The sequence below is a fragment of the Amborella trichopoda genome, chromosome 5, assembly GCF_054954075.1.
Source record: "Amborella trichopoda isolate Santa Cruz 75 chromosome 5, AtrichopodaSantaCruz75HAP2 v2.0, whole genome shotgun sequence".
Classification (NCBI taxonomy): domain Eukaryota; kingdom Viridiplantae; phylum Streptophyta; class Magnoliopsida; order Amborellales; family Amborellaceae; genus Amborella; species Amborella trichopoda.
In genome coordinates this window covers 74,234-218,412 of record NC_142340.1, presented here as the reverse complement: position 1 = coordinate 218,412, position 144,179 = coordinate 74,234, and the positions used below count along the sequence as shown (strand labels likewise).

At 37.4% G+C, this 144,179-nt stretch overlaps 6 protein-coding genes across 12 annotated transcripts; 2 read left to right on the top strand and 4 right to left on the bottom strand.

The window, feature by feature from the left end:
• Positions 1-2,097: 2,097 nt before the first annotated feature.
• On the bottom strand, positions 2,098-5,048 carry LOC18428545 (indole-3-pyruvate monooxygenase YUCCA6). The gene is given in 5 exon segments (XM_006837861.4): positions 2,098-2,522; positions 2,525-2,678; positions 2,935-3,057; positions 3,286-3,534; positions 3,973-5,048. Coding segments are annotated over 5 exon segments (1,320 nt in total). The 5' UTR covers positions 4,705-5,048; the 3' UTR covers positions 2,098-2,460.
• Positions 5,049-27,866: 22,818 nt separating this feature from the next.
• Positions 27,867-85,739, bottom strand: LOC18428542 (MUS308 and mammalian DNA polymerase-like protein). Of its 3 annotated transcripts, none has more exons than XM_088866504.1 (26): positions 85,479-85,739; positions 83,596-84,095; positions 83,132-83,381; positions 82,114-83,055; positions 79,752-79,816; positions 74,723-74,828; positions 74,428-74,628; positions 61,158-61,362; positions 50,971-51,128; positions 50,622-50,861; positions 50,003-50,215; positions 48,495-48,845; positions 48,230-48,382; positions 40,488-40,712; positions 38,922-39,140; positions 38,695-38,812; positions 37,300-38,546; positions 36,109-36,306; positions 35,714-35,973; positions 34,747-34,936; positions 34,435-34,536; positions 33,988-34,340; positions 29,356-29,464; positions 29,143-29,283; positions 28,849-28,945; positions 27,867-28,775 (listed from the first exon to the last, which is right to left on the bottom strand). In XM_088866504.1, the coding sequence occupies exons 1-26, from the start codon at positions 85,512-85,514 to the stop codon at positions 28,705-28,707; spliced, it is 6,750 nt and encodes a 2,249-aa protein (XP_088722630.1). In that variant the 5' UTR covers positions 85,515-85,739; the 3' UTR covers positions 27,867-28,704. The 3 variants fall into 3 exon arrangements, with proteins under 3 accessions (XP_088722630.1, XP_088722631.1, XP_088722634.1); XM_088866505.1 differs by having other exon boundaries at positions 37,300-38,543; positions 85,479-85,738; XM_088866508.1 differs by having other exon boundaries at positions 83,591-84,095; positions 85,479-85,706.
• Positions 85,740-95,999: 10,260 nt separating this feature from the next.
• On the top strand, positions 96,000-102,469 carry LOC18428541 (ATP binding microtubule motor family protein). The gene is made up of 12 exons (XM_006837857.4): positions 96,000-96,184; positions 96,274-96,543; positions 96,802-96,948; positions 97,259-97,366; positions 97,753-97,830; positions 97,913-97,994; positions 99,228-99,387; positions 99,479-99,781; positions 99,893-100,111; positions 100,873-101,368; positions 101,863-101,928; positions 102,005-102,469. Exons 1-12 carry the CDS (start codon positions 96,023-96,025, stop codon positions 102,182-102,184), a joined length of 2,271 nt encoding a protein of 756 aa, XP_006837920.2. The 5' UTR covers positions 96,000-96,022; the 3' UTR covers positions 102,185-102,469.
• Positions 102,470-104,184: 1,715 nt separating this feature from the next.
• BAC2 (Mitochondrial substrate carrier family protein) lies at positions 104,185-107,488 on the bottom strand. Its single transcript, XM_006837856.4, has 2 exons — positions 107,185-107,488; positions 104,185-105,242 (listed from the first exon to the last, which is right to left on the bottom strand). The coding sequence occupies exons 1-2, from the start codon at positions 107,425-107,427 to the stop codon at positions 104,565-104,567; spliced, it is 921 nt and encodes a 306-aa protein (XP_006837919.2). The 5' UTR covers positions 107,428-107,488; the 3' UTR covers positions 104,185-104,564.
• A 6,655-nt stretch (positions 107,489-114,143) lies between these two features.
• Positions 114,144-128,708, top strand: TTN5 (ADP-ribosylation factor family protein). 4 transcript variants are annotated; one of them, XR_966486.3, is made up of 8 exons: positions 114,144-114,264; positions 115,317-115,395; positions 115,641-115,751; positions 116,339-116,501; positions 118,694-118,774; positions 127,680-127,828; positions 128,272-128,357; positions 128,447-128,708. XR_966486.3 is itself a non-coding variant. In XM_006837855.4 (7 exons), exons 2-6 carry the CDS (start codon positions 115,331-115,333, stop codon positions 127,818-127,820), a joined length of 561 nt encoding a protein of 186 aa, XP_006837918.1. In that variant the 5' UTR covers positions 114,144-114,264; positions 115,317-115,330; the 3' UTR covers positions 127,821-127,828; positions 128,272-128,708. The 4 variants fall into 4 exon arrangements, 2 of the variants coding, with proteins under 2 accessions (XP_006837918.1, XP_020519469.1); XR_016055374.1 differs by lacking the exon at positions 114,144-114,264 and adding an exon at positions 114,286-114,465; XM_006837855.4 differs by having other exon boundaries at positions 128,272-128,708.
• Positions 128,709-129,831: 1,123 nt separating this feature from the next.
• LOC18428548 (uncharacterized) lies at positions 129,832-135,341 on the bottom strand. 2 transcript variants are annotated; one of them, XM_020663812.2, is made up of 8 exons: positions 135,084-135,341; positions 134,615-134,745; positions 134,383-134,460; positions 134,237-134,281; positions 134,109-134,153; positions 133,954-134,005; positions 132,134-132,233; positions 129,832-130,350 (listed from the first exon to the last, which is right to left on the bottom strand). In XM_020663812.2, exons 1-8 carry the CDS (start codon positions 135,193-135,195, stop codon positions 130,305-130,307), a joined length of 609 nt encoding a protein of 202 aa, XP_020519471.1. In that variant the 5' UTR covers positions 135,196-135,341; the 3' UTR covers positions 129,832-130,304. The 2 variants fall into 2 exon arrangements, with proteins under 2 accessions (XP_020519471.1, XP_006837917.1); XM_006837854.4 differs by having other exon boundaries at positions 129,832-130,164.
• Between the last annotated feature and the right edge of the window lie 8,838 nt (positions 135,342-144,179).

The following is a 144,179-nucleotide window of genomic DNA, read 5'->3' as shown; positions in this document are numbered from 1 at the left end:
TCGATTTTATGGGTTTCAGCAATTGATTTTTTAAAAAAAAGAAAAAAATCATTTTTTTTAATAAAACTATGTTTTTTTAACAATATGCGAAGTTTTTTTATATATATTGCTAATTTATTTTTTTAATAAAATTATGTTTTTTGATGAATACGGGAAGAGTTTTTCTATTTTCCTTAACAAAATTATTTTTTTGATAAAATTATGGTTTTTTAATAAAATTAATTTTTATGATGAGTATGGAAAGTGTTTTTCTATTTGCTTAATAAATGATAAAATTATTTGTTCTACTATTCTTAATTTTTAATAAAATCAATGCAAAACCCACTTATATAGAAATGGTAAATATATATGAGAACATATCAGTGCATTGTGTATTGATTTTTCGATTTGTTGCAGATCATAAGATGTAAGTTTTGTAAAGTATGCCTTATTTAACTTTATAGAAAAAGTATTGTATGAATTATGCTTTATCTAACTATATGGAAGAGGTCCTTTATGTTTCCTATCTTATCTTAATTAGTTGGCATTTTTATTTGATTTAATATCATCGAGCTACTTTTGTTATTTCCAAAATAGTGCGTAAACTTTCATTACTAATGTGAGCGATATTTGTACAAAAGAAACTAAGAAAGTTTTTCATGTACGGTTTGGGATAAATATGTTAATTCTTGGAAGGAGATGTTAGATGACAAAAGTGTCTTCAAAAAATATCCTAATATAGTAAACAAAAAGATTTATGCGACCTGCTTGAAATCATGTACAGAACCATAGTATTCAAATATTAATTTAGAAAAGTTGTTTCTATTTTTTTTTTGTAAGATAAATGTATATAATAAGATATTATACATTTAATCTAAGTTTTTCTATGTTTATTTTTAATTTTTGGGGCTTTTTTGACCCATTCAAAAAAAAAAAAAACTACTTAACTGGTTAGTCTGGTTAATCGCCTCGGTTAGTCCGGTTCATCGCCCCGGTTAGTCTCTTTCCGATTCAAACCGCTTCCAGCCCCATGTTCGATTAACCATTCAGGTTCAATTTTGTCACTCAAAATTGATGATCATCAACATCATAGTCTTTTTTCAATTAATTAAAGTCGATATCATGATAATCATAGATCTCATATATAACGCATCTTGTAACATATGAAATGAAGAGATGAACTATTCCAAATAACTTGGACGGCTAAAATTAGGAGCAGCATATGTTTTACGTCTTGACAAGGTTTTTAAGTGAAAAATATTTTGATAAAGAGAAATGATCCCATAAGATCGTTATAGATCCTTTTCGATATGTATAGGACTCAAAAAAAAATCACTATCAAATTTAATATAACACTGTTATGATAATTTTGTTAGAAATCCATATCAACTTTTAATGATGATTCTACACGCGGGTGAAGTAACGTGGATCATTACTCTTCAATAAATATCCAAATCCTTTATCGTGTAACCGCGGCCTCGTGCCCGCACCTAATATAGAGTTCGGAGTGATGGGATGGAAACGGAGAAAGTCAAGAGGGGGGAGGAGATGGAATGCAAATGCAATTATTTGTCCAATGGTTGACTGGCACTGACAAAGGCTCTGCTGCTGGGCCTAGTTTAGTGATGAGAAGAACCTTTTGATGTGATTTGATTGTAATTGCGAGCATTCATCACCCATCCCTTTCTCCCTCCCCACCCCACCGCACACCCCACGCCCACCCCACCTCAATAAAGCAATCTCTCCCACCCTTCCCCGTTTACCGGGAAGATTAGTTAGCTTCTTGAAAGAGAAAAAGAAGGATCTTTCATCTTTGGTAGAGGGAGGGAGGGAGGGAGGGACATGGAACGGGTAAAAAGGGCACCGGAGATTGGGGTTTTGTGTGGCTTGGACTTTTACAGCAAATTGGGCACTTATGTAAGTGGTCCGCCCATCCAGCAATGAAATGAAAACAACAAGGGGTGGTGGTGCAAACCACGTGCTAAAGCTCAAGAGAAGACATGGAGTCAAGCAACATGGTGATGGGGTGGGTACACGGATGTGGCTTTAGCTGTGGGAAACAACCCCCATTTCTCAAGCCACTCCATTCCACCCTCTCGTTACAAGTAGATGCAAAGAGGACCTCCAAACTGTTGTGGCTTCAAATTACAAGAAAAGAAACAGCTCAACGACAACAAAATATAATAGTACAAATCTTAGTTGATGAGGTGAGATGAGATATTAAGAGAGAGATAGACAGGGAGAGTGAACAAAGAAACAAATAGAACTAACAAAGAATAGAAATTCTCTTGTGAGTAGGTAGCTATGTATGATGTTCTGGGGCCTCTCTCCTCCCTCCCAAATGTGGTTTTAGTTAATCAGGAAAAAATGGCAGATATACACAAAGATGTTTGTTGATTGGTTGGTGGAGAAATAGGCATGGCCAACGCCAAACATGTATGCCGCTTCTATTGATTGATAGGGGGGGATTAGAATAGCGAGTCAATAAGAGGATGTAGGTTTGGAGGACGCGAGGATTAGATGCCTTGACTCGTCCGTCCATCGCGCTCGATATCCTGGGCTATTCTGACGGCGTCCATAGAAGCCCCCAGGATTCCCCGCTTCGTAAATCCAACGGCGTAGAGCCCACTCTTGCCTTTCCATCCATTTGGGAAAGGCGTGCGCGGCAGGCCATCCTCCACTGAGAAAAAATCTGTTTCCTGACACAAGAGTAAAAAAAAAAACAGAACCACTCACAACCTCTCTTTGCTTTCACTGGCTCTGGCTCCGGCTCCGTCTCCGGTCCGGCTCCGGCTCCGGCTCCGGCTCCGGCTCCATGTTAGAGAGAGAAAAAGGCAAGATTCCTCTCTGTACCATGGGGAAATGGAAGGGAATCTCGAGATCCCTGCTCTCCATGGTTACATAACATGTAGCCAAATGTAAGGACGTGGGTGAGTTATATAAATAGAAAACTACCTTTAGCCAAGAGGGTACGTTGCTTTTGTAACCAGTGGCGAGGATCACAGCATCAAACTCTTCTCCTTTCCCATCTTCGAACTCTGCTCCCTGCGCTCTCAGTCGCTTTACCCCAGGCCTCACCTATCATCATTTCATCTCCATCTCAGTACAACACTCTCTCAGAGATCCCATTCCTATCACACTACCCTACTCGCCAATCAGAGCTAGAAACGTATGTCTCAGAAGAATTTAGAATTTTTAGCAGCACCAGAGGTGCCTCTAATTTGTTTTTTCCTACTTCATTAATCGTTAATTACCGGATTGTTATGCCTGTCCATACTCATAGGAAAGGTGGAAGAGAGAGCTTACCTTGATCTGACCTGACCTGATCTTGGCTAGGGTTCCGACGTCCAGAACTGGGGTTTTCCCGGCTTTGCTTTTGAGCTCCAAGGGACCTACACGGGGCCTCGCAAGGCCCAAGCGCGCCGTGCTCCCCAGCATCAACCACGACACCAACAAGAGGAAGCGATCCACCATTCTCACTGGGAACCACTTGAGCAACCACATCGACACTCCGAACGTCGACTTCCCCAGCATCTCCCTCGGCAGAACGTGCACCTGCACTTCCCCACACAATCCAAACCAAATCAGAAACCCTAAACCCATATCAGAGGTATAGGGAGAGTGGCTTCTTTATTGGTTATGACGCGTGCTAATAAGTAACACAAACATCACCTATCTACCCACCATTCTATCGGCACAATATTCCTATTTGCCCACTACTTTATTCCCTCTCTCAATAAAGCCCAGAGAAAAAAAGCCTGTAGTTCTAACTCCCGGGTGCGGTAACGGTATATTGGGGTGTGGCGTGGTATTCGGTATATCATAGTCATGGTCTCTTGATTGACGAGAAATAAGACGTTTTGACATTCTATATAAACTAGAAAGAGAGAGAGAGAGAGACAGAGGGAGACATGATTCCACCCTAAACTAATATGGAAGAAGAAGAAAAAGACAGCAAGCAAACAAAGAAGAGGAGAGAAAGGTTTGTGCTACCGGATTGCGGACAACGAGAGTGGGACTGGCATTGTGGTTGCAGAGATCCAAGCAGACCTCCATCCCTGAGTTGCCGCACCCCACCACCAAAACCCTCTGACCATCAAGGCCGGCACCGCTCCTGTAACATGAGGTGTGAATGATAGGGCCTTGGAACTCGTCCATCCCCCGAATCTGAGGCAGAACCGCCTCCGCATTCTCTCCAGTAGCCACCACCAGCCACCGGCACACATACTCGGTCCAAGATGACGTGCACACCCTCCAAAGCCCCACACTGGGGTCGTAGTCTGCACACTCGACCCTCTCATTGAAGGCCGGCTCCAGCCCAAAGTGTTGGGCATAGTCCTGGAGGTATTGGATGAACTGCTGCTTGGTGGGGTATGTGGGGAAGTGGGAAGGGAAGGGCATCAAGGGGAGCTCGCAGAATTTCTTGGGCAGGTGGAGGCTCAGCCTGTCGTATGTCTTAAGCTGCCAGAGAGATGCGATGCAGTTGGCCCTCTCTAGTATGAGGCTCGGAACCCGTCTCTCCTTTAGACATGCGGCCGTGGCGAGCCCTGAAGGTCCTGCACCCACTATGACAGGGCCTTGAACCCAAAGAAGCCTCCTCCTACTCCTCAAAGGCAAAGATGGTGATGATGATTTATCCATGAAATAAGAAGAAGAAAAAGAAGAATAGGAGTCATGGAGTTGTTTGGTCTCTTGCTCTCTCAAGTAGCACCACTCCGCCCCCATCTCAAGCCTACTTGTGCAGTTAGTTAAGCCCTCATGGCTCTCATCAATCTATTCGAGTTTTACTTGCTACACGTGGAGAGAGAGAGAGAGAGAGAAAACAGAGAACGGTGAAGAAGGGCTCTGCTGGTTGAGATTAGTTCAAGTTGGTAAATCTTATCCTTTGTGGATTTGGTCCCCTCAGTATAGAAGGGGTTTAGCTGCGACCCCGCATTTGGTGCATGGATGATGATAATGATGATGATGATTAAGACGAAGGAGTCTTATCCGCTTGCCAATTCACCGGATCACTTCAATTCCCGTTCGTTTAACCTCCAAACTATTATAAGACAGTGCGAGCTGCTGCTGCTGCTACTTTCTAGCTAAGCAGATATATATGTATATATATATATATATATATAATTAAAAAAGGGAAGAGAGAGAAAGAGCTGGTTCATAAGGAGGTCCTCGAAAAAAAAACAAAAGGTGGTTCATAAGGAAGAAGTTTCCGAGATGTGATTATGATAAATTTAAGCGCGTCGTCCCTCCTATTTATTTAAAAAAGAGGTGGTGGACTCCCAAACCGCCCATCCTTCTAAAATCGAGAAACATTAAAAACCCACCCCAGCAAAGGACCACGAGTCGCAAGCGGCTCGGTTCCCTGAGTGCAAAAGCTAGGAAGGCTACTCCCTTTGACTCTTTCTAAGATACATAGACACATACGCACATAGTTGGTTGAGGATGATACATAGACACATACGCACATAGTTGGTTGAGGATGAGGAGAGAGCGGTGGGTTAACTAAACATTTGCTGTGAAACCAGGTACTTAACCTTTGCGCTGGTGAAAGCTATGCCTCACGCGTGCGACTTTTTGCTTCCAACTCAATTCTGCAAAGGAGAGAGGACAGAGAGTATAATATCCCTCTTCCTTTAACTTTTCCCCTTTTTCCATTTTTCTGTTTCTTTTACGTTTAAAGGCATCGCGCAAAGCACTTCCAGCCCCTTCAGTCAGTAGAGAGTTCGGGAATCTAAAGGCCACACGCGGCACGGAGAGGAAGAGAGGGACCAGGGTGGCGGTGTTAGAGAGAGAGAGAGAGAGAGAGGGACCATGTAAAGAGAAAGAACATGGAGAGAAGACCGTGAGAGAGATGAACCCTTTCCACAGAGAGATGCCATTCCTGGCGGCTGTGATCAAACACGACCCAGGAATGGAACCCGGCCAAGGTCTGGGGGCCGGGCCTCGTCTGATTAATGGGCCTACCTGGCAGCAGGTCCTGGCCTGGCCAATTTTCTTTGAGTGATATATGTATGGACCCTAAATTTCTTTTTAAAATACAAAGTGCAAATGGTCCATCTTAAAGATGGATGCAAGTAGGCGTTCCATTTAAAAACAATGCAAACTTACCCTCCAAATGTTAAGTATTATTTCTGCTTTTTTAAATTATTTGTTTTTTCATATTCATGATCTCTAGGTTAGAGATTACATGTCCTTAAAAACTAAGTCTTAAAATCCATCTCAAAAATAGATTTATTCAAAAATAGATTTATTAAGAAGCCCGCAGTGGGTTTGGCCACATAGGAACGAGGGAATCCACAAAAAAAAAAAAAAGGGAGGGAATCCACAAAAAGAAAAAATATACCTACTAAGTATTTATAAAAAAGAACTTTTCAATCTTTTCTAAAAATAGAAAATATTAAAAAATATATTACAAATAAAATTTTATTTTATCAGATTTTTAAATTATTTTTTTTTAATGTTCTTGGGTTGACCACCTCACTGTCCAAAAACTAGCCACAGGCGGTTGCGACCCGGCCGAACCATAGTCAGGTGAGAAAGTATAATTGCCCTCGAATATAATTTGGCCGCGCGAGTGTCAGAGCAGAGAGAAATAGGGGGGTTCTCTCCTTTCGTTTAGAAAGAGAGAGAAAGAGATGAGGTCCTCCCTCGTTATTCTGAATCATAGTTAGTCATGTCGTGTTGGATCCCTCCCCCATAACATACTGATTATTTAGGAGTATGAGCAGCAGTATAGTACATACTACCACAATAATAATATGTTAAAATAACTACAATAATAATATGTTAAAATAGTAAAAGCCGTGGGTCACTGATCATAAAAGGAGGCACACCCACGAGTGTGGTGGTGGTACGCTCTATCTGTCCAATATAATGTCATTTGGTGCAATTATCTCATGTCATCTCATCTGTCTCTTTAAGACACATACCCTCTCTAAAAGAAAGAAAGGGAGAAGAGGGTCAGTTTTTTTTTCTGGGTATTTCAATGGAAAAGACATGTCTCTACCTGTTTTTTCAAATAGTTTAGGAGTTAGTTTTGGTTAAAATGTTCGTTGGGTAATGTCAATGGGAATAAAAACCACAAATACAGAGGTGCTATGATCAAAAAACTACCCCCTTCCCATGAGGGAGTCAGTCTGGATCTCCAATGCACCTTCCCATGAGGGAGTCAATGTAGATCTCCAATGCCCTCAATACACGCACGCGTTCCATTTCCCTTTCGAAGTTCAAAGCTCACTCTAAGAACATCTTACTAATCGTAATAATAATGATGGCCATGCACCTCCAATCATATCTCTCAATTCCAAACCATCTCTCTCTCTTTCTAAAAGAACCCTCCCCAACCTTGAAAGAGAATTATAGGGGATTACTCTGGCTTATCAGATATTTATAGAGTTATAACTCTCACCCTTTAGGAAACAAATCTCATTAAATATATATCCTCAATATTTGATAGCTCAATATATATCTTCACTATTTGATAAATGTCAACACTCCCCTTCAAGTTGGTGTGTTGATATCAATGGAGCCCAACTTAGACAATATCTCATGGGTCTTTGTCTTTGCAATAGCTTTGATAAATATGTTTGCAAGTTGGTCTTTACTTCGAACATAAGGAGTACAAATAATTTTTTACTGAACCTTTTTTTGACAATCAACTTCTATGTGCTTAGTACTTTCATCAAAAACTGGATTAGACGCTATATGCATAACTGCTTGATTATCACAAAACAACTCCACTGGATTTGACTGTTGGGAACCCCATATCTCGAAGTAGGTATTGTAGCCACATCAATTTACTTATAGTTTAAGTTATAGCTCAATATTCGGCCTCTGCACTAGATAGAGCAACTACGTTTTATTTCTTGCGTTTTCAAGTAACAAAGTTTCCTCCGACCAGTGTACGATAGCCGGTAGTAGTCTTCATGTCAATTGGACTACCTGCCCAGTCAGCATCAGCATAACCATAATATTGGTGTGACCATTCGGTTTCAATTAAACACCTATGCCAGGTGACGACTTAAGATATCTGATAATCTTATCGACAGCTTCCATATGACATGATCTAGGAGCATGCATAAATTGGCTCACATGACTAACCACATACATTATATCCAATCGTGTCACAGTCCAATAAATCAATTTGCCCACAAGTCTTTGAAAGCGGCCCACATCTTCAAGAGGTTTTTTATTTGTTGAATTAAGTTCGCAATTAATATCAACAGGAGTGTCAACGGGTTTGACTACGAGTTTTCTAGTATCTTTCAACAGATCTAATACTGGTGGTATAAGACCATTGGGCTAGAAATGCAATCTTTTAAAAAAATTTCATTGTAAAAACTCAAGGGTTTAAATGCATGAGTTTCTCAATACAAAACCATAATACATATATTCCAGCCTACAAACATGGTTTATACACATTTCAATAATAAAATTCAACCCTAATAGGTCCTTTACAATCCCTTACTCAAAAATACAATTAGCTCAATACAATATTCAAATATTCACAATGTACATCTCTACAACATATTGCATGACTTGCACTTGTACTTCCTCAGTATATCAAAATTACGATAATTTCATCTTCATTCTTCATCATCATCATATATTATAATGTTTCATACACATCATACGCTAGATCATAATAATTCGATAAGATTTCAATTCGCATAAACAATAATGCATAGCATTAAAGTTCATATCGTAAAATTAAAGAACAATCTCAATATACACAAAATATACTCAATTTTACCAATCATGAATCCATTTAGTAATTGTAAATACATCAAATTAACATGTAAACATACATGGGTAAACCATGGTTCGATCCCCTTGTGCCCGGGCCACGAAATGGCCTTTTGAGGACTTAATTTTATCCCATTGTTTATGGCACGAGTGATAATAATAACTCAAGGAGATCAATCCAATAGGAAGCAAATGATCACTTTAATTTCACTTAATGGGGATCAAATCATGAGAACGACATGTATCAAAATATTCTTTCAAAGTTAGAGAGAGATACTATACAAAATAAGGAAGTTATGATGAAACTACACCTCGAACTTTTCAAAATTAAAAATGGAACTCAAGGGACTATTTTTTGTGCTCAAATATGATGAAATAAACTTCTCATCAGTTGTATACTCTTAGTAAAAATTTCAAAAAAATAAGATTAATAAAATCACGTTGAAACTACTCAAGATCATGGAGTAAGCAAGCTAGTCTACACATACTATGAATATGGACTATACTATTGCTGTGGGACTCTTCAAATATCAAGTTTTCATGACCAAAAATGAAGAAAGCTACTTTAAATTAAGAATTACAGCAAGCTTTGGTAATGAAAATAAGGTAGGAATTAAAAATATATGAAGAAAAATCAATATCTTAATGAAACAATAGTATAGGCTTGATCATATAAATGAGGGGCTACTCCATGGAAGGGTTTCAAATGAAAGTTCAATGAAGAAGATAGTCTCATGGGTAGCCACATTTTTGCCAAGGGGGCTCTCTCTCTCTCTTTGAAGTGAATACTCAAGTTAGGGTTATAATTTATCTCATAAGTTACTTTTATACTTAGATCATAAACATGGATTTGATCTTGATCCTTGATGCCTTAGATCAATAGCACATGAGAGGCTTTTATCCAAGCCACTCATCCATATCTTATCACCAAGATCAATGAATGAGCTTTTGACACCCTTCATTCCTTAAAACCTAGGTTTATAGTCATTTTACCTTGAAGCCCTTAGCTCCATGTTTTATTTCTCATTAAGTCCAAATTCATGCTTACACTTATGCCCATGGTTTTTGAATAATTTGTAAGAGTCAATAAAATATAAGAACATGGACATAAAGGTAATATGGGACATCCATACATGTGAATAAAATATCTTATAACACCACCAATAGGATTTTAACAACACTAAAATTTCATATAGGTCAAGCCCATAAGGTGGTGCTACATAAGATATACCCACATGCTACAAAATCATATGTAGATAATAATATGAATTAAATTAATTCTCAAAATCACACGACTTCACGCATGCCAAAAATGGCACATATGAGCAAAAAAAACATGTGGCTTAAATCAATTTAAGTCATGATAATATATAACACTTTAAATAACATGATAACATGATATAATATAATACCAATAAATGAATTAATGATAAATAGGTCCCCACATGGATATGATGCCAGCAAGATGTCATCCATGAGTGGAGAGGAGGGGTACCACGTGGCATTCTTATGGCTATTTGGGATCCATGTGGCATCCCGTAGAATGTCCTTATTTGGTGTTTATGTCAAACAAATTTGAAAATCAAATTTTTATTGTTTAAAAAATCTGAAAAGTTCTTCAAAAATCTAAAAAATTCTCTAAGTGATTTATCAACATTATTACATAATTTCTTATAAATATAAAAACATTTCTCATCAAATTTAGATTAATTTGGGCCAAAGGTAAATGAGATCTCTAGACTTATAACACTAGTCGGAGTCTTCCATTCGGCTACCCCAAATGGCATTCCACCAAGGTCTCAAGATGATCCAATGGACCTATGCTCTACAGTCTATGGAAGTGACCCATATTTGGTCACATCAAAGTCACTGGGTTAGAGCTTCCTATCACCGAGGGTTCAATGGATTACTGGTGCACCCCTGTGGGACATGTTCCTACTCAAATACAGGGGTCATCTCAAAGCATATGCGCACTAGCTCTTCTAAGTCGGATAATACTATAGAAGAGTGGCTTCCTCATACAACTGTGTGTGCACATGCCATGGAACAGTCTCGTATCAGGATACGAGCTCATGTCCCATGAGCCGACCATTCCATACAGAGCGAATACTCTTTTAAACACTAGGGTTCTATTATTCTCGATTGAATTCTCCAAGCCCTGACTTATCACATCAACTATGAGGCATTCTAATCAATATAGTCTAGACTGGGAGGTGACCCTCACACCTCCTCAAGAGTTCATACTCTCTAAACGTATACTCTCAATGCCTCATATATTCGGGATATATGAATCTGGGCTCTAGTGTGCCAAGCACCCAGATTCAGTCTCTCTCTAACTCCCGCTGAGCGTAAGACAAATTGGCTTTAAGGCCACATAACCAACATCTAATACATATTTTCTTTGAGAAATGAAGAGTCCATTTTAGTGTGCTACTTCAATGCCGAGAAAATACTTTAATCGACCAAGGTCCTCGATGTCAAATTTCTTGTGAAGATAATTTTTAAGCTTCATGGTGATTTCTTTATCATTACCTGCAATGATAATATCGTCAACTTAAATGAGTACAACTATTGTACCTGAAGTTCCCCTTTTTGTGAACATCGAAGAATTACCTGAACTTCTAAAAAACCCGATACTCATCAAGTATGTACTGAGTTTGACATACTATGTACGAGGTGATTGTTTAACTCCATGCATAACCTTTTTAAATTTGTATATAAGACCTTTCTCCTTTTCTTTAGAATGGCTTGGGGGAAGACTTATATGGACTTCTTCTTCAATGTCACTATATAAGAAAGTATTTTTAACATACATCTGATATAAAGACCATCCACACTTAACTGCAATAGATAAAAGAACACGAACAACATTCATTTTGGCAACCGGTGCAAAAAAATCTTTATAGTCAACTCTATAAGTTTGGGTAAATCCTTTGGCCACCAACTTGCCCTTATGTCTCTCAATAGACCAATCACTATTATATTTGATTTTATAAACTCATCTACATCCAACTGGCTTCTTCCCTCTAGGTAGCTTGACAATGTCGCAAGTATGGCTCTTGTCAAGGAGCTGAAGTTCCTCTTTCATGGCCATCCTTCACGCAGGTTAAGAAATAACATTTTGAAAATTGGTTAGCTCATAATTATTAGAAATAGAACTCAAAAAATCAAAATAGCCAGGAGAGATATTTTCATAAGAAATATGATTTTGAACGTGATAAGAAACTGCATGGTAAATATAAAAATCTTGAAGTCTAGAAGAAGGTCGAGAGATACGAGAAGACCAACACAAAGGGAGATCAGGAGGGACCACGGCCACAGCGCATTCTGCCACCCAGCTGTCGAACAACCAACTCAGAGTCGCCATAGATCTTGAGTTGTTTCAAGTCTAGATTGAAGGCTATCTCCAACCCAATTATAAGGGCCTGATATTCCACCTCGTTATGGGAACCAGCTTCAGTGAGAGAGAAAGAAAGAGGCAGTACTCCTCCTTTCGTAGTCATGAACACCACTCCAGCACCTCCTCGATCAGACTGGAAGGCTCCGTCGAAGTACATCTCCCACGCATGAGCAAGTTCTGCACAGAAAACTTCTTCATCAAGGAGGTCACTTGATAACGGAGATTCTGCCGGTACGGGATGTGCCGCTAGAAATCAGCCAAAGCTTGGCCCTTGATGGCCTTTTGTGGAACATACGTGCTGTCGAATTCCATCAGCAATAATGCCCACTTAGCAAGACGTGATGACAAGCATGGACGTGTCATGAGGAACTCGGTTTCTATGTGGCTAAACCCGCATATGTAGAAATGCGGGCCCTTTAGTAAATCTATTTTTGAGATGGATTTTAAGACTCAATTTTTTTGGACATGTAGTCTCGAACATAGAGATCATGGATATGAAAAAGTAAATAAGTTTTAAAAACTATAAATAATAATTCTGATAAGAATAAGAAAACATTTGAACTATTAGTTCATTGTTTTTAGATGGAACACCTACTTGCATCCATCTTTAAGACAGATGCTTTACAATTTCAGGTAGAAATGCGGTCTAGCCCGCATGAAACAATTTTGCATTTGTTTCATATTTATCATTATTAGCAACCATTGAAGATTTTTAATACTTTCTTCAGAGGTTTTGAAATCTATATTTATGATTTTCATCCTAGCTATGTGTCCAATTTTAGATTTTTTGAAAAGAGAACGACTTCTCTTCTCTATTTCTCTAATTGCAACTTCAACCACCACCACAAAAAAGCTCGTTTTCATGTACCATGTCGCTAGTTCCAAACTTGAAAAGTATAAAAAAGTTGACGGTTCCTAAATAAAAACATTTTCTTCCTTTTTTCTTATTTAGAAACAGAATGAAGTAAATTTCTTTTTTAAAAAGTAAAAGAAGCGCGCAAATGTAGACACCAAAACTGAGGAAAAAAACGGAAGTTCATCTCGACTGGCTTTTTCGTGGGATGATGATTATCGGGCAACGAAAGCATAATAAAAAGCTAAACTGTGACATGCCTACCCTCTTCGTTCTTGTACATTATGTAGTATACTTTTACTCCCGCAGTCTCAAGCCCTACTCAAGAGAATTATTTTCAATCTGAAATTTTAGGAACCACTTAAAAGCTACAAGATGATTTTTCTTAATAAAAAGAATTGAATTTCGAGTTTGCTAACAGTTTAATCTACCGATTTAAAAATTGGATGGGCTCTGTTCAATCTCAAGACACTACTATTTTCAAGTATAGAGGGTACAATCAGAAAATTGTTTTAATTGAGGTTAATCTATTGGTTACTTCCTCAAAAATCGAGGTACAAAATTAATTCTAGGGGGAGGTTACCTGAGGAGTAAATAAACCTTTTATATATATATATATATATATTTGTGTAAACAAGGGGTGGGGGGCGCGGAGATCAAATACGTGCACATACAGGAAGATGTACAGCATATACTTACTAGTATTCACATTACGAGGCACATTGAGATGAAAGGGAGGTAGCATGAGAGAAGAGAAATACTTCTAAGAAATCAGAATAACACAATGAAGGTAGTGCACGTTGAGATGAGAGGATTGGTAAAAAAATCCCCATCTTAGAAATCACAATAACACAATGAAGTTAGTGCACGTTGAGATGAGAGGATTGGTTAAAAAAATCGCCGATCTTAGTCGAGTGAATTTCGAGTTGGCGGATATACAGCTAGACAAATTAGAGCTGAAGAACCCTAGAATCTCGAGGAGTCTCTTGGTTTTCATTATTTTAACATTTTTCTTTACCAAACATTTCCCAGTCCAACTTAAGCTCCCCTACATCAGACCCGACATAGTCAGGCTCAAGATCCAGGTGATTCAGAGCCCAAGTTCGACTTTTTAAAAAGATACAAATTTGATTTTTTTTTTTTTTAGGTAATTCAGTGGGAAAGACAGACCCCTTCCTGTAGTTTTTGAAGCTGCAATAGGAATCGAAGCTACAATGTGCAACTAAGGTATCGGGTGTGCTACCGCCATAACCTCAACCCTTTTCTCAGTGAATTTGAGATTAACAAAGGAAAATAACACTTTCCATAATTTGGCATAGTAACATTGTTGGAAGGCATGAAGATTATAATAGATAATAAAATGGGTTTATTATGCATGGTGGAAGGGGATTCGTTAAATACAATTAGATGGTGCAAAAAAGGAAAAGAGCCCTGGATTGATTGGTTGGTGCTTGAAGATTTGTAACACTTCATCCTAAGCTCAATTCCTACCAAAAATAAGAGCCCTCTCCTCACTTACTCGAAGAAAAAATTAGATGCTGCGAGGAGCATAAGATACAATGACGATTGAGGCAATGTTGGCTTCAAATTATGGACTTTCGTTGTTTTGTTAAGAATTTCATTATTTCATGTCTATAGGGAAGCTGATGACACGACAAATGCGTTAGCAAAAAAAAGGCACATCTCTCCCTAGTTGGTGATTTCTGGGATGCTATGATCTGAATTTTGTTTGGAATATTGTCCAACAAAAAAAACATTGTAATGTGTCGACGTCTATTGATACCCTCCCTAAACACCTTATTATTTGAAACACCGAAAGTGACTCTTATTGTATTGTATGGAAGTACCCACGGGAGATATGAACCTTTTAGAACTTTGCAAGGTTTCCTTTCATGATTTGACAATGTTTCCATATCTAAGAAGCTTTGTTTGGGTTTCCATTTAAACACAATTTACATATAGTAAATAGATGTGAAATCATTGTCTGTCTAATCATTGTCGAATAAAGGATCATCTCACAAGAAAATTAATAATTTAATAAAGGAGCACCTATCCTCACCTCTTTTGTGAATAATGAGGGATAAATAAAAGCATGGGTATAGGACTATCATTTACAAAACTTCGTTACGAAGGTCCATTCTCATTTGTTATTGTTTGTTTTCCCTTATTAAAGTTAAAGGCAAAAACGCATTACGAATTTATGGAAGAAATAAAAAGCAACTTTCACACCATTTCACCCGATTCTTCTTTCTCACTATATTTAAGATTCAATGCATACATACTCTTCTTCTTTCTTTCTTTTTTTTCTAAACAAACTTACTTTATTTTATTACTAATGAAAAAGGAAGAATACAATGTAATCATACATTAATCAAATCCTCATATACCAATAGTAGACCTTCTTTAAGCAACATCCCGATACACATGCTGGAATGTCACCATCAGGTTCTCACGCAAATCCTGTGCATACATACCCTTTTATGGTCTTACCCCTTAATCCTAAAGAACCATTTAAGAGGTGAAAGTATTTGATGCCTCGGTTGACTTTGGAGTATATTCATATATTGTATTAGTCACTTCAAAGTAATAAAGTCCCTTAAACAATGCATTGTCTCTTAGATCATACTTAAATAGTTTTCATAGTCTCAGTTTCGACCTAAAGGTATTTTCACATCTACCGTTGTTGAATAAGCTTTTATTATTTTTTTCATCCGCATATAATTCAAAATTATTTGTGTCGCTTTTGGAGAGGAGCACTAAAACCAAAACTCAATGCACCCATCATGCCGTGGATACTTTACATGGCTTCCTTTTCATGGTTTAAATGTTCTCATTTGGGCTCGTAACTTTCATTTTTAATTAAAATATGTCTGCCACAATGAAATTCGTGGAAACTATAATAGTATCTATGAACAATATTAAAATGCAAATGAAAATGGTTATAATTGTTCTCGATCAAAAACGATTTTGTATTCATACAAAGGGATAACAGAAAAAGGAAAAGAGAAAAAGAAGACACCAAATTAGATGTCTAAATGTAAATTATCAATTGTGAACATGCGATTTTCGATGCTGGAGATTATTTAGTGAAATATATGTAAATTTTGGTTTACAAAAATTCAGAAAGGGTCAAGAGGAACACATTCCCAGTCCATTTCTTGATCTCTTCAATGTAAAAAAATAAAAGAAAAAGAAAAAATAAAAGGAAAATAATTCCTTTGATTAACTCTCTATATTATAGGCAGATCCGATGGATAGAAAACTACACCTCAACTGCACTTGAATGGGGCATAGAAATTGGAGTTTTTGTACAAACCCTAGCACCATTGTGGCCTTGGGCTAGTTTTTCATCAGTATTTCTTGATGGTGATGGTCTTAGTCAATTGTGATGAAAAGAGGTGTCGATCGATGTTGGTATTATGGTAGGGAAAATCTATTTGAGATTTCTTTACCATTGTATGAGCTAATATCTACAAAACCCACAAACTTGTAAATTTCTTCTATCGATAGTAAATATATCATTGCCTCTTATCCATTGCCCATGGATGTAATCCATTTTGGGTGAATCATGTAAATTTGTGTGTGCTTTCAACTTTTATTTCTATTTTTGTTTGGTGATTTTTCATTTTACTTGTTTTTCCTTCTTCTAAATTTTTCTCAAATATATTGCATATATTATTGTTTTTGAGCATTTTGTTTTGGCGTTAGATTCAGTGTTGTAAGGAGCTCTCCACATCAAATAGGGATTTTGGTTATCCCCATTGGCCAACACTACTAACAACAAAAGACAACAAAGAACAAATTCCTTATGCTTGATTCCAGAACAAGCCACAAATGGACCCTGGTGAGTGGATTCAATTTGGTAAGAGGTGAGCATCAAAGCCACGAAGATTATCTTTCAGGGAAAATCAAATGGATCATCATGTACCTGGATTGGAACAGATTTTTAAAAAATATTCTAAAAAAAAGAATAATAGCTTTAAAAATGAAATATATTTTAAAAATCCCAGCTTTGTTTAGACGGGCAAAAATGTCATAACTAATAGTCTAACCAGCTAAAACCTATCAAAGCACTGATTTTGACCGGTCCAAAATAAGTTTCCTCTTTAGATCAGGTCGGCGAAGGCACCGGTCACTGTCGGACCCTTGATAACTATGCATGTCATTGCCCTTGTTGGTTAGTTTGTGGATTAGGCAAATACACAGTTTAGGTCAATTAGGTACTCTTTGTGGTTTTAATTTCTGATGAGCATTGGTATGTGAGCTAGGAATTGTTAGGCATATGCAATCTTTATTAAGTGATCATAATCTCCCCCACGCACCACCTTAATTAAATAAGGAAAGGAGATAAGATAAGCGGGGTTGGGAAATGATGCCTCCCATTTTGCTATTTTGTGAGTAAGAACAAGATGCATAAGTAGCACACACCACACCACCATTCTCCTAGATCGTGGGATGTGACAAGAGCAACCCCCCACTTCCCTCTCTTTCTTTCGATTTTTTTAATTTTTTTTTTTTTTTTAAAAAAAAAGAAGAAATATTTCATATACTAATTGTTTTGTTGGTACTTTGTTTGGGCAGAGGGTCCAGGATTTCTAATTGGAGTAACCTTTTTGGTTGGAAATTCGGAATGATTGCTTGTAGGTCTTTTGGATTATGGAGGAACACTCATGAAGCAAGACTTTGAATGCCCCATGAAATCAGATCAAATCAACCACTGTTGTGTTGTTATTTTATAGTTTTTAGAAAGGGAAAGAGCTTAAAAAGACGAGACAAGGAGAGTGGTTAGTGGGAGATGATATTTGGAGGGGAGCAACTCTCTTACCCCCACCAAGATACGAATTTGGTTTGCCTTGCCCCTCCATCGTAAAGTGGATGCACCACCACCCATGCCCACTTAGCTTACTTAAAAGTATGCAATAACAACCCAGCAGCAAAGAAGCAATCGAAAGCTCCAACCCAAATATTTCCTTTTTTTTTCATTTTCTTAAGAAACTTAATAATTAAGACAAGGCCCACGTAATAATCTATGTTCTCATGCTTTTCATGAACACATGTTTTCTGCTTTTCCTTCGGCCGTTCCCCGCCCCAGTTTTTTTCTCTTTTTTTTTTTTTTTTTTTTTGTTTCTCACGGTCGGTTGTCGGTTGGATGGATTCCCATTGTTTGCTCTATAGTTTTGTTTTGGAAATTTTTTGTCCAGACCGGAAGATATTTGCTCTATTATCAGTCGGTCCAGATTTTCTCCAATTTTATGTCCCTGTTAATAACATCGAGAGCCTTTTTTTTTTTTTAATCTAATTTAGGGCTATCTCCATATTTACAATATTGAAGAGCTCTATAATTAAAAAAAATTCCTCGGTCACTATTAGCAACCTCAAACCTCTGTATATTTAAAATTATTATATTTCGAGTACGGAGCAGACCAATGTGGTTGTCCGGTCGGTCGGTGTGTATATGTAAATGTTGTTATTGTTTTCGAGAAATGAAAAATACAAAAAGTTTTGGCCGCCATGTTTATGGTTCAGCAAAGGTTGAAGCCGCGTGGTCTGTGTCTGTCTCTGGAGGGAGAGGGGCCATCCAATGATTGGAGGCCTCAAATTCAATGGACCCTCATATCCCCCCTTCCCTCTCTCACCACATTCATCCGCGTGCATTTATTCCTTGTGACAACGCCAATCTTTTTCTTTCTTTTTTTCTACTTCCGATGTGGGAATTTAAGTAACACGTCTCACATTTGCTAATGTAACTCTAATTCCTTGAACACTAATTTAATTTCTCCTCTCAACTGTATTCATCACCAGGTATACACACGCCATCCTCACCTAACTCATTTATATAAGCGTAGAGGTGCAACGAGTCAGGACTGAGGCATGTACTGGTGTTGGATATGTAGACCCTCAGAAACCGACCGGCTATTGGGTGGGCCAACCCTGACCCTCAACATGGACTCATTCAAAACCCACAAAGCCTAATTCGAGTTCCATGTGCAAACCACCTCGTTGGATTGACCTAGCCTCGACCCAAACATGGACCTAACCCATCTGGATCCAAGTCCAAGGTCTAAATCCCGTAATTAAGCTACCTCATAGACTATTTTGCATTCTTAGCATGGGCCTTTCATTTATTGGAGACCGTCTCCCGTTTCCATCTGCACTTTGTGAGTCCCTCCTAAATAAAAGAAGCAATATCATGTTCGTCATCGTCATTGTCATCACCTGACCCCAAAGGGGGAAGGGGTGGGGGACGATTCTTGCTGATCCTCTCTCTCGCTTTATTATGTTTGAGGATCACAAGAAAATATGGAAACAAACGCGTTGAAATTATATCATATCCTCGAGAGCCGCCTTCTAGTTTTGAAAGAACCACCTGCGGGTCCACCGGGGATTTGTTTGCCTGGTAATACAAAAACACAGACTATTACCATATTTACCTCTCTCCTCATTAAGATTCGTTGGAAAAGAAGAGGAAGGAGACCTAGAAAATGCGGGCATGGGTTTAATAGGAGCAAACTTGGATGGAGAGATTGCCTCTTTCACCCTCCGAAAGACAAGACAACAAATCTTGCACCATGCTTTTCCACTTATACGTTCAAAAACCTTATGATATTTTCATCATGAGCTGTTCAAATATGCCCACCGGTTTTTCATCATGAGCCCTTTTCCTGTCGTCGACGGTCTTTGCCCACCATTCGAAAATTTTAATTTTTCCTTAATCCGGAAAAAAAAAAAAAAAAAAAGGTTTTCTCTACTATGCCGCATCACATTCTCACGGGACAACTGTTGGTGGTCTTCAATACTGGTGTTCCGCAAGACTTTTTTGTGTTAACGCGTACACATGTTGTAGCCAGTGGAATCCGTGCAAGCATTTCAGATTTCCAAAAATTTTGCACTACACCATGTTCAACGTGGGTTTTCTCGTCGGGCTGTTTTGAATTAAATAAAATTTTTTATTATTTTTTACAAAATGACCAAAATGAAAATTGTTTGGTATGTCCAAGCCCGCACCTTTACTAAAACTGAGTCCCGTAAATAATAGTCCTCCAAAAAAAAATCGATGGTTCAAGTATTTTCTCCAAATAATATTATTTCTAGTTTTTAAAATTTATTCATTTTTATAGATTAATAATTTCAATGTTAAATATTATATATTCCCTAAAAATTAATATCAAATTTTTTTTATGGATAAGTAAATTATTTTCTTGCTTCATAATATGGAATTGTTGTATGTGATTAATAAAGAGAAACCTAGTGAACCTGATTATGATTCAACTCGTGGAGAGCGGCAAAAATATTTGAAATGGAAAAATAATGATTTTTCATGTAGAGGTGCTATCCTAAATTGTTTAACTGATAAGTTGCATAAAATAGTTGAAAAGTATGCTAACGTTAAGGACTTGTAGCTTTTTTTTTTTTTTTTGGGTGAGTCAGTTGGGAGAGGGCCCCTACCCTTGATAGGAATTGAGCCTAGGATGTAGCGTTGCAAATCGTCAAGCGCTAACTAATTAAGCCCATGCTCTTTTCCTAAGAACTTGTAGGTTGCCATTGAAAAGAGACACACCGATAATAATTATGTTGCTAAATGTGAGCTTTATAAAAGATATAATATGTATAAGATGAAAGATAATCAATCGGTACTAGAATATTTTGATGATATGAACATTATGGCTAATCAACTTGCCTGTTATGATGAACACATAAGTGAGCGCCAACAAATTATGAAATCAATTGAAAACCTTCCAAATTTTTGGAAAGCTTTGAAAAAGAACTTGCGCCATAATGGTGCAATCCATATCTTGGATGACCTTAGAGGACATCTGAGGATGGAAGAGAATGATAAAATTGAGGAGAATGATGAAAGAGCTAACAACAATACCTATTTAGCAGTGGCTAAGAAAAATGATAATAAAGTTCCTAATAAGAATGCTACTTAGCCTTTCCATTACTTACCCAAAAAATGAAGTATTTCCATCCTAAAAATTCTACAAGTTTAAGAAGTGCTATAATTGTAACAAATTTGGCCATATTTCTAAATTTTGTAGGGAACTCGAGAAGAATAATGTTGGATAAAGTAGTGGCTCCAAGGACTTCTCTTTTGTGGTTGAAAAGTCATTGATGGTGAGCTCCCCCAATGAATGGTGGGTGGATTGTAGAGCTACGAGGCATATCGCCACCACCAAGAACAATATGGTGGAGTTCAAAGAAAATGGTGATGGTGCGGGAAACTTTTTATTCGCAACTAGTTTAACACAAACATTCTTGGACAAGGGACAATTAAGCTTCCACTCTCATCCGATGGCAATTTGACTCTTAATGATGTTTGTATGCTCCAGATGTGAGAAAGAATTTAGTTTCTATCTCTGTGATTGACAAGGATGGGAGTGAAATTTATGTAAAGGGTGGAAAAATGATTATAAAGAAAAATGATGCTTTTGTTGTAAAAGCCACAATAGTTGGCAACATGTATAAACCTGATCTTGATAATAGAATGAAAATGTCATTTTCTTATGATGAGTGCTTTAATATTTAGCATAGAAGGCTTTGTCATATTGGTTATGAAAAGTTAAGTAGATTAATGAAACAAAATTTATCTAGAAAAGGAAAACTTCAAGTGTAAAACTTGCTTAAAAGGAAAAATACATAGAAAACCTTTTTCTAAAGGTAAAAGAGCTCAAATTTTACTTGAAATTGTTTAGACTGATATATGTGGGAAATTAAAACCTAAAAGTATAGGTGGTATTGAGTATTTTATTACTTTTATAGATTGTTATTCTAGATACTCTTACACTTATTTAATTTTTCATAAAGATGAAGTATTAGATAAATTTAAAAGGTATAAATTAGAAGTTAAAAACCAATTAAATACAAAATCAAGATTCTTAGAAGTGATAAAAGAGGAGAATATCGATCCAACGAATTTAGTGAGTTTTGTAATAACAATGAAATAGTTAGGCAAATAGATTTGCCTTATGTCCCTCAACAAAATGGAATAGTCAAGAGGAAAATAGGACTTTAACTGATATAGTCAATTGTATGATTCAAGAAGCTGGTGTAAAATATCAACTTTTAAGATAAACTATCATGGCGGCAATGTATATATTAAATAGATTGTTTTCCAAAGCTACTAATGTAATACCGTTTGAGCTATGGTTTGGTAATCTAGACCATATCAAGGTTTGGGGATCTATGACACATGCTCATAGTCCCTATAAGAAGAGGGATAAGCCAAGACCCAAAACTATAACGCGTATATTTGTGGGATACTCAAGTGACTCTAGGGGATATAAATTTTATATGAACAATCTAAAGAAATTTTTAGAGTAGAGATGCTTACTTTTTTTAAAATGTCGAAACATCAAAAGTAAAAGAAGCTAGAATTTTAGAACAAAGTGGTGAACATAATTGATGTAGGAAGCTCTTCTCAAATTGATGATACTAAATTATTTGAACCGAAAAGAAGTATTAGGGAGATTAAAAGACCTAGTTATTTAGATGATTATGTATATTATAATGAAGTTAATCAAGCACCATATAATTTAAAGGAAGCTATTAGTTCATCTAAAACAATGAGTTGGATAGAAGCTATGAAGATTGAATATGAGTCTTTAATAAATAATAAAATATGGGTATTGGCAGAATTACCTACAAATAGAAGGGCAATTAGTTGGAAATGAATATATTCTAAGAATTCTAATTCTGATGAAAATGTCAAGAGATATAAAGCAAGGTTGGCGCTAAAGGTTTAGTAAAAAAAGAAGGCATTGACTACAAAGAAACTTTTTCACCTGTAGCCAGTAAATCTTCCATTAGAATAATAGTAGCCATAGCTAATCATTATGATTTTGATAGTCATCAAATGAATGTTAAAACTTCTTTTCTAAATGCTAAATTAGAAGAAGTTTTGAATGTGAAGGTCAAAAAAATAAAGTATGTCAATTAATTAAATCATTATATGGTTTAAAACAATCCTCAAGACAAATAGTATTTGATATTCTCACATATACTTAGAGAATATAAATTTAATAATATTACTACAAATTATTGCGTATAGACTACGTACATTGGGGGTATTCATTGAATTCTGATCATGTATGTAGATGATTTAATTATAATAGGAAATGATGGAAAAGCCATTGAGGAATATAAGATGTTGTTGTCTTTTAAATTTGAGATGAAATATATGGGACATGTTGATTATATTCTAGGAATTAAAGTTACTACAAATAGAAATGAAAGATTGTTATATCTTGACCAAGAGCAATATACCTGTAAAGCACTAAAGAAATTTAGAATGGAGAATTCTAAACCCATGGCTGCCCCAATTGACAAAAATTGTAAATTAACAAAAGAAATATGTTCTATGACTAATAAAGAGAAGGAAATCATGCAAGATTGTCCTTATGCACAGGCTATAGAGTCACTTAATTATTTAATGAATTGTGTATGACCCGATATAGTTTATGCAGTGGGGGTTGCTAGTAGATATATGATCAATCCTGGATTGAGCATTAGAAACTAATTAAGAAAATATTTACATATTTAAAAAGGATACATAATTATGGCTTGTATTATGGCACTAAGGATCTAATCCTTGAGGGATACAACGATGTTAATTTAGGAAGTGAAGTTGATGAATATGGATCAACATATGAATGGCTATTTACCTTCGAGGGGACATGTGTCTCATAAGGTAGCAAGAAGCCAAAATGTATCTCACACTCTACTATGAATGCAGAGTATATTGTATTGTATCTTGCTCAAGACAGGCAACATTCTTAAGGCAATTTCTTAGTGAAATTCCATTAGCCAAATATAGGCATGGACCTACAATGATATATTATGATAATCAAGCAGCAATAACTATTTTAAAATACCCAATATATCATGGCAAGTCAAAGCATATTAAGAAAAAAATATCACTCCATAAGAGAATTTGTGGTAAATAAGGAGTTAGAAGGTAGCTATCTTTCTACACAATTGATGGTTGTTGATCTATTAACAAAGAGTATTAGTATTGACCCATTTGAAAGGCGTGTAGCTGCCATGGGACTTAAACGAATTGATTGACCATCATAATTGATGTTTTAGTGGCATGTTAGGGCATTTGTGAGCCAGTTGATAGGTCTTTATGACTATGAGATTTTATGAGTAACCTATGTGACACTGTAATGATTATGGCTTTTGTGGCATTACCCGCCTTTGTGGCATGGATGCCTTGGTGGCTGATGTTTGAGCCTCCAAAAGTAGAAAGGTTAAGTCATTTGGCCTTTAATGGTTCATTATGTGATGAAAATCCATTGGAAAGATGTAGCCACGAACCACCGCCAGCTAGTGTGCATTTGTACACGTTTTGCCATTATCCCTAATTAGGGGCAAGTGACGTACTAGTGGTTATCCGAGCAATTGAGAATATCTTAGTAAGATGTATTTCTTTGTGAGATTTATATGTGCCTTGAGTTCAAAGGTGCATCCATAGCGGTATAAAAAACACCCAAATCATCTATTGCAAAGCCATCTTGCTCCATTACCTCCGTATTGTTTTCTCTCTACATTGCTACTAATCCATTCATATTCCATATTTTTCAGCAATGTTTGGCATGCTTATGATGTTCTAAAGGTATGGATTTACTTGATCTCTACAAGTCCTAGTCGCGGGACATTGGTGAGTTCGTTCCATACTTTTATTTGCTCATCCTGGCATGATTGATGACTATGATAGAGCATGAAATAAAAGATAATAGATTGGGGATTTGATTAAATCATTTGAAGAGCTCTTATTATATACATGTTTATGCTTCTTATGAGATTGAGGTTACATGCATGCAAAACGTTTGATAATATCTTCAAAGGTTGAAAGAGAGATTTTGATCCAAATTTGATTTTATATTCATCCATATTAGTAGCCACCCTAAACCGATTCAGCCACAATCACCGATGTATAAATATGTTTTAGTTCTTAATGGAGAATGCGGAGGCATACCCTTCCCCACTAATTCACCAAAAATGAATAAAATAAATATGCTTTACTTAAACATTAAAAAAAAAAAAAACAAACAAACAAACACAAAATCAACTTTAAACTTTCTTACAAGATATCATTTAAATTTTATGTTTCTATTTTTTTCCATAATTAAATTATTTTTACTATTTATATCATTTATAAATATAAAAAAAAATTTATTTTTTTGACACAATTCAAAAAATTTATTTACCCGAGTGAGTTTACATCATCAAAAATAATTAAGGACACCCCCCGCTTGGCCAATAAATAGTTTTTGTCTCTTTGAGCTTAGAGACAGAAAGAAAGAGGCCCCTTTGTGGGATTTTTTATTTTCCTCTTATGTTTGTGAACCCGTGTCGAAATATTTGTATTCGTGTGTTTTATTTTTCTTATTATTGATTTTCTTCTCGATTTTTCTCTCTCTAAAACGCAGTTATTTTGCTGGGGTGGTATTCATTATTTTATTAAAATACAATATTGCACATGCCTTAGTCGAACTTGCTTTCACAAATTGAGTATTAGACAAAAAAAAAAAAAAAAACACAGCCAAAAGTACGCCTGCCAATATCTATCTACTTTGTTTATTTTTTAGTACCAAGAAGCCACAACCGTCTTTAGCCATTGGGCATAAAATCAAGCGATCACAGTGTGCCACTAATTGCGCTCGAAGTCTCAAAAAGGGAATTTCGAATTTTGTGACATTCATAACCTGTCAAATTTCACATCTATACGACTAGGTGTCATTTTGCCCTTGTATTGTGTATACATACGCGTTCGGGATGAGCTTAGAAAGTCATTGGGATGATCTAAGGAATCCATTAAATCTTTCTAGCTCTTACAACTATTGAAGGTAACACATTGTACAAGGTGTTACGGGTGCTGGAGTTGGGTTTGGCTTTTTTTTAGTCAACCAGCGGCCCTAGCTCACAAGCTTGGTTCACTTGGAGCTCAGGCTTAGCCTCGCCCTGCACCACCCCAATACAAGTACACCAACATAGAACTAGCTCACAAGCACAAGGGTCTAAGCGCCAAGGCCCAGTTTTATTAGCTCTCTACACTACAAGGGTATGTTGCCACAGCCCACCAATGGTCAAGGCCTAGGGCTTATATAAAGCTCCAATTATACATTTAAATTTCAAATTACAGTGTGGCCACTTGGCAGCTAGCCCCCTGCTGTGTACATGCTAAGCATGCTCCGGCCTCATGATGGGCAATGCATATCACCACCTGGAGGCCTTTTGCACGCCATATGCAGGTCTTGTGGGTGTAGCACGCCACACCCATGTGCATGCCGACCAGCCACGCATGCCTCTACTGCGCTGTCATTTTCCTGCCAGTAGCTTGAATTCCAATTTGGGCACCCTCGCAAACTAGGCACACCATGAGGCCCAAGGTCCAGCTCACTGCCTAGCTATGCACTGACCAAGTTGAGGGGCCTGAGCCACTTTGCTATAATGCACCGCCATTTCAATATACATCTTTGGGTCATGCTCACCCACCACAATCACTAGGCCACGTACCATCCATATGCCTTCTTCGCTGTGAACTGCCGGTCGACCCAAGGCTATCACCACCCTCTCAACTAGGAGTGTATGCGTAAAGAATTGGGCTGGCAAGAGTGACATATGTTCCTGCTAAAGTAGCATATGTGCCTCGTATGCACTATGGTGCTGCCTTTTCCTTAGGCTAGCTGGCTCAAGGGAGGTTTAATGGCCCTTCTCCTCGACTAGCACACATGCACCAAGTTGGGAGACTGACACAAGGTCACTTTCAGGTGCTAGATTGGATGAATCGTAGGTTTCCAATTCCCACCATCCGCAGTAGCCTTCGAAGAAATTTAGTCACCATTTCTAGCATTTTTTGCCAAAGAGGGCCTTGATTGGTATCAACGACTGCCATAAAAACCAAATTGGAAGCTAAAGGCATTTAGTAGGCTAAGGGATTGGGCCTGAAGCATAGGTGCTTAGTGTGACGGGTGCCACAACATGATGTCAGGTTTTATTCTCACCGCTAACATTCAAATAAATAAATAAATAGGGGGGGGGGAGGGAAAGAAGCATTTAGTAGGCCGCTATCTGGCATTTAGGGAAAACTGTATCTTTTTAATTGAGTACACAATATAATAATTCGAAAATGAAAGTCGCATTAGGAAACAATACTGACATCCATGTATCATCGTCGTTGAGTACACAATACACAATATAATAATTGGAAAACGAAGTTAAAAAAAAAATATAATATTTGGAAAATGAAAGTGGCATTGGAACCAATACTAAGATCCACAATATTCACTCTAATCCAAAATATTGCACATGATGGGGACCCAATTCTAGCTGAATAGCATCCTTGAGAATAGTACCGCAGCTACAGGCATTACGCTCTTTAAGTGGAAAATTTGACACTTGACAAAAACAAGTTGTCTACTAGTAACCGTTCTGCCCCAATGAAAAATAGTGATTACCGCTACAATGTATAAAAAAACTCATTTTTTAATTCAAATTTCATTAAGCGGTTCTTGGAAATAGGCCTCTGAATCATTGATGAGAAATGTTGTCATTAGGACAACGATAAAGAAGCAGGTGCAAATTCAGAGGTTGTAGACTTGCTTTTCTCTACACATACATGGTTTGGCACAGAAGCTTTCAACAGCTTATGGAGGAACTAAGACTTTCCAATGACCTACAACGGACATGCATTCTAACACAAGAACTCCAAGTTAACCAGGAACTAAGACTTTCCAATGACTTCTTTTGTGTGAGTGCACATGCTTGTGTTTGAGAGAGAGAGAGAGAGCTCGTGTGGAATAATTAACCATATAATTTGTATCACATATACGGTGCATCTGCTTATGCCCATGAAATCCAAAGGCAACGATATCCAAACCTGTGCACTTAGGCAACCTCTATCAGTTCATACATACCCAATGAAACAGCATATTCAATTCTACTGCACCATAAGATGAGGCTTATTGCTACCTCAAAAAAAACAGTTACAGTACATTCTAGTGTGCTGTATTCTGAGACAACACCACTCTCACTAAAATAACACCTTCCATGAGCAAAAATAAGACCTTTGTTTTCTATGGAAAATATTGATTCAATAGTAGAACTATCAAATATAAATAAAGGTATACAAGGGGACACAATCTCCCTCAAGTTGGCTAGGATACCAATCAAAACCTAACCATTATGTGCTGAGGTCTACCATTAATTCTATGTCCTCATCACTAAATTTCAGTATATAACAAACATGAAAATGGGTTCCATGATGAAAGGCCTTCTATAGAGTGGGCGACAACTTGCCTGCTCAACCAAATTTATAATATTCCTAGACAATGCCGTGAGTGACCCTTGTCCATTGATACCTATTGGGATTGGGCCACCTAGAGAGAGAGAGCTCCATCACTCAAATTTCTCTATCTCCAAGCAAACAACTGGCAATGTAATGAAAGGAACAAAGCATTCCCCAACGCCGGAGTTGAAGCACAGAGCCACACATCGCAAATGAACCTCAGTGACTGAAATAATTGGGAGTCTATTTTAGACCAGACTCCAATCAGCTTTCTTCAGGATTGACTAAGCAAGAACTTCGGCCTTTTTAAGTATAATGGCACGCCAGGTCTCAAGGCAATCCTTTCTCACTTGTAACAATATACCCTCGTCTAAGAGCATGGAATGGATGTTATCCTTCATGACTAGAGAAATTTTGAGATGGGGATGGTTTTCCCTTTCAAGGACCTGGCTTAAAGTGCTCTAGAGTTCCCCATGTTCTTCCCACATTCAATTTGACATGCAGAGGAACTGAAAGCAAAATTATATGCCAATGAGCATTATATCCTAATAACAGATTTGACCCAGATGAGAAAACAGATACCTCGAAGAGATACAGCGCCCACCATGCTGGTTTGCAGCAATACTCCTGCCTCCCTCAATACTGAAGGGTCAACTTCAAGTACAAGTTCATCATGTACCTATAGAACACATACCTTTAGAATCTTTCCAAGTAATGACAATACAAACTCCAATCCCAAACCTCAAGATCTCCCATGAGCGAAAATTGCTGGTATTATAAACAATTTGGTGATTCTCAGTGAGTCAATATTGTCTTCACCGTTCACTGGAAAAAAAAAAAGCCTATTGTCTAGGCCCTTGTGATTCTATTGCTGACCTGTAACACAATTCGGCATCGGCCTTTCAGCAGACAATGAGGAGATGAGGAATCAGATTCTTGATCAGGTCCCAGGCATCCCTCAGCAATCACTGAGTGAATTTTTTTCATAGCAATCTTGATTATATCAGCAGCGGAGCCCTGGTAAGTGGTGATATAACATGTGAGAACCAAAAACGTCGTAAAATACAAGTCAAATGTATCTTCTGATACCTGACAAACAGAGTTCACAGCTTGTCTCTGAGCTTTAGCTTTCTCAGCACCACTTCCAAACTTTATCTTCCCCAAGAAACGCTTCCTCCCCTTTAGAGTCTCCACATATCTGGAAAACAAATGATGCATTTCCAAATAAGATATCTTCATTCAGCTAAGATTTTTTAAGGACGACACAGCTCCAAAAGCAATACAAGGGAATGAAGATGACGAACTAAAAGTATGCATGCTGCCTGATATGTACGACAACCAACCAGAGGTCATGCTGAAGATGCCATTTTAAATGGTCCACAACTTGCAACTTGAAATAAACAAAGAAGTTACATATCACATAATCTGGAAATATGACTTGACATCGACAATGTTAAAGCTATTGGAGGTTGCATAATGACAAAAGGAGCCCTTTTCAAAAGTCCATTTGAAGCAGTAAAATCCCTTGTGGACACAAGAATGCAAAAACGGAAACTTCTCACCCAAAAACAAATATCTATGCACTAAATTCTTATATGGATATATACATCAATTTCACTTGGCCAAGCAAACATAAAGAGAGAAATATACCGTTACATAAACATCTTTGATGGAGATATGACCTTACCTAAACAGATTGTACAAACAAACCTCAACATGAGCAATTTTACCACTGAAAATCAGACTTAAAGAGCATGAGACCGGACTCAAGCCAAGTAAAGAAACTCCTGGTGACCTTTGCATTTTTCCTGCAAAGGTAGCAAGGCCTTTTTCCTAACTGTGACAACCTAGCTTGCAGGAGAGATGTCTAGGATTCAAACATCCCTCATGCAAACCAAGTTGGCATACCTGAAAGAGAACAGGAATGATTGCTTCCAGAAGAAATACAACATGATTTGGAGAATGAGAATCATTTCAAGAAAAATAAAACTTAAACGAGATATTTGATGATAACGTAAAGGGAAATGTGTGGGATACATTTTATACTTGTACTCGTATAATATCAAGGGAAGCAGATGCAAAAGTCCATAGAAACTTGGGAATGATTTTACGAGAATGTAAGTGAAATGTGGTATGGAAACGGTAGGAAAACTGGGAAGAGAACCTGGGGAAATTTGACAGAGTTTGAACTTATTCCTCACAAATATGGAGAAGAGAATCAAAACAATATCCAAGAAATGCTTCTCACAAAACAAGTTCCAACATCAACATCCTTATAACTAAGAGTAAAACATTTAGGTCAGTGATGCAGCACAAAACAGCTCTCGTATCTAGTTAAGAGAGAGAAGCTTAAAGATTACAAGAGGAACCGCAGAAGGGCAAAAAAGCCATTGAATCTATCCTTTTATGTCTTTTATTTATTTTTTGAGTAATTTTATTTACTTAGGGGCATAACCGCATAGTAGTAATTTCTAAGTATTTATGTCTTTTTATTTACTTAAAAGTCTTTTATATTAAATGGCCATGATTAGCTTAGATGGATGGCCAAGATTAAGTCTAGTTTAGGAATTTCTTATATAAGGCATGTACTCAAGCATAATGAAGCATCTTGTTATGGACTTTATTCAACACCCTATAGCAGCAACTGCTCCTTTTCTTTATGGTATTTGAATCTTTTCTAATTTTGGATGTTGCCTATCTCTTTCTTTACTAAACCCTAGCTTCATGCTACTAGGTCTATGTTAGGTTGGTATCGGAGTCTGAAGATTTTTACGGTACTGCAGCATTGTGCGGTATTGTAGCATGGTACTGTAGCACTATATAGATATTGTAGCAATGTATGGACGGCACTGTAGCATTGATTTTTGTGCCCTAGATCAACAACCATGCCTCCAAGCAGAGGAAGAGGAAGAAAAGAAACAGCCATAGAAGCCTTTGATGCTAGTCCACGAGAATGAGGAGATTAGTCATAACCCTAGCTCTATGTTTGGCATAGATGGAAACCTCATCTCAAGAGGATGAGATCCAGACAAATGAGGAATCCATAAATCCCTTCCATGATCTAGCTCCAAGGAGGGTAGAAGAGGGTAGCTGATCGTACAGATAAGGATATTAGGAAGTGGGAAACCGGTCTCAAGGTGGAGATCCCAGAATGTTGTGGAAGTCTATCTGAGGACAAGCATGGAGAAACTTTGTTCTAATCAATGGTTCTCAAGATCAACACCTTGTAGACTGGGACTGACCACCAGTCTTTGACAAGTACCTCAATGAAGATGTCGGTGTTGAAAAAGAAGTGGTGATCATAGCTTTAATAATGATCCAATCCGTAAACAGGATAAAGAAGAAGATCTTACTATTGGAGAGGATTTTTAATTTCTCCGATTCTTGATGAAGAACAGGGTGGATGTCAAGGAGTTGTTCCCAAAGTATCGGAGGTAACTGGTTTCTTAGTCCCAAGAGAAAACAGCGATGAGAATGGTGTTGACAGCGGTAATGATGACAATGTTGTTCTTCTTCGAGTTTTACCTGAACTTAAGGTATCACGTAAGGTCCACACCAAAGAGTTCAAGGTATTTTCTCCTGAGCTCTTAGCTGGTGAGTTTAATATAGGAGATTCTCTCTAAAAAGTTGTTGAAGACATTCTCTCTGAGAGAACTCAAGCTGAGTTGTTGCTTTGCTTTGATGGAAGAACCAAATCTATTCCTTATCATCTTCCTCCCAAATCTAAACCTAAGAAACTTAAAATTTGCATCTCCATCTCACAAAATTTAGCAAGCCTCAGAGTTCAAAGTTTTTCTTGCATTCTAAGAGAAAAGTTTTCCTCTTCTCTTGCATTCTAAGGAACCTAAAGTTTTTCTTGCATTCTAAGAGAGAACTTGGGTTGAATTGTTGCTTTGCTTTAATGGAAGAACTATTCCTTATCATCTTCCCCCGAAACCTTAACCTAAGGAACCTAAAATTTGCATCTCGATCTCACAAAATTTAACAAGAGAAAGCCTAAGAGTTCAAAGTTTTTCTTGAATTCTAAGAGAAGAGTTTTCCTCAGTGATGTTTATGATCGAAAGTTTGTGCACTTGCATCACAATAGTGTTAGTTTTCAATGTGCACAAAAAGTGATGGATGAGATGTCTATGAGAGGCAACATGACTAGGAAAACATTGATCTCTAGTTATCTTGAATTGTATATCTTTAAGGTTGAGTTACAATGTTTCCAAGAAATTCAAAATTATGGGTTTTCATATTCCCTACATCAAAATGGTGTGTTGCGCTCTCATCAATTCATTGCAAGATTGGCAATCTCCTTTCGGTGGATTCAATACTGGATCTTACAAGTCATAGAAGTGAGATTTCCTACACAGTTATTTTGAATGGATATCTCCGAGGATGTATAATTAGAAGTCATTCAAGACTCTTCCCACCTATGCTTGTTCATGGTTCTAGACCAAATTGTTATGAATATCATAAGTAGAATCGAAGCAAGATTGGACCGTGTGAAGTGGTGGAAGAGATTAATGACAATGCCTATAAATTTAAGCTTCCCAACCATATTCACACTTCTGATATTTTTAATGCCAAGCATCTCATTCTATATGGTGGTGATACTTCCGACGACAAGCCGCTGAATTCGATGGCGAATTCTTTTGAGGAAGGGGGGACTGATGCAGCCCAGAATACTCCTCTCGAGTACCTAGTTAAGAGAAATAAGCTTAAAGATTATAAGAGGAACCGCAACAGAGCAAAAGAGTCATTGAATATGTCCTTTTATGTTTTGTATTTATTTCGTAAGTCATTTTATTTACTTAGGGGCATAGGTAGTAATTTCCAAGAGTCTTTTATGCCATTTTTATTCACTAAAAGTCTTTTATAGTAAATGGCCACGATTAGATTAGATGGATGGCCAGGATTAAGTCTTGTTTAGGGTTTTCTTATATGAGGGATGTACTCAAGCATAATGAAGCATCTTGTTATGGACTTTATTCAAAACCCTAGAGGAGTAAGTGCTCCTGTTCTCTCTGGTTTTTTAATCTTTCTCTAATTTTAGATCTTCCCTAAATTTTTCTTTGCACCATTCAGTAATTCAAGAGTCAGGCCTATGTAAGTATAGACGAAGGAAAGGGGCATATGGAACTCTAGGGTGTTGACAATCATGTAAGTCATCTTGATGTCTTCCCATTCAAGTTAAGTGGGCCAAAGAAGTGGGATCTTTTTCCTGGAAAGGGCCAAATAAGTGAAATCTAAAGGCACCTAATTTCCCGCTATAGTATGAAGTACCCATTCTAACTTGACCTCAAGTTATTCCTCCTATAACAAAATTAGCCAAAAGAAAAAACCAAACTATTTCTAAAACGGGGAAGGATGTTTGTAGATAGCAATAACAGCAAATATGGAATTGAACATTCCAAAGGTCATTCAAATAGTGAATTCTAAACTTTTGGCAATCCATCTCAGTTCAAGTGTAAAAGTTGTCCTGCACACTGAAATTTTCCAGAATGATACCATGTCAAGAAACAGACACTGGTCAAAGAAAATATAACATTATAATGTAATAAATTACCACAGAAACATCAAGGATCAATGGCATTTTGCTATTTCAGAAAATCAAATAAACTTTTGCTACTTCAGGAAATCACAATGCCCACTTTAGAGAATCAATAGCATTTTGCTATTTCTAAACAAGAATTAGCTAAGGTTAATGGAAACTTTCTGAAAATCTGAACTTACCCTTTTTTACGGCAGAACTGAACAGTCTCCTGGAGCCAAGACGAGACCAATGGGAAAGAGCTCTTAAAGCTTTGAATTTTCTCAGCAGCTTCCTCAGAGCTGCAGTTTAACTGTTCTGCAAGTGTAGTAACACCCATTCCATAGAGGATGCCATAAACTAGCCTTTTTGTCTGATCTCTCTGTTCTGAGCTAACTGCACATTGCAACTGTCCAGTCCATCGTGCAGCTATCATGGTAAAGAGATCACCTTCTGGTTGACTAAGAAGTTCAATCAGTGAGGGATCTTTGGAGAAATGAGCCATTAATCTCAGCTCTATCTGAGAGTAATCAGCTGTAAGCAGCAACCACTCATCCTGCATGTCAATTTCAACTACTAAGCTATTAGTAATGCTTTTATAAATACATCAAATTTCCTATGCGGAAAACAAATGGCAATCATAGAAGTACCTGAGTAGGTATGAAGAATTTGCGTGCATTGATTTGATGATGATCAGAAATTGAACCTTTGTCTTTGGAATGGATTGTGAAGTCTACCATATGCTCAACACACTGTAAGCAACAACTTGGCAGTTAAAATTCAACCAAGATTTTAGTTTAATCCTACTACATCCGATCTGCAATGCACGGATACTTAAAAATGGGTGCCATATCTGTGTCAGACACTCTGAAAACACATGTTGTTATCTAAAATGATGTTATAATGTCCAATTTGTATCATCCATTATGGCAACTGATTAAGAAGCACATAATATAAAAAACCTGAAGATTAGGATCTTCCATGGAGAGTCTTCCAGTAGCCGTAGAAGTCTGAAGCCAATGCCCTTGAATTTTGTACTTTTGGAACCTTGTACAGAGCCTAGCCCGTGAACATATCGAACCAAGCGTACTATTGAAGAGCTTTGCCAATGTCCGGTGCTCCTTGATTACTCCAACTATCGGATGTTGATCCCTGTCAAGGATAGAAACCAAATACGTAAGATGAACAGGGCTAAAGAGTAGATGGTCTTACCAACCACATAAAGGATTGATGGACATAAGTTCCATAAGTGACAAGAAGGGAATTGTAATCAAGGTTAGCAGCAAGTAGTAATTATTGAAAACCATGAAAAAACATGAGACTTTTAACTTTGCTGTCTTTTACTTTTTGTTAAATGTAGCAGCCATATCATACATAGGAAAAGGATGATGTAGGGTTTGGATATCCAGCAGAGTCACAGCAATTACTCTATAGAGCTTGACAAACCATTAATCCCATAAAAATCTCTCTAGTTTCAACGACTATTGCATAAGAAGTATTTGCATTGTTAAGAGAACCATTAGTGTTCTCAGAAAAAAGAAAATAAGAAAACAAAAAACAAGTGAGAAACAGGAAACTTTCCAAGTTCTCACAAATTGTTTTTGAGGTTCCTTTTCAGAGAAATTTCCAGTTAAAACAAGACATTGAAAAGGTCCTAGTCCCATAAATTTTCATCATGTTATAACATTTCTTATGATTACATTCACTCACTATTTTTTTGAAATGGATTGCAATTCATGTCACATTATTCCCATGATCTTACATCCTTTAATGAACATTAATAAGATGCTTTTTTGTGCAACTATCCCATCCTTGGGTTTACATTCCACCTCTTTCCAGCTTCAATGTACTTAATAATGATCATGAAACTTGGATCACTTCGAGTGGTGCCCTAGAAAATTTTGGCTATATTCAGCAAAAGAAAAGTACCTGAGCAGTTCCAATGAACGTTTATTTGTACTAGGGTGATGTTTTCCTTTATTGCAGCTCTCAGGTATAGGCAACTTTAAGTGTTTGTACAGCACATGTGCTATATCTACAGCTCCATAAAGAGAAAAGGCAATCCCAGCATGACTGTAAGCTTCCTCCTCAAGTTCCTTTAGCTTTTTACCAAGAATATGCCTTGCTCTCAGGCATAACTCCATATCAACACCTATTCCCCAGAATTCAATGTCTGCGAGAACTTTAACCTATTGTATTTCCCAAAAGAAATTTGTGATAGCCAAACTTGAAGCATCCAGTGCCTTTCTCATAAACTATCTTGAAAAACTGAATTAATGCCAGGATCAAACTTGTGAATATCCAAATAAAAGAAAAAGACTCACCAATGGCATCTCAACACACGTAAGTGCTTCAACAAGATCTTCAGAGATGAGTAATTTCCACAAAACCGCATCTAGGGCCCTTGTTTGTGCCACACGACGGCAGCAGCCATTGTGGGCAACCTTATGCATCTGATTTCTCCACCTACCATCTCGATTAGCGGCAGCAGCAGCTTCTGCAGATAATCGTTTCTTTACTTCCTGCTTCAACAACAGAGCCATCAAAATGCCGTTTTGGAAACATCTCTAGATTAATGCCAATCCCAAAAAATAACAGGAAGATATTCAGAAATTCTGGTATCATGCAAAACAATATTAGATATTTCCATGTAAGATTTGTCAAACGTCTGCACTGAAATAATACCCCAATCTGAACATACGAGAAAAGACAATTTCAAGGAAAAGTAAACCAAACAAACAAACAAAAAAACGGAGACATGCAGTATTCCTCCTGAAATTGGTTCTACCTTACGTTCTGACTTAAAAAACTGTCTTCCAGCAAAAGACACCCAAGTTTGTTTGACTAAGACAATCAGATAAATTTGATCCGAAGCTCAACCAAAGTTTGAGGCACTTTGATGGAAATTCAAGTGACAATCAACTGAATTTATTATAAATTTCCCAATTGTGCTATAAATTAGGCTTATACGAATCAAAACTGAGCCGATGCTCTGACCAAAATTATAAGAAGCTTCAGATGAATAAGAGTCCAGGTCTCAGGCCTTTCATTTCTTAAGGGGAATCTAATGGCTAGACAGGTGTTATGGCAATCAGATTGCCTGACTGTTATACCCATGGGAAAAAATTATAGACCAAGGAATGGCACAGTTTTGAACCACTTCTCAAACCATTGATATCATCAGCATGCATGCTGCACAATACAAGCAACTCCAGATAGCAAACAATGGCAAAACACAAATGGGTTCACACAGGCGGATTATTATAAGTCCTAAATCCTGATTAACTTAATAACATGGCCCCAAAATTACTTGAATGCATAAAATCTGAAACTTTCATCAACAAACTAATCAATGAGCTAAAGGAGTGCAATAAGATACACAAACATGACTGAAGAAGAATGTGTAGAAATCTTATGCAATGTAAAATATACAAAGGACTGCCTTTTGCTCGTTAAATGATCCCTAGATTATGGAAATCAAATTGACCATGGCAGAAGCTAAAGTTTCGATATACCTTCTCTAAATTTGGACTAGAGCTGCTCTCCTCATCTGGCCACAGAATCCACGCCACAATGCAAACGTCAATTCCATTTTCCACGATTATAGATGGAAGAAAGAGGGAGGAACTCTCTCTTAGTTCAATTTCATTATGCTCCTCTTGTCGTCCAATACGGGAGCCACAAACTCTCCGAAGGGAGATCCCAGGCTTTTGAAGTGCCTGAATCTGACCCTTGAGCATCCATGTAACTTTTCTAACTCCATTCTTTCCCATGATCTTTCCAATGAGGCCCCATCTATAATTAGCTAGTTCCCATCGATCACTCAAATCAGTTGTTGAACTTGAATCATTGCCTACAGTTGTGCCTACAGAACCATCAAGTTTCTGAGCTAAAAGTTTCTTCTCAAGGACAACCAAATCTTTAGGAATGTTCACATAGTATACAGGAGAATCCTTCCAGCAAATAGCTATGCCATAAATTTCAAAAGGGACAGATGAGTTGAGATCACCAAACTTTTTGAAATGGACATCAAAATAAAATTCTGTGACAGTATCCCATAGAGACAAGAAATAATCAAATCCACCAGGTATGCTACCAGCATTAATTGGACCTTTCTCAGAATTGCATTGTTTTCCTAGCTTATATTTTGGTGCAAAACCATTGCTTTGCTTCTCCTGCTGGGAAGCAAGTACTCCCGCAGAATTCCCAAAAGGCATTGTGCCAATACTACTGACATTCTTCAACTCTTGTGGAAAAAATGGTTTGTTCATCAAATCATCGTTGGGATCCAAAGTTGGAAGGGGAACTGCTCCTAAAAGTTGAATGGTTCCGTCCTTATCTTTTAAATTTTCCAGGCCAGTTGAGTAACTTTCACTAACTCCATCCATATTGATCATTTTGTCTCTTGTTATAACAATCTTAGGCTCCAGCCCAATGCCATACGATATCATCTTTCCATCTTCAACGTATTCTCCAACGACATCAGAAGTAATAGAAGATGGAGCACCTCCAGCTTGCCCATCTGGACTGTGATGGGAAATAAAATCAGGATAATCAGGCACAGTGTCTCCTAATGTTACATTATCCACAGCTTTTATTGAAAGCTGAGGTTGAGGAAATTCACAGGGAACAAGTCCAAGTGATTTGAATGCTGAAAAGGCAGCTACTCTAGCCTCTTCAGCTTGATCAAGGACAATTCTGCGAGCCCCAACTTTTATCTTTTTCGCCACTCCAAACTGCATACGGCGCATTGCTGAACCTTCTGACACATTCACAAAAAAACTGGTTAACCCTAGAAATACAAGTAAAAGATCACAAAGAACACATGAACACGTAAACTTAAACTGAGCAAAAATTTATTGAAGAGTATGAAGTGTTCGTGCATATGTATGTATTTGAAAAAGCTTCACCTTCAGCTGCCCATGAAGAGCCTTCAAACAAAGCTTTGACAATATCAGGAATGGAAGCTTCAGCAACAGCTTGTGGAGTGCGCAAGCCAGCTCTATAGAGAGCCCTTGCACGAGAACCCTGCATTGGAGATGCATTATAAGTCACAATGTGATTTGATCAAGCGACAATGCTATTAATGTGCAAACTAACTAACCCAAAGAAAAAACACACTAGATGACATGCATACCTTGACCAAAGGAATAGTGGTGAGCTCTACAATCTCTGCTCTTACACCAAATGTAACCCGATTTTGAAATTTTGAAATCAGGCCTTCCAAATCACGCCAGCCAAGTCTTTCACAAAATACAGAAGCCATTAAGGCAAATCTGCCAGCATTCTCTTGTAGGGCCTGCACCATACCCCTAGCCACTTTGAAGGCTTCACAAACAGCCATAACGGGTACTTCCTGCATTCCCATGTACATACATATACTTTCATCATTACAACCAGCAACTTGAATTCATGAACAAATACTTCAATTTAGCTAATCCACAATACGACATTCAGTCGAAGGAATCTCCTTATCCACAATATTACGTTCACATGTAGAGAATCCCTAAATATGCTTGGTCTGCACCAAATACAAACACAATACCATCGTACAGTAACTGAAATCAATCATTAGTTCTAAGAGGACATTTGGGAGGGTTAAACCCATGCATAAGAACATGGTGGATAAAGGGGCATAAACACTGTTAAAGGCCGGCAAAAGAAACAAAGAATAAGTAAAAAAATAAAATAAACACAAGGGCAAAAACTCTACCACATAGGAATTTACAGATGCATACATGAATCATTATCATATTGTGTGTGTGTGTGCTTATGTGTGTGTGTGTGTGTGTATATATATATATATATATATATATATATATATATATATATATATATATATATATATATATATACATGAATATACATGGAAAACCAAATACAGACATACGATATACTTAAATTCCTATTAAGAACATATGTTTGCATAGGGATTCAGGACCTGGCTTGAAAAGCTATAGATTTAACAATGGCATTACTACATATCAAATTAGAATCCCACTGCTGACTCACAATCAAAAAAAAAAAAAACACAATATACTTGCATTCCTATTAAGAACATATGTTTGCATAAAGATTCAGGACCTCGCTTGGAAAGTTATAGATTTAACAATTGCATTACTACATGCCAAATTAGAATCCCACTGCTGACTCACAACCCAAAAAAAATTTAATGTTGGACGCATATCCATGTATACATAAGCCCACATCGAGTAACAATATAACTTGTGAAAATTTATAAATACCACCTCGAGCATGGACAAACTTTGGGAAAATGCACAATAATTCCCTACCTAAAATAAAAACCTCAGCAAATATTTGCTCCAACTGACAAACAGAACTAATGAAATCAGTCACATGGCAATCAACACCAATACTTATTTTGATCAGAAAGCAGCAAAAGGAAGAAGAGTTTATATTTTCTAAAAATGATAGAAACACCAAGGCAAATGTCATGACCAGTACCACTAGAGATAACTGAAAGTGCTGGACAATCATAAGATAACAATATCATAAGCATTCTTCAAAGAGATAGAAATATATGAACAAAAACCAGCAACTTTTAGCTCATAATAATTTCTAAGAGGCTCATGTATAGTTATAACTAATCAATCTGAATTAAAAGAATAACCACCAGGTTGAAATAGAATTTATGAAGAGTAATACATGAAGCAAATATACATCTAATGAGAGAAATGATCACCTGAACAAGTCTAGCCAGCATGAGTGCCACATAAAAGCGTCTACATACACGAAGTGACAGTTCATCAGAAAGCATATTGTTAAAGCTCGTCATGCAAAAAGATTGAGACTTGGCATATTGCCTTCTCCCATTCAATCTAGATTTTCCCAGAGTGTGGACTGTTGGTGCACCATGAGCCATGCGCATCAAAAAGGGTTCCTTCACTCCTACTCGGTTTCCAACTGACTAAAGCACAAAAGAGAGAGAGTCATGCACAAACTCATAAGACAGCAGGAAAGTTTGGATTGGGAGGACAATTACATTACATTAGATCCCTTTTCAATAGCTAATTTGTGACTGCCTTTTCTTAACAAACAACTATATTTATTAATTAAGTACATGTTTGGCAAATCATTGCAATAATTTAACAAGAACTTAGCTTTGAACATGTTTCAGAGTCCAGACAATTCCAGTATGATGCAATAGTGGTCTCCACATATTATTACGAGTTTACGATATCATGAAAGTTAAATCTAGTAGTAAGATAGATATATATTATTCAATGTCATGAAATTCTAAGAAAAACTATCACCTGTCAAAGATTGCAATCACTCTTCGTAACTTCCGACAAGCCTTGATCTAGTAATGTAAGTGAAGAGTCCAACAGAAAGAGAACCAAAATGAAAAATGCAACATCATTATTTAAGTCGTCTATTTTCTTTTCATTACTAAGATTCAAGTTAAGCTTTCTTAAGCTCAGATAATAAGAAAACAAAGAGGAATCATAGCTGCAGGGATCTTGGTCAAGGGGTGGCTATCCCCTCTTGGGATCTCGATCCGACGATCCCGGAGCAGGAGCCTCACTTCCTCCCATCAGGGGATCTCGATCCGACGATCCCGGAGCAGGAGCCTCACTTCCTCCCATCAGGGGATCTCGATCCCTACCTATTGGAATCTCGGTTCCTAATGTAAAGGGATCTCTATCCGTGACTGCAAAGAATCTTGATCCACTCCTTTAAAGTGCCTACTTAATTCATTTTTTTTTTTTTTTTATATTATTCCAGAATCTATTATAATGATATATAATAAAAAATCTTTTCCTCAATTTCAAAGCCCTTTGTGACATTTCCTGCATTTTTGTACCTCACTTCAAATATTCCCTACAATATTTTCCTTCATTTTTAATCATTAATATTTTTGTATATTGTATTCTTTTACATAAAATATCTTTTATACCTTTCAAAAGTGTCTATCAATTGACAATTTTATATTATTTGAAAATGCTTGAAAATAATGATATTTTTTATTGATTTATTTATTCGCTTAATTTTCATTTAAAGACTTTTGTTTATATTAGAAAAAATCTTTTCTTGGATTTTGTAATGCCCTTTATGTCTATCATTTCTTCTTTTTTTTGAAGCTGTTGACGGTTGTATTAAAAGAGAAAAAGTGATTACAGAAGTACATGAAGATGGTCCAAAGACCAGGCCGCTTGGCAAAAATAGGCTATCCCAAGAAAGGTAACCCTATACGAAAAAAAGGATGGGGCTTAAAACACTTGCCCATTACAAAGGATATACAAAAAGAAGTAAGGCGAGGATACAAAAAGTCCCAAAAATCCTAAAAGTAAGGGACCGAGGTACAAAGACTTGCAAAAACCCCGAGCTCTTATGTATTCACAGCACGTGCAGCTGCTCCATCCTTAGCGAGTTGGTCCGCTAGGGCGTTTAATTCCCTCCAAATATGTGTCCATAAGACGGTTGTAACCCTGCAAATATGCATAATCTCATCATAAATTGGACCAAGGTACCAAGGGGTGGAGTGTGACCAGCAGCCCAGGTGATAATATTTTGTGCATCCCCTTCAACAATCAGAGGGTGTCCCCAAGTGTGGTCAAACATTTTGAGTCCCCTAAGGAGAGTCGTGGACTTGGCTAGTAGGAGAAGAGGCCAGGATATTACCGTGGTGATCTCTAAAGAACCCACCCCTCCCCCCTCCTGCAGGTAAGGGTTTCCAAGGGAACATCTATCAAAATTGAGCTTCGTGAGGCCAGACGGAGGAGGAGACCAGTTGTTAGCTCGTGAAACCCGAGAAGAGTGGACATAGAGGACCACTACCCAATTTCGTAAGAAGGTTGACGCCGAAATGCCTTTGAATGCCTTGTGGTTTGAAGCTCAGAAAATGACCAGAGCGGTAATTTTGTGGAAGAGAGTTGAAGCTTCACATTTGACTCCATGAAAGATCCTAAGAAATTCGGTCCAAATGACCCAGATCGTTGCAGCTATAGAGGCCTTCCATAATATCATGCCCGCCTTGGGCCAAGGCATGTCCATGGAAAGCTTGAGTAGGGCTGGTAGGGAAGCAGGAATTACCCAGGCTAGGCCAAAGAGGCGAAGGAGAGGGCTCCACATACAGTGAGCCAGATTGCAATGGATAAAAAGATGAGGGTTGCTTCTTCTTCACAAAAGCACATGAGACGGCGGTTGGGAATAGGAATTCCCCTCCGTTAAAGACGGTCCACATTGAGAGATTTTTCAGAGCACGCTATCCAATTGAAAGCTTGCACTTTAGGTGGGGCTATAGAGGACCGCACCTTAGAAACTGCCGAGGTCGGAGAGTGGGAAAAGGTGGGAGGTGGCAGTAGTTTTTTGTAAAATGAGGCTACCGAAAAGGATCCCAATGGGATGGGGTCCACACTAGGCTATCGGGCCCTGAGAGGGTGAGGAAAGTGGAATGCAGCGTAGAAGATAGTGAGAGGAATTTCAAAGTTTCGAGATCAGAAAGGGGGCATCTAAAAAAGGGGTTCCAAACCCTAAGATTACTGAAGATAGACATCTCATCAGCAATAGAGGAGGATGTGTTGGTGCTCAAAGAAAAAAGGGAGGGGAATAGGTCCCTGAGCGGCGTATGGCCAACCTGAGGTCTGACCAGAAACGGATTCTCTCTCTTTTGGCCTAAAGAGAGAGAGAGAGAGAGGACATGAATGACTTCCAAGCCCTTGAACACTTGCTTGGGTTCCTCCCTTCTAGTAACCAAGAGTTGGCGGGAATTCTATCGTTATTTGTTGCTAGTCGCCACCACCATTTGTCGAGCAGGGCCATATTTTGTTTCCTCAAGATCCGGATCCCAAGGCCACCCAGGTGTTTCAGTTAGCAGACCTTTTCCCAAGAAGTAAGGTGGAATTTTTTGGATTCAATGTCCCCCAACCAGAGAATTTTTCTCATCAATTGTTCAAGGCGTCAAGCTACCGCTACGAGCATGTGAAACATGGACATGAGGTACACCATGGTATTGGTCAGGGTGGCCTTGATGAGTGTGGTCTGACCTGCGAAGGATATGAATCTGCGTTTCCACCATGTCAAGCGGCGATCAACCTTGTCTATGATGTGGGACCACTGCCTCCTTTAGGTTTACCTAAGCCCAAAGGCATGCCTAGGTAGCTAGTAGGGATGTAATCCACTTTGCACTCCCACTCTGGGATGAGGGCTCTAGTCTCAGACGGAGTGAGAGCGACCCCCAATCACAGTGGATTTCTTCATGTTCTCTTCAAAGCCCATAGCATACTAGAAACAAATGAAGAAAAGGTGCAGGGTCTCTGTTTCCTCCAGTACTACATCAATGAAGACGAGAATATCGTCGGCGTATTGAAGGTGAGAGTAGGGCCTTTGGTGCTACTCTTGAAGCCTGAGTGGAGGCCCGTCTGGTACATTCGAGAAAGAGATTGACTGAACACCTCCGCAGCTATTACAAAGAGCAGGGAGATAGGAGGTCCCCTAGTCAGAGACCCCTAGAAGACGGGAAGTAGCCCTTAGGTGCTCCATTAATAAGCACAAAGAAAAATGGATGGGAATAGCAGCCCCTCATCCACATTCCCCAACGCTCCCCAAACCCATCCTAGCCATAGTTACTTTTAACATCGACCAATCAACGTGGTCGTATGCCTTTTCCCAATCAATCTTGAAAATTAAACCCAGTTTATTATCTAGGTGCCTAGAGTGCAGACATTCATGTGCCACCAGGACCCCATCAAGGATCTGCCTATCTTTGATGAAGGCGCTCTGTGATAGAGAAATCACGAAGAGGGGGATAGAATCTTGTACGAGGAGTTGACCAGACTAGTCGGTCAGAAGTCTTTCAGTTCTTCTGCCCCTTCATTCTTTGGGACAAGTGCAATAAAGGTGGAGTTCATTGCTTTGTGTAGGATACCCCGATGGAAGAATTATTCAAAGAACCTCAAGAAGTCAGGCCTAAAGGTTTCCCAGAAGAGTTTGAAAGGAGCAACCGAGAAACCATTTGGGCCTAGTGCTTTGTCCTTATCCAGGGCCACGATAGCCGCCAAGATTTCTGTATCAGAAAAATGACGTTCTAACAACTGGACCCAATGTGCAGGAGTGGTGAGAAATTATAAATCTCCCATTCTAGGTCTAGGGCCCGAGGGAACAGTATAAGAGGGTTTGGAAGAAAGAAAGAATGGTTGATTCAATTTCGGAGGGTTGGTCCAAAATCCTATCATCATCCCTAATAGTGGAGATAGAGTTGTCGTCCCGACGACGGCAATTAGCGATTCTGTGAAAGAACCTGGTGTTGTGGTCCCCGAAGTGGAGCCATTTCACCTTGGACCTCTGAAACCAAAAAATCTCTTCTTTTTTTAGGGTGGAAAAATAGTCCAATTTGTGTTGAGTTCTAAGGTTTGATTCAGGCGCTGAAAGGGTCTTCAGTAAGAAGTAGAGCTTGGATGGCAACAAGGTGATTGCTCTTGAGTCGAGAGAAATTTCCTGGAATACATCTACTCCAGGCTTTGAGGGAGGCTTTCAATAGTTGGATTTTAGTTTGCAAAATGCACCCTATCCTACCCAAGACAAGGGATAAGAAAGACCCTCACCAAATAGGGATGAGGGATAAGGGACGAAGGAGAAGCCTCTTCCAGCCAAGAGACCACAAAACGAAAAGGTCTGGGGCCCCTCAGGACATATTGGGTGTATAAGATAATGGGGCAATGGTCAGAGGTGGCTTTAAGTAACGTCAGGGCATGCTAACCAGGAAAGTACTCATCTCAGTTCAAGGAAAGTAGAAACCTATCTAGTTTGGAAAGAGTGGGTTGGGTGGAGTGGTCTAACTAGGTAAGTTGGTTTCCCTGGAGGGGAATGTCCAAAAGTTCATTGCGAGAAATAAAATCCGAGAGACCCAGTATCCCTTGAGAGATGTTGGGACTAGAGTTTCTCTCAAAGGACCATCTAGTGATATTGAAATCCCCCCCTAAGTATCAAGTGGAGTGAGAGAGGGTAGCGACAAGGTCGAGCTCATCCCAAAGCAAGGTTTTGTGCACCACTGAGTTTGGACCGTTTATTTTATCCCTTCAAATCTTTTAAAAAATCTTTGCCTTAATTTTTAATTATTAAGATTTTCGCACATTATATTCTTTAAAAACAAAATTCCTCTTTAATTATGTATAAGTTCTTCTATTTACAGTAGAAAATCTATTAGGATTTCTTGATTTTCTTATGTCTATAGACTCCAAAGTGTACTCTTATGTCTATAGACTCTAATTATACTCTTTCTAAGTGTACTTTTTTTTTTTTGGATTTCATAATTTTCTCGTGATAAAGTTCTCATCAACATGTGTAGGAAGCTTCAGCTAACGGTCGCTCCCACACCCACACCCACACCCACACCCACACCCACACCCACACCCACACCCGCACCCGCACCCGCACCTGCATCCGCTCCTACTCCCAACAACTATGAGAGGAATCAAGCTTACATGATTTCACTAGAGGGATATGAATTGCTAAAAACAACCTTAGGTGCAGCCACCCACCTATATTTGTTATTGGTTAATGCGCCAGACAAAATTCCATGTTTTTTAAAATCATGTGACCAATTACATTTTAATTATTTGATAATTTTAGCTTAGTAATCAAATGGTCATTTTGAACAAAGATATAAATTTGAAACTTTTAAGAGTTCAAAATAGATGTAAGTTTAAAATAGATGTATTATCAAAAAAACAATTACTATAAAAATAGATGGAATATGATTAATAAATGATTTTGATTTCAAAAGAATGGTCATGAATGGCAACGATTTTATGCTAAAAAACAAAGTGAAGTGGAGGCATAAGATTGGCCCATTCAAGATGTTGACCCATACATATCTCAAAAAGAAGTCATTGAGGTGAGCCTCAAAGGTTAATAAAAAAAGCTACGAGTTTTTGTTAAAGCATTGTCTTAAAGCAGTCAAGAAATCTTCTTACTTGTGTTGAGTGCATTGTTATAAGGAGAGGGAGCCGGTACAGGAGCTAGAGAGGAAGTCGGTAAGGGATCAACCCATGGTTGAAGCCCACAACCTTGGGAGCACCTGAGAATAGGTTAACATATGTACAATATGTATATTGGATTGCTTAGGAATATTAGATATACATACATACAATTCAAATTTACTACTCCAATATATTTGACTATAAAATTCCCTTATGGGTTCAAAAATGACTTTTGACTATAAATAGTTCACGTATTTTAATAATGGTAACGACTGATGCCCTCATTGAGGGTATGGCCTTTGATAGAACAGAGAGGCGGACTAAGATTCGTGTAGCCAACCCCAAATAGTTGGAAAAATATTCTGATGATGATTTTAAGAAGGATATTTTTGTCTTTTTAAAATCCCTCCCTCTAAAACTTAATTTCAAATTTAAAAAGACTTCTTTGACTTTTTGAACGATGAGTAGGTCTTTAAAGCAATTTAAAATTACAAAAATGCCCTTCTCAAAACTTTCAAACAAGTTATTGTTAATGTAATTTTTATATTTATAAGGGCATTTTGTTGTTAAAAATTTTGGAATAGGAAATCTAAGTTCATTAGTATGATGTATTCTAGGATATCCTTACACACACACATGCATATATTTTCTTAATGTAATTAAAAATTGATTTAAAATTTGAGAAATGTATCATCCACTATTTAGCATTATCTTAACATGCACAATCAGAATTCAATAGCCCGAAAGGTCCTATAAAAAATTCAAAAAAATGAGATTGGAGGGCAATGATAAGAACCGAACTTAGGAATCTAGGTCCCTAACTGGACAAGACAAGGCGATTCCTTATAGCAAGAACCACCGGGTCTTGCACAACCTACGAAATTCCCCTCTGCAAGACTATCCAGGATCGAGAAGCCTACTAGGTTCGAGCCAAATAGGGCAATTCAGAGTCTATTCGCCACTTTTCAACCATCTATGCAAACCACAATCATGAGAACGGAAATAGAAAACAGAAATCTTCCTTAGTTGGTCATTAGCTACAAATTTGAGAAAAAGTAAAGTAAGAAAGGCAAAAAAAAAGAATTAAAGATGGGTTCAAAATTCAAAAACTTTTGAAACTTCTCTTAGGATTGAGATCCCCTCAAATTATGCTGACACTGGAGTTGCAACCCCCTTCCAAAGCAACCAAGGTTTCTTTTAGCCAGGGATTTAGATCCTTATAAGATAGAGATTGAGATCACTCGATAGGTCGAGCTATCTCTTTAAGGGCTCTCGCTCTGGGATCGCCAAAGCGAGATTCCAAGGGGGGGTCGCCACCCTCCAACCAACCTCTCTGCGACAATGATTAAGTGAACTCATAAACCCCTTCAAGAGGATTTTCCTGCAGGCCAGTCTGCCGAGGATATATCTTCATCAAGGGATCTTCATTACCTGAACACTTAAGGAAAGAACAATTACTCTACTTGCTGCCAACTATTCTATGAATTTTCCTGTAAACACCTACCTGGTCAAGATTCGATAGTTCCATGAACCTTTTATAATACAATTCCCAATCTGGTTCAACATCAACATTGATCGGAGTGACCAAGTAGACCAAATGCAAGTCTGATGCCAGGACAAACGCCTCACGAGCCCTGGAAAGATCATCAAGAACAACCTGCATGATGTAAGGAGGGGCATCGTTAACAATATCTTAATATCACTAAAAAAGTTAGGGAGAGCTTAGATAGAGCAAGAACAGCAAACCCAAATACTTCAAATATCCTTACAAGAGACTCTTCAGGAGTGAGCGAACTACCAAAGGTCGCACGTCCAAGTGGTGTGGTGCTATACATCTTAGTTTCTTCATTCCATTCAAGAAATTTCCTTTGGCAAAGCCATCGAAGGGAGTCCTGAGCTGACTTCACAACATCTTCAAATGGTTTGGTTGAATTGAGAAGAGTGCAACGTACATAACGATGAATGTCAGTTGCAGTTTGAACGATACCCCCAGCTACAACCTCTAAGATTGCATGTGTCATTCCATTTTTATCTTCGGATAGGCAAGACTGCAAAGGGGGGCAGCTATCATTCAACAAAGCCGAAATTCGTTTGACCTCTTCCGGCTTGCAGATAAGAATCTGTGGGGAGTAATTGGAGTAAAAAGTTAAAGGAACATGAAGTCAGTCAAGCTCAGAATGGAACCAACATTATCACGTAAACAAAAAGAAAATGTTCATTCCTTAATACTATTAAATTAGCATCACTGACATCATGGTAATCTTGTTGCTACAGCTACAGCGGATTGAAAAAGAAGATTGCTTCAAAATGCAGGTAAAATAATCGTCATTGAAACATCAAATAATTGAAAGACTACAAACACACTAACCTACAAAAGTGAGAGCATACATTCACACAAAAAACCATATACAGGAACGCATATATAAATGCAAGTCTGTGTGTGTTGTATAAATGGTCATGTTGCCATGGACAGTACTGCCAAAGGGAAACCATGGGCAGCCGTCCTCTCCACCAATCAATGGTGAGCAGGGAAACCGCACACCTTATAAAGGCATGATATAATAGATGTGATGTTCACCTACTCATCTCGTCGTTTAGAATAGAAACCATCCAGAACAAACAAGTGAAGCCAAAGGCAGCACGAACAAGTGGAGTTTATGAAACAAGCCTAATAGGAAATGATTGGAGTTTATAAAACAGGTCTAATAGGCAGCAGCTTCAAATCACAACATAAACCGGTCAGCTGCGGAGTCAATGAGGGAAGGCTGAGTGAATAACATAACAAGGACCAATGCTCGGGAAACAACAGATCAAATACATCTTGGAAATGCATAAGGGAGATCAATGAACCCTGATTGATTCTCTTAGATACTTGTCAGCAAACGAGCCACAGATCATGTTGTACCTTGAACCATCCCTTAGATCTGGCCCACGGAACATTAATCAACGTTATAGTTATATATTTAACTATAGTGATATATTTATGTGTGTGTGCTGATACAAACACTATTTGTAAAAGATGTGTGTGCATCAGAATGTGTACACATGTATTTACGGAAAGCTATGATGATTTTACGTTTTTAAGAACGTAAATTATGCCGAGAACCACAAATGACAGGATAAACGCATTGGCACTTGTCTCCCAACAAGGAGGTTACATCCAAAATATAATTGAGGCAGCAGGTACTAGTCTGTGACATTCTACTGTCTTCCCCAACATCAACGAGAGAAAAAGATCTATTCAGACAAAAGCAAAGAAATAAGTTGCACATCATACGCTTTCCCCACTTGTGTCAATTCCAGTACGCCCGGCACGGCCAGCCATCTGTTTGTATCGTGTTCCATCAATGAAGTCACGCCCAATTCTGGGTTGCCGAAAAATAACCCTCCTAGCAGGTAAATTAACTCCAGCAGCTAAGGTAGATGTAGCCATTAAGACGCGTACAATCCCTTGCCGGTAGCACGTTTCAACAATCTCTCTTTCTTCTACCTGATTGTAGAAATAGCCAGAAACTCTTCTAAATAGGTAAAAAGAATAAAGAATTTAACATCCATATCACCCCAAAATGTTTCTGAAACAATCAAGACATGGTGGAAAACATTCAGTATCATTTTGTAAACACTATACTACACAGAAAATTTACTGACATCAAATGAGCAGAGGTAACCCACTATCCCATCAGCCCAAAAATGATTTTAACAATTGAATAAATATAAAACATATTGCAATATAAGATCCAAACTAGTAGGATAGTTCCACAATGCTTTTAACGCATGTTTGGAAACAATCATACACAAATGCACATGTGCACAGTCATCAAACTGGAGAAAGGAAGAATCATTTGTATATCATACATGTACACACAGGCATTCAACTAAAGTGGAATCCACTATACCGTGAGCCCGGCATGATGATAAGCTACACCAGATGGCAAAATTTCCTCCAAAACAGGATCTAATCCAGCTGGACACTTCCTCAACACTTCAAGAGCAGAAGAGGCATCTTTAATTTCCCACACAGAATCACGTGAATTTACTGTAAATTCTTTAAGGAACTTAGAGACATGACAAGCCGTTGTCTCACATCCTTTTCTACTTGAGCAAAATAGAAGTACTGAATGGCCTTCTTGAACGATCTGCATAAGCACCCATTTCTTGTTTCTACATCAAACATTTGAATGCATACTTCGAAGGAAATTGGCGCAATGCGCATATTAAAAAGATTGAAATACATGGAATTCTCACCTCATCACATAATGCAACTATATGGTCAGGATCTTTACCCCCAAGATCAGCATTTTTCTGGATAGTTCGAACAACTTCTAATTTTTTGTTGAGAATAGTATTTCCAACTTTAATGTATTCCACTAAAGGAACAGGTCTGAATTCAGTTTCATATAAACCTGCCTGCACGTGAATGAAAATCGAAGCATAAGATATTTTCATAGGGAACAAAAGTGAACTCCAGAAAATGATTTAAATAGGATATTCAAAGTGGCAGACTCTGAATCAAATGAGAATTACAATTTATCAGCCAAGGTTGAAATATATTCTAGAAGTACAAAGCAGAACATTTAAGCAACAACCGCATTGCGCTTAGGGGTGCTGATGATGATTATACCAGCAATGTAATTTTCCTGATGCCGAGAGGTGAAAGATAGAAAACGGTTGCAACAGGAAGTAGACTAAGTAATTAATTAGCTCAAAGGACCAGAGTTCCAAAAATCACCAATACAGCTCCGAACCAGCTGAGTCAAACCGGAATGGGAGGGGCAGTGGGCCGAGTCTCACCAGGAATCATATGTTACCCCTTTTTTCAAGTAAAAAATTCAACAGACATTTTGTTTAGCCCCATTTTAAAACGTTTCGGCTTGTTTATCAATCAGAATCTAAAATAAGCCCCATTTCTGTAGCACCAATTCACCTCTATTAGACAATCAAAATAATATTGGATCCAATTTTGGCTTTGGGAGGTTTTTCTAGATGAAAAATCATCATTTTTTGAACCAATAACCCTAATCCGCAATTTTACAAAGTTGTCTCCCAGTTCTTTACTAAATTCTTTGAAGTATATATTAACTTCTTTGTATTTGAGCTCTCCATCAAACCCCTATAGCAAGTCGTCGCATAAAATTGAAAAGCAAAATAAATTTTTGGCATTTTTTGAGTCCGAAATTGAAGATCATTTTTCTTTAAATTCATTAAAATGTGTCTCAAATGTTCCAAACACAACAATCTAGGAAATCCCTAACGAAGTTTTTTGAATCAAAACCCAAAAATTCAAAATTGATTTTTCTTATTTTTCAGCTATTTTTTCCTACCATTTTTGTTTCCAAAGGTTATTCTGATTTAGATTTTTTTATTTTAATCTTGATTATACACCCTATAATATGAAATCATTTTTCCTATTTTGAATACTTGTTCTTATGCATTTTTCTATAATTCTACTTTTTATATTTCTTTAAAAAATATATATTTTTTGAAGAATTTGTCCTTGGTTTCTTAGAAAGGCTAAGATAAATTTAATAATATTTATATTTTTCATTTTTTGTTTTGATTTCGGGAGGACACCAAATTTTTCATAAATATTTTTATGGTTCTTTTTCTTTTTTGAAACACTTTTTAATAACATAGGTAGAGGAGATGTCTGTAAATTGGAAAGTTAGATTTTTTTTTTTTAATGTTCTAGGTTGTGCTCGATGGTTTTTTAGATAGTTTTTGAATAATATTTGAATTTATCTAAAGTTTTGGTCTAGACTTAGGGCTTACCTGAAAATGTTTGAGAAACTGTGAATTTTTCTAGCCTCTCATAGGCAGGTTGTAGATTAAAAAAATTAATGATATGTTTATTTTAATGTTTTGTCTCTGTTTAGGGTTTTCTACAGCAAATCTGGCAACAAATTAGATCGTCGAAGTGAGACATGCTTGAATAGCCTGGGTTTCCAATGCCCTAGTTAAAAAAAATTAAAATAAACACATTATTAAAAAATTAACTAGGGCATTGGAAGCAGATAAGAAGATAGTGTCCTTGTTAATAGCCAAGTATATGGGCATATGCGCCCTTGATACTAATTTTCTTACTTTATGTATATTTTCCATTCCTTGTATCTCTAAATGTAATGTAGGAGAAATTAGAAAAATAGCAAAAGAACACAATTCAAGCCAAACACAAGCAGCAACTTGGAGAAACATGGGGTTTTCCTCTTCACCCCAAGCTAGGATTCTAAAAGCCTAAGCTTCCTCTCACTTTCAAATTCTGAAATCATGTGGAATGACCCCTCAAGGCCCCATTCACCTCTTAAGCAATGTTTATTTAATTGTTCAAGCCTCAAGGACATAGATATCCATACAAAGAATAAAACAACCCAAAAGTCCTAACTTAATCATAAAATTCGTAATGACAGTTTTACCTATGTGAACTGTACTTGTGAATAGTACTTATGAAGTAGGCAAAAAATACAAAAAAAAAAAAAAAAACCTAGAAACCCTAGAATCCCTAAAAAACTTAAAAACCATAGAAATAAACCCTACAACTAAAACTAAACTATACATCATATGAAATTAAACAATATTAAAAATAAAAATAATCTTGTCTTCCATCATTCTCCCCTTGGTTGGAGAAAACCGATCTTCGAGTTTTGAAGTGCACTAAGATGAAATTTGTGTTAGTCTTGCAACCTTCTTCAAGTCGAATATTGTAAAACACAACAATTATGCAATGAAACTGAGTTTTCATAATCAATTAATATATTCATAAGAACTTTTGATAAACCGTCAAGAAAAGGGTCACTGTATGTTGATAGAGTCTATTCAGCCACATGAACTTGTTGAAATTGCATCAGTTCAGCCATATAACCGTGTTGAATGAATTTGCCTAGGCTTAGCCTTAGAACACACCACGAGTGGGTGTTCAAGATGAGCATTGGATTCGATGACTGTACCAACAACTTCACCTATTAATTCTCCTTGAGTCCTTCATCTTTTTCTTCATCAAAAATTGGTTTAACCAAGAAATCTTGATCATCATCATAGATGGATCTCTTACAAGATTATGTTCTTCATCTAAGTATGTATTTAAATTTAGTAGCAAATCTCAATCTACAACCTTCTGATTTTTTATACAAACTGTTTCAAAATCAAGGATGACCTTAAACTCGAAACCCTAGAGCAATCTTCCCTACATCTAGGTCTTCTATCACTTTCCTCTTCACTCGACTCTTCACTAGAAGCACGGATGCACCTATTAAGTAATGTATATTTAATTGTTTAAGGACATGAGATGTCCATACAAAGAATAAAATGACCAAAAAGTCCTAACTCAATCATAAAATTTGTAATGACAGTTTTACGCCTCTGAACAATACTTGTGAATAGTAATCATAAAGTAAATTAAAAAAAAAACAAACTGAGAATCCGTAAAAGACTTAGAAACTTAGAAATAAACCATAAAACTTAAATTAAAATATACATACTCCAAAATTAAACAAATATTAAAAATAAGAATAATCTTGCCCTCCATCAAAAGCCTTGAGGACCGAATCAAAGGTATTTGAACCTATATACTAGTTAGGAGTAAATTGTAATAGGGATTGAGAGTCGAAACTCCTCATGCACACAATCTTATACGTAAAAACCTTAGTGTTTCCCTTATATGAAATTCAGTGGGTGAGTTTGTTCCTAGGGTGTGTAGCTCTCTGATTATTTCTCATTGTGTTCGAGTAATAATCACATAATATCACATACACATTTTGGGGAAGCAGCTAGGTTTCAAATTCTATTGTTATTCTATTTTTTTAGGTAAGGTTTAGATTTTATTGTTTTATCTTCTTTTGTTCTTTTTGTTTTTCAAATTGACTATTTTTAGATTTTCAAATGACCATGTCGCACTCAAAAAGGAAACAAACTCTCAGTATTCTCACTTTTTTGGATAACTTGGCCAAAATATATAACAAATTCATCATTTTCTCCACATATCAACTTATTTTATTTTAAAAAAAATTAATATTTTTTCAAATTTTTTGGTTAGCTTAATATAAGCAAATGGGTCAAACCAATCCAAGTCAGCTGGTTCACTGAGTGGACTGAGAAAAAATACGAAAAAGAACAAGTGTTCAACGACAGAGAAAATGAGGAAGGAAAAGAATTTGAGAGAGGGAGAGAGAGAGAGGATGATGTTAGCTCAAACTGACCTCCAACACCTCTCATATATTAAAATTAGTCATAAAAGATTTACTTGTTGCACAAGAATGTCCTTTTGTGGGAAAAAGGATAATTAAGTCCTTAGAGACTTAAATACAATATAATGAAGAGTAAGTAATCAATATTCACTCCCACTAGACTCCCCCTCAAGGTGGTGCATAGATATCAATCATGCTCAGCTAGCTTAAGACAACTTACAGACGATGTTTACCAGCAACCTTTGTCAGAATATCAACTAGTTGATCTTCACATAAGGAAGAAATATTTCTCTAGTAGCAACTCTTTCTCGAATAAAATGTCGGTTTACCTCAATATGCTTTGTCCAATCATGCTGACCAGGATTGTGAGCTATATTAATGGCTGCCTTGTAATCACAGTATAAGGGCATTGATCCCTTCATAGAAAACCGAAGTTCCCATTATAAGATTTTTTACCACAACTCACATGCACCATGAGCCATGGAACGATACTCTGCTTCTGCACTTGACCAGGCTACAACTTTTTGGTTTTGACTCCTCCAGGTGACAAGGTTACCCCCAATTAGAGTGCAATAGCCTAATGTAGAGCTCATGTCCATAATACAACTAGCCCAATTTGCATCTGTATAAGCCTCGACTCATAGACGCCCATGATTCGCAAACAACAATCGTTCATGATTTTAAATATCCTTCATGGTTAAACAGTGGCTGATATGTCAAATATCAGTGGTTCAAATGTCACAGCACTCCTCTACCACCACCAATACTCTGAGTATAAACTCTCACATGGGTATCCATGGAGAAAACCCTAGATTGCAAATTACTATTGTTAAACTTGATGGGACCAATTATTTAGAATGGTCACAGTCTACTCAAAATTTATTGGTGGTGGGGGGAAGTTGGATATATCAATGGTAAATTTGTTGAACTTGAAGAGACAAATCCTTTATATTTAAAGTGGGAGACTGAAAAATTGACTGTAATGTCCTGGTTATTGCACTCTATGCAACTCCAATTAGTAGGAGTCTCCTATTTCTTCATACTGCAAAAGAAATCTAGGAATTGGTACACCCAACATAATCCCAAAGCAATAATGTGTCCAGGGTGTACCAACTTAAATATCCCATCGTCTCTAGCAGCATATTTTTTTTATTTCGTAGTCTGGGAGAAATTAGAACACTATCAAATGTTTAAACCAGCATGTAAGCAAGATGGGGATAAATACAAGGATTTGTGAAACAACATCGTATATTTGAGTTGTTGGTTGGATTGAGCCCCGAGTTTGAGTTAGCTAGGGTTCAAATTCTCAGTCGGAATACTCTTCCATCTCTCAATCAGGTATATTCCTTTATCCCGAGTGAAGAAAGTTGGAAAAGTGCCATGCTACCCATAATTACCGAGAGCGCCCAACTAGGGTGCACTCCCGCTCCAGAACCCTGCTTTGGAATTCCATGACCGGGATCTCGACTGGAACTCGTTTGAAATTTTTCGGGAGTTGGCTCCTATTTACAGGATTCTTGATCGCATACACAAAGGATCCCATTCCCACTGTTGCACAAACACATTCCTTAAAATTGTAGATCTCGTTCCAGAATATATTAGATCCCAGTGCCCTAAATTTTAGGAGCGCGATCCCTACATTCCCGGAACGCCATCCCTATGTTCCTAAAACTTCCTAAACGAAACTTCTTAAATAAAATTAACTTTTAAAATAAAATAATTATATTTTAAGCCAAATTTTCATACAAGTAGAGTTCTACGATGGGAGCAGAAACTAATCATGCACTGAACGCGATCCTTCCTTGAATGGAGCTCGATCCTTTCAAAATAGGAACGCGATCATGCTTAGATGAGGATGCGATCCTGTTGTCGATGGGAGCGCAATCCTACTGAATATGGGAACACGATCCCATTTGACATGGAACGCGTACCAGTTAAATAAGGATCTAGATCCCAATATATTGGGAACGTGCTCCCTGTTCATACGGAATCTCGATCCACTACTTTTACCCTCACCGGAACTCTCTCCCCGAGCTTCGGAGCATTGGGCAATCGTCGATCTAACGCTCCCGCTCCCGAAACCGGAGCTGTTCCTGCTCCAGCTCCCGATAACTACGATGCCACGTACACAACCAATGGATTGTTCTGCTCTTGTCTGTGCTTCATTGCCTCCTACGAACAATAAGGGGAGTGGATCACGAAAATTTAGAGTAGGTAGTCTCAATAGAGGAGTTAAAAGTAAGCTAAAGTGTGATCATTGTGGTAGGACCGGCCATGTCAACGAGAATTGTTGGAATTTAGTTGGTTGACCGAAAAGTTAATCGTCTTGGACAATTCAATGCACATAATGCTTCATCCGCTGGTGGTTCAGCAACTGTTGATGCAAAACAGGTGTAACCCAATGCAGCTACACCCTCGCCTTCTATCCAAAGGGAGATGATATCAATCTCTAAGGAGGAAATTGAGAGCCTTCGCAGGTTGTTTGCACAATTAGATGGCCTACCTACTACCTCCACATCATCCTTTGCCACCTCAGGTATTCATGTATCTGCAAACCATGTTTCCCTTTAACCTTTGGGACTATCATGGATCATTGATTTGGCGCTTCAAATTATATGACTGGTATGTCCCCTTTGTTTTCATCTTATTCTCCTTTGTTCTGGTAGAGAGTTAAAATTCATTGTTCTTTCTCTTCTATTGCTGGCAAAGGAACTGTAAATATTTCACCTCAATTGTCCCTATCATTTGTTCTTCATGTTCCTAACTTTGTTATAAAGACAATGTCTGCTAGTAGCATTACCAAGAGTCTAAATTATAATACAACCTTTTTTTCTTTCCATTGAGTTTTTCTAGACCTAGATACGAGGAAGACGATTGGCAGTGCTCATGAAGTTGGTGACCTCTACATCCTTGACCCGCCTACTACTTCTCAAGCTCTACAGTCCAATACTAATATTAATAAAGATCGAATTTGGCGGTGGCATCTTCGACTTCATCATTTGTCTTTTCAGTCATTGAAAAATATTTTTCCTAAGTTGTTTACTTCTACAAGTGTGTTAGAGTTCCAATGTGCAGTTTATGAACTTTTAAAATATTGTAGACACTATTTTTTATCCAATAATAATAAAAGTATTGTTCCTTCTGCTAATGCTCATTTTAATGTGTAGGGTCCATCTCTTATGACTTCTATTTTTGGTTATCAGAATTTTTCTTCTTTTAAAGATGATTTCTCTTAATGTACATGGATCTATCTTATTAAGACCAAAGACAAAGTCCCAAAAATCTTTAATAACTTTCATAAGTGTTGGGTTTGTGGCCTTTAAAGGACTAGAGAGCTGGTAAAAATGATATATATAGTGGCATATGCACTTCAATGAGTGTGTGTTGACTGATTAAGGGTTGGGCAGTTTATGGCCCTAGTCATATTCAAAACCCTTGGCCTTGGGCATGTGGCACTACCGAGAAGGCTATACAATGGGTCACCTTTGTTGAGGTCGGAGAGATGCCTAAAGATCATGTTTATAAGTCAGAAGAACTATGTGGTCTCTTATGTGCAGTTGTAGGCATGTGAGAGTAATGGTCAAAACCTTAACAAACTTCCGCACGGCAAGTACACATGACAACCGCATTACTGGGAAGCAGCACTATAGAGGGACATGTACATGTGCATAAAGAAAGCCCCATTTTGCATTGTGGTGACAAGTGTTAGACTTGCTCTTAAATGTGGGAACTGAAATCCACATTCCAGGATCATGGTCCCACTATTTATTATCCAACTTTGACAAGTCCATCATGAGCTCCTGCTTTGAGATAGTGGGTCAAGGGAATTTTGTTTGGTTGGATAAGAGAACAATAGTGGATCATGGTTTCTGGGGTGAGTGAAGTGCCCTTATTGTCGCTAATTTTCACCCATTGGTATAGCCCACTCCTAGTTTATTTTATTTCAATATTATAAATGTTTCTATAATTTTTAAATATTTTTCAGAATTTTAAAATATTTTTTCTCCACTAATTTTTATTAATGGAGTATTTCTGAAATTTCAAAACTTTCAAAAACATGTAGGAGCAAGGACACAGCCCCACATGTATGTGTCTTTTTGATGTGGGGACCACATGCCACCCTAGGGCCACTCCCAAAATATTTTTTTTAGACAAAAAGTGGCACTCTTTTTGGGGATAAGGGGGGCGGGGGGGGGGGGGCACGCCCCACCTCCTTTTAAAAGAAAGATTAGTTCAATTTTTTTTTTAAACTTATTTTTTGCACGCCACCTTTTATTGAAAAGGGGGGGCACGCCATTACTTTAGGATAAAAAGGGGCACGCCCCACTTTCTTAATATTTTGATTTAAAATTTAAAATAAGTTAAGAATAGGAAATCTAATTTAAATTAGATTTGGTTTCATATCCTTATGGGAGATCTAGAGATCTAGATAATGTTTAAGCTTGATTATATTTCAAATTTAAATGGGAGATCTAGAAAATGATAAGGATTGATTATATTTCAATTTCAAATAGGAGTTGGACTTGGGTCAAAGTATAAAGGGATAAGGTTCCTATCTTTCCACCCAAAATCATGATGGCTGATTATTGAGATGGAAGGCTTGGATTAAATCTCTCTCACCCCACAGATTTCATATTTATCCTAAAGGTCTAGCTGGAAACTGGATAAGGCAATACTCAGAAAGAATCTTATTCAAACTAGGAGATAGATATTTTTCTATATAAAGATCTAGTTTGAACCCTCTCTCATTACAAGATCTTTCTCTCTCTCCCACGACAATAGATCCTCCCTCTCTTTCACTCACTCCCAAATGCTCTCTCCCATAATTTTCACGCCACCCACCCTCTCTTTCTCTCACTCCCAAATTCTCTCTCCCATAATTTTCATGCCAACCTCTCTCTAACCAAAGGGAGGCAAGCCACCCTCTCTCCTCTATATTTTATTTTTAAAAAAAATACAGGTGGCTCTATAAAGAAACCCTAGAGCAAGGGTTTGTTGTTCCCATAGGATTTCTATAAACTCTAATTTATTTTTTAACTCTATAAAACCCTAGGAAAATAACTATTGCCTACATAGCTTCCCTATCTCAGAATTTCCAGCAACACCTTAAGGAGTAAAAATGTGTCATTGATCAGGGAATCGAGTGTGAGGTGTACCAAGTCCTAGTAGGGTAACTCCATGCATCTTTCAATAAGTCTTCCCAGTAGTTTTAAATTAATTTACATTATTATTTCCTATTTTCTGTAAATTTTCAGGAACTTATTTTGTGCTAAAATTATAATGGGAGTTAGTTTAAAGTTCCTAGATAGCCTCTATTTCTCTTAGCAGTGAAAATAAAGATCCTAGGTTGCATCTAGGGTACTGTTTTAATTTTACAGCAACATATTGTGACCCATGTAAGTGGAATATAAGTATTTAGAATAAAAGTAAAAGAAAAATGTTGAATTTAATACCTTGAGTTCCACATGGCCACACCTTTCAATAAGATGATCCATACTCAGTTTGACACTAAAACTAAGGTATATGTTCTCGTCTCTTAGTAAACCTGATAGCACTACTACTGACACTGTAGCAAATGGTTCAGGCATTGTGTGTCCTCCTTCTTCACTCTCATTACGTGAAACCAATTTCGACTCTCACATCACTTTCCCTTCCTCTTCCTCTTTTCTCTTCATCTTTCTCTTCCTCCCCTTCTAATAGTTTATTATGAGTCCTCTCCTTCCTATCGTGCCTTTGTGTCCTCTTTATCTTTTGTTTCTATTCCTTCGAGTGTCATAGAAGTTTTTGCTTATCCCATGTAGAAGAAGGCTATGTGTGAGGCGATGAGGATAATTATTTAATTATAGTAATTGAGAACTGGTAGACCCTCTCAAAGGGAAGAAGTTGGTTGGCTGTAAATAGGTCTACACTGTAAAGCACAAAGCCTCCTAGTTAACTCTCTTGACCATGTTAAGTATATTGAGGGAATGTTTGTTCAAAAGAAGCTAGCAGTTAACTGTCACCATAAGTGAAATTTTATAAGGAGGTTGTCTTCCTTGTAGGCCAACATCAGCTGCATTTCCTAAATGCTTGAATCCAACTCCCTTGTGCTGGTTCGTTAGGGAAAGTAGAGGTCATAAATGTTTGAAAGAATCAACTCTTCATTTAATCAATCCGCAACGAAGACAGATTAAACGAAAAAGTAATAGTTAAAAAAACAAAAAGTGTAAATTCTTTAATGGATTCCTGAAAAGTTAACACCAAATATAAGTTAACCTGCCTGAAGCCAATCAGCAATAGCTGCAACATTAGGCATAGTTGCACTCATTCCAATGATTTGCAAACCATGCGCAGGATCAGTTTTTCCACTGCTTGTACTAGAGCTATCGCCACTTGATGCTTCTGAATAACCTTCACCCGCAGCATACCGTAACTTTGTCAACATAAGTTCCAGAAGGTACCCTCTTCTCTGATCACCAACCTGTTAACATAAAGTACGAGCAAGGCATGCTTTCAGTCATAAGCTTCAATGCACCATGAAAAGACATTGTAAAAACAATTTTAATGCTTCTTAACAAAGATGAAGCCGCATGTCCCAGAGTAGAATGTATCCATTTTCTCAAAAACCAAATTAAATCGCTGCCACAATGAAAGATGCACATAAGAAACAAATTCGGATAAAGAAGGATACAAAATGAACAAGTATGCACAAAGAATAAGGAAAGAAAGAATAATAAAATAAGAATAATGTGCTACATAAACAGATGTGACCCGTAAAGGCACATTTATCCTTTATGTAAAATTATACCATGCTTATGTTATATGTATCTACAACTCATATAAGGACTGGAAGAGTTCTAGGGTAGTTTTTATAAATGCTACAAATGTAAAGTATATGCATGGTGGTGAAGTCGTAGTTCTTTCATTCCTTTTCTTGTCTTGTCGTGTTTCTTCCCTTCAACTTTATTGTGCAACCAGCACCAATTCAACCCTTCCTCATCAAATAATCCATTATAACATGACATCAAGCTAGTGATCTTACCCTCTTTAGCTTCTGCTTCCTTAAATACATATCTTATTTCTCAGATCTATGCATCAGGTGAGTAAATCGGGCCATATTTCTTGGGTTTATCCATTCAAGAAGGAGCGACTTGTTCAATCTTCAAATGCGCAAGCCTTCAACAATAAATTTCATTTTTTGGCACAATCCAGAACTAACATCATCACTACAGACTCTCAATGTCACCTGCTCAAACAAGTTCAAACCTTATAAAGTCTTGAGGGCTTTGCATCACCATGTTGAGCTGAGCTTTTCTATATACATATTGAAGGGCTTTGATATCTACGGTTTTTTAAGAAAATAAGGGTTTTCACCTTTTTATAGCGTTTTTGAAGAATACCACTTGTCTAAATGTCAATCACATCAAACCACTACTGGATCTAGTGCAGTTCCAGCATTCCAGCATCCTCATTAAGTTTGAGATCAAAAGAGTATTGGGTTTGTGTGCAATTTTTACTGCTGCCCTACCTAACCAGCAAATTTTTTAGAGATTGATACACATGTACAGAATCAAATTTGGACTTGAGAAATGCACCAATGGTTCCATCCAAGGGGCATGAGCATAAATCCAAAATATAAGGAACTTTTTTTAAATACTGCAAAGAAAAGGGTATTTGCAAAAATTTCCCATACATAGGGTGACACAAACAACCATGAGAGAAGTGCTACAGCACTTGCTCATAGGCTCCAACCATTCGATCAAATTTGGATGATTTGAGCTATGGGATAGTAAATGATTTCATTTTTTTTTTTATGAATCGGAATCATCTGAAATTTTGGGGCTTGTGTTCCTCTCATGACCACACGCCGAATGTAAATACGAAAATATATATCACATAAAATAAAATGACAAAAATATCCTTGTAATATTACAGGGGTATTCTGGTGATTTTCTTATGCGAACATTTTACTTATTTTTTTCTGGGTGCGCGAGGGTGAGGCACACCTACCCTCCAAATTTCAGATCCAAAAAGTTTGTAACAAAAAACTTAAATTTCATGCATTGAAACAAACTCTCAACCATCCGATCATCAAACAGTTGGGACGGACGGACGCGCGAACACACACACACACATATATAGGATTATGTTAGGGTGCTCATACTATGGAGTAATTTATTATTGCACTCAAGAAATTTGGACACTTATATACCCTTATTTTGTACATGATGCTTTTTTTAATAAGGGTCTTATTTAGTCATTAGGAAGAGTGTGATGTCATCTACATGGGGTGTGACATCACCCACATTGAGTATTAAATGCCACTAGTGTGCTCCATGTGGGTGATGTCACACCCCATGTAGAGGACATCACACCTCTCCTAATGACCAAAAATACCCTTACTAAACAAGGGTATAGAAGTGTCCAAGATTTATTGAATACAATAATAAATTACTCCTTCGTGTGAATACCCTAACATAACTCATATATATATATATATATATATATATATATATATATATATATATATATAAAGAAGCATCTCATGGTCAGTCATTTACTTCTTAGTAACCCAAGTATGCAAATTACAACTATTAATTGAATGGAAGGAATTACCTATCCTGAGCATAACTTGCGCAAATTGACTTATTAGAGTGATAGACAATACGTCATGTAGATGGAAAACCAAAGACCCCTAGTACTACATATTTGAAATTCAGTGAACGAAGAGTGAATGGTGCAATAGCCATGTCATTGCTAACTCCAGAGAACCTGAAATACATGACAGCATGATGTCTCTGAGAATGGCTAAAGAAATATGGGATGCCCTTCTGATGCATACCAAGAGATAAGCTGATTCAATATTTTTATTTAACTTTTCAATTAAATTTCAGAGGACGTGGATGGACTTTCTTTTTCTTGATATGGGTGTTGATTTTTAAATCACAAGGGAAAACCAGTATTTCGATTTCAGCTATGTAATTTCAATGATTCAATTTGAATCATTGTGAAAAACCAATGATTCAATTTCATTGACTTCAACCAGCAATTCAAATGTTTAAAAGTTGATTTTTATTTAACATTTAAATAAATAGATTTAAGAAACAAAATAAGCATATCTATTTTTCTCTTATTTTGAGCCGGCCCGCATGGAATCAGAAAGCCGACTAAGGAATCAGCGCTCTAACTCCAGTCACCAAGTGACCAAGTTGGCAACCAGTTCTTGTTTTTGAAGCACTACTAAATATAATTAGAAACATCTCTCATATGTTAATTTTGCATCTAAATATTTTCAAAAAAAAATGCTATTAATCTTTATTTTTGAAAATTTTCCTAATTGTATACATTTACTGTATATGGCTCTCATGGAGCCCACAAATTAGGTAACTCCTAGAAAGCAATGATCCCCTAATCCCAGTCCCACGGGAAACAACGATGGGAGGACTTGGCATCAAATAATGATGAGTGAGATGTGTAGCCATTGTTCTTTAGAGTATTCAGCCCTCCATGATCCCTCAAGTCTTTGGGGCTTGTTGTACACGCTTGTACTTGATGCGAGATTATATTCCTAGATTTCGTTATGAAACTCCAAGGATGAACTGTAGTTCATGTAATTGGCACTTAACCTTGCTGAAATTAGATATTTCATGTTTGTTTGATTAATTGAGAAATTTACAGCACATGTAGCAACTGTTATGGTCTCATGCCCATTCAAACTTGTGTAACAGCAGTAATTCCCATGCATAATGGGCCTCATGTAGTGGTTGTTATGGTTTTATGGGCCCACACCCATCAAAACATGCAACTCCTATGAACAATGGACCTCATGCCCATTAGAACCTGCTGCAACAGTCATGGTAATTCCTAATGTAATGGTTGTAATTATTTTGCATGTTGACCTACCCAAACTATAGCCCCTACAGAATCTGTGTACATATAGGGCACATTACCCTACAATTTGTAGAGTGTGAAAAACATAAGTTTTTATTTTATCTTGTGCATGAATATTACTCTCTATCTCTCTCTTCTCTCTCAAACTTAACATGGAATCAGAGCATGGATTGAAACCCTAGGATATCCATTACTTACAGCAGTCCTAGAACCATGACTTCGCTTCCTTCTTAGTCTTGAGGTTGAGGCGTATCAGCAACCTCATATTACAAGTAAGATTATCTCACTTTACTTTGCTGAAAATAACTTTTATCCTAAACTATTTCCATTTCCAGCCAAAAAAATGATAAAAAGCTAGTCTCTGACTACACAAGTATATTTCATACATATTCCATAGCTTTCTTGTCCAAACCCTAGGCTTTCAAGTTCAAGAGAGAAGGAAATCGTCAGAAATCAAGCACAATAATATGACCACCCAGGATTGATGATCACTATAGTTAAGCTAGATGGAACAAACTACTTAGAATGGTCCCAATCTACAAAAACATTCATAGGAAGCTAAAGGAAAATAAGTTATATCACAAGAAAAGTGAAAGAGCCTCCCACAAATGGTCCACCCATGATGAAGGGGAAAGTGAGAACTAGATAGTAATGGCATGGCTTCTTCATTCTATGCAGACAGGTATTAGCAGGGGATTGTTGTTTCTTAAGACTAAAGGATATATGGAAGGCAGTAGCCAAGACATACTTCCAACAAGATGATATGGCTAGGATTTACAAATTGCATAGTGAAATAATGAATTTGCAGCAAAGGGAAATGACTGTGGAAGAGTACTTTAGGATACTACAGCAAAAGTGGGGAGAACTAGACCCCTATCAGCCTATTAATCCCATAGTTAATGACATTAAAAAACAAGCTGAGCAAAGAAGGATCTTTGAGTTCTTAGCAAGCCTACATCTTGACTTTGAACTTCATAGAGTACAAGTTTTAGAAAAGGACAAAATGCCCTCTCTTGAATTTGTTTATAATTATGTAAGAGGGGAGACCAGTAGAAAGGCTATTGCAGAACAAAACTTAAGCATCCATCGTGAACGATCAGTCTTTGCAACAAGCTTACGAAATAGTGGATATGAAAGGACCAAATCATGCTCCATTATCTCCCGCCAAAAAGGAGAAACTCAAATGCTCCTATGGTGGTAAGACGAGACGCACCCGAAAGCATTGTTGGGACTTGCATCCACACTTGAGACTAAAACGAAGGAATGCATGTGCCCATACTGTATGGAGTGAAGGGGAGGAAACCCCAGCCGCACAACCCAATCAATCTAGTCCAAGAGATAATGCCATCAAAGATTTACAACACCAGTTGACTACTCTTTAAGCTTCACTCAGCTCTAAAACACTGGTGGAGTACATATGCAACTAAAAATCATGCTCCCAATGCTCTACCTATTCTACATCTTGGATCATGGATTCAGGGGCTACTAATCATATGACCGGTAAGAAAGTTGGTTATTTATCTTTTCTGCTGCTCCTAGTGAAGTTAAACTTGCTAACGAATCCATCACCAATGCCTTTGAGAGGAGAACATATAAACTTTCATCATCCTTGTCCTTGCCCTCTGTAATACATGAGCCTTCTTTTCCTTCTAATCTTCGCTCTATTAGCAGCCTGACAAAACTACTAAACTGCGGTGCCACATTCATTCCCTCACATTGAGTTTTTTCAGGACCTGAAACCGAGGAAAATGATTGGTGGTGGTCATGAAGACAATTGGTTGTACCTATTCAACACGGGATGTCCTTCTACTGCTCTCAACTCTAAGTCTAAAAGACCTGAGCATGTCCTCTCATGGCACACCTACTTAGGTCACATGTCTTTAAAATCTTTAAAGTTATTGTTTCCAGATAAGCTTGTTTCTTTGAATGTTCCTTAGTTACAATATGAGACATATCAATTGTCTAAATATTGTAGAACCTCTTTATCTTCAAGTGAAAATAAAAGTTTTAATCCATTTCATCTTGTTCATTCTGATGATTGGAGGCATGTTCCTATTATTCTATTTTTGAACATAGGTATTTTTTCTTATTCATCGATGACTACTCTTGTTATACTTGGATCTATCTTATGAAAAGTGAAGATAACGTACCTTCAATAGTAAAAGTATATCATAAAATGGTTCAGACCCAGTATGAGACCCAAATAAAAATTTCCCATTTTGAGAAAGCAAGAGAGTATCTAAACCATGGATTAAAGAATTATTTCTTAAACATGGTATAGAAACTCGAACATCATGTTCCTACACACCACAACAAAATGGTGTGGCAAAGCGAAAAATAGACACTTGTTAGAAGTGGTGATAAGCATTTTAATAGTAATGAAGTTCCCTATGACATATTAGCATGACGCAGTTCTTATTGTTGCCTATATCATTAATAGAAGGCATACACCTATTCTTGATGGTGCTTATCCTTTCAAACTTCTCCACCATAGACTTCCTTTGTTTTCTCTTCCACCAAAACTTCTTGTCGTGTTTGCTTTGTGCATACAATGGAGCCAGCTAGGATAAACTAGGACCTTTATCTACCAGATGCGTGTCCCCAGGTTACTCACACCCTCATAAAGATACAAGTGTTACGAAAACAAAAAGGAAATATGTCTTCAAAGATGTCCCTAAAGTAGAAGGAGCCGAGGAAACTAAAGACTTCCGCCCTATCAGCCTTCTCAATTCCTCCTACAACATCCTGGCCAAAGTTCTAGCCTCTAGGCTTCAACACATCCTCCCCTCTGTCAATTCCCCCTCACAATCTGCTTTCATCAGAGGTAGACAAATTCTTGCTAGGGCTTTAATGGCCCTTGAAAAAGGTTTCCACGCACCTGATAAATTAGATTTTAAATTAGAAAATTGAAAATTGAAATTGAAATTCTAGAAATAATGATTAAGGAATAATGACAACATGCTCAAATGCACTCCAATTGCGATCACAACCAGATGAGCTGCATGTGAGACACTCGAATGGCGAGACGTTGTAGATTTGGTGTTTCGCTTCTATATAATACCCACCTTGCAGCTGTATAATATTTTATAATTTAAATTACAGCAAAAAAAATTAGGGCTAAACAATGGAACTATGCATAAAGTCATAGACAAGTAATGATACTTTTGGCCTTTACCTGGATCTGTAGTGTCCCTATTTCGAGTAGCAATCTCTCTCCCAAAGTTTTCCAAGCCTAACTTAAAATTAATCAATTCATGGCTCTGGATCTCATCTTGGATATCTTTGTCAGGCACCAATTTCTCAAGCACATCTAAGAACCTACCGTTTATTACATGATCTGACTAAATGGATGGGTGCTTGTAGTAAAGAGATGGGTTTAGAAAGTAACTGGCTAAATAGAGGTGCCTGTGAAGCTGGTTATCCCATCTCCTATCAATAATTTCAAGTATAGCTTTGCATTTATTTTCATCATCCTTTCAAACATCTTTTATTTCTGCTTTTGTCCTAGTCATTGTCTCATGTATGTAGCCCATGGCGGGCTTCACATCACCATCAACTAGTCGACGCACTCTCACTAAAAGGCGAGCCACCTCCAATTGAAGAATTATTTGACTCCAAAAAGATGTATTCAGAATAATTTGTTCAACCTTTCTCCCATCCTTATGCTTTGACTATTTACTTTGACTCTATTGCTCTGAAGCAAACGTGGTCCTCAAGGCACTTTTTTGCTTGGCTAGGCTTTGAAGAGTAAGAAATGGCGTAGCAAATCTAGTGATACTCGGTCTCACTAATTCTCTCTTCTTTGTAAAAGACCTCATCATGGTTAGGACTATGGTGTGATTGTAAATAAATCCAACAACAAACATAGCTCTTGAAATCACCTCACTAAATAAAGATGTTGTACCCATTTCCTTAAGCATAAGATTAACACAATGAGCTGTGCAAGGAGTCCAAAACATATGCATCCTCTTCAAAGTCAAGAAATGCCCAGCTGCAGCATAATTGACACCATTGTCAGTGACAATATCTACCACATTTTTCTCTCCACATAAGTATGTAGTATCATGTGACTTGTCAAGCCACATAAGTATGTAGTATCATGTGACTTGTCAAGCCACATAAGTATGTAGTATCATGTGACTTGTCAGATGCATCAACAGAGTTAAAAAGTATGTAGTATCATGTGACTTGTCTGGCAGCCAGACAAGTCAATATGCTTGGTTCTTTCATGAAGTACAGGATTTGAGGCAATATAAATTGCCACTTGATTATCATAGTGTAGAGGAATATGAGTTGAACATTAATACCCATCTCTTGAAGAAGAGAACAGAGCCAAGTTATTTCACATGTAGCACTTGCCATTGCTCGATATTCGGCTCCTACAGAAGATCGAGCTATAACACTTTGGTTCTTACTCTTCCAGGTGACTAAATTACCACCCATTGTCATAAAGTAGCCATTGGTAGATCGTCGATCAAGAGAACATGAAAATAAACGCAAAGCTATACTTGAAATTATTGATAGGAGATGGGATAACCAGCTTCACAGGCACCTCTATTTAGCCAGTTACTTTCTAAACCCATCTCTTCACTACAAGCACCCATCCATTTAGTCAGATCATGTAAAAAATGGTAGGTTCTTAGATGTGCTTGAGAGGTTGGTGCCTGACAAAGATATCCAAGATGAGATCCAGAGCCATGAATTGATTAATTTCAAGTTAGGCTTGGGAAACTTTGGGAGAGAGATTGCTACTCGAAATAGGGACACTATAGATCCAGATAAAGGCCAAAAGTATCATTACTTGTCTATGACTTTATGCATAATTCCTTTGTTTATCCTTAATTTTTTAGCTATAATTTAAATTATAAAATACTATACAGCTGCAAGGTGGGTATTATATAGAAGCGAAACACCAAATCTACAACGTCTCGCTATTCGAGTGTCTCACATGCAGCTCATCTGGTTGTGATCGCAATTGGAGTGCATTTGAGCATGTTGTCATTATTCCTTAATCATTATTTCTACAATTTCAATTTCAATTTTCAATTTTCTAATTTAAAATCTAATTTATCTAATTTCAATTTTCTATCACAGTTCCATACCTAAAAAAGAAATAAGTTGGAGTATAAGAAGTTGAATGATTTGGTTTATCAGCGGTATAATGAGCAGCTTAGGGAGAGGTATCAAAATCGCATGAAGCTCTACCCTATTTATCAGTATGAAGTTGATGGTGATTCCACAAGTGAGTGGACCACGAATCCAAAACTAGAGCGTGTGTTTGAGGGTGAGGATCTTACATGGCTCGATGTCGAGCAGCAACAGGGGCTAATGAAGAAGATCGACCTAACATTAGAGCACAAAGGAGTAGAGCTGGGTCTAGTCGCACTTGCACATCAGCTCTAGTGGTTGAGGAGGAGGAGGCTGATTCAGAGGAGACCGAGGAAAAAGAATACGTGGAGGCCGTTGAGGATGATATTGAAGATGATGCACATGAAGATTCTCAAGATGACTTATCTGATTAGTATTTGAAAAATTGACTTCAAAATTGACTCTCAAGATGACTTCTATGATGAATGGATGATTGTATTAACTCTTCTTGAGCTTGACTTCAAAACTCTTTAATCTTCATGGAGACATGGACTTTTGGTTTTAGTATCACTATTTTGTAACGTTCAAGTTTGTGGTTGCAGATTTGTGCTTATGGTTGTTGATTGTTGAATGCTTTATGAAGCTAGTTTCTAGTTTCTATCAGGGGATAGTATATACAGAATCTCCGACAGCTAATATTTTTGGAGTTAATGAAGAAACTAAAATACTTATGATCATATATATCACCTCCATATATTTTTATATGCATTAACCTATTCTTTTAGAATTGTTTTATATTTATTGACTGCATTGCCACGATGCACTCGCATCCGGACTGCATCGAGCCGCATCGGCCCCCCCCACCGCTTTTGGCCGCAGCCCGCATTTCAAAACACTGTGTAATATGATATTATATAATTTACAAAATATTATATAATAATATGTTATAGTAATATTACATATTTAAAGTAATATTATATATTATATTATACTAATAATATTGATATTATGTATTTTATTATAATATTATATTATACTAATATATATAATATTTTACAAAATATTATATAATATTATATTATAGTAATATTATATATTATATCATACTAATAATATTGATATTATGTATTTTATTATAATATTATATAATACTAATATATATATAGTCTAATGTTATATAATATAAGATAATATAAAATTAATATATTATTTACATAAAATGTTATTTTTATATTATATCTTGAATATTATTGAAATATAATTTATATATAAAATATATTACTTAATATATAAATAAAATATTATTTAATATATATTATATTGTAAATAGTGAATAGTGTATAGTGGCTCTATTTGTGAAAATAAAAGCAAGAGGAATGTTTCCCCACCTCAAGAGGTGAGCTTTTGTTTTACCATGGATTAGGCCATTTTATGGCAAAATGTTTTACCATGGAATATATTTGCATATGCATTACGCACCAAACAAATGTATGAAACGCAATTTTCACGTGAAAATATTTTCAAGAAAACGTTTACGAATGAACCAAACATGCCCTTACAATTTTGATATAAAGGTGTACCCATACAAATGGTCAAACGTAGGGGCAATTTGAGGAAAAATTTTTGAAAAAAGGGGCATAATTGTAAAAATGAACTTTTTTTGGGGTGGTAGGGGTTGTTTCTTGAATAATGGTGATTGGGAAGGATATTAGTGTAAATTTCTCTAATTATATATTCGTTTACCATTTTGATATAAAGATGTTCCATACAAGTTTATGTTAGGATTTAGGAATTCCAATAATCCCACATTACTCATTATGTGAAAGAAGTAACAGTAGGATTATAAATACTAGGCAGACGATACATTTTGCCACTGTATGTCACTCAATGTAGGTAGGAATGTTCGCATGTATCAAGAAATATGCATGAATAATCATGTAATATGCACAAATATACATTTTTTATCTCTATGTATATTGATCTCCACCTCTTGGAACTCCCGTTAGCCTGCTTGAATCACCAATGTGGAGCAGCCTTCTCACCACATAGTGATATAGGGAAATTTGAGGGAAACAGTAAAAACAGCAAGGAGCAAGCCAAACACAAGCACAAGTCGAAAAAACCTAGGTTTCTTCTCCAAACCCCAAGTTAGGGTTCCAAAAAGCCTAAACTTTTTTCGCTTATAATTTCTAAAAATCATGTGTAATTGACCCTCTCAAATCCCCACACATCTTATATATTATAATTCAATGTTGAAGGATATTACATGTTCATACAATGATTAAAATGGCCTATATTTCTCACCTTAAACTTAAATTCTGTAATGACAAATTTACCTTTATAAAATGTACCCGTGAATAGTATACATAAATAGTACTTGTGAATAGTTCCTATGAAATAAACAAAAATATAAAAACCCTAGAAATAAGCCCTAAAAAAACTATAATATATATCCTTTAAAGTTGAATAAAAATAAAGAATAAGAACAATTTTTCCCTCCTTCATTCTCCCCTGGTTGGAGAAAACCCGTCCTCAAGTTTTGAAGTATGTCAAGATGAATTCAGCAACAAAAACGCATTCTTCAACTTTTTTCTTTGTTGGTTTAAATATTATTTGTGGTAAAGATAATTTCTCGAGAAACAAATCCTGATAAGTATATTGAGGAATTAGGGCCGCAATTTGCAGATTCTGGGTCGACCATGCTTCCACTGCATTACTCTAATTCCAATACCCTAAATTTCTTTAGTGCTCTATCTCTTCAATATTAATGACATCTTCAAAGGCCATGATTTGGATCAGTCCTCTTGTTGCTTTCTCTCCATACTCTTCACCCTCTTCTAGAATATCTTCACCATCATCTTAATCCTTATCATAGATGAGATCTCCTAAAAGACATTGTTGTTCATATAAGTATATATCAAAGAATGGTGTTGAATCTCAATCTACAACTTCTTGACTTTCCATGCAATCTATGTTAAAATAAAAAAATATCATTCTTCAAATCGAAAACCCTAGAGTGATGTTCCCTACATCTAGGTTTTCTGTCACTATCTTCGTCACCCGACTCCACAGGCGAAGCGCAAAAGTGAAAAAGGCATGCACTCGAGATCTTCTTGGGCTGAAAGATCACCGTCTCTCCTATTATTAAGTCTCGCGAACTGTTGCACCAGCTATTGTACTTGCCTTTCAAGTTCCTCATTTTTGCCATCTATGAGATCACGGTGTGGATCTATGAAAATCCCCCTTCTACGGCCCCTTCTCGTTGCCATAGGTTCGTCGAAATCAACAACAATTGCTGAAATCAGCAAGATCTACAGTAACTTTGTATGTGCTACAGTAGCTTCCATGCTTGTTACAATAACTTCCATACTTTCTACAATAACTCACGTGTATCTCGCGGGCTTTGATACCACTTGATGCAGGGAAATTTGAGGGAAACAGGAAAAACAGCAAACCAAACACAAGCACAAGTGAAGAAACCTTGGTTTCTTCAATAAACCCCAAGCTAGGGTTCCAAAAAACCTAAGCTTTTCTCACTTATAATTTATAAAAATCATGTATAAGTGACCCTCTCAAGGCCCTACACACTTTATATATTATAATTCAATGTTCAAAGACATTACAAGTCCATACAATAATTGAAATGACCTATATATCCTACCATAAACTTAAATTTTATAATAACAAATTTACCCCTGTGAATAGTACCCATTAATAGCCCTTGTGAATAGTTCCCACGAAATAAACAAAAAATATATAAAAACCCTAGAATCCCTAAAAAATTTAAAATCCTAGAAATAAGCCCTAAAAGCAAACTATAATATACACCCTTTAAAGTTGAATAAAAATAAAGAATAGAACAATTTTTCCTTCCATCACATAGGCACATAAAAACTCCAATTCTCAAAACTTCTAAAGCAAGAACGAACATAGTCAGCAGCAACCAACAACTGTCCCATGAAAGCCAACAGTGTAGAAAGTGCGGGACATAATCACTTCATATTTTTTGAGGTGTCTGCATAACAATAAATAAATTGTCTTTTATAATGCCGATGGAACATTGGAGAATGCAGAAGAAGCGACCATATCCTGAGGATTTGACGAGCATGCTACTAATTAAGGATGGTTCTCTTAAAGGTATGTGATGCCTCACAGTGCTTCTCTTTACAGTTGTGAATCCATTCATAAAATTAATGGTGATTCATAATCCAACCAAGACTAATTGCAGTCCTATGGACATGTTCGCTGAGAGACTCCTGAAGTCGTCAACTTGTCAATACACTTTGTGATGCATGCACTTCCATTGAGTGCTCAACGCATCATTCAATTTGTGATAAACCAAGACCAACAGGTGTTCTTTGGCCTCATTCATTGAGAGACTAATATGTTATTGTCATGCTAAAAAAGTCGGCATGCCCTTGTGTCATACTATAAATGCATCAGTTAACTTGTACTTTTAAGATCAATGCAACAACCAACCAAAATAGGAAAGCAACGTGTCAGTGAATCTATTAAGGGAAAAGGAACATGTTAGTTTAATATTATAATAGTTGCAATCGAGCCTTACCATGTGAAGTTCATCAATAACAATTACTCCAACTTCAGAAAGACGGCCCTCTTCCAACAATTTATTAATTAAAGAATTTGCCTTCTCAATTGTGCAAACAGCAATAGATGTATCCTTAGGAAGTGTTCTGGCCCCCTGATTTGCATAAAAACTTCGAACATGCATCTTCAATGGATCCAAAAGAGCTTCCAAATGTTCAGCCTATAACAAAAATGCCACAAACCAATTTAATAGATAATAGAATATAATATAACTTATGAAAAGGTAAAAATACATATTTAGGACAATAGAAGACCTTTTCTGAACAAAGTGATACATAAGGCAAGACCAGCAATGCCATTTTCCTGGTGGTGATTACTCGACGCAGCATCAAGATCTCAGCAACAATACTCTTACCCGCACTGAAAGGCAAAATTAACATGTTTGCCACAAACTGAACAATAAAAATTCAGATAGGCTCTTTGAATTTTATATTATATAAAAATATCGACAAAAAGAAAATATCACACACACATGCACACACACACACATGCGCACACACACACACACATGTGCACACACACACACACACTGATGTGGACTAACATTCATCCCCTTGTGATATGAAGGCATGTAGATCTTAGAGAGAGAGAGGGATGACGATTTGGATCATCATCATCATAGCCTTTTCCTAATTAATTGGGCTTGGCTACACAAATCTCAATCCGCCATTCTGCTCTATTAAAGGCCATACCCTTTGTGAGGCCCTAAGTCGGACTACTTCCAATCACATCCCTTTGGGCCTACCCCTTGCTCTTTTCAATCCTTCCACTTGAACTAACACATAACTCCTAACAGGTGTTGTACTTGGTCGGTGCCACACATGGCCGGCCTACTTAAGTCTATTCTCTCTCATCTTATCGCTTATTAGTGCCACACCTAAATTCTTCCAAATGGATTCATTTCGAATTCTATCCCTTCTTGTCTTGCCATGCATCATCTCAACATCCTCATCTCCGCTACACTCATTCAATGGATATATTGTTTTTTGTCCACCCAATGTTCTGCCCCATAGAGCAAAGCTGGTCTCACAATCACTTTGCTCACCCAGCTCTAATTTTGTGCGCGACATCTTCCTCAATCTCTTCATTTTTTTGGATTATCGACCCCAGATATTGAAAGTGCAATCTTTTTTATACTTCCTAACCGTCAATCTTAACTACTTCCTCGTATCTACTGTTATTATTACTAAACTTGCATTTCATATAATTGTCTTTGTCCGGCTAATTTTAAAACCTTTCGATCATCGATCAAAAACAATGTCGTCCGCCAACAACATGGACCACGGTACCTCATCCTGTAGGTGCCTAGTTCAGTCGTCCATAATTAAGACAAAGAGGTACGGGCTCAATGCTGACCTTTGATGTAAACCTATTATCGCTGCAAATTCATCTCTCCACTAGTTGTTCGTACACTAGCTAGTGCTCCATCATACATATCTCTCACCAAGTCGATGAAGTGTCTGGAGACTTCTTTCTTTTCCAACACCCGCCAAATCAAATCTCAAGGTACTCTATCATAAGCTTTTTTTATATCAATAAAGACCATGTGGATGTCTTTTCTTTCGCCCTAAACTTCTCAATCAGTTGCCTAAGAGATGATGATTTGGATATAAATAATTAAGATAAAACCATATTATTAAGAAGGAATGATAAAAAAATTTCAAAACATTAAATATGTAGACTTCAAAGATGTTTATTAAAATATCACATGTGTCTAAGTGTAATTAATATGGTTATCAATAGTGTTGGGAAAATCAAACTAGCTTCAGGACTCCCTAGATACTCGAAGCAAGTCCACTAGACCAATCATGAGTGTATTCGCCAGTTTTGCTCAGAGTTGAGCGAGTTCCCACAAAAAAAAAAACTGCAAAAAAAAAATATCATAAAAGATAAAAAAAATTTAAAAAATGAAAATAAAAAAAATATAAAATAAAAACATATATGCCAAATGAAAACTAATGGAAGTTGATTCCATTGACCTCTTTTTTTTTTCTTTTTCTAAAGTTTAGGCCTAGTGATGTTTCAGTGTACAAAAATTTCACAAATCTGAGATGTTGAGTTTTTTTTTGTTTTTTGCAGCAAATAAGTCTTTTATTTGATAGAGAACTCAAAGATAAGCCTAGGAAGAAATTTCAGGCACAATCAAGCGAGGGGTTGGAAAATATCGCAAGTTTTCAAACTCCAATCAAGCATGAGATTGAGAATCAAAATACCACAAATCCAAGATTTTTCATGTTTTCTCTCAAATCTGATGTTGAAAATTGTTAGAGGACACAAAAAGCATCCCAAAGGTGAATTTTCAGAGCAGACGAAGCTCTAGTGATAAAGAGTGGACGAAAGAGGGATCGGATTTCTGCACCCATTTATATTGCAAAATAGTGTTAGACTTAGCGAGGTTCAACACAGTCGCCAAGTCTATCAGAAGCTTATTGATTCTGTGATAACTGAGTGACTACGGTAACTTGAGTGAGCTGATGAACAATACTCCTTTACCAAGAATGGGGATTTCGTGCCCAGCATGCTCCTAAGCTAGATTAACTCGGGCGACTTAGATTCGAATTTGTCGAGTTTTTGAATATTGGTTGCTAAGAAGGATCATTTTCTAAGAAAACCCCTTATTTTAGTGAAGGTAAGATCAGATTTGTAATACCATATAAACAAGATGTTCTCTATTGAATTAATACCATATCAAAGGGGAATTTCAGAAACAAACTCTAACAAACAAAGACCCCTCTAGACCTCACTTTAGTGTATAGAACCTCCACATATAAAGCTCCAATGAAAATCATGAGAACTAAGCATGTCTTCTCGACGACTTTGCAACAGCTCTTGTTCTCGTGTTTCAGCTTCTTGGTAACATTTGCATTAATAATTCACCACAGCTTTCGCCTTTGATGGAGGAAAAATTATCCTTATTTTTTATTTTTATTCAATTTCAAATAATGTATATTGTAGTTTTTGTTTTAGAATTTATTTCTAGGGTTTTTAGTTTTTTAGGAATTCTAGGGTTTTATATTTTATTTATTTATTTCATGAGTACTATTCACAGTGATATTCATGAGTATTGTTCACGGCTACTGTTCATAGGGGTAAAACTGTCATTACAAATTTTATATTAAGTTAGGATATATGGGTTAATTTATTATTTGTTTGGACACTTTTTGTACTTGGAACAATAAATTATAATATAAAACAGGTGTGTGGGGCATTGAGGGGGCTAATTCCACAAGATTTTTAGAAATTGAAAGAGAAAGAGAAAAGTTTTGGCTTTTGCAACCCTAGCTTGGGTGTGGAGAAGAAACCCTAGGTTTCTTTAAATTATGCTTGTGTTTGGTGTTTCTTTCTAATTTTACTGTTCCCTCAAATTTCTCTACATCAAATTGGTATTAGAGCCCTAATCTACACAAAAAATACTGTAGTAGTGTATGGAAGTACTGTAGCAATGTATAGAGGTATTGTAGCACTATACGGAGTTACTGCAACATTAATTTTTTGGTACCATAGGCAACAACAAAGCGGGGAAGTTACAATGGGGGTCTAGGTTTTGCTGATTTTGGCAAAGTTTTGTCAAAACAACCTATTGTTGATTTTAGTAATTTTTTTGTTAATGATTTACTCAAGGCTTGTAATCTCAGCGAGCCCATGGCAACGAGAAAGGGACGTAGAAGGGGGATTTTCATAGATCCGCTCTGTGATTCCATAAATGGCAAAATTGAGGAACTTGAAAGGCAAGTTTAGCAGCTGCCCAGTAGCTCGCAAACCTCAATAATGGGCAAGATGGTGATCTTTCAGCCCAAGAGGTTCTCAAGTACAAGCCTTTTCACTTTCGCGCTCTGTGTGAGAAGTCGAGCGCTGAGGATAATAACAAAAGACCTAGACATTGGAAACATAACTCTAAGATTTTCGATTTGAAGGATGGGATTTTTTATTTTGATACAAATTACATCGAAAATCAGTAAGTTAAAGAATGGGATTCACCACCAATCTTCAATATACCCAGATGAACAACAAGATCTTTTAACAGATTTGAACTATGATAAGACTTGAGATGATGACGAAGAGATTTTGGAAGACGGTGAAGAATATGGAGAGCAAACAGCATGAGGACTGATCAAAATCATGGCCTTTGAAGATCTTATTAATATTGCAAAAGTAGAGCATTCAAGAAATTCAAGGTATTGGAATCATAGTAATGCAATGGAAGTATGGTCAATTCAGAATCTGCAAGTCGTGGCCCAGATTTCAAAGAGTAAATGAAATAGATGAGAAGAAATCCTCTAAAGACCAAAAATTGGGTTTGTAATTTCCTATACAATTTTTAATTGGAGTTCAAGGATAACCGTATTTGATAAATTTAGATTGATTCCTCAATATAATATAAGAATTCATTCCTTGAAGAATTATCTTTACCACGAATGATATTTGAGCCATCAACGAAAAGAAAGATTGCAGAAAGTATTTTTTATGTTGAATTCATCTTAGCACACTTCAAAACTCGATAACGAGTTTTCTCCAACAAGGGGAGAATGATGGAGGGCAAATTATCCTTATCTTTTATTTTTATTCAATTTCAAATGAGTATTATAGTTTTAGTTTTAAAGTTTATTTTTAGGGTTTTAGTTTTTAGGAATTCTAGGGTTTTTATATTTTTTTATTTATTTCATGACTACTATTCTACAATTCACGAGTACTATTCACAGGTACTATTCATAGGGGTAAAACTGACATTTTAAATTTTAAGTTTGGATAAATGGGTCAACGTGTTATTTGTTTGGGCACTTTTTGTACTTGGAATGTTAAATTATAGTATATAAGAGGTGTGTGGGGCCTTGAGGGAGTTGATTCCACATAATTTTTAGAAATTGAAAGAGAGAAAAGCTTAAGCTTTTGGAACCCTAGCTTGGGGTATGGAGAAGAAAGCCTAGGTTTCTTTGAATTATGCTTTTGTTTGGCTTTGTTTCTTGCTGATTTTAATATTCCCTCAAATTTTCCTGCATCAACGATTGAATTCTAACTTTGGACTACATTAGAAACCAAGTTGCTCCTATTCTCTGGAGTTTAAAGAACCAAGCCAAGCAAGACAAATAAAAGTTTAAAGTTTCTTTTCTTTCCTATTTGAAAAAACATTATAGAAGTGAACGTTTTAGAAAGTTAATGTATATGTAGTTGGAACATCAATTCAGGAATGACTAACTTAAATTGGATTGGATAGAATTAATAAGATAGCATAGCACTAAAGAGAGTTCTATTAGGAAGAAGCTCAAAAAAATTTCAAATGCATACCTCGTTGAAGCACAGTAAACAAGATTCCGTTTTTGTTGAATGCCATCCACCTGCAAACATTCAACCTATGTACAAGAAAATGCACTATTGTAAGTCAATCATCTCATAGAAAACAAATTTCTAGGCAAATAGGATAATCTTAGCATGGGAAAAGTAGCAGCTGAGGGAAGCAAGGCACACATCCTAAGTGATGGAGGGCAAAATTATACATATTTTTATTTTTATTCAATTTTAAATGATGTATATTATAGTTTTAGTTTTAGGATTTATTTATAGGTTTTTAGTTTTTAGGAATTCTAGGGTTTTATAATTTTTTTATTTATTTTAGGATAACTATTTACGAGTATTGTTCAAAGGTATTGTTTACAGAGGTAAAATTGTCACTACAAAATTTAAGTTTATGTTAGGTTATATAGGTCATTTCAATCATTGTATGGACATGTCAGTCATGTCTTTAAACATTGAATTATAATATATATAGGTACATGGGGCCTTGAGAGGGTCACTTCCGCATGATTTTAAGAAATTGAAAGGGGAAAGCTTAGGCTTTTGCAGCCCTAGCTTGGGTGTGTCGAAGAAACCTATGGTTTCTTCGACTTGTGCATGTGTTTGGCATGTTTCTTATTGATTTTATTGTTCCCTCAATTTTCCCTGCATCAAATTGGTATCATAGCCCACGATCTACACGGAAGTTATTGTAGTACATATGGAAATTATTATAACACGTAAAAAATTACTGTAACACCACTTCTTTTAGTGCCTAATTCAACAACAAAGAGGGGAAAGTTATAGTGGGGTCTAGGGTTTGCTTATTTTGGCCAAAGTTTTGCCAAAACAACCTACATCTTGCTAATTTCAACATTTTTTGTTGATTATTTGCCTAAGTTTTATGATTTCAGCAAACCCATGGCAGTGAAAAGGGGCCGTAGAAGGGAGATTTTCGTAGATCGACTCCGTGATCCCATAGATGATAGAATTGAGGAACTTGAAAGGCAAGTACAGCAGCTGGCACAGCAGTTCACTAGCCTCATTAATGGGCAAGACGGTGATCTTTCAGCCCATGGGGATCTCGAGTACAAACCTTTTCACTTTCGCACTCTGCGTGTAGAGTTAAGTGATGAGGATAGCGATAGAATACCTAGACGTGAGGAGCGTCACTCTAGGGTTTTTTATTTGAAAAATGAGATTTTTGATTTCGACACAAATTGTATTGAAAGTCAGCAAGTTGTTTCACCATCAATCTTCGATATTTACTCAGATGAACAACAAGATTTCTTAGGAGATCAGAACTATGATAAGGTTCAATATGATGATAAAGAGATTTTGGAAGAGGTGAAGAATATGGAGAGAAGGCAACAAGAGGAATGATCCACATCACGACCTTTGAAGATCTCATTAATATTGAAGAGGTGGAGCATTCAAGAGATTTAGGGCATTGGAATCAGAATAGTGCAGTGAAAGCATGGTTGATTCATAATATGCAAATTGTAGCCCTGATTCCTCAATATACATATTAGGAACCATTTCTTGAGGAATTATTTTTACCACGAATAATCTTTAAGCCAACAAAGAAGAAGAAAGTTGAAGAAGGTAGTTTTGACACTGAATTCATCTTAGCACACTTCAAAACTCGAGAACGGGTTTTCTCCAACTAGGGGAGAATAATGGAGGGCAAAATTATACTTATTTTTATTTTTTATTTAATTTCAAATGATGTACATTATAGTTTTAATTTTAAAGTTTATTTCTAAGGTTTTTAGTTTTATAGGAATTCTAGGGTTTTAATAGTTTTTTTATTTATTTCATGAGTACTATTCACTAGTACTATTCACGAGTATTGTTCATGGTACTGTTCACAGGGGTAAAATTGTCATTATGAAATTTAAGTTTAAGTTAGGATATATAAGTCTTTTTAATCATTGTGTGGACATATAATATTGTTAAACATTGAATTATAATATATAAAGGTATGTAGAGCCTTGAGAAGGTCAGATCAATTCCACATGATTTTTAGAAATTGAAAGAGAGAAAAGCTTAGGCTTTTGCAACCTTAGCGTGGGTGTCAAGAAGAAACCTATGGTTTCTTCAACTTGTGCTTGTGTTTGGCATGTTTCTTGCTGATTTTACTGTTCCCTCAATTTCCCTTGCATCACTAAGGTAATGTGTTGAATCCATCTCCACCTCAACCTCAAGGACATCCATGGATCTCTTGAACATAAATTAGGTAGATGACAAATCACCACCACCATGGAAATGATTTATCCTCTTCAAGAGAAAAACAAGGCAACTAATCCAACAGAAAAAGAAAAAGAGAGAAAACAAGGCAACATAGGATGCAAATATAATCTCATAAGGGTTTTACCTGCCAGGGATAAAGTCTTGAAATGCCTTTCTTTAAATATACTTCGCATATTTTAGAAGGAAGCCAGGTCCGCAGCTGTAGGTGACCATTTAAAGAAGTAGAACTTGATGGTGTACCATTCACATTTAGTGTTGTATCACAAACTGAAATTCTCTTGGGTTCCCTTTGTGCCTCATCAATACCATGCACACTTTCTAAAAGCTTGTCATCACTTGAAACAATGCCATTCACCTTTGGAACAAGTGCAACTATTTTGTCCCGTCCTACTTCAGAAGCAGTAGTTGAATGTGCTCCACTCAGAACAGCCAAAGTCGGATCCTGCTCACGAATGGCCAAAAGTACCTTACCTGGGGATTCACAATTATCCTCCTTTGCTTGTGCTGAGATGCCATCATTATTAGTCATTAGGGCCTGCTTTCCTTTGCAGTTTAAGTTGCCAGTTTCCAAAGTTTTGCACCCATCGAGGGTAGAATGGTCCATACCATCTACAAAACACTTGGTCGAAGTTTTCCCATCTAAATGCTTTCCGTCACATGAGAAGTCAAAATGTTTCACAGGCAGTGGAGATCTTTCTCTATGCAAAAGCAATGATGGGCCACCATTCTCCATGTCCATATTTTCTTTAGAATGCTTCTTCATAGAGTCCACAGTTCTACTGTTCTTTGTACAGCAAACAGCTGCAATAGAACATTCATTCTTGGGAGCAAATCCATCAGCAACTTGAATTGCTTCAGTCCAAAACTCATCACCAGGCGAAAAAAGGGAGCCCCGATATGACCACCCACGAGTGCCAGATGAATGTTTAACACTGGCTGATGAACTCGGAGTTTGAAAGCAAATTCTCCCAGAGCCTGAGTTAGGAGTTTTGTCACATTTCCTCAAAACTGTACCTAGTCCAACTTTTTTGCCTTTGGATTCCTTGCCTCGATTAACTCCCGCAACCTGCAAAAGGCAGAAACTAAATGAACTCTGACAATTAAATATAGCCTATAGTACACTCACTCACTATGGAGATTACCTCAACCCCCTCGCCTCGTTCTACATTTGAAGAAGCTGTATTTTTCCTCCCACATTGCTCAGGTTCCTCGTGATATGAGGAAGCATTCCCAACCTCTGATAAACATTGGGAATGATCTGAAGCACATGGCTTCTTGCATGTAATCCTCTCATCTGAAAGCCGAGTGGAGCTACTTTTTCTCTTGCAAATATTAACACTCTGAACAGCTAAAGGAAGCCCAGAAATATCACCTGCACTTGTCGAGATCTCCCTGCAAATAAAGAGAGATGCTTCATGGGACAACAATTTCACCACAATGAAGAAAAAGGAAAGACTTACAGCTGGTTGATCTCTTATGACAAAATCAGAAAAACAATGCTCAAAGTAAGGACATATGATTATCGAGTAAAGAACAAATGTACCACAATTCGACAAATGTGTTACACTAAAAAAGTAAAAACAAAGAATGTACAAGAACACCTCACTCGCAATATAGGGACAAAAAATCTTTGACAAACTCGTTGTGCTCTAAATTGTTCTTAACACCAGCAATGGGTTTCTCTTCTTTTGCAGGAATTTCGATGCCCGGGACCAGACTATGAGAAAATCTAGAAACAAAACTACATTTTGTTGCACCAATTTCACCAACAAAATCTCGCTCACACAATGGTTTCTCAACAATCTCATTTTTACTTTCTCTCCCCCTTCCTTTTGCACAGTCTAAAGATGAGAAATTGTGTGCATCATCTGTTGCTTTATTAATCTCATGTATCAAGTCTCTCTGGACCTTGTCACTTATTAGAGAAGCACCACCATCTGATGTAGCACATTTGGGTGGAAGTCCAGCACCATGAGAATCTACAAAATCGAATTCCAAACTACATTTAGTGCTGGGTGACCCATCAGCTTTATTTTTGATGTGCTTATCATTTTTCTCTTCCTTCAAGCACGGAGATGGAGGTTTCCTTTTCCTGGAGGGGAAAAACTGTAAAATAGAGACAATTACAACGAGTCAGATAAAAAGTGAGTCATATGTGATGCATTTGATCCAATTAAACCATGAGAATGCACAACCTACCACTTCTTTGCCATGAGGATAAATTAGCGAAGGACTAATTTACCCATACAGAACTGAAGCAAGGAAATAAAGAGGAAGAGAAATCCAGGAGGCATTCAAAGAGGGAAGAGAGGCTTTCAACCACTTTTGTATTAAGGAATGGAAGCCCAGCCCAGTCAGAAAAATCTTGGCTCCAAAGGTTCATACATCGAGCCGTAAAACAAGTTCCGGATATGAGTATGTACCAAAACATAGGAAAGGAAAAAAACATGAACCAAAACTCAAGATATGTATATATTGAAAGTTACAGAATAAACCTGGAGTGGGATGCCAAAAACATCAAATTATGAAGGCTGTATTGCACATCCTGAATATTAGTAGTTGGAACAAATCATTGTGGTCCATCAGCAGAAGTGACTATGAACAAGTCAACCATGCTGCTAGTAGGCAGACAGCATTTCTTGTGTCTCAGGGTTGGAGTCCGTGGAAAATTCCAGAGACCAATAGAGTCCTACGAAATATTTCTGTTTTTCTTCCTTAAAAGTTAAAAAAAAAATGCAGAGTCCAGGCGAAAACTGCAAAATCTTCCAGGAGGACATTAAAATCAATCTAGAAGAGATGAATGGGACGTCACCCTTTCAGTGTAGACATCACCAAACAAATAGGAATAAGAGGTGTGATTCAAAAAGTTCACCGTTTCAATGTAGACGTCACCCAACAGAATAGGAGTAAGACAGGTGTGGATTCAAAAAGTTTGTTGAGAATTGAGTCTTTACTGTTCAGACCCAAAAAAAAGGTCTTCTAATTGTTGCCACCCCCTTCTCACCTTTAGGAAAGCTTTACCCAAAAAAAAAAATATTTGGTAAGGTTATTCTTTCTGATAACATGATTCAAATTTCGGAGGAAAGGAGTATTGTTACTGTAATATCAAGCGTTGTTCATCAACTTCAGCTTCTTCTCCTTTTGCAGGTTTGGTGATACTTATGCCATTTCTTTTTGTTTTCTTTTTCCTATTTGTTATAATATATGCCGAGTGAATAATTTGCATTCTAATTATTCTAATTCATGAAACGCCCTAATTGTGCTGAAGCAACGAAAAACATTCCAGAAATACTCAACGAAACCTTAAAAAACTCCAAAAAACAACGTATATGTTGTTATGATTGAAAAAAATATCAAACACAAATCGCAGTTCAAACAATCATTTATGATTTTTAAGAGGAAGAAGGAGGAGAAGAAAAACTGAGAAATATTTTAGAGGAAGGAGGAGAAAAAAAACTGAGAAATCTCTATTTTGAAGAATACACCCACCTGATCGATGCGGGTTCGAGGGGAGCCCGAACTCATTGATTCTCCTCTGGTTTGGATCGATCGATCAGCGGATATGATATTCAACCCATTGCCGCATTAAATTGAACCATAGGGAGGGTACTCATCTTGCATGCGCTGCTCTCCTTCCATCTCTTGTGAAATAAAATGAACAGAAGTTTTTTTGAAAGGGAACGCGCGCTTGCTACTACTGTAATGCCATACCAAACCAAATTCGCTTCCCATTTAAAAATGCATAAAATTACAATAAAAAACCGCAAGCGTCAATTTCTATACAATTTACCCCTAACCCAACCTTTTTTCTCACTTTTTTTTCGAAGTTACTTTGTGTATACCCTCAAGGCAAACGTTCATTTTTTTATATTGAAATACCTTTCCCGTAAACAAAAATCATTTTGCTCAGATTTGATGTTTACTTTTGGACCCGACACAGTAGCACATTACCAAAACGTACCATCGCATTGCTAGACCGCCATTTACATAAACTTAAGTGTCGGACCGCCCAGCATAGGCTCTAAACAATCAAATTAGAGCCTACCTTCAAATAGTTTCAAGAAATAGGGTTTCAATATCGGAAATATTTGTGATAGCCTTAAAATATATTACCATTTCTTTTATAAAGTTTAAAGCTTAAAAAATATTGTAGATCGATAGATCAATGAAAACTTGAAAATCTTGAAAATTGACGGTCCAAAAATACATTAAAAAAATAGACAGTTTCTAAAACTTGAAATCCATTGTTTTTTCTCATGCCCATGAATCTTGACGTCAAGATGATCAATTTGAGGATATTTGAGCATCAAACAACCTCTTTTAATGAAATTTTTTAGGTAGGCTCTAATTTGATTGTTTAGAGCATCGGCTCTATATAAACTTTTTCCTTTATTTTATTTTTTTTTTTCTCATAAATCATATAAATATGAAATCTGGTACTTGTCTTTGCAACTAAAAACTATTAAAAAATATTTTTGATAAAATATAATATCAAAATACTCTTAAAACTTTCAGGGGTATTTTGGTTATTTTATTTTTTCAATAATATTTTTTTTGTATTTTTTACAGGTGTTGGTTGAAGAGAGTAGTATATCGTGCAAATTTTGATGTTAAAATATTTTATAAAATAAAATAAAAATAAAACAATATAGAGGCAAGACATTGTGATTGGCTCCATCTCAGCCGTCCATTAAGATTTGACACCTGGACAGGGGGAAGTATATAACTTCTAGGAAAAAGTTTATATAGAGCCGAGGCTCTAAACAATCAAATTTGAGCCTACTTCAAAAAGTTCGCTGGAAAAGGTTATTTTCATGCCCAAATATCTTCAAGTTGATCATCTCAATATCAAGATGCATGGACATAAGAAAAAAATGGATTTCAAGTTTTGGAAATAGTGTATTTTGTAACGCATTTTTAGACCGTCAATTTTCAAGATTTTCAAGTTTTCATATATATGTCGATCTACATTATTTTTTAAGCTTCGAACATTATAAATAACTATGAAAATATATTTTAAGACTATGTAGCTTGAGGTTCCCCACTAAGGGGTTAGTGTGCGTAGGTAGAACAAAGAGCATAGCTCTTTTTGCTCGCCTTGTGTCAAATATGCACAAGTGTGTGTTGAGCTCATGGCTAAACCATGGGCTCGTGTAAGTTGATTGAGAGATGAGAAAATAGTGAAGTGAGAGAAGGTAAATGTGCCCACGCCTAAACGCAGGCTTGGAGCAATTGACGAAAGAGAAAAGAGAGAGGTTGATGACGAAAGAGAAAAGAGAGATGGAGTAACATTTGACGGGCCTGCGCCTAGGCAGGGGTTTTATAACGAAGAGAGGAGATAAAGGTGGGGTGATCGCCTCATCGAGGGAAAGTTTAAGGTCCTCACTCTGTTTAGACTAGATAGGGGTGCTTTTAAAGTCCTCACCCATGTTGGACTGTTGAGAGAAAATTTAATGTCTTCGCCTACTTTAGACCAAACTAGAGGTGCTTTTCAAGTCCTCACCCTTGTTGGACATAAATAGGCTTTTAACGTCTTCACTCTCATTGGACGTGTGCAGTGGGTCTTTAATCGTCATAACCCCTGATGGACGAATCGAAGATCTTTTAACGTCATAACTCTTATTGGACATGTGCAGGGGGTCTTTAATCGTCATAACCCCTAATCGACGAACTCGAGAATATTTTAATGTCATAACTCTTGTTGGATGTGAAGATAGGGGCACACATGACATGGAGTGGAATCATGGGCCACCATAAGGTGCAATGTCCCAGGGACAACTACAGGTCTCTCAACAGGTTGAATAACGACTTATGGAAAAATGGGTTACACATGACATTTTAAGTGTTGCACGGTTCAGGACTGAGGTAATAGTCATGTGATTTCCCTCGAAACATGAATGATGGAGGCTCAAGAGAGCCATGAGTGGTATGATTTTCTCACTACATGCCTCTTGTTCGATGGAATTTTCGATCATGGGTTCGACTGCTTCTACTTCAACAACATCATTTATGATGTTTATTGGGCTTTCCCTCGGACCCACTTCATTTTTCAAAGCATGGATATCCTCGTCATTGAATGAGAATGTGAAACTCTCATAGGACAACAAGATCACATCATCATCGAGATAACACAATAAGCTTTCGAGACATGAAGATAACATGTAATTGTCATCATAAGGAATCATGGCATCTTTAGGGCATGGCAAAGCCACTTTAGTGAGGTTGCCAATAGAGAGAATGCACCTCATCCCATCCACTGTTAGGGAGTGGTTTTCCTCAAATGAGAGTGGCAAGCTCTCATCAGAAGATGGGGTGATTGGACATGTGAGGGTAAGGGAGGCCACATCATCTGAATTGGCCAAAGAAGAATCTAGTTAATTCAATCTCCTAGATTCTAGGATGAATCCGAGTAAAGGAGTATCGAGGATGAACGATGATAGAGCATTTTCCTTGTTCATGAGGTTTATCTTGGCAATTAGTCTCTCAGCCCTTTGAAGCAGTTTAGCAATATTGACTTGCTCTTTGATTTCAATATGAGGAGCCAGAACGTCGGTGAAGATTGTAGGGTGGATATGGTGGGTCATTCTCTTGTGACATGGTCGTGAAACCAATCTCCTCTTGGTTCAAAACTTGCACCATCTAGAGGGTACTTTTCTTAAGTGAGCATATAATGGCTTCTTTAGAGGGGACCACAACATTCTTTTCCACATGCTCCATAACTTCCTTGGGCTCAATATCACCCTTGTCAAAACTTGAGAGCTACCCCTACATAATAGACTCCTCACGAATTTAGGAAGGTCGAATTTTGGCTTCTTGGTCATAGGCGACTTAGGACTAATTGGCTTAATCGAGCCGTTGTTTTGGAGTTGGACCTTTGCCCCATCCATGGGTTCGGTTCCATGTCATTTGAGACTTGGGGACTATCTCAAGTTGGTGTTTCCTTACTCAAGATGAGTCTAGGTGAGACTTCTTCTGGCTCATGAGCTGCCCTGAGCTCAGATTGAGCTGCCTTAAGCTCCGACCTCATGACATGCTCAGACCTGGTTGCCTTGGGAAGGCTACTGCTTTGGGTGCCCCGACTTGAAATGGGCTCGAGTGGAGATTCTTTGAGAATTTGAGTTGCAACAAGATCAAGCCAATCAAGTTTTGACTTAGGGGCATGAAGGGGTAGTGGCTCAGGTTGTCTGGACTTTATGGGGTTGTCGATGTCAAACTGGCTCTTTGCCCCGTTTGTAGGCTCTTCTTTGTCCCAAGTCAGACTTTGGACCATATAGATCACTAGCCCCACTATGCCCCAAGCAACCTCTTTGACCTGTATCATGCGGCAAGATTCTTCGACCTCACTAGTGCCAAGGGTAGCAAGGAGGAAGAATGGGTTATCCTCTTGAGAGGAAGAATCTTCTTTGCTCTTAAGTCGGGCTTGCAACATCTTGGTCTCCCGGCCCCATATCCGGGCTTGACCGTTGTTTCTAGGGGCAATGTCATACCTGTTTGTGTGTGCACAGTTCGAAGACGTGTTTGGGGCAGCATGGGGGCCAATCCTTAGTGAGGTAGAAGGTCCGGCCTTTGGGACGTCGGCTTTAGTGATTAGAGTGGCCTTTTATGGTTACCATTGTTTGCATGCAAATATATGTGTGCATTTGACCTACGACTGGGTCGATCGTGTGCTCTTTGGGGATGACATTTGAGCTACCCCTGAGCTGAGTGAGTAGTACGCAATGCAATTGGAGTGACTTGAGAGTCACTCTTGACAGTGGGTCTGGGTCCCAAGAGACCCAGAGCGTGCGAGAGATCGGGATAGCTTTTTGCTTGCCCGAGAAGACGAACCAACATCTAGGCCGTTATTCGTAGTGGGTGTAAAAGTGTGTCGAGTGACCTTATGGTCCTTCGGCTGAGATGGGCCAGTGATTGAACCGTTGGCTTGGGGTGTGTGAGATGCGATGCCGAGACGGGCGGCATGCATGTGGAAGAAGAGTTGGGGGTGATCTTCTTGGTACCCACAGAAGCAACAGCTTTAGAAGAGCCAATTGCGAGAAGAGGGGGAGTGGCCTTGGGGCCGCTCTTAGATTTGAGACTGGTGGAGGATCCACCAGTATCTGTGTGAGCATGAGAAGTGGTGGTTTTAGAACCACCTATGCATTTGGCGACCCGTTGGTGCCAATGGATGGGGAGTGCGAGGTTTGAGAGTCCCTTCTCACATTTGTTGGAGCCAAAGTACGAGCGATATGGTTGCTTCGCAAAATAAGGAAAGGAGATGTAGGTTGAGAAACCTTACCCCCAAGGGATGTGATCATGGGTGTGGGGATCGTGAAATCGCCAACCCAGAAATAGGAGGAGTTAGTAAACCCCAAAGCCATTTTTAAGTGTGGATTAAGTGATGTGAAGGTTTGCCAGCAAATCGTACCAACGACAGGGTGACGCATCTCCAGTGGAGTCGCCAGTTGGTCAGACCTGATTTCTCGTTGTTCTGAGTCGGCCGGGTCAATGGAATCCTCTCTCGAACAACAGCGGGCCCATGCGCGTGTGCATGACATGCAGATAAGAACCAACAAAGATAGAGATTTTAATCGAAAAAGAAGGGCTTGGGCACCTACCTCGTCATTTTGGATTCGGGGGACGCGTCTAGGCGATTTGCCCTACTATATAATTTTGAAAGCCCCCCGGCTGTCCTTCTAGCGTGGTTTGGATTTGGCTCCTTCTGGGTATACCTTTTGGGATCTCCTCCTATTGGTAGTTATACAGATGATTGGGGGTCTAGCCTAAGAGTTAAAGGGGTTGAGAGAGAATAGAGAAAAAAGAAGTACAGAAGAGAAAGAAGGAAATTGACTTGAAAATTGAGTAGCCTTCAGGCATCACCTCTCCAAAGAAGTATTACCGGAGATAAGAAAGATATTGGGCTTGAAGGCCATAAGTATCCCGAGGGATTCAGGAGAGTGTGTTCTATAGTTTTAGTCTATTGAGAGCTCACTTCCGTAAAGGGAGAGTGTGGTTTGTAGATCTAGACTATCGCGAGCTCACTTTCATATAAGCCCCCTAATGACTAACTAAGAAGATGATGAATAGTAAAATGAGAGATGCTATGAGAAATGAGTGAGAATAAAAGAAAGAGAAGGCCTCTCAAAACTTATACATCTTTTCGGCGTACCCTCTCTAAGAAGGTAACCAATAACGTCGGAAAGATTCCTAGACTTCAAGACCAAAGACAAGAGCACTCCGGAGGATTCTAAAGAGTGAGGTATGTAGTTCTGAACTGTCGAGAAATCACATATGAAGCTGGAAAGTGAGGTCTGCAGTTTTAGACTATTGAGAAATCACTTCCGAAGAGCCTCACGAGAGCTATATGAGCTTAGAAAGATAGATAGAACATGAAAGAAGTAAGGGTTAGAGTGATAGAGAACAAGAAAGGATAGATAAGAAAGAGGAGAAAGAGAATAATGAGAGCGAATTAATGATGGTTTAGTTTAAGGTGAGAAGAAGATGATAAGATGAAAGGAGTGAAATGATGACCCAAACATTAGGCAGCCTTCCGACGTCACCTCTCCCAAGAGGTATCATTGGAGGCAAGAAAAAACACCAGACTCGAAGCCTTAGTACCCGAAGGATTTGGAAAGTAGAGTTACAAGACTAAGCCTGTAACTATGTCACTAACCCAAAGAACCCTTAAAAATGATAAAGGGGGAGAAGAAAGTGAGAGAGAGAGAGAGATAAAAGCTCCTCACAACCCGAACACTATGTGACTCAGTGATTAGAGTAGTGAAAGGGTTAGAACTCTAAGAAAAACCGACTCTGGATGATCCCAACTCGAGTAATTGGTGCAAGAGAATCAACGTCTCTTATGACCTAAGTTTGTTGTACAAGAAGGTGGTTATAGTAGCAATCTGAGGGTTAGAATCCTATAACACTATCTCAAAAAGACATCGAATTGAGTGCTCGAGAATGACAGAAGCAATGAGTAAAGAAAGAAAACAAAGAAATAATGAAATAAAAATAGAATGAAATGAATATACGAGTTAGAGAGAGATATATATATTTAGAATGAGAAAAGAGAGAGAGAGAAGAAAGAGAAAGACGAGAGAGAGTGGATTTAAGCCGGCTTGGATTTATGCACGCCTTTGAGGATCCCTTTTGAGCGCTCCTTAGAAAGATGTCTTGACCTTTGGGGTTAAGGTTTGGGTCTAGGTCTAAGATGAATGAACCTAAGTGGGTTAGGGTAGTGTATGAGATAGGGTGTATGGTGATCTAAGGTGAGGTGTAGGTGTAAGGAGTATGAAGTTTGAGGTTCTAGGTAGTAGGAAGTTTGAGGTTCTAGTTAGTTGCAAGTTGGAAGTGAGGGGTTTGGAGGTTGGGAGTTGGAAGTAGGAGGTTTGCAAGTTGGGAATTGGAAGTAGGACGTTTGGAAGTTGGAAGTTGGAAGTGGGAAGTTGGGAGTTGGAAGTGGGAAGTTCGGAAGTTGGGAGTTGGAAGTTGAGGGTTTGGAAGTTGGGAGTTGGAAGTTGGAAGTAGGAGGTCCGAGGACAATTACCCAAAGTGGTAAAATTTTCTCTCTCTTCTCTTTTGAAGTTAAAAGCTATGTATAATCACATGCTTAAAGGGGAAAAAAACCAAATTTTTTAATTTGCTTCCCAACTTAGGTTTATAAATGGCTTAAGTTATTTATATAGAGCAACCACAAAACTAAACAAAATTATCAAAAATTACATATTAGATGAATTAAAATTAAATCTTGTTTTTAGACCAAATGATAAAAATACCCTAAATACTTTTCAACAAATGACAAAATCATCTCTCCATGATGGGCCTCTTACCATTGCTAGGCTTTGGGAGCCTTTTCGAACACTTGCGGTGGTCATTCGGGCAACGTAGAATCGATGCTTGATTTATTGCATACATTTTGATGCCTTTTGATCATCTTGAACATATTTTTTAGGAAGAACCCAAAATTCATCCAAGTCCATAAACTTTGTCATTATTCAACCATCAATCTTGTATGATATATAACGTTATGAATCTCCATTTTGATCACGAATTGAAGAGGACGTTGTCACGATCATTGTGCAATAAATTTTGTCCGATTTGGTTTTCGTTCAAGCATATTCCAAATTTGGGAAGTCGTCGGAATATGAGATATCGACGAGCAAAAAATATTGTTTTTTTCACCTCGAAATTCGTATTATCCGGCCTCCAATCATTCGTAAAGACTATACCAAAGTGTAGCTTTTCGCAATAGGGCCTCACCGAATTGATATTTGCAATAATCCAACATCGGGATCTTGAGTTATGACCTTACAAAGTATGAGATGTTCTCTTGTATAAGATCTGAATTTTCATGCTTTCAAGCTCCTTTTATCTTTAGAGATTCTCTTGTTTCGGGCCATGCCAAGACGTATTCCATCTGTCAAAATGATCAGGTCGTCGAGATCTAGCTCGTACGCAAATTTGAGCTTGATTGGACTCAAAACGAGCGAGTTATGAGTATTTGGAAATCATCTTGAAATGAAAAAATTAATTTTCATAAATGAAAATTGGTTCACTGAGGCTGCACCGCAATAGTGTAAAACCCACAATTTTATGGTAAGTTAAGCCCAAATAGTCATAGAAGGTCCGATTGAGCCCAAATTTGGTTATTGGGGGCTTTTCAACATTCCGGATCTAATGACGGTCGCCTGATACTGTTTTGAGCCAAAAAATAGGGCTATAGTTGTAGGTTCCATTTTTAGCATGAAAAAAACTAGATTTGAGATTCAAGTTTTGTCTTAATCATATCAAAATTTGTCAGAACGTGACGAAACTTTATGAGTATCCTTAAGGTATCCCAAAATACCCTCTCATGGAATTTAAGGCCATTCTGACATTTCTTTAGAGGTTGCTCATTTTTAGGCTTATTATTGCAGTGTTCCTGTGGTTTGGTGGTGTCTTGGGTACCGGCGGGACCAGGTTACTACTAGTTCTCTTCTTATTCGTATCGGGCATACCAGTGGAGAAATGGTACCTCTGTATTTCATGAAGAGCATGTTTGTTAAAATGAAAATCTCTCTCTAGGAGAGAGATTCCACTGCAGGCCCAGAACCCCGGGTTGCTTTGTTTTGTAATTATGCCAATTGACTTGACTGCGTCAAATGAATGCAAAAAAATTGTGACCCAAAATAAGAAAGGGAAAACTATAAAAAAACCCCAAGACCAAACTTTCTATGTAACTTATCCCCAACCTAACTTTTTCTCTCACTTTTTTCCCCAAAACAAACTTTCTATACAAATATCCCCTCAAAGAAACAAGTTCAAACTTTTAAGATGGAAATGCCCTTCCTGTATACAAAAATCAATTTGGCTAGATTTGATGTTAACTTTTGGACCCTAGTAGCACATTGCCGGAGCGCACCATCGAATTGCCAGACCGCCCTTTACATAAACTTAAGCGTCAGACTGCCCTTTATAAAAACTTAAGTGTCGCATCACTCTTTACAACTGCCGAACTGCAAATATCTAATGCCGGACCGCCCTTTCTAACTGCCGGACTGCAAACATCTACTGTTGGACCGCCCTTTACCTAATGTCGGACCACCTTTTCCAACTGTCGGATCGCAAATATCTACTGTTGGACCGCTCTTTACAAAAACTTAAGTGTCAAACCGCCTTTTGCAACTGTCGAATTGCAAACATCTACTGCCGGATCACAAACATCTACTGCCTGACCGTCTTTTATAGAGTGTTCTACTGCCCGACCACACTTACACAGTGGTGGAGCCCTATTTTATAGGATAGAGGAGAGAGAGGTATGGGTAAGGTAAAAGTAAAGGAGGGTAGTTTAGGTATTTTTTTTATTTTTATTTGATTGGGGGTATTTGTATATAACGTGTACTTTGGGGAAAAAAGTTACTTTGAGTGTAAATTGCATAAAAAGTATAATCTTGGATTTTTTTTTTGTAATTTTTTTAATAAAAAATTCAAATAAAAAACTCAAATATTAAAAATAAAAATAAGAATATACAATACTATGTAAGGAAAAATATAATCATTCGTTTTTTATTGTTGTCATTTTCTTTTTGAGCCAGCACTTGTCGGCACGACAAGGTTCTCTAAAGAACAAAATTGTGACCCCAAATAAGAAAAATTAACTCATACAATTTTGATGGGAAAATATCAGGTAAATGATCAGACTATCTAAGCAATTGGTGCGGTAAAATCATAACATTCATTAGCGTTGATTTTAAAGTTTATTTCACTATCTCGTAAAAAAATATGGTAAAAAAGAAGCAAAATCATTACCATCCTGTGAAGGTAGAATTTGTAGTAGATCCATGACTACTTGAATAGCCGCCGGCTCCGAGAATTATCGGGAAATAGCGAAAAGATAGACCATTTCACTGCTTCATCAGTAGTCGAGTCTCAAGAGTGAGAGTGGGCGAGGCATGGTGACCCATGACCCGGCATCACTTAAATATATGTTTGACAAATCGAACTAACCTGGAAACCGGCCAAGGGCCGGGTCCAAGTAACTCGGAAATTGAAAAATAAAACACATCCAAATAAATTGAAAAATAAAAAGAAAAGAAAAGAAGAGAAGAGATTGACCAGCCAGATTGCAAAGACTTATTTAGACGGTGGTTACAAAGTAAAAGGCAACGGGCGAAATTTGAATGGGTACGACTACGACCAGGTTTTGTGAGTTGTTGGGTGGGGTAGCTGACCACACACACCGAAATGGAATTGATATTACTATCATTACTATATGTCTTGTCTTGATCATTTTTTTTAGTATCATTACTACATGTCTTGTCTTGATCATATTTTTTTTTTTTTTGTTCTTCACCTCCTCTCTGTCCCCCAGCTGCATTTATTGGGTGCCCATCCCCTGGTTCGTTTATATTATTATTATTAGTTTATTGAATAAAAATGTATGCGGTCAAACCGCGCATCGAGGGACCCTTTTTGTTTCTCGTTTGAATTGAAACTGCTTTTGCCTCTTCTCATCGGCTTGGGCTATATTTCCCTTGATTTGTTTTGTTTTGTTTTGTTTTGATTTGGGTGAGAGAGAGATGAGCAGCACCGCCGTTTTTGGGAGCAGGCAGCAGCAGCGAGCTGCTGGTGTTCATCATCATCAACGGCAAGTTTCAGACTCATCCAGCGGCCCTGTGTTAGGAAAGTGGCTTCAGTCCTCCAACACTGCTGCTACACTCCCTACTACTTTTCAGCAGCAGGTTTGTTCATTCATTGGTTCCTCTCTCTGTGCCATCCTCTTTGATCCTTTCGACCACAACACCTTTTATTCTTACTGTGGCATAAGCAGCAGTCTTCAAGAAGAGCATTCCACCACCGGACCAGCAGCAGCTCCACCATCGGAAGTGTGGAGCTCTTCTCTGAGTTTCGGCAACAGCAGCACCAGGGTGGTTTCAGTACTCCCCCACCGGCTTACTCAAGATCCTCCAGCAAGAAGAGGAATAATACTAATAATGCTGGTTCTGAGGATGAGGAGGAAAAGACAATGGGAATGGGTGAACTCAGCCCTGGCATTTTGGATCTGCATGCCTTCGATACCGAGCTCCTCCCTCCTCATCATGTGAGTGAGAGATCTGTTCTCTTTACTAAATCAAATGAATCTTTCCCCTCTTTTCTTTCTCTATTTTTGGTTTCCCCAGACACAATTTGAGCTACGCCACCTCAAGTGGTCTACTCTTCCCAATCACATCATTGGTTTGGACTGCTTTTTTTGGTTTGTGCATCTGCTTATTCCGGTTTGACGGTTCTTATTTAATGTTTTAGTAGCAGATCTCCTGGGCAATTATGCTTCTTCATTACATTGTTTTAAAATTCACAGGACAACAAAAGCTTTCCGGACTCTGAACCATGTTTTTCTACCAACAAACAGTCCAACTGGACCTGCAGCACTGTGCCAGATAACCTTCTAAGGATCTCTATGGCGGACAGGGAGAAGACCAGTCCTGTTGCCAAGATCAAAGTCGTGGTATGTTTTCATCCATGTTCTCTCTCTCTCCCGCTCAAAGTTGTGGTATGTTTTCATCCATGCTCCCTCTCTCTCTCTTGCTCTCGATATTATTTGACCATGCTCCCTCTCTCTCTCTTGCTCTCGATATTATTTGAATTATCCCCGTGTATTTGCATTCAGTATTGATTGGGGGTTTTCCAGATGTGCATTCTATACCTATGATCTAATTTAAGGCAGTACAAGACCTGTCTCTGCTCTTTCATTTACTACCTTTATACTCACCCTTGATCAATACTTACTTTGTATTTTCACATTTGCCTGGTCCCAGGTCCGGAAGCGTCCCCTAAATAAGAAGGAAATATCCAAGAAGGAAGATGATATCATTACTATAGAGCCCAAGACAAATTCTCTTACAGTTCATGAGACCAAACTAAAGGTGACTGTCAATGATCCTTGCTTTCGTAAATTGCAATTAGTTGTCAATCCCTTCAAATTTTCTCTCTTCCTCATCTCTCTCTTGTTGTGTAGTTTCCTTTTACTTTCTACTCTTTTCCAGTGGGTTTGTTATTCTAATAGAAAAGTTCTTCAAAATTGCATAATCTGTTATCTTAGTTACCAGTACGAAAGTTGGAGAAGGAATATTGATAATATTTTTCTTCTGATGTGGAGGTTCTTGTTATTTGCTCAGAAATGTGCATCACTCAGGAAAATGCATTACCATCTATCTATTGAACCTTGGACGCTCAAAAGGGAGGCAGTCGAATAAATGATATAGTCATGCAAATGTTAGTTGTTGTATCTGATTAGTTCCAATCTTTTCAGGTCGACTTGACTGAGTATGTTGAGAAGCATGAGTTTGTTTTTGATGCTGTGTTGGGTGAGGAAGTAACAAATGATGAAGTAAGTGATGGAAACGCATGCCTAATATTTATTTCTCTACTTTGATGATCTAGGGCAGTGCTGATATTTCTTCTTCATATAGGTGTATCGTGAAACTGTGGAGCCCATTGTTCCGATAATTTTCCAACGCACAAAAGCAACTTGTTTTGCATATGGGCAGACAGGCAAGAGCTTTCTTTAACTCTTGTTATACTTTGATGTCACTGGTTGCTGAGGTCACTTTTAAACTTGTCATGTAAGCATGTACATTTGCTATTTGATTGTCACTTTGATCAATGTATTCAAATTAATGCGATTCACATTGCAATGGGAGATCCTCTCATTGGTTTCTGTTAGTTTTGGGTTCACTGCAATACCAACTGAACTTGTTGGCTTTGTTTACTGTGTAAGTGAAAGGGTGAGTTTCTTGGGACGAAACCCTTGACCTCATCATGCAAACCAGGTGCCGTACTGCTGGAGTAAAGCACAAGGATAGTTCTACAATTTTTCTTATGTGAACTTTGGAATTTGTTGTCTGTTTTCGTTCTTGTACTTTCATATCTGGGCCTGAGCATTTATTAGATATAGTTGTTGTTATGGGTCTGCGGAATTCTGCTTTTTCAAGATACGATATGCGATAAGATGATAATAGTTGCAAAGATGCCTATTGCCCAACCTTCAGTATGAATCTTATTGCCAGGCCTAGTAAGGGATTGTCATTCATACCAGAGATAAAAAATCACCTTGTTCTTCTTACAATCTGGTTCTCTTGGACTTTGTCCATTCAGGGTGGATTTTGCTAAACTAAGAAGTAGATGATATTTCAATCCACATTGAAGTGGAAAAACATAGATTTTAAACATGGATGTCATCAGGTTGTTGACTTCATGTGCTGTTTCTTCATGAACTCGATGGTTCCGGAGTGTTTATTGTTTGAATTTGGCTCGCTGCCCCCTACTAACTTCATCAGATGATGCCATGGTGGTAGTCTTTTGAGTTATTCACTAGTTAGTCCCTTGGGATATTGAGTTGATGGTAGACATCAATACCTTTACCCAGAGCCTATTTGAGTTCTGCAAGAATGTTGGCAACCTGTTCACGTCATGTTGATGTTTCTGCATGAACTTGAGGATTCGCAAGTGTTTATTGTTGAGTTTGGCTCTCTGTCCCTCCTAACTTCACTAGATGATGGTAATATTTTGCTCTATTTCATTAACTTATTTATATGATGGTAGTTTCTTGCTCTATTTCAAGAACTAATTGGTACAAGCTCCAGCAGTTTTATTTTGATGCTGCTGTCTCAGATTGTGTTTGCATTTTTTTCTCTATTAGCTCTATTGTTGGTAATTTCAGTGCTCCTCTTTGATAATCAACTGACTGTAACATGGCTGACTCTGTAATCTCTGTTGGTTTCTCAGGCAGTGGAAAGACTTACACCATGCAGCCCCTGCCCCTTAAGGCATCCCATGATATTCTTGATCTAATGCAACGTAGTTACAGAAATCAAGGTTTCCAGCTATTTGTCAGTTTCTTTGAAATATATGGTGGGAAGCTTTTTGACCTTCTAAATGACAGGAGGTTTGTGATGGTTATTTACCTTTCTAGAGTAGTAAAATTGCTGTTTCACCTGAGGAGTCATCCACTTAGCTCTTGAGATTTGTCTGTCCAGGAAACTTTGCATGAGAGAGGATGGCAAACAGCAAGTGTGTATAGTAGGTCTACAAGAGTTCAGGGTATCAAATGTGGATACCATCAGGGAATACATTGAGAAAGGAAATGCGACAAGAAGCACAGGAACAACGGGTGCAAATGAGGAATCTTCTCGCTCACATGCCATTCTTCAGCTTGCTATCAAGAAATCAGTTGACGGTAATGAGTCAAAGCCTGCTCGCATTGTTGGTAAACTATCATTCATAGATCTTGCTGGCAGCGAGCGTGGAGCAGATACCACAGATAATGATCGCCAGACAAGGTTTGAGACTATCACCTTATTCTTTGAAGGTTCATTCTCTTCCCTTTGTGGAAAAGAGTGTGCAAATAAAAAATTACTCACTTGAAGTGGGCTTCTGAATCCATGATGTAGAATGGAAGGTGCAGAGATCAACAAGAGCTTACTGGCATTGAAGGAGTGTATTAGAGCTCTTGATAATGACCAAGGACATATTCCTTTCCGAGGGAGTAAGCTTACTGAAGTCTTAAGGGATTCATTCATGGGAGACTCAAGGACTGTAATGATCTCATGTATTTCTCCAAACTCAGGTTCATGCGAACATACTCTCAACACGTTAAGATATGCTGATCGGTATGTGTTTGGCTTAATACTTGCCCCATATGTACTTGCATCTTTGCAGCATATGCAAATACACTTTCAACAATTTACTGGGATTCGAGGGGCCTAAAAATCTATCTATTTATGTTCAAAATTATTGAGTGGAAGGCTTAAAATCAATTCAAGCATTACTGGCTTTGGTGACATGAACTTTCCTTTCATCTATTCTTTTATTAGGTTCAGGCATGTGTGTACGCGCACATGCACATTCATACTTGTGTGCATACATGTCCACATGCCTATCCATTTGTGTGGAGGCACAGGTGTGTGAAAATTCATGTGAGTGGTTTTGCATGTGGGCATGCTTATGTGTGCACATTCATGCTTGTGTGCAAACAGGTCTACATGCGTGCGTGGTTGCATGGAGGCAAATAAGCATGAAAGCTCATGCATGTGCATGTACATATGTGCATAAATAGTTCCTTGAACCGATGGACCAAATGCGTGTTATGAACCACAGGGTTAGGACTATATGACGGATTAAGATCTAAATGTGTACTATCCACATTGGCATGTTTGGATGCTTCATTCTGTGCATTGCAATAAAAGTTTTTGGAATATCCATTCCTAGCAGATTCCGAATAAGATCCATTCCTAGCCGACCCCAAATAATTGGGATAAGGCTTGGATGATGATGATGTAAGATCCATTCCTACCTTTGGATAGATAGATTGATGTGTAAGAAGAGATGAATTTACTTCAATTCTAACAGCCCTTTTGTTAATCACCATCAGGGTCAAGAGCCTTTCAAAGGGTGCCAGCTCAAAAAAGGATCTCGTGCCTACAGCCTTGAACTTGAGAGACTCATCAGCTTCTCCTCTATGTACAGTTTTTCCTGCAGCTTTGACATTGGACAGTAATAGCTTCGACCCACCTCCAAATGATTCCCACAGATTTGGGTGGTCGAGACACATTGACGCTGAAAATGGTAGACTTTTTGGAAAGGATAATGGACCTCCAAGTGGAAGAGATAACGGGCGTTTATCTTCTTTTTATTCAGACTATGAAAGAGAGCAAAGTGGCAGGGGCTACTCTGTAAGTGTGGATGATTTTGATTTCTCAGATGAGTCGCATGAGCAAGAGAATATTTTATGGAAGGAGGAGAGATCTGAAAGATACATGACTTGTGCTGATAAAAAGGCTAATGCAAATGGCCTCACTAAGTGGAGGGATGAAGGTCTTGGTGTGGATGGTGTGAATACTGATGATTTTCTTAGAGCATTATTGAAGGTGAGAGAGAGGATGAATGTGACTCTAAAGGGTGAATCCAATTACTTGATCGTTTATTTTACTTTTGGGTGTGGTTTCTATAACGTTGCGACCTTAAACAATCCAATTAACGTGGCACCTCCAAATTTTATCACAGCATGTAATTTTGGTATAAAAACTTATTAGGATTATCTGAAAATCTATTTTCATATCTAATTATAAAATTTCTAGCTCCAAAAAAGGTTAAAATCAAGTAGATCTATAAACATATGAAAATATTGAAAATGGTCAGTCTAGATAATGTGTTGCAAGATGCACTATTTCTGGGACTCAAAATATTTGTTTTTTTTTTTTATATATTCATACATCTCAATGTCGAGATGATCAATTAGAGGGTTTTTCAACATTAAAGCAACCTTTTCCAATGGATTTTTGAGGTGCATCTTTAATTATACATTTTAAGGTTGCAGCCTTATATAAACTTTTTCCTTTACTTTTTGTTATGGTGATTGTAGGAAGAGGAGGAGCTTGTGACTGCTCACAGGAATCAAGTAGAGGAGACGGTTGACATCGTAAAGGAGGTGGGTAATAGTGACCTGCTGTCTTTTCCAAGAGTTTTTTATGTAGGAGTTGATGCATGGGCTTTTCTGTTTACAGGAGCTGAAGCTGCTAATGGAAGCAAATCAACCAGGAAATCAGCTTGATGTATACATATCCAAACTTAATGATATCCTTTCCCAGAAGGCAGCAGGAATTGTGCAGCTGCAGAGACACTTGACACAATTCCAGAAGCGTTTGACTGACACCAACATACTTATCTGTCCTCAAGCTCCTTAATTAATTATACATGCAGGGGGTGAAGAAAAGTTGATAATTAGGGAAAGCTGTGATGTCTATGATTGAAATTACAAGGCACTGTACAGTTTCCTCCAGAGTGTGAGTTAGCTATGGGGAATGCTTTGCACCTTAAGATTAAAATAGTCGTTCTTTTCCGATCCCTTTTGTTTACACTGGAAGTGTCCTAGTTGACTGGAAGCTGTTCTACAAAGATCTCACTGAGGGATCATCTTTATCGTCTTCAAGCCATTGATTGTGTGAAAATATATTTTATGTTGCCTTGCCCATCCACGTGCATATTATTAGTAAGTCAGTTTATGAAAGGGTGGCAATATGTTTTATGTTACCTTGCCCATCCACATACATATTATGATGAAACTGGTTTGTCATAGGGTGATGATATATGGTGACTACTAACTAGGCAACAGTAAACAACCATTGAGATTTAACTAAACCAAGACAAGAATGATCAATTTATCCAGCACAGCCTGATGAACGTGTAATAGAATCAGAGTTTGGGATCTTGGCTGGGTGGTTTTATTCTTGAGAGTACAACCCAATGAACAAGGTCAGAATCCCATGATAATCTAACCAAAAAGAAAGAAACAGAAAGAAAAACCAGTTGAACTACGGCAACACTAGCTCTCTGTTATGACCTGGCATCCATCATGTCAGCATCTTACATGCCAATATCATCTCAACATCTTAATACATTTGGAATATAGGCCTCGAATATAGCTCACCAAACAAGAACATGCAACTAGCAAATGTGGAGTCGCTCTGCACAAGCACATATTTACAAGGGCAAAAGCAATTTCTAGTTATTGCATTCCTTAAGGAAAGCAGATTACGTATTTCTACATGGATACTTGGAGAAGCTTGCAAACACATGCTTGATTGTTTAGAAATTTATTTTGGATTCATCTGGAGCTCTCTCATAAACTGGGTGAGTTTTGCATTCCTGGTTCTAGAAAAAGCCTAGTACAAATTCATGCTTTAAGTTCAAGACTCTTCTGACCTCTCAACTTTCTTCAGAACATGCGTCTTTTCAACTTTAAACATTTTGGAAGAGTTCATCTACACATTTCTTGCAAAAGTATCATGGACAAAATTGGGTAAATTTTCTAATTAATTAATCTCATAAACTGGGTGAGTTTTGCATTCCTGGTTATAGAAAAAGCCTAGTACAAATTCAGGCTTTACGTTCAAGACTCTTCTGACCTCTCAATTTTCTTCAGAACATGCGTCTTTCAATTTCAAACATTTTGGAAGCGTTCATCTACACATTTCTTGCAAAAGTATCATGGACAAAATTGCGTAAATTTTCTAATTAATTAATTTTGCAAGAAATTAATGCATGTGAGATGGTGATGTTTAGGCTATCAATACTGTGGCAGTATTATTGCATTTTGGACAAAGTGATAAGAAATGGCATACAACAAACATCTGACATCTAGGAAAATCATGTGTGAGTATCTATTGCGCACCTGGGTTGTAAACCAGTTAAAGTACGTTGGTGATGATTCATCTGGCTCAAAGGCATACCCATGTTCTTTGCATGTCTCGAAATTGCACCTATATTTTATGTATTTTTACTTGTGTTAAATCCAACTTCAGTGGTTAAGTCACGCTTTTAGTATTTTTTCATCTCCTAAAGCCCGTAGAAATGTACAATTTGCACTTTCTACCACCTTATATCGGTTCGGTTCTTAGGTCTGTTAATTATATTAGTTATGTAATTTTTGAGAATGTATTTTGGACATATTTTTTTCCTTTTTAGAGTGATAGTGTGATTTTTAGCACGTGTAATGGAACAACACTCACAAATTTTGAATGTCAGGGATTTGGGCTCTTTGCCCCTTGACCCTTCCCAATCACACACACCCCCACCCTTTCCCCCTCCCCTAAATAAAAAAATAAAAAATAAAAATAAAAGAAACGGAAAAAAAATCCCCCACATTACTGCAAAAAAAGAGAACAAGAGAAATTTCAGACTGTCAGAATCACGAAGGACATGGCTCCTATAATTCATAATATTGTGTATACGTGCACCGAAAACTTCTGATTTTGGATCTACCCTTTTATATTTGGTGCCATATAAAAATTTTAAGCATGTAATTGGACAGCCTGATTCTCTATGACCACAAACCCCAACCTTATGTCATCCATCATCTGTGTATTGCTTTGCCGCTCCGAACTAGCGATTCTTCATTCCAGCAGATAAGATTGATAAAGCCAGCAACAAGTAGGCATACTTTCCTCCCTTGCACCTCCACCGCTACCTCAATTCTCTTAAAGAACACTCAAATATCAATCATGTAATGATAAACCTAGCCCAACAATGGTCGGTCTTGAGTAGTGCAGCTTGAGAAGTGCTGATCTATTCAGCAGCAGGACTAGGACTCTGACCACCTTGATAGCTTGACAAACATCGGAGCGCGACCTCATATGCAGAGAAGATGGCCCCATTGACAACAAAAGCACGTGCCACGGCTGTTCCAAGGCCCCGCCAAAGCACAGCAGGCCCTTCTTCTCGCACGCTCTTTCGAAAGCAGTGGAGGATGCCTGTGTATGCAGCAGGTTCACCTTGAAGCCTCGACTTGAGGACATCCAATGGATAGCAGCAAACCCAACTAGCGACACCTGCCACTCCTCCTGCCACTAGCATCTTCCCAAGGGTAAGGGTGGTGGTGGTGTTCTCTTCGCACTGGCGGCACCCCGGATGGAGGTGCTCCCTTGTGTACTCGTATGTCCAAAAGTACACTCCATGGGCTGGGGCGTCTCGGAGCGCTGTAACAGCCAGGCCCCTGTACATCCCTTTAACGCCTTCCCTCTCCATGATCCTCCTGATCAATCCCATGGGACCCAACCCCCTTGATGCCTGCTTCTGCAATTGAAGTTGGATCTTAATGAGCTCAACCGGGCAGAGAATGAGGCTCTGCAGAGCACCAGTTCCCACCCCACCCAATACAACACTTTTGTATGAAGGGGGATCCCTGCCATTGCGTGAGTCAAAAGCCCGTGACAGGACTGCATACACCTGGAAAACCACAGCATTCTGCACACAAAGAAAAAAGAAAAAAAGTAAACTCAACAAATCCATGACCATTTCACCTTACCTTACAGTTCTAAGAGAGAAATAAGAAAAAGGAGAATTCCCACACCACCCTTTGATCCATTTGAAAAGCCACTTGCCCATCACATTTGCCCATCCATCAATTCCAAAGAGAAATGGTTTATCATGATTATTTTGTGCAACTCCAGCTCTTTTTATAAGCCTGTTTCCTAGGTTTCAAGCCATCCTGGTTTACAGCCTATGAAGAGTAGTGTGTTGCCCAATGCTTACACCATACAATTCTACCACTGTGGAAAACTATGTTTCTTCTTGTTTTATCACAGGCCTTTGTAATCAGTTTCAAAACCTGAATTGTCCATGGTAGATTAACTCAAATACTAATTTTCTGCCAAATAACCTTCTTGAAACATTGCCTCATCTATATTACAGAAGAAATGGATACACACAGGACATGTGCAAATACTAACATTAAAAGGAAAAGAGGAAAAGGGACATTAGCATCACTTCCACAGGGGTTCCAATATACATCATTACAAAATTGACTTATATTGCAGGTCTTCACTTTTCAGTCTTATGAAATAAGAGTACTTCATAGTCCTAGAACTGTGAGGTCCACCTAATTGGAAAAGCGAAACAAACACCAACAGGGGCGTTCAGATGAGCTGTAACGCTGCTGAAACCGAATTAAATGCATGTGAGGCATGGGGAGCTGATCAGGAACATGCATGTGCCAGATATGAAAGACATGCTGAGAATGTTCCAGCAAGCTGATGCGTCTAGAAAGATATTTACGTTATACACAATCCATAACAACTCACACGTTCCTCGGAGGTACATATACCAAATTGTGTCCGTAGACATATTTCCCAGTCTCTATAAGGATTCACATCTTTCTTGTAAGTGCGTCAAGCAAATTGACTTGATCACTTCTCCAGATGGGAGGTGCTGCCAATATGCAAGCCAACCATGAGTATGGATGGCAGTGACGACCAATATGTTGGGCAGCTGCGCAACTGCCGAGATTAAGTGGACTGCGGTTCCTCCCATGACTAGGGCAGCCACAGGTAGGCATATGCAATGCTAGACCAAGCTGGTGCCAAGAGGTGAAGCAACCATCTCACCTTGTTATGGTTGAGGCACCAAGTATTGTGTAAGGCTCCATTGTGATAGTGTGCAAGTAACTGAAATCACAGAGATCGTTGTTTGTGAGGAACAAACAACCAGCATCAAAAATGGATTTTTGAAGTAGGACACAGACACAAAACAACAGCTATGCCCCTGTTGGTGATAGGTGCAGCCACGAGAAATGGAAAGACTGCAATATAAGGAGACACAGGACATTGATGTCCATGATTTCCCTTAGAAGAAACGAAGCTGTGTTGTATGTGAAAACTTTATACATAATCAGTGTTGGAAGATGTATCAGGTGCATCTGATTTAATAAGATGAATCGTGATTAATTTGGGCAACTGTGGTAGTTTATAGTTTCTGGTGAACAAACTAGAATCTTAGTTCCATGGTGGTGCACAAGACATTAATTAGAACATGCTTGCGCGCCATACCAAGGGACGATTTGTTTCATGCGTTTTCTAAGCTACCCATAGATTTTATAAGCCCAAGGAGAATCCTCCTATGGTTAGTCTTACATCTGAGCTCCGATTCTAAATGTGGCCCCCGTTGAACTGGTCATGGTCAATCACAATGGCTTCATCCACCATTTATATTCAATTAAAAAAATAATAATCCTAGAGACCCATGTATCAATTACTAGGGACCAATCATCTTCATAATTGGGGCATACCATGCTAAAGGTATCCAGAATCTGATGATGAAAGGGGAAGCAAAGGGCAAAAGGAATCCAGTATTTGATATGAAAGGGGGAGTAAAGAGCAAAAGGAGGGTGGGTGAGAGAGGGAGAGGGTACCTGAAAGGCAACAGAGGCGAGGGGAGCAGACATTCCTTTGTAGAGAGCCAAGGGCCCTTCGGAAGACGCCATGCTCCTCAGGACCTTCAAAGCAGAGAAGGAGGAAGAAGAAGAAGGCTGCTGGAGGCGTATCCTGAGGGTGTCGAGCGGATGTCCTGAGATCACCCCCGCCATTCCCCCAAAACCTCCCGCTATGAATTCTCTTCCCGAGCTGCTCGCTAAGAACTCCGGCCAAAACTCCATCTCCCTCTCCCTCTCCCTCTCTCTCTCTCTCTCTCTCGATTCTTTCCTAATCGCTAGCTCTAATGCCACTGCCATTAAGCATTCCAACAAAAACGACCACCTCGTCCTTCTCCTCGGGAAAGGACAAGGACCCACAGACAGACAATAATGGGAAACCACCTCCACGTCACCATCCCACCATTGCAACTCATCTTTGGTTGCTCAATAATAAATGGACGAATAATAACAATAATAAATGGCAATGGCAAAGCCAGTAACGATGATATTGCCCGCCGCACCCTCATGGGAAATGAATGAATCTCTTTTGATGAATGAAGTTTTCTTGGGATTGTATGCTTTGGAAATATATATATATATATATATATATATATATATATATATATATATATATATTTATATAAAATGATTTCATGTAACCTTTTGTATAGTAATATGATGCAACAATTTTAAAAAGTCATTTTATTACTATTTGTTTAATCCAAATGTTGAAATATACATTCTTTTTATTTTAATGAACAATCACAAAAAAATTAAAAATTGAAAACACAATATAAAGTATTTTTTTAGCCCAATTAACATAGGCCGTTCATTTTGGTGAGACGCTTATATCTAAGCCTTAGAAGGATTTTTTTCATTTTCAATTTTTTTGAATGGCTTTATTATCATTAGATGAATGATGTTAAAAAAGAAAAAAATGATTTTGAGTTTATAAAGGCTAAGATCTTGAAATTTACAAAATGAATGGTCTATATTCGTTTTTGGAGGGGACTCATTTTGACTTTAGGGCTCAAATTGAACTTTTATTTTTTTAGCGGATTGATTATAGAGATGAAGAGAGTGTTTATGCAAAATTTGGGGTTATACAAATACCATAAACATGGTTTTCTAGAAGTATCGTTGCATTATACTATGATACAATGGTTACATGGGATCATTGTTCTCTCTCTCTCTCTCTCTCTATATATATATATATATATATATATATATATATATATATATATATATATATATATATATATATGTGTGTGGGTGTGAGAGTGCAGTTTAAGGTTTTAACCTTAAACATGTAATTAAGGTGCATTTTAAAATTTTATCATAACATGTAATTTTGTTGTAAAAAATTCTTAGGATTATCTTAAAATCTATTTTCATACCTAATTAGAATATTTTAAATTCCAAAAATGATTAAAATCAAGTAGATCTATAAATATATGAAAATCTTGAAAATGGACGGTCTAGATAATATGTTGCAAAATGCACTATTTCCGGGACTCAAAAACTTTTTTTTTTTTCATATTCATACATCTCAACGTCGAGATGATCGATTAGAGGGTTTTTTCAACATTAAAACAATATTTCGGATAAATTTTGAGATGCATTATACATTTTAAGGTTGCAACCTTATATAAACTTTTCCATATATATATATATATAAAGGGTTCCAATTAAAGCGCACCTCCAAAAAATTTAGAATGGTGAAGTTATATGTACATGTCATATGCATTTTCTTATAAAGAAAACTTAGGTATGGACACCTTTTCAATGGGTTTATTATAATATGGGTCATATTTTTGTAAAAATTATGCAGAGACCACCTTTGCTCTGACATTTCCAACTCTGGACCGTTGGGAAATCTCCCAAATTTTCGACCATTTCTATTAATCAGGGCTTGTTTTATATTTGCAGCATTGAAAAGCTCTACTGTTTGCAGCATTGAAAAACTCTATTAATCGGTTAACTTGGGACAACTAAACTCTCTAAATTGTCTGGCATTAGAAAAACTGAATTTATGATTAGTAATTATTAATATTCTGTAGGTAATGTAATAATTTTTTTAATTCTTATTTTATTTACTGCTATTTTTAGTTGAATGTATTTTATTTTTCAATAGATTTTCCTTTATCTTATATTTTATACTTTTCTTTTTATATTTCTAAATTTCTATCCTATTTCTATTCTACTTTTTCTATCCTTTCACATATGAAAAAGTATACAAAGAGACCACTTAGTTTTAATGCAAGGAGGTCACAATCGATCTTGTTTGCCAAATTTTTAATGGGGTAGTGTAAGTATGTCATTAACTAGACACAAAGTTCAAAAAATAATTTTTCGAGCTTTTTGAAATCCCCCAAACTATCCAATTTGACATGTAATGGCTACTAGCAATTGTGACCTCCTATTAGAAAAGATAAATGGTCAAAAAGTATACAATCCCTTTATATCTTTGTATTCTAATTCTAAAATTAGAAAAAAAAGAAAAGAAATAAATTGTACTAAATTCTATCTCAAAAAAATTTATTGAAAAAGAAAATACGTTCAAATATAAATACTAATAAATAGTAAGAAATAAAGAAAATTAATTAGATTACATGAATTTTATATACTAATTAAATATAAATACTTTAAATAATGACAATCCCTTATAATAGTAATGGTATTTCTTATGCTGGACAACTTAGAAAGCTGAGTTGTCCAACACTAGGAACATTGAACAATAAGCTGTTTGGTTTCCTGATATCGGTCAGGCCCTGAATAAGAGGAAATTTTAATTGGTTGAGTTGTCTAACATTAGAAATACCGAATAATGTGGTTATCTGGTGTTGCTAATACTAGATAGGCCCTGACTAAGAGAATTTCCCACCTGCTCGTGTTAGAAATGTGGGACAGTTGGGCAATTCTAAAAAAACAAGGGTTGCAGGGTGGGGATAGTCTTTGCGTATTTTTTACAAAAAATAACCCGTGTCGTAATAAACGGGTTGAAAATGTGTTTTTACATGAATTTTCTTTCTCATAATAAGAAGAAGGAAATATTTTCTTATCTTATAATAACTAAAAGAAAATGTTTATATATGCTTGATGCCCTAATATAGAATTAAGATGCACCTAAAAAATCCTTCGAAAAAAAACATTTTGATGTTGAAAAAAATATCTGATTAAGCCTCTATGGACATGGTATGGGTGGGGAGAGAGATTTGGGGTGCTTTTGTCATTTCTTAATTGTTGGGTTTGTTGTTTTTCCCAATATATCGTAGGTTTTAGAATTTAGAGGGATGGGTTCTCCCTATTTGTGGTGTGGCCATACTGTGTATGTGTGTGTTTTGAAGGGTCCCTTTCGCATGTTTCTTTAGCACCCAAGGCGGGCCCGCTCTACTTATTCATTCATGGAACGACTGTTGTCTATGACACTACTCATATCATCTCCCTCTAAAACAACAGTCACCCGTCTCTCTCTCTAACAAAATCACTACTCTCTCTCCCCAAACACGAAAGCTCTAGCACATAGATGAGGTTGATTGTTCTGTGTCCTCTCTTAAATGTAGAATGCCTTGATTGAGTTGAAAAAAGGGTGAACTTGAGATTCTTACAGTTGTGTGTATTTATAAATGAGAGTGAGAGTAGGAGAGGTTGATTTTATCGAGGAATACTTTGCCGAGGTGAAAGAAAGACTAAAGTGATTTTATCGGGGAATATTTTTTTTATCTTGTACCCAATTTTGTTTTTGGCAAATATCACTTATAAGTAGTTTTATTACAATAACTCATGCTTCAAAGAAAATAAAAACTAACAAATTCAATATCTTAAAAACCTTAATGCCACTAAACAAATTTATTTAAACAAAAGAAACGAACCACAACTCTTATGCTTTGGAATATAAAAGCAATATAATTAAAATATGCAAGAGTGCCGTAAAACAAATCATAAATACCATTTTATAATTGTTATCTAAAATAAAGCATGATTAAGAATAGTTATAAAAAAACTTGACAAAATAATTCCTTTTGGCAAATATGGAGATTTTATCAAGAGATCATCATCACAACACATCATATTACTGGACATTATTGGAAGAATGGTCACTAAGAACGAGTTTCATTAGAACACTCATTTTGTGGTTACATATTTGAATGAGCCACACCCATCTCTCGTGTTTCATACTTAGGGCTCATTGCCCTTGATCAAATCACATCTCCATGTGTATTACTACTTTAAATAGTTTATATTCTAGCACAAGGAGGCACTAAAACACAAGGTATTCATAAACCGACTCTTTCAAATTTGTTAGCATCTATCACTTAATGTCCATACACTTCATACATATTCATAGAATAATTAGCCAAAAATAACTAAAGCATTTTAAATATAATAAAAAGTTACTGAAACGTCTTTTCATGTATGACCTTACCATATAATGTGAGATAGACTTCATACCTCAAAACCATGTAGTGTGGTACCTGGGCTTTCTTGATTCATTCTTGTTTGACAATCTTTTGTGATCTTGGAAGAGCACACAACTGATGGATAATATATTGGTTATCAGTTTCATATGTTACGAAGTGTCCACCTCTACGGCACGTCCCTTTCTCACACTGTAAAGAAATACTCTTCTTCATTCCATCATTTCAAATATCACAAATTTGATCCTTCCACTGATTTCTATCATTTCTTTGCTACCACAAAGTATCTCTATGTATCCATTCATTTTGAAGAAAACAATAGGTTTTTATAAGTATTGTGTTTCTTCTTCTTTATGCTATTATCGGATCGAACACTTTTCATATAGAGTGTCGTATCTCGCCAATTCTGTATTACCATTCTCTAAAGTTTTATTATAATAAACCATACTCATGACACACTATAAAACCTTTTTCAATGAGCCCTAAAAAATTTTCTATTGTTAAGAATCTAAAGATGTGTCGTAACATACCACATCTTTTAATTTACTGCATAATAGAACATGAGCATTCCATGATAAAAATATGATATCTCTCAACTCATAAAGAGTTTATCTCCTAATCCTTTTGAAATAAACTCAAAAATATAAAATACTGCTCAGTTCCATCTCTCAAACACGCCATTTAGTGAGTCTACGTTTTAATGACATTTACTTCAGGTTTAAATTTTAAGAAATTTTAAGTGTATTACAATCAAACTGTTAATGATGGGATTTTGAAGGAGACCTTTTTACTAACTTGTACTTCGTTTGTGGGAGTGTTCCAATCATATCAACTGTTAACATAGTAAATTATTAAGGGTGTGGTTTAGGGTTTAGATGGTTTTCCAATATCAAAATAGCATTTTTCCATAGAGTTTTAAGGTGCACTTTGATTCTACAATAAGGTGTCAACTTTATATAAACTTTTTCCAATTTGTAACGTTCAAATTTTAAGTATATTACAATCAAACTGTTAATGACAGGATTTTGAAGGAGACCTTGAAGCAAACTTGTACTTCGTTTGTGGGAGTGTTTTTCGTCTCCTTCAAATAATCTTTTTGGTCTTGATAACTTGTTAGAAGAGGTTGGATCTTAGCATATTGCCCATTGATTAGTGTATCCAGAGGCAATGTTCACCTCAAATCGAATGAGGAAGTTAAGAAGATTTTAGTACAAAGACATTGGAGAGTAAGGGCGGTGCTTTTGAATTTGGATCATTGGACAATATCCTCTCACGTGCCTTTGGTTCTTAAGGAGCTTTTCTAGATCAGATCGTAGGGCATTCCTCTCCATGCATGGAATTTGGAAGTCTTTCAAAGTTTAACTGCGTTACATGGAGATTTTGTGGGTATTGATTGGAATACGGTTAAGGGTCTAGATTTGGCATATGTTTGAGTTAGAGCGAAGAGGAATTTTTTCTTGTTTTTGCCTAATAAAATCAAATTCAAGGTAGGTTTAGAATTTAGATTTTTTTTTTTGATGTGACTGTGGAAGATTTGAAATCTTTCAAGACTTGCTCAGTGTCTCAATCCAACACTTAGGCATTACACCCAAATACACTCACAATGGAGATGAATGGACTGAGTTACATAGGGGGGCATGGTAAACAGAAGGGACTGGAATCCTTCTCAGAGAAGGGTACTAAGCTTGGGATCAGCTATAGACACTCATGAAAGCCCAAGGGAGGCTTCTAAAATGGCAAGGACACATAGTCCAATGAAGGTCTCTCATACGTCAGCTTTTTCAATTCCTAAGTTTAAATTCGTGTAGGTTTGGAATCCAGTGCAATGTTGTGTATCTCAATGCTCTACCTATATCCGGCCTTCTAATTATTAGGCGGTGTCGAATTTTAAAGAGGAGCTTTTAGTAACAGGTATTGCGGATCATTTAATACTACACTTTAGAGGAGCTTTTAGTAACAGGTATTGTGGATCATTTAATACTACACTTTCTTGTTTGATGCGTGAACGCTACAATTACAAAAAAAAATATATAGCTTTTTCAAAAGGAAAATACAGCTTTTTCAAAAGGGTATGGTTTATATAAGACCGAGGCTCTAAACAATCAAAGTAAGATGAATCTTCAAATAGTGTCGAAAGATGCTGTTTCAATACTGGAAATCTTTGTGATGGCCTGAAAATTTATTTTTATATCTAATTATAAAGTTTAAAACTTTAAAAGCAGTGTAAATTGACCAAATCTATGAACACTTGAAAAGCTTGAAAAGTTACGGTTCGAAAATGCATTACAATATACACTATTTTTAAGATTTGAAGTCAATTTTTCTCATGTGCATACATCTTGAGATCAAGATGATCAATTTGAGGATTTTGGGCTTCAAAACAATCACTTTTAGTAAATTTTTTAGGTGCGCCCTTAGTTGATTGTTTACAGCTTCGGCCTTATATAAACTCTTTTCTTTTAAAAAAAAGTGCCATTTTCTTTTCTCTTAAAAAAAAAAAAGAAGCCAAAGTTTAAGTTCGGGGGTAGGAACCCAAACTCTAGGAAAGTTTTATCGAGAAGAACCCCGACAAAACACTGACTCTCTTCTCTCGCTCGCGTTGAAGTTCCTTCCTCCCAGCTACCTTCTTTGTTGAAGGAGAGTGAGACTACAAATCCAAGAGGTGTGTTTGAGCGTTTTTCCTGTCACATCTTAATGCTTTAGAATTTGGATGCATCACCCTTATGTATAGTACTAGAGGGTGTTGTGTTGTTTTCTTGTTGCCAATGAAATGTTTTCTGTCACAGAAATATTGATTACAAAATGATTGTCTGTAACCTTGGTACAACTGTCCATCTCTGTGATCTTTGGAGCAATGCTATAGGTTTGTAATGGTTCAGATACCTGAAAATTAGAAGCTGTGTATTTTAGCATAGATTTGGGTTTTGATGACCTTAGGATCGGGATGTGAAATTGGCTCGACACCCTCCCCCTTCTCACTCTCAATCGTTCTCTCCCTCCCTTTTGGAAACCATGTTAGGGTGCATAGCATAGCTCAGGAATAGGTTGCTCAGGGTTTTGGGTATAAATCCTTCTGTTTTTGGCTTTTGGTTTTCAGGGACAGTACAATTCTCACCTTCTTTTTCCCTTCCTTTTCCTTTCTTTTTTTGTGTTTTTTTCCATGAAACATACTTTCCATCTACAATTGATGGCTGTTTGAATATTCAAGTTATCTTTTATGAAATTGTGGTGCAATTGAGCATGCAATTCAGGAACTTGTCAAAATCAGTTCACATGAAGGTTTTAAACCTCAATTAATGCAAGAAAAGAAGTGCTGAACTGGCCAGAATGAAGCAATTAAGTTGTAGGCTTATAGCGAACATGAGCACATTTGCAAGCTTAAGACATCTTTCCATCATTCGTGGAGGGAGTCCAATGAGGGTGTCGATCCTTTGGCAATAGTGCATAGGCATTCTTTTGTAGTTAAATACTTGTAGATTGCTTGACGCTGATTTTTGTGTAGGGGCTATACATGCAGAATTCACACATGCTGGATTCAACTTTATGCATGATTCACGCCTGTACATCCATTTTTGATTAAGTGGGCTAATGATAAAAAAAATGTTCAAACAATCTATTAAATCTGTCTGAATCTTAGTCATAGAAAGTTTCTATTGCCTTTGAACTTAGATGCTTATGTTAATGGATTATGACTTCTGTTTCAATTCTTTGAAGGGCACGATTAAGATATGGGGCTTCTCAGCATCATTCGTAAAGTGAAGAGGAAGGAGAAAGAAATGCGGATTCTTATGGTGTATGTTAAAATATTCGTTGTTCTATTGATGGATCTTCAGTGCATATTTCCAACTAAAAAGTCCAGTCTCTTGTCTGCATTCCCTTGTTTAATGTAATGTAATGTTTGCTTGTGATCTAATGAAGGTTGACTGGGTTCTAACCTAAAGACCTTGGATTTGAAGTTTTTGGCAAGTGGGAGATGCTCATAGGTTTTGCTTATATTGATCTTCTCTGTTGGTTTAAGTTTGTCATTATTGCCTGCAGGGGGCTTGACAATTCTGGAAAGACTACGATTGTCATGCGAATAAATGGTGAGGACACGAGTAGTATTAGTCCTACTTTGGGGTTTAATATCAAGACCATTGAATATGACAGGTTTGTTTGCCATTTTATGTTTTCCAGCTCTCTTAAATTATATCGGGTTGCATGTTACTTTTGTTGTCTCTTATGCTTATTTGACAAGAGCTTGAACTGTTCAAGGTACATATTAGTTTTGCAAATATATGTCAAAATAACCAAGAATTTTGTACAAAAGGTTCGTGAGTACCACCTTCTTCGTTTCAAGTTGTACCTTTGGGTTCAAAAAAGAATCTAGTCCAACAAAAAAATGTGAATAAGTCAATTCTACTTGGTCTTCATGAAATCAAATCTATTTGGAAAATCATGGGTGAATCTTTACTGGGTTTCCCTTGGTTTCTATTCTTTGTTTTGTATAGCTTGTTAGTATTGATGGAATATCTTATCCAAGTTGATGTGTCTGGTCAATAGACATAAGATCATTGCGTTATTCTCGAATCATTAGAGCATTACATTTTCTTTTGTGTCGCGGCACCTTAAGCCTTAACCACCAAGCCATGTACCCATTTCTCTGGCTAGCCTTTACTTTCTCTTTCTATTCAACAATTTTAATACGAACCCATTTTGTAAATTAAGTATTGATGTGTCATTAACATCAATTTCAGGTATGTGCTCAATATTTGGGATGTTGGTGGGCAAAAAACAATAAGATCTTATTGGAGAAACTACTTTGAACAAACAGATGGCTTGGTATGGGTTGTTGATAGTTCGGATTTTCGACGATTAGATGATTGCAGATTGGAGCTTCACAATCTCTTAAAAGAAGAGGTTTAATCATCTGACCATATGCTCTTTCTTTTTGAGGGAAAAAATTGAGCATATCATCTTACCGTATGCTTAGTTGCATTTAATGTCATTTTCTTTGGCAAAAATGGGTTCTGCAATTAGTGGAAGAGGGATGATCTTGTAGAATCAGGATCTACCTAATCTATTATTGATCCTAAGCTAATACTTTCCAAACCGTAGATGGATTGTGTTTGAGAGAGGGTAGTACCTATCACTTGGACCGTGTCACGTATTATGGATCATGCCATCTCTCTAATGTCTTCCAATAGTCTATTGACTAGTGTTAGGCTGGGATCTGCCATTCTTATCCCAGTTTTCCCATGTCTTATCTCTTATTGTAATCGTACCCTCCCATCGAGTATTGGAGGTATTTAGTGTGGTTTATCACTAGTTTGCTTTTATTGGTTACTGGAAGAAGATGATAATCCCCTTGTCCTCCTTTCTAAATATCGGCTTCTCCAAGCCTATAATGATTTTCTTAGAGTGATGGATTATGGTATATAACCATACAAACCTAAAGGCCAATGCTCCCATCCCTTGCTTGGTTGCATAGCCCTTAGGGCCAATTCATTCATGATGCAAGGAGGCTTGTGATCTGTAAGAAACCTGGCCTGCTAGCATCATGTTAAAAACAAGTATGATTTCATTTCCGAGTATTGAGAAATGAAATCACGCACACTCTCACATACTCCCCCTCCTGCTTTGATAATCAAAAGTTAATTTTAGTTGGATATTTCCTATTTTAGGGGGTTTAAGAAATATGTTCTAAATCTATTTAAATTGTATTTAAGAAGGGGTGTCTAAGATGGAAATCTCCAAGTTAGATCGTTCTAGTTTCTCCAGTAAATTTCTCCACTGCTTTCCTAGATTTTCGCTCTTAAAAGGCGTCTCCCTCTACATTTCCTATAACTTTTCTCTAACTCATCTAACATAACCTTGCCCTCTCTCTTGGATTGTTTTGGTAAAAATGATTTACTCCCCCTCTCTCTCACACACACACATGTTTAATGAAATATCTCCTTTCTTTCTCTCCCTTTCTCTATCCATGCAAGCTCTTCGTCTTTCTCATAGATCGTATTATTTTTCTTCGTTAATATTGTACTTTTTTCTTATGTTGCATGTAGAATTTGATTCTTTTATGCTATTCTTTAAATATGCAAGGGTATTTTAGAAATTTAGTAATTGTAGATGTATTTATTATGTACTTACCAAATCTATGCATCCATCATAACAAGGGTTCCTAGTTAACATACTGCTGATTGCGGAGTCCACTGCATCAGTTTGGTGGATGGGGTTGTTATTTCAAGGGGTTGTGTATGACTCCACCAAATAAGGGGTTGTGGAACATCTATAGTGGCAATATCAATAGGAGCGAAGCGGCAACTGCCCATGCGAATATCAAGGTTTCTAATCTCGGCTCGGGCTTGGCTTGGGACTTGGTCCTTGCTGGAACCAAGGAGCTAAGGTGAGTCTGAGTGGACTTGCTCAAGTTCTTCCCAATCCCCAGAAAAAAAGAGAAAAAAAAAGAAAAAAAATACAAAAACTGGGAAAAAGGAAAATTTAAAAATCTGAAAGAAGTCAAAAAAAAGAAGAAGGGAGTATATAAATCATGAAATTAATTTCTTTTGATGATTCTGGTTAATAAAACAACACAAAATATGAAAAAAATGGAAAAAGTTGGAAAAAAAGGGAATAAATAGAAATTCCAAAAAATAGGATCTATAAATTCCTTTTTTTAAATTTTTGTGGAGAAACTAGCCTATGGATGGATCAAGATGACAAAGATGATCCTAGACTTTGAATTTCATTAAAGATTGGCAACTGGAATTGAAGCAATCAAAGTTTTCCAAAATCGGGGAAAAAGATCTCCAGTTTTGCCCATACCCTGTGCTACTAAAGGTTCTAGCTTTTATTGGTTGGACTTCCAGAGTTGGTTATCACTCGCTTGAACTCCCTACTGGGTAGCATGTTTGACTTGACTCACTCGTTTGATTCGACACTTGTTAAGTCTGTGGATGTGTTGAGTATTTTAACCTTGTTGTTGCACTAGAAATATAGAACCCTTTGATGATATAGAATATTTAGATTCCTGCTATTATACCAATTTTTTTTTAAGAATTAGTCGGTTTTATGACATTAGATTTATTGGTTGGTTCCTTCTCTATGTTTCACAGAGGTTATCAGGAGCATCTTTACTAATATTGGCTAACAAACAAGACATCCATGGGGCCCTTGAACTGAAAGATATTGCTAAGGTAGACTGTGATTGAATTCTGCCATCATTGTTATCTGTCTGGTGTCATTTTATTCGAAGGTTCATGGCAAACCAAATTTGAATGGAGTTGGTTGTGTTGAGTAGAAATGAACAAATACTCTCTTGTTTTTTTTCCGTTAATTGATCTGAGATCTTTATTGTGGTCTTTGGATAGGTCTCTAAATATTTGATCAGGTCTCTCTATGAATGCAACGGGCATGAATTTGATATAATGCTTCTCTAAGTATATGTATCTTAACTTGTCATCATTTTGTTAAAGTAGAATAATTTGTATAGGCCATTGCAGATTTCTATTTATCAGGCCTCCTTATTGTAGATCTCGGATGCATTATCTTGAGCAAAATACAAATTAAAGTTGATACGTTCATTTTCATATTTTAAACATAGATGCATGGAAAAGGGAAGTTGCTACCTGGAAGTATTTATCTTTGTGTATGTGCGTGCATGAGTGCGTCGAGAGACATTTAGAAAGGGGTGTGAATGGTAAATTTACCTGAAATACCCTTCTCATAAGTCACTTTAATATACTATCATAAGTCATTTTGGTCAATATTGTAAACTTGGAGCCAAAATTTGGAAAGCAGTTTGAGTTCTGAGATAGAAAATTGATGTATGACAGAGCGAGAGAGCAAGTAAGAGAGAGACGCAATGGTGAGTAGAGAGAGTTTGATGCCAATGGAGGGAGGAAGACAGGGTAGACAATGAGAGAAAATAGGTGGAGATGAAGGCTAGAGAGAGACGAGAGGTAGGCTGGTGGAGAGAGTGAGAGTCTCTATTAAGAATTTTCACTTTTTAATTTATAATAAAACTCTTCATTGATTTACCCAAAAAATTATTAAAATGCCCTTCAGAATCGTATTATGACTATTTAAAATAGGATTGTTTTTTATATATATACAATGCTCACCCCTGGAGAGTTTATCTTAAAACATTATTAAATGATGAACACAATGGGAACATAGTAGTAGAAGGAACCTTTGGCATATATAAGGATGGAGGTCATAGATACATTCGTAAGATTATGGTATTAGAAGTGAAAGAATCTTTGAAAAGGATGAAGACCGGAAAGGCTTTAGAGCTAGATGGTATCGCGATAGAGGTTTGAAAGTGCATGGGGACATTATCATTAACTGGCTGACCAAGCTATTCAACAAGGTGTTGAGAACAACGAAAATGCTAGACGAATGGAAGAAAAGTACCGTTTTACATATTTACAAGAACAAAAGAGACATAGAATTGTACCAACTATCAATGGATAAAACTTATGAGCCACATTATGAAGGTCTGGGAGAGAGTGAGTGAGCAACGACTAAGGCACAAAACGGGTGTATTAGAAAACCAATTCGGTTTTATGTCAGGGAGGTCAACAACCGATTCTATTTTCCTACTTGGGCAACTTATTGAGAAGTTTAGGGTGAAGGGAAAAGACCTCCACATTGTCTTTATTGATCTAGGGAAAGCTTATATTAAAGTACCTTGAGATTTGATTTGGTGAGTGTTGGAAAAGAAAGGAGTTTCCAAACACCATATCGACTTGGTGAGAGATATGCATGATGGAGCGCTAACTAGTGTTTGAACAACTAGTGAAGAGATGAGTGAGTTTTTAGTGACAATAGGTCTACATCACGGGTTAGCATTGAGCACATACCTGTTTGTCTTAGTTATGGACGACTTAACTAGGCACCTATAAGATGAGGTACCGTTGTGCATGTTGTTCACCGTTGACATAGTTTTGATCGATGAGACCCCAAATGACATCAACACAAAATTAGAACTTTGGAGGGATGCTCTAGAATCTAAATGTTTTAAATTAGCCGGACTAAAACAGAGTATATGGAATGCAAGTTTAGTAATAATAGGAGTAGAGGCGAGGAAGTAATTAAGATTGAAGGCTAGGAAATACCAAAAAGAGCGCACTTTCAATATCTTGGGACAATAATCCAGGAAAATACAGATCCAATATAACACATGTTGGGAGGTGCAAGTTAGTTCAAGTGGAAGGCTCAAAAGGGGCAAGGTGTAGGCCCAGAAGGAGAAGCAGTGAGAAAAGATATGGGGACTTATGGCTTAACTGAGAGGATAACCCTTAATAGAAAAAAATGGTGGTCCAGGATTCGTGTACCCGACCCAATTAGTTGGGAAAAGGCTTTGACGACGATGATGATACCATTCACACCCCCTCCCCCTTAAATTCCATATGGCCTCCATGCCCCACCCTCAAAAGATTAGGGTTTTGGGTCTTCAAAAGAATTCTATTCAAATGCATCCGCCTTCCAAAATCCATCTTAGAGATGGATTTTGGGTCCAAAAATTTCACAGGCTAATCATTTTAACTACCTCAATCATGAATATGAAAGAATAGATAAATTATGAACCTTAGAAATAGTCTATTTTGAATTTTTTTTAACCCTTTGTTTTTTTTTTTTGTGCAATCTTAACTTTGTTTTACCTTTTGATTATTGAACCAAATGGTTACAATGTACAAAGGCGGCCTACAAGCTGGGCACTCTTATCCTTGAGTTCGAATACAGAAAGATCAGTGCTGAAGATAACACTCTATACATAAAAACCCAAAAAACCCCCATAATGTCAATACCTAGCTCAAAAAGTAGCTTGGATGGTCCTGCTGATGTGTCTTGCTTCTAGCTCCCTTTGAAAGTGCTCTAAAACAAACAACTGGCATTATCCCTATTTTTCTTTCCTAAGAAAACCATTATTAGGTTTTAATTTTTTTCAAACTTTTTTCATGTACACGTTTGCCGGGATCAACAAGATGTATGCACAAGAATGGGGTTAAACAAATACCCCCTGAAATGATTTTTGTAAGGTGATGAACTTGTATAATCAGCGCATGTGGGTGTATGTAATCTTTTTATGTGCACCCATCTGCTCGTGCACACACACACACACACACACACACACACTAATTCCTTCACTTATAATTACCGCACAACTTCAGGCTTCTCGTTGCTGCTATTTTCCTGAGGCGGCTCATTCGTTACCTTGAGAGAATGATGATCCTAGCCTATGTATACATGGCAAGGGGTTTTGGGACTGCCAGGCTTCCAACCATGCCTTTGTACTTGGCTTTGAGCTCATGCCTGCTACCAGTGAAGGAGTTGAATAGTTCGTCATCCTGAAGAATGTTTTTGATGTCCAAAACATAAAATGAGAACAATTTTATATTCAATGCATTGAATTTGTAACCTTGATTCTGCTAGGATTCACAAAACTACACAAACCATATTACCTGTTAGGTACTACGACTTAGGGCACATCAAATGTCTATAGTCCACATTGCACATACACTCCTCCATACTCCATAAGTCCATGTCCAATTATCCATAGTCCACACTCCACACATAGGTAAACTTAAAAGCTACAAACCAAAGTTATCAGACCACAATACACAACCAAGAGGAGGAAAAAATTTTGAAACAAATAGACTTGAAGATTCAAAAGAGTCTTCAATCATCAGTCATTACTCATCATCAGAAAAATAAGGTCAGCTGCATCTGCATCATATGCATCGGAGTCGAAGTCATCATCATGGGAATCATCTTCCTCCTCGATATAATGGTTGTCCTCTATTTTTTCTAAATCTGCCTCTGCTTCCTCCTCTTCCTCTACCTTGGTCCTTTGGGAAAAAGATCTAGTGGCCCTAGGACGGTCGGCTGACGTCCTTGAGGCTTCCATGACTATATCCTAAATCAGTCCTTCTTGCCCCTCGACCCCATCATCATCAACCAGCCACTCCATAGCATTATCCATATTTTTTGATCTGAGGGGGTCTCTCTTATCTCTCTTAGCAACCTCTCCTTCAAGTATCAATTATGCTTGACATAGACTAGGTCATTGAACCTCTCTGATTTAAGCATGTTCATTTTCTTTTTATGGATCAAATAAAATCATATGAAATTAATTATTATAAATAATTAAATATATAATAGCAATCCTACAAGACTGCAAATTTACAATTGACATAAGTAAACTATCTAATAACTACTAAAGTACTAACTTATTAATACAAATTAGTATAATTTGTAAACTAATAAAGTAAACTAAATTACCATATCAAAAGTAATCCAATTCCGCGCACAACCGGACAAGGTAGTGGTTAGGCTCAAGATCCGAATGACCAACTTTTGTAAATTTGGAGCACTACACCCATGTTGGCTCCACCAATTGACTGCAAATTGATTTTGAATTATAATTGTTAATTATATACGAAATATTAGGATATAGAATAATAAAACTATAGATTATGGAAACAAACTACAAACATGAAATGAAACTTGAAGCTAGGTTCAAAAAATAACCAGCTGCATGCAATAGCCGATGTAGCTACCTATCCCACTTCTCATCAATAATCTTACAAACAGGCTCATAGTGGCTCATCATTATCTAAATTTTGGCTCTTTCTCTCTTACATCTCTTCATACCTCATATATGGAGCCCATAGAGGGCTTGTCACTATCAACCGTGCGAAAGACTTTGACAAGAAGAAAAAATACCTTTAGAGCCCCCCTTCACCTCTCACCAAAAAGCCTTTGAAAGGACAATATCTCTCACTTTCTTCCCAACTTGAACCTTGGATCACTTGCACGCTCTCCACTCATCCGAGGTATCATCTGCCTCAATTGGACTTTCCTCGAATGCATGCTATTAGGTATAAGTACCAGGGGTAGCAAATCTCGTGATACCGGGCCTCACAATGCTAAAGGTGAGGGTGCGAGTATAAATGGAAGTTGTAACTGACTTTGCCTTCTTAACTGCACCTGAAATATCGCTCAAACCGCCCAGAGCCTCAAGCATGAGGTACACACAGTGCTGCGCATGGTGTCTAAAAGATTCTGGGTTAAGTTATGCGCAACAAATTAGCAGCAACAACGTTAGGAGTGACAACCCGTATAACATGCTGCTCCCCAACCTCCTTGATTCCCTTTTCCATCATTTGACATATGTAATGGGCATCATTACTATAATCAGAGTTATCAATAGACCTCAAAAAAACAGTCCCTAAAGGATAATTCACCAGCAAATTCATATGGCTTCTTCACTTCCTATCACTCTAATTATCAGTCATAATAGAAACCCCATACTGAGCCCATGCATCCTTTTGGACATCAACAATCTCCCTCATGATAATCACCTCTTTTTTCAAAAGAGGCTCTAAAAGCTCATATAGGGTTGGGGCCGTGGGGGTTTCATCCTAGACTCAAATTGACCAATTACGTCTACCAAGTTGTTGAAGTTGCTTAGGTGAGATGTATTAAAAGGAATGCCGACCTCATAAAACGATCTAGCAATGTACTGTGCAGCTCTAACTCTCTCTTAATTTTATTTTCAAAAGTTGTTTGCTTCTTTGTTTTCTCTCATACAACCTCAAGGTCAAGCTGGGGCAAAAAACAATCCATAGGCCCTAACTCGAGGCCTCTGAGGTCCCTCACTCCCAGAACCAAGTACAACTCCCTTTCCCTTCCCCCTCCCCCTCCCCCTAGTCTGGGATTGTTTTACCTCTTGACACCCCTTACTGTCCTGATCACCATTATCATCATCAAAATTGACCCGATCCCCAGACCTCATCTCTCCTATGGATGCCCCTCTCTCATCTTTGTTCTTTTTTACAATACTCATAAAAGTTTTATCTCCTCTCTAATAGCATAAATAAATTTTTTAATTTGGGCAACACCCCCCTGGTGTTTCTTAAATCAGTTTATGCCTCAATTTGTATCCTTTTCACAATAATTGCATCTTATGCAATTTTTATTCAAAGGATTCAGGTTATAGCCATATTTCCAACCCATGTCACCACTTCGATTAGATCCCAAAGAAGACATCTCAAAATAATACAAGTAGTCTACAAAATAAAAATTTTCACTAATTTTGATTGCTCGATCTCCAAACTTCCACCTTTGAGATGCTTTCTAAGGTCAAAACTAAATCTAATCTCAATGGGTGGTGTTTAGATTGATTTCTCGTAACTATGAGAAACCCTTTGTTCTTATGGAAATCACAAAAAACTAGTTTTTTGAGGTTTTTCTCTCTCTAAAATAGGCTCTAATGTCAAATGATCCTAAAACCCACCCGTATCCCCATTTTTTATTCAAAAGGTTTCAAATGAACCTAACAAGGGGCATTTCTACCCCTGGGCTGGGCGATGGGCACCCACCTAGGCGGGTTCTTTAGCGCCTAGGCGGTCGCCTAGGGTAGGCCGCCTATGCCTGAGAGAGGCGCCCAAGCTCTTTAGACCGCCTAGGCGCTGGTCAGTCTACCTTTTAGAACATTGGTGCCCCTGAGATTTCCTCGAAATTTGGCTTGTTGTCCTTGATAATAGGTCAGCTATAATACCCCGGTCTTCACTATGACATCCACTGGAGCAAGGCAGCATCAAACTGAATCTTGATGGTTGCTCTCTTGGCAAATCCGGTCCATTTGGCTATGGTGGTCTTTTCAGGGCCCACAATGGCAACATGCTACTCTCCTACTCAGGCTCCATTGGAGGCTTAAATTCCACAGCTGTGGAGGCTATTGCCTTAATGGAAGGGATTGATGTAGGGGAGGAGGAGGAGGTGGAGGTGGAGGTGGTGGGTGGGAAAGGGGGGAGAAGGTTGGTTGTGGGGGTGGCAGGGGAGGGGAGGAATGAGGAAGAGAGGCAGTGACAACTAGTGGAGGGGGAAATCCCAGAGACAGCGTCTGCATTTGGGGGGGAGGGGAGCCTACTGAAGAGAGGATGGGGTTGAACTAAACAGGTAGAGACAAAGGGATGGGTTGGGCAGTAAATAAGGGGCAGGGTCCAGCTGAAAGGGAAACAACTGAAGAAACAGAGGGCGAGGATGGCCTCAGGCACGAGGTTGAGGGATTAGACGGGCCTTGAAATGCCACGCGGGAGATGAAGGCACATGGGTTCTTGGGATGGGGTGAGGGAAGGGAATCGATCACACTCCTAGGGGACCACTCGAGCGGTGCGTGCTGAGAATTGCTGGGTGTCTCCGCCTGAACTGCCGATGGAGAAGCACTCACGTGGTGAGATGGTATGCCCGCACACGAAGGTTAGGACAGAGGTGGGAGGGCTGGAATGGTAGTATGCTGAGCAAAATTTGTTGGGTGCACGTGCTGGGAACAGCTATCTGGCACCATGACATGCTCCTGTAGGGGTTCGGTCACAGGGGCCTCCTGCAAGGGAGGGATATATGAGCGACACGGATGTTTAGGGAGGGGTTGACACATGCCTCATGGAGGGAAAAATTAGGGCTCCAAAGAGGGGAGGGAATCATGCCCGTCGATTGAGCTAAAAGACTGCCATGGGCCGTTCGATTAGCGGAGCGACAGAAGTGAGAGTTTCGAGATGGACGTTTACGAGTGATCCGTGGTCCAACCAGATTGGACCATGACGGGAGGGTTATTGGTCTACATCTGGGCCATGGAACCTGCAGTGGTAATTTTGTGATCCTGGACATGGTGAGGAGAAGGGGGGCATGCTGAAGACTATGCTACTGAGATGCAGAAGAAGAGGCCATCGACTTCCAACCAGAGAAAAGGGGGGATGAGAGTGGAGATGATGGTTTCAACCAGGAGTGTTGAACGGTGCGAAGGGGTAGGAATCCTGAGGATTTCCAGTGGACTGAAATGAACACCCCATAGGCCTCTCCAATTCGTTTCAAGGTGTGGACATGCAAAGCTTGTAGAGGAATGTGAGAAGCTCGCAGCCAGATTTTTTAAGGCTTAGCAGCTCCTGTCTCCATGTTCCACTGTTTAAGGGTAAGGGCTTCACCTTTGAACCAATGGTTATGGCCTTGGAGTGCTCTGTGGAGGCTGTCCTTCGAAGGGAATGAGAATTGAACGTCACCTGCTGAACTTTTCCGGTAAGTGAGGTCTGGTGCCCTCCAGATTTCTTTGCCTCACCTCTCAATACCTTTGACAACCTCTCTCTGAGGATGGAGGTGGCCCAGCAAAGAGAGAGTTTAAGAGCTTGTTCGAGGAAAATGGAATGTTTGCGCCCAACAGAAATCGAGTAAGGAGCGAGCCGGAAGAGGAGGTGGGAGGGAAGGGGCGGAGAAGAGGAAAAGGTTAAGTGGTTAAGGTTGTTGGCCTGAGGCGACTTGGAAGGTGGAGAAGGAGAACGTAGTTTTTGTAAAGGGGGGAGAGAGGAGAGGACAGAGCAGGAGGATGGGATAGGGGTTGAGAGGGGTAAGGGGGTTGGGATTCGAGAGGTCTCAGGGCAGAGGTGGTGGTGCTGCTTGGGAAGGGGATGCTGATGGCCGAGAGGAGGGTAGGGCGGAAGGAGGCTCCATCGGATGGAGCCATTTTCTTAATAGAACCTGGTGAATAAAAACGAGGAGCCCCATGAGAAAGTCAATATTGTTATATTATCTTTTTAATGTATTTATCAAATTGATACATTTATCATTCAGACTTGTCACTGCATGCAATGCTGACACCTGTGTTGATGCCATTTGTCTGGCTACCTCCTAATAATGCTCATGATCCATTTTGGTTATCGTGATCTTGTCTCAGTACATGTTATCCATCATCATCATCATAGCCTTTTCCCAATTAATTGGGGTTGGCACTTGTTATCCATATTGATCTTTTATTTTTTTACTGATGTTTTTTGTTTAGCTTTAACCTAAAAGTAAGTGTGATCAAACTGGTAATACTTGCATTTTGCCATATCTGGGACTCTAGGTGCTGATTTTTGTTCAGAGGTCTTTTCTAGCATCCATGGTATTCGTTGATGTTACATATATTGAAATACTGAACCTCAACCATAATCTAGATTTGTGTTCATTTATTTATTTTTCCTTCTACACAATAGTCTGTGCTTTTCTTTTAGTTATATGACGGGTTCAGGAGGTTGGTATGATGGGTGTTCTTTCATGCAGGTTTTGAACCTGGATGCCATGGATGAAAGCAGGCATTGGAAGATTGTAGGTTGCAGTGCTTATACTGGTGAAGGATTGCTTGAAGGATTCGATTGGCTGGTTCAAGACATCGCTAGTCGAATATATGTTCTCGACTGTTGATATTAATGGTAAGTGGCTGGTTATTTGTATAGATTTTGGTTTGTGTAATTGTGCATTGGCCACCACACTATATTGTGTTTTCATGCATGTGAGGAGTAACATGTCTCATGGAAGACAAACTTATACGCTGGAAAATTCAAAAATCATTATAATTTTTCTTGGATCTCTTTCTATAGTAATGATTATGACGAAATATCGATAGTCCTTGTTCTACAAATGATTAAGAATAATTTCTTTTATCATTCTAACAGTTGCTTGCCCAATATAGGCATGTAAATCAGTAGACTGCTTTACTGTTTCTGAATTCATTTGTCAAATCATATTCTGAACCTTGATAAGAGATAGAATGATGGATATGTGGGATGCATACTTTGTTGATGCGATTCGTTCTTCTGCATTCCTCTTTGCCAAAAAGTGAAGGTCTCTTGTCTCTCTTCTACATGATTTGCAGCTGCTGAACATTACAAGTTCATTTCACGACAAGATCTTTTAATGTCTTGTGCTCAGTGGCATTGGTGTATTTGATATCGAGTGAAGGTAAAGCCAGATTTGGTTTCTATCTGATGCTGTGGTGTTGATGTTTTCAAGTTAAAAGACAGCTCAGTCTTGGCATTTATCCATTTTAGGGAATAGAGAAATAGGGATGCCGTGTATGCCTGGAAGAGGTGAAAAGAAGGAAGATGTTTGTCCTTCAACCAGGAAAATCTCGACTCTCAATTTGCTGCTTAATTTACTGGAAGTCTTAATCCATGTAGCAAAGCACAAGAGTCATTTTGAACTTGATCAGTGTTTTGTTGCGGTTTACATGCTTTTATCACTTGACACAATGTGATACAGTGGATGCACCTTCGGAAGGGCTTCTCTTACATCTAGACCCAATTACCTTTTTATCCCTGTGTTTTACCATGATTTCTACTGTTAGTTCAATCCCTCTCTCTCTCTCTCTCTCTCACACACACACACACACAACCCTATATTGTTCAGTTAAGCTTTGTATTTATATTTCATGAGGGCGCTTGGATGGTTCTAAACCATGTTTAATTCTTACAGAAGAAACTGGAATGATATCTCGTATCTTTCAAAGTGTGTTGCATCCAGATACAACTTGGACTAAAAACTTCGCAGAGTAGGATCTAACTTTTCTTTAGGTTTGGGGATATACAAGGGGTTGATGCATCTTTCTCATGCTAGATTTTAGTCTTGCTATTTTTGCTGCACGCCAGCATGGTTTCTTTCTTGGTCCTGCATTGCCATTCCTTTCCATCCCAAAATGAAAAGTCATAATTATCGTTGTTTTATGGGGATATTTTAATTGCCTTCTTCTTTTGACTTGGGAATCCGTTTGATTATTATTGAGATTTTTGTATATTTAATTAAGTATATTATTTTTACTATAAAATAGTATACTATATAAATAAGTTCTCATTGAGGTTAATGAATTTGAATTCAAATCATACACAAAAAATAATAAGTTAAAAAAGTTTTTAAATGGCAAAGCTGAAAGTAATTTCTAATGTGAATCAAAGTTAAAATATAAAAAATTCTTCCGACTTAAAACATCTTTAACGACATGTCTATTATCAATTACTTACAATTAGCTTCTCATTTACTTGATGGAGATTGGAGATTTTCAGGGCTGCTATCATGAAAATGAAATGTTTCTTTTTCCATTTCAAATTGCTAATTTTGCTTTCATACCACATATAAGTTATTACCAGGGAAGGTTTTTATGGTGATAGTGATTGGCTGTCCTTAATTATCGTGATAAATTCATTCTATTGGGATACCATTGGCAATGGAATTTATTGTGATAAAAGTCAAGATAATTTTCAATTTATCGGAGAGAATTATCTCTAGGATAAAACTCCTTATGTAGGAACATACTTGATAGCACAGCTATGCTAGATATTCAAGGAACATACTTCATGACAGCATCTTATTCAAGGGAGATGTTTTACTATGGCTTTGTGATTGTGATTCCTCTCAAAAACTTGGAAAAGAAAAGATCCAATTTATGCTCTAGTGGGGATTTTATTACCTTTGGGGAAAGAGCAGCAATAGAAAGGGTGCTCCTTATATTGCACCCCATATATACGCACCATAGGAAAAATAAAAACAAAGCTTAAGCTCTACTCCTAAGGAATATGATCTGCCCATGTAAGTTTGCAACCTCTCAAATCAACCATCATACCGACCCTTGACTGTTTCTGGAAGCTCCTCTTCCATGATGCCAACGCCGTTGGAAGCCATGTACTCTCGGATAGTCGTTTTTCGATCCCCGAGGAAGGTGTGATTGAGGAAGTTATCATATACTTCATCACCCATCTTCTTTGCCGCCACCAAACTGCACAGAAAACATGTTTGTGAAATCGTCCTAGACAGCGGATAGTCGATCTCGGTCATGCAATCCAATTATTGCAAAACAAGTGAAGATTAATATAGTCCCTCATCTTAGGAATTTAAATATGATGAAGACGTCTCTCTTCATTTCGGCAGAGTCGTATACAATATCGCAATCACCAATAATGACCTACAAGACTTAAAAACCATTAATGCATGCACAAAGACTAGGTAATAGTTCTACCTTGGGCTGCCAACTGTAAAAATTGGCATTATCAGTAGCCAATTTGACAGCCCAAGGTTACCCACATGTGCTAAAACACGCACTGCTAAATTGCAATTAGGCATAAGGCAATGCCCCATCCAAATGAGCCCTAAAACTAGCATGCCATTCAACAAAGCTTTTCAATAAATTGTTTAAAACTTCAACCACCTTTTAGGAACTAGGAAGTTGATGTCCATACAATGTTTCCTATCAAAAACTTCAAGGAGAAACTAGTGTAGATCCTGCCATTTTATTTACTAAGCCAAAATGTTTCTTCATTTTCGAACCTAACATGTTTGATGAAATCCCTTTTTGTCCTTGGAAAAGCCTTGTGTCTTTCAATGGTATCAACTGCCTCGTGATTGAATTTGCTAAGCAACTTGGAGCCTCAAACAATCATCGCTTGTAGGCTGGGAAGAAGTTTGCAAGTCCTATATTTGTGTTGTCTGTATGTCCTAACTCGAAACTTATTGTGAGTTCTTATAATTTTAACTTCCTCACAGGTTCTGGACTCACTAATTTCACATATTTCATATATAGGTATTTATTCCAAGGAATGTCCATTGAGGTAGTCAATGAGATTCTGCGCATGACCAGAACTTCTATGGCTTGTATAACAGGCTGATATATAATTTGATGGCTAACATTGTCCTCCAGCACCATCTTATATCCATTTTAACTACAGTGATATAAATATCTTCTGTCAGAGTAAGGTCATCATCTCTACGGGCAGCAATAGAAATTTTACATTTGGCCACTTCGGAACATTCTATGGCGAGAAACTTAATATGTTTTTCTATTTCACTGGTTACAACTTGCATTATTTACGGTCCATATTCAAGTAGCCATACACGTTAGAGATAAATGAATAACCTACTGTGGAAGATGATCAGTTGTTGCCAAAGAAAATAAAGAATGGGATGCAGTGCCCTTTTGAGTGTAACACACCCTAAGGAAGGATAGACTCTTGGATCAAGTTGTTAGGTCCATATCAGACCGAAATTGACATGGCAATGTACAAGACTCAGATTTCAATAGTAATTGGAAATATGAACCATTGACATCAGAATTTTATGTGCATGATCATTCATGCCAGTACCATTTGTAGCAAAGGTTACAGGTAGGGGAAATCAATAACAAATAGGAAAAAGGGAGTGGATTCCAAAGATACAACTAAATGAATAGATGTGCCTTCAGAATCATCAAAGACTACTTTCTCCTATTTAGAGCTTCTTTGTGATCACATTTTCGCCAACGTCAAGTTTCAGCTGATATTAAGCCGCTTACTATTAGTTTTTTTTTTGTTCAAGGTATTGTTTACTTTGTCATAATAGGGCGAGTTCCACAACAACTAGCCTCACCCTTATAAATGTAGTAAAAATATAGAAAATGAAAAAATGTAGAAAAATTGGGAAACACCACTATATTTGTTAGAAATAAGTTTTTAGATTATTTTTCTGAAATATTATCTTTTTAGTCTCCTAATGCTTTTTATTAACATTTTTTTTTAACTATTTTTTAAAAATACCATTTTTTGACCTTTTCTTGGTTGTACGTGACTCAGCTGAGTCCACTTGGACACAGTTGAGTTAGTCACCTCGCCAAGGGCTAAGTACCTTGGCCAAGACGAGTTTCTGAACCTTGGTAAAAGGAAAATCTTATAAAAGGATAATTTCATAACAGTAAAGGAAAGAAGAATTATTCTTACCAGTGTCGAAGGTAAACACGGCATGGAAAGATGTCATCCCGCCAAATTCGAGCTATATTATAAGGAGGTCCAAAAAAATATTGAAAGAGTTTCTCATTGCCTGAAAAATTAGGCAGACAAAGACCATGATGGAGCAAAATTTAGTTAAAGCAATAATTGATCCAAAAATTACAAACAATGTGAATGAAACATCACGATTTAAATGGGGAAGTTAAAAAATGTCATCTGTATTAGACATTCAAGCTTCTGAAAGATAAGAAGTGGATGATCTTTAGTCAAGTCAGTAAATTGTTCAAAAAGAGAGGGTCAAACTTGTAGAGAATATAAATTTTCATGACTCATCATAAAGAGATGATATGTGCACTCCAATAATAATTTTGATCCCAAAATGTAGACAGTAAACAATGGGTTGCTATTTTCCTCCCACTTATGTGGCCATACACAAGTAGATTGCATTTGTAAATCACGGATAAGCATGTTTGCAACAGATACGCCAACAAGGAGTTCACAGGATGCTAAAATATCTTTGCAGAAAGTGCTGGGCCTGTTTATATTTCATGTTAGCAATGATAGGCCTTGGTAGTTGGTGGATGATGTGAATTGGGGCAAGTATGTCTCTGATAGGTCTTCTCTGTATTCCTCTACTGATGAAGTTTTGCTAATATTGTCAGCAAATGTTTAAATAGTTGGTGTCTTTGTTTTAGAATCCTGAGTTTGGCCAGCTGTATGATGGAACGACTCAAAATATTAGTAGAAAGAACCCTTTCCTGGGCGGCAACAGAAAGGGCTTTCCAGAGGACTGCCATTGTTGTAACAAAGATATTGAGGAGAGTTTTACAAACTTGTTGCTCTTGCATGAACATAAGAATATTGAGGGACTGGCTAGGTTTCTCTGTATAATAGAGATGTGACAGACGCAGAGGTGGAGAGATTAGTTTTTTCTTTTTGGATGCTCGATAAAATGTGTACTGTGTAAGGTGTAGTAGGAGGAATTCCATTTATAGGGCAATTTGGTTCTTATATGCAAATTTCGACACCAGGTCAGTGCTTAAGATGCTGACACAGGCAACAAGGTTGGGCTTCCCATTGGAGAAGTTTGTAATGTTGTTCATGCTTCTTATTTTGGGGGATTATATACTATGAAACCATTTTCTTCTCGTATAAGGAGGTCACCATCATTATTAGTCATTAGATGTGAAATTCAATGGATTAAAGTGTGTCACAATATTCAAGAAATTTTATTTTGAACTTTGTGCCCATTCAATGACACATCCCTTACCACCCAAATTCTCATTTAACGGTCAGTAATGTCCCATTTAACTGCCAATAATGTTTGAGATCTCCTTATACCAAAAGTAAACAGCCTTATTGTATACCTTTCCTTCTTTTTTTTGTGTGTGTGTGTGTTGTTGTTGTCATTGATGCTCTTTGCTGGTTGTCTCATATTTCCTTGGTCAACCCCAACGCTTTCAAATTTGAGGTGGCATTCTTTTTACAGTGAGGTACATGTTTTTGTAATAATGTTAAATAGGGAGAGCAGATGGAGATCACGGTTATACGAAAGGGATGCAATTATCTTGCAAATTTCAGTATGTCCTCCTTTGGACTTGTTTCTTTAGGTGAAATAATCAAACATCTTTCTTTCTTTTTTTGGTTAGGTCTTGGAATCAGAAGATAGTCAAGCAGAAATAGGCACATTGCAAAGAAACATCTTGAAATCTTTTGATGAGAGATATCAATTATAGTTATTGGCAGCCCTCTCATTTTTACTGATTGGTAAAATAACTCGAAATATCACAGGAAATATGTGTATTGAATACCTCTGCATTTATCGTGAATAAACTCCTCATCACTGTATCGAGCACATACTACCTGCACTATTAGTAGACGAATTAGTAATAAAATTCGTTGAGGCATTGTTTCACTTTTTATTACTAAGTGTGAAGGAAGAACATCATAAAAAATTACTACTTACGGCTGGATTAGGAAAATGTTTACCATCTAAGCCTTGGGGCACCACCTGTTAACATTTGACACCAACTAACTAATTATGTTGCAAAATAATTGAAGTGAATACAAGGGTTTCAGTCATTCCCAACTTACAGAGATGAAGCGAAATTCAACCTCTCTCTCGATGAAAGCGATGACCTGTGGAGCTCAACAAGAAAGAATGCTTTTTTCATGTTTTTGTACTTATTGATTAGAGACATAAGGATGTAAAAAAAGCCCAACTTATTTGTTTTGGTTACCTCTGGCTTTTTTACTTCAAAAGCTGTAATTATAATATGTTCCCCATGACATGGTTCCACACTCAAACTTGAAAGTTCCTGCATGCACACTCACTCACTCAGTCTATTATATCACATACGTGCTGTATAGAATCGCCATGAGAGAGAGAGAGAGAGAGAGAGAGAGAGAGAGAGAGAGAGAGAGAGAGAGAGGTTACACATTTCTTTTCTTTTCGAATGTGAGAGAGCTTACCTTAGTTTCCAGTCTTGCAATGCCACGGTAGAAGAAGGTGGAGGGAGCATGGGCAAAGATGCGGCGAAAGTTAGGTAAGATTGCCACTCTGAAGTTTATGAGTTGAGGAAACGTACCCCTTGCACTTCTCTCTGTTTTTTGTTTTGGTAAAACATGGAATGAGTGAGTTCATGCATACCCTTCCTTCAAGATGTAAAACGAGACATGACGAAAACATTTCATTACAGATTTTATCTCATGGTAAAACTAGGGAAGAAAACCATAGGAAGTTATCTGTCTCCCTCTCCAGTGTTCAAGCTATAACATACCACAGCACCAGAGGGAGGGACTTAGTTACTATTATGACAGTGAAAACTAGTTTACATTTGTAACTACAACTTTTCTTTCCAATGGAGAAAATGGTTAATAGTATTTTCAGCTAATAAACCACATTCCATTGGTATCAGTAGTGGAGGTTGGGAAGAATTACCAGATAGCAGAGAGCCAAATCCACAGATGGTGTAATATCCATCCGAAGATACAATTGCATCGAAATCATCTACTGTTATCATATGCGTGTAGGAACTGAAATCTGAAGCCATTTGCCAAGCCAAAAGAGAGAAGCGTTTGTTGGACCTTGACTCAGCGAGAAGTTGTTGGACCTGGAACCCATATGAATAATAACTTATAAAGGTCCAGTCCACTTGAGTTATGTGCCATCCTCAATTATTGAAACGTTGCCCCCAATAATGGACTTGTTGTCGTATAATATGGACTTGGTGGTCTCGGAACAAAATAGGTGAAATAAAAATTGTGAAAATAAAGAAAGGGAAGAAATGGACAAATGATAATGGTGCTGCCGGTTCTTTAGGTTTTATTTGTCGGCTATATAGATGAACGGTGTAGGGAGCTACAGCCCAACTTCAATAAAAAGGATGGAAGCGCTATAGAAACCGGATCCTCAATGAATAGGCTAAAACAAATTTAGAAAAATTATCACAAATATACTTTAATTTTTTGTTATTTTTTTAAAAAATCTTCACATTTCATAAATCTCTCCCATACCATTTTTTTTTTCAATTTTGACATAGAAGTAGTTGTAACCTCCTTGTAACAAAGATAAATATTATCATATTATACAATCTCGATAATAATATAAAATAATTCAATTTTATATACAAATACAATGGGATTGTATACAATGAGACCATTTACAGGGAGGTCACAATTACTTACAACCATTTGATGTGAAATCTAATAGCTTAGGTGTGTCATATACTTTAATAATTTTTTTTTTGAACTTTGATCTTGGTCAATGAAATAAATGCAACCACCAATTTCATATCCAATGGTCAAGATTAACTATGACCATCTTGTAACAAAGGTAAATGGTCTCATTATATACTTTCCCAAATATAATATAATAGACTATAATATGGGATTATCTACTAAGAGACTACTTATCTTTTATACAAGGAGGTCACAACTATTCTCACCCATTAGATGTCAAATTGGATGACTTGAGATAAGTTACAAAGTTCAAGAAATTTTTTTTGGAACTTTGTGTCTAATCAGTGATACTCTTGTAAACACCCATTTTGAAATCTAAAGAGTAAGAATAATGGTGACCTCTTTGTACAAAGGGTAAATGGTCTTTTTGTAAACAATATCTTATGATATATAACGTCATGTGAGCTTCACGTCATATTAACATAATGTAATATGTTATATTACAATAGGGAAAAGTCTTTAAAATACCTATGAGCGAAATTGAATAGTGTTTCACCCTGAAACGACTCTTATAGAGCCATTACGGTTTTATCTTAAAAATTGCAACGACACTATGACAGTCGTTGCAGAATCCCACATTTTTTTGTGAAAAATTGAACGCATCAAAAAAATTTGGTGCGGTCCTTTAATCCACGTTGTCTAAAAAAATTGGACAGCGCCGAGCATATGGGCGAAAACATTGTTTATGTTCGCCTATAAGTGTTGTGTAGTGGCTTCCTTACCATATAGTATAATGTAATATATTATAGGATTGTCTACAAATAGATTATTTATCTTTTATACGTGAAGGTCACAATAATTTTGTCTTTTGAATTTCAAAATGGGTGGTTGCAAGAGTGTCATTGAATAAATAAAAAGTTAAATTTTTTTTTTTCACGGACTTCGTGGCTCAATCCAAGCCATCTAATTTCACATTTAATGAGTGGGAATGATTATATACCAAAAAACTGTTTAATATCGAAATTTGGGTGTTTTTGGTTTGGAGGGGGGGGGGGAAGCGGGGTTGTCCCATTGAAAATTGAAAAAGTGAACATTTAGGTGAACCTTATGGCTGTATTATGTGTTTTGTCCCAGCAGAATGCTGATTCTATTATTTCACAATTGACATAATTACTAGAGGAGTTGGGCTGGGTCTATATTTCTAGGCAAGAAGATGATGACGTAGTTTGGGAGGAGGAAAGTGATGGGATTTTCTTTGTTAAATCTGCCTACAAATTATTCCATGATCATGTTTGATGGTCTAAGAAGAGTAGTAATATTTGGAAATGGCAAGTTCCTAATAAGGTTAAAAGTTTTGCTTTTGATTTTTTTTTTCGATTAAGTTAATGGGGGAGAAGGCCCCTAACCGTTTTTCACTAAATAAAAGTAGAGAAGATATAAATCATAGTATTACAATCATATCATAGGGCAATTGAGCCAAATCATTGAGACAAAGAAATGAAATTTGGTGGTCTAACACGCCAAACTGTAGTAGAAGAGAGAGATATCCCATTCTTGGCAAGTGTATTTGCTACTATGTTGGCCTCATGGTAGATGCGGAAATGCTCCACCTATGGTCTGAGAGTTTGTGACGAGTGTCGACAGTTGGCTACTACTGTGTGAAGTGTCTTTGGAGTCTTGCAGTGCCCTTGAATAGAGTTTACCAGCAACCATGAATCACTTTCAATTTGGAGAAAAAAATATTGGAGTTCAAGAGCTATATCAATGCCTACTTCGACAACATAAAATTCTCCATATATGCTTTGATATTTTGTTGACACCAAGGGATATGTAAGTTTCCATTATCGTCTTCTTTGATATATGAAAGTCCTAAGCCTTCACATCTGCTCACGAACATGGTTAGTTATATTTCTCAATAAATGTTCTCTCCTTGAAGCTTTGGTCTGGAAAGGTCCGTGATTGCATTCGTCTCATATGAACCAAACTGTGGTGAAGAAAAGGGATATCCATACATTGAAAAGCCCATTTGAGAGGATTTTAAAATTTTGGTTTTGTAAAGTGAAATTAAACAGGAAAAACAGGCGCGATTAGTAACTAGTCCTTTGCCTGTCATAAGAATCTCACAATTTTGTAATTACAACAGTAAAAGAGAAGAGGAGAGACCAGAGAGGATTGATGGAACCGGAGAATCTCAGTAACTATAAATGAAAGAGGGAGGAGGAGAGGATTGATTTGAGTTATTAAAAGATGGATTGAAAGGCGGTGAGGTTTACACAATTTATCCACCTTGAACAAATGATAAAAGAGCTTGAACAAATGATAAAAAGTAAGGTACACCTCCAAACTCTATCAATGTAAGGCATCAAAAACTTTTACAATGTCCTAGAAATCTATTTTAATATCTAATTATGAAATTTAAAGCTCAAAAAATAGTATCGATAAAGCATATGTATAAACGTTTTTTTTTTTTTTGACAATGTTATAACTTTTATAAAAATTTTGAAATAGTTTGAAATAGTTTCTGTCTATAAAATTTGAAATGGTTTGAAATGGTTTCTGTCTATAAAAATTTGAAATAGTTTGAAATAGTTTCTGTTTATAACTTAAAGTTTGAAATAGTTTCTCTCTAATTCAGTGAACTGTTTTTATGAAATTAATTATATATTATAAACGGGATGTCTCTATAACATAGCAATCTATCTAGAAATCAATTTCGGAAGGTAAAGACAATGATATAGATTTTTTTACTTTTGGGTTGAAATGAAGAAAAAAATTACGGACGAAAATACATTTCAACCCCACTGAAATACATTTATGAAATTGTATTTCCAAACATCCAAACGGTTATAAAATACCCAAAATTTATTTGAAAAAAAAAAGAAAAAAAGAAAAAAAGAAAAAGAAAAAGAAAAAGTGTGTGAAATCCATTACGCTCGGCTAAATGTGGGATAACCATTGAGGGCTAATATATTACGCGCGTCAGTCGCCGGTACCGAAAAAACCCATCCCCGTATTTGCCGCGAAAATGTAAAGAAGCACTCCAAAAACCATTCTTCTTCTCTATTTCGCACCTCCTCATCTCCCTCTCAAGCTCGTCTCAAAATCTAGCATCACTATCTATCTTTTCTGGTAAGCCCTAACCCTCTCTCTCCTCTCTCTTGATTTTATCTGACTTTCTCCACATATATGAATGATTTCTCTCTCTAAATAAATAGATTCAGAATTCTTGCAAGCCAGCCAGCCTTTGCATTCGTCTCAGTAAAGCAAGCTCTACAAATTGTTGGTCCAAACAAACCTAATTATTATTGCCATGTAAGCTCTTAAACCATGTAACTCTCATTTCCTTTCCATTGAGAATCCAATTTGCTGTTAATTGTTCAGATGATAAATTCCATTGGCCATCACTTCGACTCTGGATTAAAATTCATCCATCGCTTGATTATGTGTGGAGTAGTTGCCCATGGTGGGAAAATGGAGAATTATCCCGCTCAATCCTTTTCTTTTTTTCCCACGGGCTGTTTTTGTGTGTTTTCGTTCACATAAACAGTAAAAACCCCAAAAAATATATAATGGACATGGAAAACAATAAATGAGATTATCCAATGTTCATTGGAAAGGTTTATTTAGTGACTTATCAAGATGAACTTCATCAAGGTCATATACTGATTTGGTTAAATTGAATTCCATTTCATTCTCATGATTTGTTCGAAATCCATATGAGATTGGGTTGTGCAGAGAAAATTCAATGGCATTTGATGGGGGACCATGAGCTGCTGTTGATTGATTGCAATAATTTCATTTCCATTTTCCACGAAGATCGGTGTAATATGAAAGCACTTTGAGTTTTCCGATACCATGCTTTCCTTAAATTTGTACTGCAATGAAATGTTTTTCTGGTTGGGATTATTGTATGCATTGTTGTACTCGCTAACCTACAACTACCTTTTGCAACCGGTTTGAGTCAAACCGTTCTCTTCCCTTCCTAATTTTGGGATTGTATGTGAATTATAGAATCCTAAAGCTATCTGTTCCTGAAGCTATTTGTTTCTCTCATATGTTTGGCTTTAGCTGTTGTTTTATTTGTTGAATAATTATTTCTTATTAGACGTGTGTTTTAGTTGGTTCTTGACAGTCTTATAATTGCCACATTGGTTTTAATTAGTGGTTCAATGTAATTGCAGCCACTGATAAGTCTGCCTTTCAGTTAGAATGATTATGTATGTTCACAGTTGGGTGTCTTGGTTGTGGCAGAGGCAGCTGTGCATCAATTTCAGTTGGGTGTCTTATTAGACTTGTGCCTTAGTGGATAAATTTCAGTTGCGGTGTATACTAGTCGTAGGTTATTGCCTTTGTTTTGTGGTGGTAGCTATAGTAGTCTTGGAGCCAAATCTATTGGGTGCCATTACATCTTCTCCATTATTTGGTTTTTTTACATTTCCCTCGTACAGTTGCCTCCAAATTTCATTTTGGCCCATGATTCTCTGTCATCAGATACCAAACTATCCATGAATGGGTTTTAATGGCCTATTTTATGTGGAGAAAAAAGGATTGGAGAACACATTAACGATATAGGGAATAGAATATTTAGCTTTTGAAATCTTTTATGTGAGACCTTGCAGAATACGATTCTCTTTTATATGATAATGTGGAATTTGGAAGTCAAAATTTGATTTGGTAAAACCGCACCAAGAACTGATTCTTGTACCAATTACTTCTTGTATATTCATGTGCTTTGCAACTACTAGTACGTTCATGTGCTTTGCAACTATTACTACTGATCTTGGGCAATTTTTTTTTCTCAATTTGTTGGACTTTTGTTACTATGTTCTACTTGTTTTAGTTATTGTGGATCAATGGATAACAGGAATTGAATATGATCATAATTACTCGCACATAATCATGCATAACAGGTCTTGGCATAAGTGGGAATTGGTGACACCATTCATTTTCACATATTAGTAAGTGATGACAATAGCAATAGTCTCTCTTTGGAAAATAGTGATGTTATCCACCTATTAACGGAATAATTGTAAGGAGAAGAGGGATAAAATTAGTCCATGTGGATATTCCTTCACATATTAGAAAACAAAGTAGTTTTAATCGATTATTTATCCTAAAAAGGAAAAAAAGTATTAAAAAAACCATATTAAAAAACAAAGTAGCTTTTTTATCCTAGAAAGGAAAAAAAAGTATTAAAAAAACCACATTACTATAGATAAAATCAACACACGATTTCCTTGCCAAAATGTTGGTAATGCATTTCCCAGATATCCTCTAGACAGCCTAACAGTAGCATTGTATTTCTCAGGTTGCATCTAGATACTACCCAAACAATAACAATCAAATAATGTATTATGCCTATAATGTATTACACCAGTAATATATTTCCCAGACAATATATTTCCAAGTACCCAAACAATATCCAATTCTCCTCTCTCTCCCCAATTTGCGTCTCTCTCTAGAGAACTTTCCATTCTCTTATTACCCAAATCACCTCTCTCTCTCTCTCTCTCTAAATTTTCCAATGCAAAAGATGAAGATCTTAAAAGGTCTCTTGCAAAAACCAGCGACCCAGGGAAACTAGAAAAGGTCCTAGTTCATAGAAAACACCAAGACCAATACTGCTCACAATGGTCATTGAAAAGATCACACCCCGCATGACCATCCCACAATTCAAATTCCAGTCGAAGATGAAAGAAACTCTAGCCCCCCCAATCCTTGCTGAAGTTCCAAATAGAATTGAAATTTGAAAGAGAGACTTGAAATTTCCAAAGAGTATGAGCCCTATCAACTGTTTGATTCTTTGTGAGAGAAAACTCTTGATATTTTTGAGAGGTACTGAGATTCTCTCTCTAGAATTGCAATGAGTCACATGCAGGGAAACTATCACGTGGTCTAGGTTTTAGAGAGGGAAACTTATTTGCAAATTCTCTATTAATGATGTTGTATGTCCACTCTCAAAATTCAACATCAGACCATCATGCATAGAGAAATGAAGCAAATCCTTCTCTGTACAATTTCTATCATCTTGCTTTTGCATGTATATTTACTGCATGTAGATCTCAGAAGTGCTATTTGAAATCCAACAAGAAGCTCATGCATTGATGGGGATAGAAACTATTTGGGTTATTTGTTAAAAACTACTAGGCCACGGTTACTGGCAAGAAACAGAAAGCACAGAATTGTCTTTACCTCTGGCAACAAATGATCTAAAGATTCTAGTATCGAGCTTAAGGATGCAGGATTATTGCCTACTGATTCTGAGATCATGCTTTGGGATTCTTTCACTAAAAACCACCAGGTTTTCCATGCTTTTTTTGCTTGCATGAACTATCAGAATTACTACTTGTTTTTGTCTTGTAATATTGGCAAATACAATGTTTTGCTGATCATATGGACATCTTATGGGAGACAAAACAAATGATTTGCTCTGTATTACTAGAAACACAATTAGAAGGTGGGTTTTAAAGAGGGAAAGTGTAGAGATGGAGAAGTATGTAGAGAGAGAAGAGAGAGAAAATCAAGAGTAACAATGAGTTAGGCGCAAATTGTGATTTTTGAAGGAGATCATAGAGGGCTTTAAAGGGGAGAGAGGCAAACAAAGAACCAGAGAGGAGATTTAGAGGGAGAGCAATTCAGTGGAAGGGTATATGGTTTCAAGAACAAGAAGAAAAAAAATACACTTTTATTAGAAAATTCAGTGGTAACCGGGGATTTGGGTGCCCTGGTTTCTCTTATTCACCGGTGTAAAAGACTTGGACTGTCCAAATTAATGGACGGCATGGATGGCTGCAGCCCAAGTTATTATAGTAAAGCTGCAGCCCTATCAAAACATTTTCCATTCATAATATAGTGAAAACTAAAAAAAAGTTATCAAACAACGCCTTTAGCTTGTTTTCCTTCTCTTGTCAGTTTGACCTCTCCTCACTGCCCCTTCCTCACACACTTTCTCACGCTCTCGCCCTCTCTCACCAGCCCTCACTCTTCCTATTTCGCTCCCCCTCCCTGCTCTGTCACCTTCCCTCACTCTCTCGATCTTCTCCTCTCTCTCTTCATCCTATAATGGGGAAATTTTGTTTGGAAACCCTATGTACAAATAAATGCAGGCCACACCCTCCAAGCTATGTCTCTTCCTTCCTAAACAGTAGTTTCATTTTTGGAGATAATCTCTGTTATTTCATTTTCCTTTTACTCTTTTACCAGTGAAATGAATGGAAAATAATGATCAAAAGGTAAAGAAAATTTCTCCATATAATCCTCGTTCCTCATTATTTACAGGAAAATGGAGTTGTTTCTTAAAATTTTCCCAAAATTTCTCATTCCTATCTTCACATTCCTGAGGGAAATTGATCGAGATAGACTGAAAATATTGTAAATATATGCAAGACTAGGATTTTAGTTTTAATTAGCCCCTGGAAATGTTGTAAATATATGCAAGCCAAGTTAACAGTTGGAATAATCATTTTTCTGTGTTTTCTTTTGCATCAATCATTATTTTTTTCTCTTTCCTAACCCTTTCTTTTAGTACTGGTTATTGAACCATATCATTATCTTCTCTCTCAAGCTTTCTTTTTTTCCGAATTACACTTCTTCATTTAAGTTTCTATTTTTTGTCCAACTCATCGAGCTGAGGGATGCCTCATACAATATCGGCCAAGAAACATGGTGGGGATCAGTTGGATGGGAATGCAGAGAAAATGCGGACGTCAAAGATAGGGAGGAGCTCAGATGATGGTGACAATATAAAGGTATAATCATGCCTACTCATTTCTAGTGCTCAAATTTCTTGTTGTTTTAGTGCAGACATGCATAATCCAACCATGCCATGCTGGTGATGTTGAAGCAATATGTTAGAAAAGTGCATCTGAAAACTGGAAAAAAAGAAAAGAAATATGAACATACATAGACTTTCTAGAAAAGATTAGGAAACATTCCAACAGAGTATATGCTTCTTTAGATTTTGTAAGTCAAGCTTGAAGAGTTTGCTTGAGATTGTAGAAAAGCATCAAAGTGATTATCACAATTGTAGAAGTTACATGGACTGTAATAAATTGAATTCAGGCATTTTTGAGAAGATTCCTTTGAAGAACTGAAGTATATATGGGATACGGATGAGAATTTGTGAATCTATTTACCATTTCTGACCCAAAATGTATATACATGCAAGGGTGGGATGCTTCAAGTGCACGAGCAATCAAAAGACGTGATTTTCAACATAATGAACTTTTCTTTCTTTAAAGAGAGTTAGAATCCATCTGCTCGATATGAGAACATTAGATTGGAGGAAACATAGAAGGGTTCTCGTGTTAAAAAATAGCTTAATTTTCGTGTTGTAGTAGAACCCTCGTACATTAGT

Excerpts from the sequence above, each read along its gene's own strand:
- LOC18428541 (XM_006837857.4), top strand. The coding sequence starts at position 96,023 with ATGAGCAGCACCGCCGTTTTTGGGAGCAGGCAGCAGCAGCGAGCTGCT. Across the intron at positions 96,949-97,258 it reads TTGCCAAGATCAAAGTCGTG|GTCCGGAAGCGTCCCCTAAA; the intron begins GTATGTTTTCAT and ends GCCTGGTCCCAG. Across the intron at positions 97,995-99,227 it reads TTTTGCATATGGGCAGACAG|GCAGTGGAAAGACTTACACC; the intron begins GCAAGAGCTTTC and ends TTGGTTTCTCAG.
- BAC2 (XM_006837856.4), bottom strand. The coding sequence starts at position 107,427 with ATGGAGTTTTGGCCGGAGTTCTTAGCGAGCAGCTCGGGAAGAGAATTC. Across the intron at positions 105,243-107,184 it reads TCGCCTCTGTTGCCTTTCAG|AATGCTGTGGTTTTCCAGGT; the intron begins GTACCCTCTCCC and ends CTTTGTGTGCAG.
- TTN5 (XM_006837855.4), top strand. The coding sequence starts at position 115,331 with ATGGGGCTTCTCAGCATCATTCGTAAAGTGAAGAGGAAGGAGAAAGAA. Across the intron at positions 115,396-115,640 it reads GAAATGCGGATTCTTATGGT|GGGGCTTGACAATTCTGGAA; the intron begins GTATGTTAAAAT and ends TATTGCCTGCAG. Across the intron at positions 115,752-116,338 it reads AAGACCATTGAATATGACAG|GTATGTGCTCAATATTTGGG; the intron begins GTTTGTTTGCCA and ends CATCAATTTCAG.
- LOC18428548 (XM_006837854.4), bottom strand. The coding sequence starts at position 135,195 with ATGGCTTCAGATTTCAGTTCCTACACGCATATGATAACAGTAGATGAT. Across the intron at positions 134,746-135,083 it reads ATTTGGCTCTCTGCTATCTG|AGAGAAGTGCAAGGGGTACG; the intron begins GTAATTCTTCCC and ends AACAAAAAACAG. Across the intron at positions 134,282-134,382 it reads TTGAAGTAAAAAAGCCAGAG|GTCATCGCTTTCATCGAGAG; the intron begins GTAACCAAAACA and ends TGAGCTCCACAG.
- LOC18428542 (XM_088866504.1), bottom strand. The coding sequence starts at position 85,514 with ATGAGTTCGGGCTCCCCTCGAACCCGCATCGATCAG. Across the intron at positions 79,817-82,113 it reads CAAGACTTTATCCCTGGCAG|GTTGAATGTTTGCAGGTGGA; the intron begins GTAAAACCCTTA and ends TCTTGTACATAG. Across the intron at positions 36,307-37,299 it reads CTAGTCCAAATTTAGAGAAG|GAAGTAAAGAAACGATTATC; the intron begins GTATATCGAAAC and ends TTGTTGAAGCAG.